At 43.1% G+C, this 144,179-nt stretch overlaps 1 protein-coding gene and 2 long non-coding RNA genes across 5 annotated transcripts; 1 reads left to right on the top strand and 2 right to left on the bottom strand.

Annotated features, from left to right (window-relative positions):
- Positions 1 to 29,361: 29,361 nt before the first annotated feature.
- On the bottom strand, positions 29,362 to 86,715 carry CXXC4 (CXXC finger protein 4). The gene is made up of 3 exons (XM_081877523.1): positions 86,301 to 86,715; positions 85,501 to 86,261; positions 29,362 to 35,225 (listed from the first exon to the last, which is right to left on the bottom strand). Exons 1-3 carry the CDS (start codon positions 86,689 to 86,691, stop codon positions 35,181 to 35,183), a joined length of 1,197 nt encoding a protein of 398 aa, XP_081733649.1. The 5' UTR covers positions 86,692 to 86,715; the 3' UTR covers positions 29,362 to 35,180.
- Positions 86,716 to 86,839: 124 nt separating this feature from the next.
- LOC309350415 lies at positions 86,840 to 106,874 on the bottom strand. 2 transcript variants are annotated; one of them, XR_014160335.1, is made up of 4 exons: positions 106,747 to 106,874; positions 96,365 to 96,452; positions 89,653 to 89,740; positions 86,840 to 87,061 (listed from the first exon to the last, which is right to left on the bottom strand). It is a non-coding gene; the product is annotated as an uncharacterized lncRNA (long non-coding RNA). The 2 variants fall into 2 exon arrangements; XR_014160336.1 differs by lacking the exon at positions 89,653 to 89,740.
- A 22,077-nt stretch (positions 106,875 to 128,951) lies between these two features.
- Positions 128,952 to 132,221, top strand: LOC309350476. 2 transcript variants are annotated; one of them, XR_014160416.1, is made up of 3 exons: positions 128,952 to 129,135; positions 131,255 to 131,389; positions 131,694 to 132,221. It is a non-coding gene; the product is annotated as an uncharacterized lncRNA (long non-coding RNA). The 2 variants fall into 2 exon arrangements; XR_014160417.1 differs by having other exon boundaries at positions 128,952 to 129,323.
- Positions 132,222 to 144,179: the final 11,958 nt, after the last annotated feature.

Below are 144,179 nucleotides of genomic sequence, written 5' to 3'. Positions count from 1 at the left end.
CTTGAATAACTCAGAGAAACTATGAACTATGCGAAGCAGGGCACCCAAGATGGACAGGTCATAGTGGAGAGTTTTGACCAAACGTGATCCACCTGGAGGTGAAAGAGGAGAGCGCAAAATATGGTTTGAAGCTCAACATCAAAAAAACGAAGATCATGGCCACTGGTCCCATCACCTCCTGGCAAATAGAAGGGGAAGAAATGGAGGCAGTGAGAGATTTTACTTTCTTGGGCTCCATGATCACTGCAGATGGTGACAGCAGCCGCAAAATTAAAAGACACCTGCTTCTTGGGAGAAAAGCAATGACAAACCTAGACAGCATCTTAAAAAGCAGAGACATCACCTTGCCAGCAAAGATCCGTATAGTTAAAGCTATGGTTTTCCCAGTAGTGATGTATGGAAGTGAGAGCTGGACCATAAAGAAGGCTGATCGCCGAAGAATTGATGCTTTTGAATTGTGGTGCTGGAGGAGACTCTTGAGAGTCCCAGGGACTGCAAGAACATCAAACCTATCCATTCTGAAGGAAATCAGCCCTGAGTGCTCACTGGAAGGACAGATCCTGAAGCTGAGGCTCCAGTACTTTGGCCACCTCATGAGAAGACAAGACTCCCTGGTAAAGACCCTGAAGTTGAGAAAGATGGAGAAGGGGATGACAGAGGACGAGATGGTTGGACAGTGTTCTTGAAGCCACCAGCATGAGTTTGACCAAACTGCGGGAGCCAATGGAAGACAGGAGTGCCTGGCATGCTCTGGTTCATGGGGTCATGAAGAGTCAGACACGACTAAACGACTAAACAACAACAACAACAACATATAAATGGTAAATGGAAATAAAAATAATAAAGGGGTGTGAGATGGTAGGTAATCCTCAGGATAACTTTTGCCAGATATTGCTACACTATCTGCAAGTACAGAAGGGGAAATCTGCTAGTTCCAGTTTCTCTTGGTTTCTCATTTTTCCGGTTATCCACATTTCCACACCAGTTTGTGGGGATTCTCCCCACCTTCGAAATTCTTATTAAAATTCATCAGAATTTTAGTATTTCTTTTATTATTATTTTTAAGACATTTTGCCTTGCTCAGTGCAATCCATAGCAACATACAACCAGCCAAACATACAAAAAGAAAAGAAACGAAACGAAACCCCACTCCATATAGATACGTTAAAACCAAGAGGGAAAAGAAATAGAATAAAAACTTCCTGCCCACTAATGTATACATTTTTGTATGCAGTTTTTTTTAGCGTACGTAGTTTGGCAAGAGAGTATTGCAAATTTCTGTGTGTTCTTTTCACCAACACGTGCATCACTATATACACTTCTCGGTAATATGAGCATTTTGTACACATTATTTGGTCAGGAAATTGCATTGCAAAATTCGGGGGAATGCATTGCAAATTCAAAATAGTGCACATTTTGAAGGATGCCTGTGTTTCATGGTATATGTTGTTTTGGGAAGTGTTGATAAGTTAACACTAAAATATGAGCCATCCTGCCTTTCTCCCCACTGTCTCCTCTGTAGCCTGAGTGAGGAATCTCTTTGCTTGCTGTCCTCCTTCTCCTCCCACCCCGTATCCTAATTGTGCTTTGTCTCTCCAGCAAATAGTTTCCACACCCATTGGCTGTGCGGCCATCTATCATCGAGGCCACCATCCGGCACGGCCCTTGCCCAAGCAACCACTGTCTCTCCACCTCCCTTCCCTCTGGTAAACACAACACCCTGAAAACAAATCAGTCAGCAGAGCTGCATTATAGCTCAGGCAAAAAAAAGAGAGAGAGAGAAGGAGTTCTGTGCAGAGCAAGCCCGAAATCTCTGCAGACTGGAGATCAGCTTCTTTGCGCTTGATGACTTGGAGATTGATTCGGTTCTCCCTTCCCTCCACATGTCAGAAGGACTTAGTGGTATTTATTTGTTCCCTGCTCCTTCCCCTCCACCTCCTCCCTCTCCCACCAGCCCTCCCTTTTCCCTCCAGTCAGCTCGGTAAGCATGTATGAATGAATGGATGGATGGATGAATGCCGAGCCTTGTACAGGAGACACCAAGAGGGAAAAGGAAGGGAATTCTCCAAAAAGCCTGAGCAAACAAACAGTTAGCACTGTAAGCGGCTCTGTGCTCGGGCTGCTCTCTTTACATGAGACTTGGGAGGAATTTTGCCGACCTGCCTGCAAAAAGAGCCATGTCAAGCCAAGGGGTTGAGGGAGCTACGCTGAAGGCACAAAACTGTTATGTTTCCCAGAAAGGTTGAACGCCGCTCCCTCCCTCCCCCTCCCCCTCCTCCACACACACACACACACCCTTAATGAGGCCTTTTCTCAACAGCCCTGGTGCTCCTTTACCCTGCCAAAGCCACAGCATTGCAACGCACAACGGTAGCAGAGAGCAGTGATTTCGAATGATATATTTTTATGGCTAATAGGAGGGGGAGGTGTCTTTTGAGGCAGCTCAGCCAGGCCTTCCCTCCAACTCAGCAGGGATTTCAACATGTCGACTTCCACGGAAAGTCAATGCATGGGTGTGGGTTGGTGGGTCGTTGTTTCATTTTGTCCTCAACTAAAAAGGGGGGGGGGAGAAAACTCCCCACCTTCAGCACAACCTCCCTTTCCTGGCTGTCCCCCACCCACCCACCCACGGCCCCTTTACCAAAGGCATCTCTATATTCTCTGGTAGCTTTTTACAATATGGGCACTCTCACAATCTGGAACTGCAGACCACACAAATACACACACACACTCAAGGAGTTGTTTATGCATTTGCGTTTGATTCCCACGCATACTGTACACATTGTTCTTTCAAGCTTCTCATGAAGATAAAATGCATTTACGATCAAGGAAGGAATGTTGTCAGCCCAATATTACCATAACAAGAACGGTCATAAAAACAACAATATTTTAAAATAATAATCATAATTATATCCCATGGAAATTAATTACTTATTTACCTACACAGCTATCTAGCAGGTAGGGTATTAAATTGGCCTAATCTCATCATCTCCCTCCATGATGCAGCTTTAAGGTACATCATGAAGCAGAAAAGGACCATTTCTTCATGGGCAGCTACCTTATACCGAGTCTGAACACTGGTCTATTTAGTTCGGTATTGTCTACACTGATTTTCAGCGGCTCTCCAGAGTTTCAGGCAGGGGATGGTGCAGTGGGAGAGTGCAAAGGGTTAAGCATTTGCCGAGGATTAGAAGTACACTTGTAGAATGGACTGCCCAGATGTTGTTGGACTCCATCTCCCATCAGCCCCAGCCAGCATGGCCAATGATCAAGGTTGTTGGGACTTGTAGTTCAACAAATCTTGGGGGCCATAGGTTATCCACTCCTGCTGTAGATGAAGTGATGGCTTGTACTTTTGACTTTCTTTTGCTCTTTTAACAGGCTATGTTGGCACTCCAGTGGAGAAGGGATTGCCCTTTAAAGATCAAGCGCATGACAAACCCATTTTGAAACATGTGCCACAATAATGATGGGGAGGAGCATTCTCCAGCAGGTGCCTCTGATAGTTAACTAGCCACATTACATAGCACTAGCGGAGCAAAGAACTGCCTTTCCCCAGCAACAATTATGTGCAACTAGAGAAGTGAGTGGGACACGGGTGGCACTGTGGGTTAAACCACAGAGCCTAGGACTTGCTGATCAGAAGGTCGGTGGTTCGAATCCCCACAATGGGGTGAGCTCCTGTTGCTTGGTCCCTGCTCCTGCCAACGTAGTAGTTCGAAAGCACGTCAAAGTGCAAGTACAAAATAGGTACCACTCCGGTGGGAAGGTAAACGGCGTTTCCGTGCGCTGCTCTGATTCGCCAGAAGCAGCTTAGTCATGCTGGGCACATGACATGGAAGCTGTATGCTGGCTCCCTCGGCCAATAAAGTGAGATGAGTGCCACAACCCCAGAGTTGGTCACAACTGGACCTAATGGTCAGGGGTCCCTTTACCTTTACCTTAGAGAATTGAGGGAAAGGATGGAGCTTCAATGGAAGTGTATCCTGGATGGAAGATGTCTCTAGGCCCAACAATCAAAGGATACAATGGGCACAGTCCTCTCCCCCCCCCTCCATAGCTGCCTGCAGGGGTGCCAACTTGAATAAAATATTGGGGGAGCCCACGTAAGCCCTCCCCTGCATAATCAGTCACATGACATGGTGTACACACACCATTTGAATGGCAATGATCATCAATATTGAGGCCTCCTGGCCCCCTCAAATATTATATTGGGGGCAAAGACCCCTCGGCCCCTAAGAGGAGGCTCCTATGGCTGCCTGTATTTTTTCTCATGAAGCAGGATGGATTGAATGTAGGGAGCTGCCTAACAGTAGAAAGAGACAAGACAAGCAGAGGAGTAACAGGAGGCAAGCTGGGATATATAGTCTGGGATGGAGAGGCAAAGTACTTCAGAAGTACTGTCAGGGATCAATATGCCCAGGGATATTGCCCAGGGAGTCCCCTACTTCAGATTCCTTCTGGTGGATCCTTAACTCTTCAGACAGTGAAAGACCCTTCTCATCACAGCATCCCCTTCCCAGATACTGCACCTGTTGGTCCTCTTCTCTTGGTTCCTCCAGCTTGGTCCTGAGGCTGGAGCCTCATTCTTTCCTCCCAACCTGTCTCATCTTCTCTCCCAGCTGTTTCTCTCTTTCATCTGCTCCAGCAGCTTCTCTAGCAGCCAAGGTTTTCCCTCTGTGGAATCCACTTATCTCCTTTCCCCCACTTTTTTTTATGGTCAGCACAATCTCTTCCTTCCTTCTGTTTCCTTGTCCACTTGTGCTGTTGCTGTACTCTCATGTCCCCAATGGCCACCATTTATGGAGCTGTGGGGGTGCCTACCCCACTGCAGCAATGCATATCTAGCTGAGCCATGTCTACACCTGGCTGAACTAAAAGCAAGATGCCACAAATTCTGACAAGAAGTGCCATGCTTGGGTCCTCGCAGTACAGCCAAGACACTTGGACTGACTCCAGAAAATGACTGCATACAAAACAGTGCAGAGACTTACACTGCAATACAATGGTACCTTGGTACTCGAACTGCTTGGCGCCCAAACAAATCGGCTCCGCACGCCACAAACCCAGAAGTAAGCGTTCCGGTTTGCGAATGTTTTTCGGAAGCTGAACGTCCGACGTAGCTTCCACTTGAGTGCAGGAAGCTCCTGCAGCCAATTGGAAGCCACGCCTTGGTTTTTGAATGGTTTCGGGAGTCAAATGGACTCCTGGAATGGATAAAATTCGAGAACCAAGGTACCACTGTAGTATCTCCATTGGGAATGAATACAGTGGAGCTTAATTCTGAGTAAGCTTATGAAGAATTGCCCTGTTAAAGATGTGGTTGACATAATCATAGTGATGAGAGATGGAATGAAGTTTAGGGGGGCGGAATCTAAACCGACTGGAAACAGGTGAGAATATAGCAGGAGGCACTAGCAGGGTACAGTGGTCTGGATGATGTACAGACAAAGTTTTGGCAGTAGTTATCTAAAGGAAATAAGAGATCTTGGAGATGCAAAAATTTTTTGACTAGGGCCTGAAGGCAAAAGGTAAAGAAAATGCAAGAATCAAAGGGGGTCAATCACTATGGTCCAGACCCTTTTCAGAATATGAAGGTTAGCATGTAATTGTCCTGACTTTTCATTTAAAATCTGGGAGGAAAGAGGAGGGCAGAGGAACCATTAAGGAAAAATAAGATAGCAGTTATATGAAGATATTCATGCAGAGCAGACTAAAGGGATCTTATTTTCCCTCCCCACTTAAGCAATATCTCACTTTTGCATCAATTTTCTAAAATAGAAGTTTTGCAGCACCATAATCTAGCGTGGACACCTTCGAATTCTCCATGAAATGATATAGCAAATCAGGTACGGTTTTAAAGGCACTATGCAGATTGATATCACTATGGAGAAATAATATTTTCCCCTAAGAATTTAATGCTTTTTTAAAAACAACAACAACTTAACAGCGGCTTTTCTTGTCTACAAATTTTGCACATGCTAAATAACTCCCCCTGTTGGCCAGAGCAGATAATTCCTCCCGGATAATATTCTGTTCTTTCTCAGCCAATGCAGCTTGAGGGGTGGGGCATTAGTTTGCAGCCTCCCCTGCTGATGTGTTGTGGTTTGGGTGGGATTTAAACAATCACCTGTACAGTGATAGAAAGCATGTACATTTTCTGCACTCTGGACTGCTGTCATGTGGCTACCAGTCACTCACTACAAAGTCAGGATCTCATCAGCTATTCCATCATTTAGGACACTTTGTCAGATCTTTTTCGCAGAGAAGCCAACAATCAGAAATAAAAATCAGTGTGTCAGAACCCATATCTGACTGCTCCTTGTCTCAGTATAGCTTGTTGTTTTCGTGTCACAAATGTTAGATGGTTTCGCTGAAAGTCCTCCTACTCCCCCCGCCCTCTGAAATTTCAAAGTATTGGCATTGAAGATCCACCAGAAAGAAACTGTTTTCTTACCCTTTGTCCTTTGTTGACCTTACAGGTGTCAGCAAAACTTGAACTATTGACAGGATGAGATGCAAATGGGTCTAAAAGGAAATGGACCATTGAGAATAAGCTGAACAACCCTGAGTAAAACGTAAGGATAAGGAAATATTTCCAGATTCATACGAAACATTTCCATCATTCTTGACACAACTGTTGGGTTCCTGGTGTATCTCCTTAAAGGCATCCTCTGCTAGAGGTTAACCTCCAGGATAGTTTTCCTGGAACTTGACTGATCATTATGTTGTTTTGATTAATTGCGTGATTTGTCAAAATTTGTCCCCCACAGGAACAAGACCGTTAACAAGTACCTTTCTGGGTGGCATATCTTGTATATTTATTTGCTCCTAAGACAGTGCATCTGTTGCTTTGACGTCCTTTGTTGTCTGAATATATTTCACTCTTCTGTCACAGCGTGTCAACTCTAACCTTTCCTTTTTGCTCTCGAGGCATCGCCCCACTCTTTTTTAAAAGGAAAAAAAAGTGCCTGTTTGACACTTTCGTCTGAAACAGTGGCGACAACTCTTGGCATAATAAACTAGCTTTGGGAAAAAATTAAAATTAATAAATCCATTACCCAGAAAGGGAATTTTAAAACTTCTCATTTGGGGGTTCTGTTGTCATTCTCTCAACTCAACATTTTCCAGTACAACTTCTGCTAAATTATCACAAACATTAACATTCAGACACCAGTTTGGAGGAGGAAGGAGGCAAACCAGGTTTTTATTTCTGAGCAAGAAAACCTTAGATTTGAGCCTATTTCCTCCACCCCCTCCTCTGCCACCTTAATCTCCACAATGCCAGGAAATCTTTACTTACAGATATCTTCCTTTCAGTTTGAATATTCCCCTCCTTTGAAGAGGGTGGGTGGAATTAGAGAAGAGAAAATCGGTTTGCCACTTTTTGTCACGCTACTGGGTGACAATCGGGTTGGCCTAATAAAGGCATTGCCCTAATATGGATTTTAGAATTGTGGCTTTATGTTAAAGGTATATTCTTCTTTCCTATTATAACAGCATTTCCACAATCTCATATGTGGGATAAAAGCGGGGTGTGGGGGGGGGGGAGAGAGAAGGCATGATACGTGTGGAGAGGAGCAGTGCCTTCGCCACCCAGAGAAAGAAGAGCTAAAAGGATTATAAAAGTTTAGATTAAAATGATATAAAATCTAGCATTTGGCTCCAACACTAGTGCCTTGGTCCTCTGTAGCTAATCTGTATGCACCCTGTGACCTCCTCGCAGCGAACCCTGCTAAATATATTATTCCCACGGGGGCTTTCACTGCTGCTTGGTGTCAGAAATCAATATGTATGAGGCGCGTGGATGGGAATTTCTAATAGATCTTGCCTGGCCCTGTGCTGCTTTTCAATATCTGCCTTGGACTATTAGTGCCGGCTCGGTGCCTGTGAAATAACCGAGATAATCTTTTAAGGTGCGCTGTTAAGGTGGAACCTAAATGTTGCTGTTTCAATTATCCCTCCACACACACACACAGCAATTATATAAATCAGCTAACGTTGGACGTGTGTGTGTGTGTGTGTAGCCCCTGATTATAAAAAACAACAGCGCTGGGGATTAGCGTTTTAAAGGCAGCATTGTCTGCTTCGGTTTCCTGGGAAGGGGTGCGGGTCTGGGGGATGGAGATGTATTTTAGGTTTTTTTGGTTGTGTTTTTAATTCTTAAAGTTGGGGGAGGGGAGAAATCAGCACCTTAATGAAGGTGTAACTGTAATGAAGGGAAATGCCTTTCTCTGGAATCATAAAGGAAGCTGGGTGGGGGAGGGGAAAGAAAATCTCTGTCCCAAATCCTGTATGTCGGGGGGTGGGGGTGGTGTATAACCGGGGAGAGGGACAGCAAGATTGCCTTAATGCCCTAGATAATTCATCCATTTTACCTGGGAGCTGTGATTTTGCAGGGCTGTCCTTAAAAAAAAAAGAAAAGTTGACTTTAATTTATGCACACTAAAATGATTGCCTGTGTGTGTGCGCGCGGTCCCCCCACCCCCACCCCCACCCCACTCTCTCTCTCTGGAAGGTGGCGATGGAGGAGGGATTGATAACCACCCAAATTAATTTTTTATCATTATTATACCATTATGTCATGTCATCATTTATATCCTCCTATCTGCCTGGCTTCCCTGAGTGGGCAGGAGAGAGACAGAGAGAAACAGGGTCATTAACGCGCCGACCCCCCCCCCCGCCCTGCCCCCAGTAGACGGGGGCGCGCGCACACACACACACACACAGGCGGATCTGCTTCTTTTTTCTTCTCCTTTTCCTTCTCTGTTTTTTTTTTTTTAAACCACCATTCAGCCCATAGCGCCGCGACGCTCAGGTCTAAAAGCCCTGTGTACACAGAGAGTGGTGCTTCGTGCTCTTTCATTTCCCCCTCCTTCCTCCCTCTCGCTCCTTCTCCTCACTCTTTGTTTTCAGTTCAATGCGCAGAGGAAGCTGTTTCAGTTCAATGCACAGAGGTGCGGCATATAAAAGCAATAACTTGCAAAGAGAGTCTCTCTCTCTCCCCCTCTTTCTCTCCCACCACCTTTATTGGGAGGAAAGGAGGGAGGTAATCACTAATCCGTGCATACTTTTATCTGCATGCATATATATATATATATATATATGCGCATGCAGCAAAGCTGAGTTGAAATCCCTGCTAGAGATGACATAGAGAGAGCAGTCAGTCTCTCTCCCACCTCCCCCAGGATGGGTTTACAGCTACATTTGGCTCCCATGCCCTTCTGAGGTTGTCACCCGACCAAAGGTTGATTTGGCACACGCAGCCTTATGGATTCCTTCCCTTCCGCCCCCTGCCCCCACCCCACATCTCTTCTTTCTGCACACTTCACTTAGCACATCACTGTCCACCTGACAACTCTGCAAAATCCCCTTGACTGCTTGTCTGGCCTTATCTGGTTGGTGTGTGTGTGTGTGTGTGTGTGTGTGTGAAGGCTATTATCAAGGATGTGGCAAGTTAAGGACATAAGGGCTTGAAGGGAGGGGGTAGCTCAAGACGCATGGAAATAAACCCTCAAAAGTTTTAGAAGTGGGATGCTGCCCCATTGTAATTTCAGTTCAAACTGCAAGTCAAGCAAGGCTCTGGTGGTTTCTCAAATTTAGCCCTTCAGTAATCCTGATGCCCCCTTGCAGAACAATCCTGCTCAGAAGCAAGTGTACTGAGTTCATTGGAAGTGCACCAGAATACTTCATTTTGATGGAGCTCAGTCCATACAAGCGAATAAGTGTGCTTAGTCTCCCCTGTTGACTCTTCTCTTGTTTCCACTTTTCTATTGAGCTGGGTGTTGGCTTTTCAGCTAGGAATAAGTAAGATATCTGGTGGGAAAGGGACTGTGAAGGCAAAGCTCCTACCACTTTCTGCTCTTCTTCCAATATCCTAATGACCTCCAGAATTCAAGTACATAGCATACTTGGGCTTTCAACAAGTTTTTGGTAAAGTATCTCATGAAAGACTCCTAAGTTTTGCAGTCCTGAAATTAGAAATGAAGTCTTCTTGTGGATCGTGAATTGGCTAAGTTTCAGGAAGCAGAAATAAATTGACAGCTCTCCAAATGGAGAGATCTAGAAAGTGGGGTCCCTCAAGGATCAGTATTGGGACCTCTGCTTCTTAACTTGTTCGAAAATGATCTAAAGTGAGCAGTGAAGTGGTCTAGTTTGCTGATGATAACAACATTGATCAGGGCTCTTAGAACAAAAAGAGATTGTGAAGAGCTCCAGAAAGAGCTCTCCAAACAAAGTGAATGGGATGCAAAATGGCAAATGCAACTCAATGTGAACACATGTAAAGAGATGCATGTCAAAAAAAGTTCTTAATTTCACATATGTGCTCATGGGATCTGAACTGGGAATGACTGACCAGGAACGAGACCTTGGTGTCATAATGGATAGCTCAGTGAAGATGTTGTCCCAGTGTACGGCAGCTGTGAAAAAGGCAAATCCCATGCTCAGGGTCATTGGGAAAGGAATTGAAAATAAAACAACCACTATCATAATGCCATTATACAAATCTATGGTGTGACCATATTTGGAATACTGTGTACACTTCTAATCACCTCGCCTCAAAAAGGATATTGTAAAGTTGGAAAAGGGTGACCAAAATTATCAAAGGGATGGAACAACTTCCTTATGAGCAAAGGTTGCAGCATTTGAGACTTCTTACTTTAAAGAAAAGGTGAGTAAGTGGAGACATGACAGCAGTTTATAAAACAATGCAGAGTATGGATAAAGCGGTCAGAGAATTTTCTTTTTCTCCCTCTCTTGGAACACTAGAATCTGTGGGCATCTAAAGAAGCTTAATGTTTAAAAATGCAGGACAGAAAAAAGAAAGTACTTCTTCATGCATTACGCAGTTAAACTATGGAACTCATTCCCACAAGATGGTTACTGACCAGGATGGCTCTAAAGAGGATTAGACACATTCATGAAGGATGAGATGATCAATGACTACTAGCCAGGATGCCTATACTGTGCCTCCATGACTGGAGGCAGAAATGTTTCTGTATACCAGTTACTGGAAGCCTCTGGAGAGGACAGTGCTGCTGAACTCAGGTCCTGCTTGTGGGCAGTGGTGGAGGAACGGGGTGCGGTCCACCCCAAGTGTCATCCCTGGGGGGTGACATCGCCATGCCCCCAGACTCTCACCACGGGTGGTGCACTCTCCAGATGATCACCGCAAGCAGCGCACCCCCCCCAGACAATCGTCGCAGGCAGCACCTCCCGATGTTCACCGCAGGTGGTACACACTCCCGACGATTGCCACAGGCAGTGCCCACCCCCGTGTGTGGCTAGCCCCACCCCGCCACTCCAGGTTGCTGGAGCAGCTAGCTCCGTGGGTTTCCGATGGGCAACCTGGTGAGAACAGGATGCTGGCCTCGGTGGGCCACTGGCCTGATCCAGAATACTCTTCTTCAAGTTCTTAAGAATCGACTTCAAGGTCCTCTTCAGCTGACTGGTTGCTCCTGTTAGAATGGAGCACTGAGACTGGCATTTGAATTGTTTCTGAATACGTTGGTGTGAATGTGTGAAAGACAGCAATGGTGTTTTTAAAATGGGTTTTGTTGACTGATACCCATTCAGGAAGGTGGATTTACAATTCCATTTCAAATTACATTGTGTTGCCTACAAACAGATGTTTTAGTCTTCCTTCCAGTATGCCTGCCCCCATTCAGTAGGACATGTGCATGTGTTGAAGGCGATTTTCCATTCTGAGCCAGAGAAGAATTTCCAGAGAAATGGTGTGTGACGTGCAATATAGCCAAGCATTATGAACTGGTAAATTGGTGTTTCGAAACAGGTAACAGAGTCTTGTGACAGCTGTAGACACAACCAATTACACACAGCGATTGAGGTGCAATGTGGCTCTCTTGCCCGATTCCTGTTTATTTTGTATGAATGTGTCACATGGCACTTCCCTTTCTGGACTCTGATGAAATTGACAATTGATACTTTCTTCCCATTGAACTGATAAGACTGAGGGAAAGTCTTATACATTTCACCAGAAGCATGTGTTTTTTTCACCAGACATGGTGTGCACAAACATGTATACAGTACATACTTTGTCTTGGCTGCAGAAGTAAATCCGTCTTCAGAACTGAAGCAGCATCACGGGTTGGGAGGGGAGGAGAAATAGGCTTTGCTGCAATGGATCCCAGCACCACCTGGCTCCAGCCACCTCCTCATCCCTTGCAGCAGTGCCTTCCAGCTTGCTTATGCATCCTGAAGCTGGTGATGCAGCACAGCTGGTCCCCCTGTTCATGTCAAGAGAGCTGCAGAGGATGTGACAGATCTGGATTCCAAGGAGTATGCCACAGCTGCCGCAGCCATGAAGGTGGCAAGCAATGTGTTCCTTGGAGGCTGGATCTGCCACCCCTGTGGATCCTGCCACCCGAAGCAGTCTCTTCACATTGTCTCATGGTTGGGCCATCCCTGGATGTAAGTGCAGTTCAGATATCACAGATCTTGGGCTGTGAATGTAGTAATTAGCTATAAGGACATAGGCACCATAAGGGAGCATTTCCATCTTTGCAATTACAATGACAGATTTTACTAGGCCAATAAAAAAACCCCCAAGCCTGAAGGTGTCTTAGATGTCTAAGGAAAATGGAGTCTACACAGAGAGAGGCCTAGATAGGGTCTGTGTTAGGAAGGCCATCCTTGGTTTGCCGTATTTCAATGCTGTCACTGTTCTTAGGTTTAGGTTTTAAAATACCACATATTTTGAAGTTCCATCAAGGTGGCTGAGTAAGGATGGAGGAGAAATTCAACTTGGTTTACCTTTCAATTTGCATTTCCTGAAATGATATGGAATCTGAAACACAGTTATCTTTCAAAATTCACAGTTCTCCAAATTTTGCAGCATGTTTCTCCAACAAAAAATGTGTATATCAGAAGAAAGCATGAAGCAAAATGCATATATTGGTGGAAACAGCATACAAACACGCGATATGTTCAATGAACTTTTAAATGCAAAAATGTATATACTGGGCTCAACTGCATTCACAAATTTGTATATTAGGAGTGATGGGAACTAAAATGCTGGTTAATTTTCATGAGACTTTTCTTTTTTGAGGGGGAAGAAGATGGATACAGAAATGTAGTAAATGTAGTAAACTGAGAAAACTGAGAAAATGAGGAACTGAGATAAACTGAAAATGACAAATTTGTAAATGTATACGTTCCATGTAAATGTGTTTAGGATTCATGCCAGCTTGAGAGTCAAGTCAAAGGTCTAATAGCTTTGCAAGAGCCAAGACTGAACTCATAATCATTTTAAGTTGGTCTGTGCTAAATTTCAGGTGTACAGTGTGTACTAATATACGCCCTCCCATCTTATAGAAAAATGTAGATGTTTACAAAATGCTCTACTGCTTATCACAAACGGAGCAAGGCAGCTTGCCAGTTAGTTCAATAGCTTTTTGAGCCCCCAGCAGTATCCATAGCACAAACAATTTTAATCAAATGCCAGTAATTTTCAGCTGCATACCTGGTCTTAAATTTCCTTTCTACTTTCTTTTTTCTTAACCTATGCCTTCTAAAATCCCATCTTTTAAAATCTAAGATGGGACAGTGATTACAATCGTGTAATTTTATGTGCATCTTAAACACTTGGTTTTATTATTATTAATTTGCTTCCAGTTTCCCTCAATTTTCCCCCTTTAAAGATGATGATTAAAGTTATGCCTAGGGGATTCAGTGACTCTTGTTCAGCCTTCACAAACCTCCACCACTTTCATTTGACATGCTTGATGTCATCTAGGAGGGGAAGGAAACTTGGGAAGCTTATCTTAAGTATGTGCAAATCTCTCACTGGTTTCATACACTCCTGTTTATGTTTCCAGAAATTTCAGCCTACCTAGGATTAATGGAAGATGGGGACTGAACATCCAAAATTAGGTGCTGACATAAATCCTGGTTGGTTTGTACATGGGAGAAGTATGTCAATGAAGGTACAGCAGCCATCCATCTCAGTGATGGAATAATATATAGCTGTGTAATCATTGAGATCAACACAGGAGACTGTTGACCATACTGCAACCTGCAGATTGCCCTTCTCCAGGGTGGTGCCAGTTCTCTGGACCGTTTTCCTTGCTGCTATCTAGGAAACTCCAGATGTGTTTCTGAAGCTTCTTGTAAATATAATGTCGGGGCCGGAGTTAAGCATAGGTCAGCAATAAAAAACAGTGTGTCCATTAAGTTAACTCTTTATTCACAGAAGCTAAAACAGCACATGCCTAGGGATCCCGGCAACTCTTCCCAGTAGGTCTTGCCCCAATGAGATGGTTGTGTGGACTGAAGGTCTCCACCTTCTCACCACTCAAGGCTCCTTCTCTCCAGGGTCTTCCCCAAGCAACTGCAAACTGCATCTGCTCACAACCAATCTCTGCTCTGCTCTTTTCATTTCTCTCTGTGTTCTAGGAGACCTGGGGGGAAGGGAGCTGGTCACAGCAGGAGAGAGTGATTCCCTGGATTCTTCAGCAGCCTGCCTCATCTCTGTCTCCTGTCTCCACTCCTCTCCTGCCTCTGAATCTGGACTGCTGTCTGCCACAGCATCTCCCTGCTCATTAAACCCTGTTGCCTCTTCAGCTTCTCACACCTCCTCTTCCAAGTCTGCTCCTTCTCCGTCTCATTGTCGTCTCACCGCCAATCCCCTGGCTCTGAGCCTTCTTCCCTTGGGGGTTCCCCAGCTGCTTCCTCCCACCTCTCCCCTGCATCCAGCCAGTCCATTGACAGTTGGATCATAGTGTTTGTTAATTTGAGGATTTTATAGTGTTTGCTTTATTTATTTGTTGCTAGTTATTTATATTATCTGCATTGTGGTGTTGTGTATTTTGGAGTCCTTGGATCTTTGGTGCTTTAGAGTTCTTGCCAGTGTTGAGATATTATATACACCATATAGTAAGCCCTCTATAAGTTAAATAATTAAGTACACCCATTTCCCCAAATACCTACCTAGCACTTTGTAGCATGTTTACTTTTATGTTGCCTGGCAGGTAAAAAGAGGACAATGGCAAACACAGACAGAGTAAGTTAGTTTAATTTTTCTCAATTTAAAAATATAATAGCAAACTACCATGTTCTTAAATTAGCTTTTAAGGCTGCCACTTGCCCAGCTGGTTATAAGTTTCATGTCACAAATTATTATCCGCTTACTCTTGTTTGAATGCATGGTAGATAGGCAAACCCGAGATCTAAATTAAAGCTCATGTATCAATATATAAGTGCTTAAAGAAAAATGGTCTGATTCACAAAGGTGCTTGGTGCCTTTATCTTCAAATAAATGTTGAAAATTGGCTATAAAATGTCAGGCAGTGGTTGTAAACAGCTGCACCAGCAACAAAGCAGGCACCTTCTTTTGGATAAATAATGGTGATGAGGATGGGGGGTGGGGTGGGGAATACACGCTGCTTGGTTCCTATGAGCTGTAAGGTATGTGCTGTATCATGAAATGCAACTGGGAAAGGCAAGACAGAATTTATAGGAAAGAGTTTATAGGAACCAGGAACCCTGATGTAGAAACCTTTGTTGCAATTAATTGTGCTTTGGATCTTTTTCCAGTGTTTGTGTTCTCTTGAACTGTGGCCCTGAGCTCTACAACCAAGTGTGTTTTTACCATTGCCAAGTAGTATGGCAGTGCTATTTCCCAGGTGTTGGCAATGAAGTGCAGCAGTCTTAATGCACGGTCCATTCATGCATCATGACAAACTCTGTCTCTGTTGCATTCAGAACAGGATATGGTGATTTGTATGGAAACATCAAGAAATGGGTATTCTTAAACCAGAAAGACAACTCTGGAAATAAACATCCTGAACCTAAGTAAAAGTAAAGGGACCGCTGACCATTAGGTCCAGTCGTGACCGACTCTGGGGTTGCAGCGTTCATCTCGCTTTATTGGCCGAGAGAGCCGGCGTACAGCTCCCGGGTCATGTGGCCAGCATGACAAAGCCGCTTCTGGCAAACCAGAGCAGCACACGGAAACGCCGTTTACCTTCCCGCCGGAGCGGTACCTATTTATCTACTTGCACTTTGAGGTGCTTTTGAACTGCTAGGTTGGGAGGAGCAGGGACCGAGCAACGGGAGCTCACCCCGTTGCAGGGATTTGAACCACCGACCTTCTGATCGGCAAGTCCTAGGCTCTGTGGTTTAACCCACAGCGCCACCCACGTCCCATAAAGACATCCTGAACCTAAAGACATCCCATCCTGAACCTAAAGACATGTAAATGTGATGATGCACTAATATAGAGTGGCATCTTTCTTGAGGTGGGAGAGACGGAAGCTGGTTGTGCTCTGCTGGGCACGAACTACAACATTTTAAATAAGAAGTCTCTTAAAATTAGGCACATGTGGCTCATTTGGTAATGGAGGCAGGCAGTTACCACACATCCACATCCTGTCTCAAACTATAGGTGCTATCCATACACAGTGACTTCCTTTGGCCATTTGGATAGCTTAGCAAAGTCATTTATCATTCCAGTGGTGATGAATGTATGCACTGGGCATTGTGTGGACCTTAATTTCCTGGGATTTGAAAGCAAATAGTTGCTTGTTTGTTTGGTGTTTTTACCACACCTTCCCTTCCAATGTAGGCTGGTCCATTAGGGCGGTTGGGAAGCTGCGCCATCATCCACAGTTGACCCCCACCTACCTGACTTCCTACATCCATTCCATGGAGGGGTCCTGGCCATCAGCTTCCTTCTCTTTAGCCTCAGTGTTGCCTTTGTAGAACTCAGCATGGAAAAGGATGGGGACAAAACCGAAATTAGTTGGCTCTGCCCATCATAGGCTCCACCTCTGCATGTGATTGGATCTGAGTCCACCTATCCTGAGGCTCCCTACCAGTCCCAATGGGAACCAGCCAGCATTGCCACCTTTGCACTTAAAAAAAGAAAACAACCCTTCAAGGCAGCTTACAAAAGAAAATCACATAAAATAGAGATTGTATAAAAATAACAGGGATATTTTTAGCAGGGGTGGGGCCTTAACCCCAGGTTTTTTTGTGTTGGGCCTCATATCTCCTGCCCCTTTCCTCCTCTCTTTTTCTTCTTTTTTAAAAAAATATTTTATTTCATTTTTACTTTGCATGAAGAGTTTTTACTATGCAGCAAGTGGGACTCCAGTCAGCCACCATCTTAATTTGCTCAGAGGTCTAAATTTGTATCTATACATACAAATGAGTATATGCAAATTTTGTCATGGGCCTGTGCCCTGAATCAATTAACTACCTAGTAATACCTACTGAACTCCTAGCCTTCAAGCAGAAGGAGGGAAGGCGGACAGGACTGGCCCTACCATTAGGCAGATTGATGAGGCTGTCTGTGTCTGATACTGAGGAACAGAAAGAGGCATGTGTGTCATGTGACTTGCTCTGTCCTCAGTTACATTAAAGGATGCTATGCTCTCACCGATGTGGAAGTAAGATGCAGTTGCTGGCCAGTCCAGTCAGTTTTTGTACCTGCAACAAGAGTGAGGTACCATCCTGAACTTCCCTCTTGCACCTGGGGGTGTGGGAGCCAATTGGCAGTTGTTCCTAGGCATCTGAAGGAACCCCACCTTCCACCCCGGTGCAGCCTGAAGGAATGGATACAGATGGACAATGTTCTTTGAGGGGAGGAACTAACTGGCATCTGGTAATATGGCGGCAGAAGCAAGGACAAAATTTGGTGCCCTCCCTAAATTCACCCCTAAATGGCAACCCAATCGCCCATCTTACCTACTTTGAGTAGGTAAACATGTGAATAGATGTGTTGCTGTTGTTGTTGTTGTTGTTCACCCTCTCAGCTCAGTGCCCTGTGTGAGGAAATCAGCCACATTGTCCTAAATCCAGAGCTGGTTTCAAATATTTTATTGATCAAGACCCAAGACCCTGTCCCAAATTGATCTGGTATAAAGCTCCAGTTTGAGTGCACTGCAGCAAAAGGTAAAGTCTCCGCCAACTTTAGCCTAGAGACAACGCATAGAAGTTGTCCACTGATTTCTTCATAAAAGGTGGGTCATTTTGTATGCACGGCCTGTATCCTACTTGATCATAAACAGGCATCTCGTAATCTGGCTCTGCCGGGTGAGGAAAAAGATATTGTAATAAGTGGTGCACTAGATTTATCCAATCTTGGAGTCACTCCTGCTATATTGCCAGGCACCATATAGAGATAGAGAGATAGAGAGATAGAGAGATAGAGATAGAGATAGAGATAGAGATAGAGAAAAAAAATTATCTCCTTGCTCCTCCTACCCAAAAATTCAGAAAGGTTCAAAATCTCTCTTCTGTCTCTCCCTCCCTCCTTGGACCAAATGTGAAATGAATTTTTAAATCAGGGTTCTATAAGCAGGCATTTCTGAGTTTACTACCAGAAGCAGCTGTAGGCACAATTACAAATATCTGGTCCCATCCAGTCAATGCTGGCTTCAGATTTATGTGCCTTATGCTTGTTTGTGCTCTTTTAGCTGCAGAAGGGAAGTGCTAGTTCTTTGCTTTTAATCCCGACCTAACCCATGTTTATTAACCTGTAAAACTCTGCATCTGCAAACTAATCACACTGCCCTCTGTCATGGATGCTTTAGTTGAGATTCCTGCACTGCAGGGGGCTGGACTAGATGAACTTTGGGGGCCCTTCCAATTTTATAATTCTTTGATTCTATAATTCTATATGTGAATAATGCTTATGGGATGTGGTATCTCCCAAAGCATGCATTAAGTTAGCAGGAGGCTGGAGTTTGATGGCTCATAAGAAAGGAAGAAAGCAGCCATTCGTCCATGTGGTGCTCATCAAGGAAATGGCAAATCAGAGGAGGAGGAGGAGGAGGGGGGGGGGAAGAAGAAGAAGAAGAAGAAGAAGAAGAAGAAGAAGAAGAAGAAGAAGACGACCTTCAGACAGTCTTATCAAAAGGGCCAGGCAGAGACTGGCTGAGTGTATGAAGGGAGCAGCCAATGTCTCCTTAAAACAAGGTAGGGTTCCAGTGTGTCTAAAGGAGGCAGTTCTAAGGCCTTAATTGAAAAAGCCCTCCCTGAATCCCATCATATTGGATAATTATCAGCCAGTCTCCAATATCCCATTTGAGCAAGGTAACAGAGCATGTGGTAGCATCCAGGGGTTTCTGGAGCAGAGTGATTATCTAGATCAGTGCTTCCCAACCTTTGGTCTCCAGCTGTTTATGGACTACAGTTCCCATCATCCCTGACCACTGGGTCTGGCTAGCTAGGGATGATGGGAGTTGTAGTCCAAAAACAGCTAGGGGCCAAAGGTTGGGAAACACTGATCTAGATTATCTAGATTTCAATCTGGTTTCAGGTCGTTATGGGACACAGATATCATTGGTCACATTGATGGGTGACTTATGCCAGGAACTGGACAGGGGGAGTGTGTCCCTGTTGGTTCTGCTGGACCTCTTGGTGGCTTTTGATACCATCAACCATGGCATTCTTATGGGCCACCTTGCTGGGATGGAACTTGGAGGCACTGTTTAATAGTTGCTCTGTTCCTTCTTAGAGGGGCAAACCCATTGGCCTGAGGGGTCCCTCTAGGGTTCGGTTCTGTCCCCCATGCTATTTCACATTCACATGAAACCACTAATAGAGGTTGTCCAGAGTTTCAGGGTTTGGTGTCACCAGCATGCTGATGACACCTAGCTCTAATTCTCCTTTCCACCTAAATCTAAGGATGCTGTCTCAAGTAATAAACTGGATGAGGGTGAACAATCTGAAACTAGATCCAGACAAGACAGAGATCTCTTGGTCAGTCAGAAGGCAGAACAGGGAATAGGGATTCAGCCTGTGCTGGATGGGGTAACTCTCCTGAAGATACAGGTTCACAATCTGGGCATACTCCTGGACTCAGCCCTGACCCTGGATGCCCAGGTCTCTGTGGTGGCCAGGAGCACATTTGCACTGTTAAAGCGAGTGTGCCAGCTCCACTCATTCACTGAGCTGTCTGATTTAGCCACAGCGACATATGCCTTAGTTACATCCCATTTGGATTACTGTAATGCACTCTTTGTGGGACTGCCTTTAAAAAGTGCTCAGAAACTTCAACTGGCTAAAAGAGCTACAGCCAGATTGCTGACTGGGTCTGGTTATAGGGAGCATATGGCTCCCTTGCTAGAACCGCTCCAATGACTACTGGTCTGTTTCTGGACAGAATGGAAAGTGCTATCTGAAAGACCACATTCCCTCATATGAACCTGCTCAGGTTTTAAGATCTTCAGGGGAGCCCCTTCTCTCAATCCCACCACCCTCACAGGCATGTTGGGTGGGGATGTGGGAAAGGGCCTTCTCAGTGACTGCTCCTAGACTCTGGAACTCTCTCCCTGGGGAAGCTAGACTGGCTTCTTCTTTGTTGTCCTGGTGAAAACCTTTTTGTTCTAACAGGCTTTGGGGAACTGACTGCTTTTAATGAATGGACAGGTGCTGTGCTGTTTTTATTGTAATTATTGGTAAGTTTTAAACAGCTTTTATTCTATTTGTATATAGTTTTAATTCTATCAATGTTTAATTGTTTTTCAATGATTATTCCCCCCCCCATGTTTTTAGCCATTCTTGTTTTTATCTGTAAGCTAACTTGAATCCCTTCGGGGGGGGGGAGGCGGAATATAAAATATATATATAACAATATATAACAACAACTATCAACATGTTGCTATTTCTTTCGCTGATATTCTAGGTGAATGTGAAGATTCAAAAATTTGCTCTTCCACTTGCCTTGGAATAGTAGTTCCAGTATCACAAGTCTGTTATAAAATAAAAATGCAGACATTTCAGAGGAAGGAGTTAAAGGACTTCAGTATTTATATGTGGAGGAAACCAGGTACTTGAGTTTCTTTCTAAAGGTATCTCTTGGTTACAGATGTTGAAGAGGCTGTTTTCATTTGGCATGTCAAATGCCAGCCATAGTTTACAGGCATACAAGTAAAACTTGCAAATGAGCTGCATCTTGCTGGCCTGTGGTAGTTTTCTCATGTGTCCCCCAATTGTCAAGTTGTTGCCTCGTTGCTTAATTAATGACACCCAAAGTAATTCAGAAAAAGGGCTGGCCTGACCATCTTTTCAGTTTAAAAATGCCATTCCGCGATCTCTGTTCTACTATGTGTGTGTGTGTGCCACACAGAGTCCCGGGTGTGCCTTTAGTCTTATGGATATTGTTGGCGCATTTGCGTCATTAAAAAGAGGAAATAAATCAACACCAAAAATGGAGCAAAGAATGGTGCAAATTTGCAGCTACCTTGTATAAACTGCAAATCATGAAAATACCTAGCAGTTAGCCTTCCTGTTTATCTTCTCCAAGCATGGGCCAGGAGAGCAGCCGAAGCTGCAAGCCAGGTATATCCAGGAAAGTAGATGTGTAGCAGGGCATCCGTGTCCCTCTCTCCCATCAGTTAGTGATGATTGCTATGCCTAACCTAAGGTTTCATAGCACTTCATCCTGTGCCATCATCACCATTCCTCCATGCAGAAGTGAAATAATGGCACACTTTTTATTTTATTTTTATGTTTAAAAAGAAAGAAAAAAATGAGAGAAATTCCAAGGGAAGGTGATAAGGGAAGTTAGAAGAAATTGGTCCAGGATGTTATGCATACAGGAGTGGCTCACTTGGTGGGACAGGGCCTCAGCAACAACCTCCTGTGATGATGTCAGTGGGAGTGAGGGAGTAGCAAGATCAGGACTGCATGGGCGCTCCAGTGGGGCCAATCCAGTACCTTGACCCTCCCCTGCCCCATAAGTAACAGGGATTGCCCTGCTGGGAAGCTATTGCTACAGCTCCACCCGACCAGGCAATGCTGCTGGCTGAAGGGTCTGCTGATGAAACAGCACCCAGCAGGATTGACCCTCCTGATCTTTGCAGTGAGAAAAGGGAGCAAGGTGGGGGAAAGATGCCACTCCCCCTGGGCCTAATTAAACATTAGTCCTGTCTTCAAATAGATTTGTTGCTGGATCCAGGTTGGGTGTTTCCTGAGTTGGCCCGTGTTGGGTCTGGGAGCCTGTGCACAGCCCTAGAATGCAGAATGCTTTGTGCATGCAGAAAGACCTCTCAAAAACGCTGGCATCTCTGAATAAAGGGCCATGTTGTAAATGATAGGTAAGTCTCCTGCCTGAGATTCTGGAGAGCTGCTACCAGTCGGAGTAAGTAATAGTGGGCTAGATAGATTGGTGGTCTGATTAATATGCTCATAATCAGAGATTCCAGTTGTACATATATGTGAAGAAAGAGGCCCATGTGCCATCATCACACATTTATCATTGCACATATATAAACCATGAGGGTTTTTGTGCTTTTCCCAACATGGAAATGTCCTCTATACAGAAAATTCTGGCCTAGTTTCTGGACTTCCTGTATCCCTTTTACACTCTTGCGTGGGACATCTGGTGGTGAAAAATAATGGAACTGGAGCATTAATAAGGATTACTGTCAGGTGGTTTGGATAAAGAACAGAGCCTTCTGACTTGAAATATTTTAGCCTTCGTTTGGAGAAACATCTCTGGAGCTAGCAGTTTGGTGTCGGTGTTTTCTTTTCTTCTTCCCCTTGTTCTCTCTTGGAGAGGAGCCATTTAGGATGAAGACCCAAAATTGACTGGGGGGGGGGGCAGGGAGGCAAAGAATAAAGAGGTCAAAACTCTCTTCTCCTTTGGAATGTTTATACTTCGCAACTTAAGCCAGGCAGGCCCATACCAAATAATTAATCGTGGCTTTGTTTAACCTAACAACATCTGCACAATTTTACTGGGAAATTGTTTGGAATTCTGTTTGAGCTGAGATCCTTGACGTTAAGTGAGACCCAGCAGGTCTGTATAGTCCAGCTGCTATATTTCTGTCACCCCCGACAGGAAAATAAAATAAAACTTTGGACTGGCTGCCGAGGAAGTGAATTGCCAGCATTTTGAGGAGAGAAGGGGAAGGTAGCTCCTAACCCAGCCGTTCTTTGGAACAAAAAATAGCAAGCAAAAAGAAGCCTTTGGTTTTGCCTTAATTGTTGTTTGAAATGTTGGGAAGACTGATAGCCTTATTGTTTCACAATGAAACTTTGCTATTTTAGGAATGTTCACACAGTCCTGGAGGAATTCCATGCTTGTGGCAGGTTTCATCATGCCTCCAGGGCTGCACACTGAGAATAGTACTTTTTAGACATACTATTCAACACACTATGGCTGCTCATTTAAAGCACCATGATCCCATGTCATAGCTTCTCTCAAAGAAACCTGGATGTTGTCATTTGTTAAGGGTGCCGAGAGTCATTAATAGATTTCCCTATTCCCCTCAAAGACCTACAACCCCCAGAGTAGATTAACAGTTAATCCTTCTTCCTTGGGAACCTTGGGAACTGTAGCTCTGTGAAGGCAAAAGGGTATCTCCTAACAACTCTCAGCACTAACTACAGCTCCCAAAATTCTCTGGGGGTTGTGACTTTTTAAAGTGGTATTGCAGTGTTTTAAATGTATGGTGTCGAGGTGGCCTATTTGGCGATTCATTCCCAAGTGGACCATTTGTAGAACAGAACAGAGTCATTGTGATAGAATGGCAAATGTGTCCAGTTTGGCTGGGTAAGCCTAAAGTAGGGTGGATAACTCTCTCTTTTTTCCCCCAACTGAAGGGCTGCATTCCCTTTTAGGCAACCTTCTGGGAGCCACATGCAGTGATGGATGGGACTGGAGGCAAAAATGGGTGAAGCAATAAAAAATGAATTTCTGCACATGCACTCCATCAAGCAAGCAAGATGTCACACTTTGCAGACAGGGAAAATCACTTACAGAGCTTTAGAGCAGGGTCATGGAGGTATGTGAAAGGGGGCCCCAAGGGAAAGTACCAAAGGCCAGAGAAAGATGTTTGGAGGGCCATAACTGGCTCTTTGGACCTGGGGCTCCCCATCCCTGGTCTAAAGACTCAGATATCATCCCATGGAGTTGAGAAATGTCACAGGCAAGTCATTCTCACTCCCTCTAATGCACCTTGCAGTGTTACTGAGTGTATCATATTTTAGTTCTTTGTTTCCACCGTTTCTCAATGGAACTCAAGGTGGCATCCACTTTTCTCCCTGTCTCCGTACAACAACCCTGTGAGGTATGTTAGGCTGAGAGACAGTGGCTGGCCCAAGGTCTCCCAGTGGGCTTCATGGCTGTGTGGGGATTCGAACCCTTCTCTCTCAGGTCCTAGTCCAAAACTCTAACCACTACACCAGACTGGCACTCTATGATATTCTGTAGATTGTATGATGCCCTGGAAAAAGAATGGGCTACATATATAGCACCTAGAAGGTCTATGAGAAATGCAATAATGAAGAGGAGACAGCTGCACATCATCAGGGCTGATGCAGACATAACATTGGATCAAAACAGCTGGTGCAGGATCAGGGCTACTGGCTACACTTATTAGGCACTGAGCACAATCAGCCTGACTTCCGAGTAAACATGTGCATAGAATTACATAGTAAAAGTGAGAACTACAAAATCCTTTTTTTCAAATTGCACCTCCTCCACTACTGGGGAAGCCTCTGTTTTCTCAGCCTCAATCCTCCATCTGCAATGTGGCTTATTTTACAGAGTTGCGGGGATTAGTGGGATGATGTATGGGAGGCACTTTGAACTGCAGAAATGTGCTACATAAATGCCAAGCATTACAACACAGATGGACACGAAAGGTGACAGAGATGATGGGGCTCCTGCACCTTGAGTAGCTGTGCAGAAGAGGGGATTTCAGCAGCTGTCACTTCTACAAATGACACCTGCTGAAATTCTCTCTGCTGTACAATTATTAAAGGTGCAAGAGCCCTGTCGCCTTCTCCACCTGGCCACTGAATACAACAGCTGGGGGAGAGAAGCACATGGGCCTACATATTGACTGGTTTGAAAAATGTGTAGGCCACCCTTTCTCCAAGGCACTCTGGTTGGCATGTCTGATTTTATCCCCACAGGTAAATTAAGGGGGGGGGGGGAGAGAGAGGAATAAGTAGGTATTATTATAAGGCAGCATTTCTCAACCTGTGGGTCCCCAGATGCTGTTGAACTACAACTCCCATCACCCCTAGCTAGCAAGGCCAGAGCTCAGGGATGATGGGAGTTGTAGTCCAACAACATCCGGGGACCCACAAGTTGAGAACCGCTGTTATAAGTGATGGGATTCAACTAATGGGCCCCATCAGTGGAAGCCTGAGCAAGAGCTTCTGCTAGTCGCAACAGGGCTTCCCCCAACTCTTTCTCCCAACCTGTTCATCCCCAAATTGACTCCAGAGTGGTCAGGAGAACTTCCAGAATGGCACCGGAGAACCAATCGTTGCATCAGGGAAGTAGAAATGCTTGTGCCAATTGGGTGATCTGCTTAGCGCTACGTTGAATTTCTCACAAAGTTATTGTAGTTACCACTTTACAGGGTCCACAATCCTCCTGTGGTTTGGGCTTATCTGCACATCCAAACTGCAAGAGAAAATCCTTTAATCCTTTCTTCGGAAAATGAGCCCCATCTTGCCTTGTTGTTCCTTCAGCAATTGATGTAGTGATGTAGTTTAGAATGGTTCCACCAGTAGCTTGACTTCACCCCCTCCATTGTCTCCTGAGACAGACAAGATGCCAACAGCAACAACTCTAGAAGGTATCATCGAAAGAGTCAGAAGATCCGTATTCCCATTTTGTCTCCACTGATGTCTTATATTGCATGCTGGCAAATCACTTCATCACTGTTTTCCCCTCTCAAACATTCCTTATCCTGTCTCTTTAGACGACAAAGTTTTTAGACCATGGATGACCTCCATGGGGCCAGATCTTAGTTGGGTTCATTTTGGTACTTCCTTCCTCCTTATCCAAATAATTATACCAATAATTGTCTTTTAAGGAAGAGTTATGCATATAATTAGAACCTGATTAGTTTGCAAGTGAGAATTTAATGATGATCACTATCTCTGGGCAAGCATGTGGAACCTTGCAGGATCGTGACATTAATAATTGCCAAGCAGTTCCTTGGAGAAATACTTCAGAAGAGGAAGTGGCTAGTGGTTAAAACAACATTGCAGCTCAGTTTTTATAATAAGACTATCTGTGCAGCCATGCTGAGTCTGTGAATCCACTGAGTTTTTCCTTATGTGAGGCTCTGAAGAATAATATTTTCTTTGTGAAGAAAAAAAATGAGATTAAACTGAGAGCCCAGTATGATTCGATGAATAGCATGTTGGACTCAGGAAGCATTCGTTCAAATTGCAGCAGAGTCAACAAACTGGGTGGCCTTGGACAATTCATTGGATGACAGTCCCATTTCCCATTCTGTCAACTGGGAGTAATGGGAACCTGCCTCACAGTTATGGAGACGGCATAACATAAAGCTTGCTAAGGACTCTCTGCAGATTGGAGATGAAAACACATTAAATCTGGAACAGGGAGCATGTGGTTCTCAGAGTGTGGTTGGACCTCAGCTTCCATCAACCCCAGTTAACATGGTCAGTGGTCAGGCATGACAACAACTGGAGAACCAGAGTTTTCCCAGCTGTGCTCTAAAACATGGATGGAGACAAAGATCTGCACAACTGGTTCTGTGCACCTAAGAGGGTTTGTGGGCTTGTGGTTCTTGAACAAGAGCTTCCCATACTTTGTGATAACTTACTTTTGGAAATGAGTGTTTCATGGATGAGGAGTTGCAATGTAAAGTGGATTCCAGTATTGCTGCCCTAGTCTCTCCTACTCCTCTGATCCCTAAAAACCACTGGTACTAGGAGAGCGCTCAATAACTAAGTTTCAACCTGTGATGGCCACTTTAACATCTCCCCATGGCAGGATTTAAAATGTTGTTCCTGATTTCAATGTTATTGAAGCTCCTAGAACTGGTCCCATTAACTTCCTGGTTTGGGTTCTACTAATCCTGGCGCATTTGTTCCTCTTCCCCTTGCGATCCAACTGTGTCACTTGGAGTATTTGTTAGGGAACATTGTTCCTGCAGTGTGACTTGATCCCTTTTCCTGGGGAACCCATAAGTGTTCATGGCATGTTTCCTTCCCATTGGACTACATGGCCAACTCGCTATTGTGGTTTGAAGGTCGTTACTTTGCAGTGGGCTCCTGTTGGTGGATCGTTGGGTTCTATTAAAAAAAGAGAAGGCAAACAAAGTAGATCCCACCAGCCAGACATCTGCCCACCCCTGATAGCCATGAAGCAATTTTTAAAAGTAATCTTTGGATTTGGTGTTATCATTACTCCACCCCACCACCAAAAATGATAAGAAGAAAACTTGAAGAAGACTCACCTTGACTGTTTACATTTTCTTAAACTGAAACCGTCATGTCAACCACAGCACATCACTGTAAAGACATGGATGAAAATCTGGGCCACTTTGAATAGCCTGACTTCAAACACCTTCATCTTTGTTGGGCATTTGAAAGCAAAAAAGCCAAGAAAAATGAACTAGATCCAGCATTCCAGAGAGTGGAATGCTTCACTCATCAGGACACTATTACCGAAGGAAGTGGGGATCCCCTTTTTGATAGTTCCCTGTACTTCTTGAATATCTGCTCTGGGGATATAATGTGGGTGGTGGTGCAGCAGGGAAACAGAGGTCCAGTGTGGTGTAGTGGTTAGAGTCCAGGAGACCAGGATTCAAATCCCCGCTCAGCTATGAAGTTCACTGGGTGACCTTGGGCCTGTGACTGTCTCTTAGCCTGAACTACCTCACAAGGTTGTTGAGCAGATAAAATGGGGAGGAGGAGAACTGTGTATGACATTTTGAGCTCTTTGGAGGAAATATAGGATATAAATGTAATAAAACTTGCCTTGTTGCTCTGGGACGAGCCTCTGCCAGATCTCAGTCCACTCCTTGAATGGAAGGAGTGTTTCTATTCATGGAAAGCCAACTCTGGATCCAATTTGGCATGTTCAGTTCAAAAGTTGTTGAAAACGGGGCGGGGAAGCAATCAAATTATCTTCTTCCTGAGCCAATTAGCATTTGATGCCGTAAGTCTAGTTACTATGGTTTCCTCGTATTTCCGTAGAATATGATTTCAAAGTTTATGTCAAAAACAATAAAAATGCAATCCGACACAAAATGAGGCATGCTCAAGATGACTGATATCATTGGGCTTAAGTGCACTTTACGCAGCGTTGGATTGAACCCAAAAACTTTAAGCTGCTTGAAGTCGTTCCAGGTGTTGGTAACCACAATATGGATTTACAAGGCAAAGGGACCTCTTTTTTCTTCCTCTTGGGAGTTTACAAGGCATCTATTGAACAGGACTTTGTACTATGGAGCAGTAAAATGGAGCTAAAATGCTTCTGCTGGTATTGAAACAGCTCCACTACCCAGAAATGTTTTAAGAGATTAACAAAATGGTGATTTCATCAGAATGACAATACTGTACAGCTTGATGTTGTAGCTCTGTGGAATTCTCCCCCTGCCTTCACCAATGTGGTTAACTCCATGAAGTCTCACCTCTCCTTCAACCAAGAAATATGTATTTTGGAATTAATTGTATGAAGCTCTTTATATTCCCTAGGTATATGCTTCTGGGTCAGTAACCCTTTTTTAATACAAAGATTTACATCAGATCTTTATTTTAAAAAAGGTCTATTTGCAGCTGCAGCTAGTTCGCAGCTAGTCCTTTTGGACCAAGATGATCAGCCATGGTATTCCATGCTCTGCTGACCTCTAGATTGGGTTATTGCAATGTGCCCTTAAAGACAAATCTGAAACTCCAGTTGGTTCAAAAGGCAGCTGGGGTTGCCTTTAGAACTTCTATAACCCCTCTTCTTAAATGTCTGCTAGTTTGGTTTTGGGCCCAATTCAAGTGCCCATGCTAGCATTTATAGCCCTACATGACTTTGACTGCAGATATCTGAGAGACTGCCTCCTTTCCCTACAAACCTTCTCAGGTGTTTAGATCAGCAGAGAAGGGCTATTTTGGGAGTTCCGCCACCCACAGATGTCCAGGGGGTGACCTAGGAGAGCTCCTCAGTTGTGGCACAGTGTTGCATCTGGCATCTTCAATATACAACTTTCAGTGGATGCTGAAGATGCACCTCTTTACCTGGCCTTTGACACCTGAGATGTGTATTTTCAGGCCCCACCTTATTCTTGTGACTGTAATTGGTTTTAAATTATTGTAACCTGCCCTGGGGCCTGATGGTGCAAGGTGGATAATAGTTCTATTCAGTGCTTTTTCTCTTTAAAACATGTTTAGGGGTACTCTTATTTTCCTCTTACTCATAAGGAAATACTGTCCCTCAATGAGGCCAAACTTAGATTCACAAAATGTTTAGGCGTAAGTGTACCCCTGCATCCCCCCAGAAAAAAGCACTGGTTCTATTAATATTGATGATAATAATAATTGATAATGGAAGTGACGTGTGATAAGCAATTCAAGAGACTTTTGTTGAATGCTAATAAAGAAAAAAACACTGAACATATATCGTACCAAAACCTTATTGCATTTATTGGAGTAAGTATGAATTAAGAATCTGAACCTTTTCTCTCTCTTTTTGGTTATTTTTTGCATGGTTGTTACCAAGGATAATCATTTTGTTATTTAAGATCCCTCAAATTTAACCTGTTCATGGAAAAAGAGAGATCTTTAGAGTACTAAATTCCTTTATTCAACAACACAGAAATATCACAAAAACAACTTTACTGGGCAGATTGAATGGGTTTATACAGTTTTGTACATGCCCCATAAGTGATTTGAAATAAATACACCATTTTCAAAAACTGCTTTTTTCATAATTGCACAAGCATACATACACTTTACACAAAGATCTATTAGAAAATTTAATAGATAACTGCACAGCTCAGAAATAGGAGAACAGTGTGAAAGGAGTACATTTTTGTGGTCTCTTTTTCTGAGGGGAAAAAAAGTAATCCTAGCTCCCTGCAATTGTGAAAATGGAATACTTTCTCACATTTGAGCTGTCCTTTATTTGCCAGGAATCAGCAGATCTCAGTGTGAAACTGCCAAATTTAATAAAAACAAAATCTGAAACATTTAGCTGTTACATGAGAACCATCCGTTTGATATCACTATGCATCCAACTATGATCAAAGACCCACCACTGATTTTTGCTGGATGTATTCGACCCTGGATGGTATGTTCATTTAATTGCTTTCTCTCTATTTTTTCTCTTTCATTATTTGATTACAGACACAGCCCGTTTAAAGACTTCATATTCTTTAATGTTAATTGTGTGACTTGCATACCAGGGGGTTCTGAACAAAAGGGAATATTTCCTTTCTCTTACAGAGTTGACTATTATTAAGTCCTATAACGCCTATGCATGCTTCACTTGCAACCTTACAGCTGAACAGGTTTATCTGAGGTATGGTAAAAAATAAAAATACTGCATTCAGTTTGGCAGACATAGCGCTCAGTTCTAAAAGACATCAAAATTGCAATCTTTTGTCCCAATCCTTCCTGTATTTTGTGAGGCACACACAGAACCTTTTGCACAGCGTGTTTTGGTTCCCCATTCACTCCAATGAAATAGGGACCTCTGCAATTGCATCCACTAGTTCACACAGAGTTGTCCGTTTGCCCAAAATGGGAAAACTTCAGCACAAAACTACTGGACCAAATTGTGTGTGTGTGTGTAGGAGCAGTATTAGAAGTCCATATTATATATGTTAAGGATGCAATTGTATGATCCATTGGAGGGCATCAAAGTTGCTTTAGGCTGGATTGGCTCAATCCCCATGGTGTTAGAGTGGAGCTCTGATCTTGGAAAGGGAGTTTTGACAGAGCTCCAGTGTTGGAGTTTCCAAGCCCTCCTGGTCCCCTGTCCTGCTCACAAGTCAGGTGGGAACTCAGACGTGCTCCTCCCTCCTTTCCCCCTCCCATTGGAAACAATGGAGGTGAAATGGGGGGGGGGAGGTGTAAAAAAATTAAGATATGTATGTGTAGAGTTTTCCAATGCCTTCGCTACCACCTACCAAGCCAGGAGATCCTAGCAGAATGTTGGATGAGGTGGTCAAACCACCTTTGTTCTCCCCCACCCCCATCAACACACACCGGTTAGGATTGCAGCCTAAATCGTTTGAGGAGGTTTTGGGAAACACAAATGAGATTCAAACCCCTAACAATAATCAATGTTACAAATGATAACCATATACAGGAGAAAAGAGGCTAAGAGGTCAGAAAAGAGATTTCCTTCTTCAAAACACTTGCAACTAAAATACTCTAAATATATGCACTACACAGCATACAAATTGTGTGTCAATGAAACAAAAATTCTTGATAAGGCTGGTAGACATAGACTAAAAGAAATTCCAATAATAATAATAATAATAATAATAATTGCGGGGATCCAAGTGAATGTATCCATGTCCTTTTTAATAATAATAATTATAACTGACAGTTTTGGAATTTTTAACCATTCGGATTTGACATGTAAAAAACCATCACAATTACAATATACAAATTCATCAGTTCTTCCGAAATCAATCAAACAAAACAAAACAAAACAAAACATAAAAACCCAGAAATGAAACCACATTGACACATGCAACATCAGGGTATTAAGACAGTTAGTACATTGCTATGAATCATTGTACACCTAACGTAGCCTGAACTGAATTTTTCTGTCCCTACTTTTAACCGCGATCACAAAAGATCTTCCAAACAAGGCAAGCTCAACAGCCAGTTGGGTCAGTAAGGCTTCAAGCATTTGTTGTATTGATAATCAATTATCAGTTGTTTCTTAATCATAATAAAAAGTTTGGGGCTTTTTTTTCTCGGAATGAAAAAAGGCCAAATACAACTTCTTTACTCTAGAGCAGGATATGGGCTGCTTCTCCTCCCAGGCTCCCTTCAGGGAAAGCTTCTGAGCGCTACATCCCTGCGGTAGATGGGGCCAGAGGCAAAAGCCATCAGAGCAATGAATGGAATTGTGATCTTTGTGCGATAAGCTTGTTTTTATATACCTTTGCACGCCCCTCTTTATCCTCCATTCAGGTAAACAAGAGGCACCATCAGAGTTCAAGGATACACTTCAGTGAGGCAAAAACCCTCAGGGAAGATGTGAAACAGGGCTGCTGAGAGCTGTGGCATGGGGAAGGGTCCCGGGAGACAGGTCCCCTGGACCTGAGGTTTTCCCCACTTATGTAGCTTTAAAGTAGAGAAACTTTCAAGGGCTCATCCAGGATGGCACTCAACCAGAGGTGCAGGAAGTGTCTCTGGGGAAGGGCAGAGATCTTTTCCAAAGGCATCTTGGGAAGCCAGCCCAAACTGGCCCTTGTAGATGCCTACAAGGTTCCCATGGGAAGTTACTTATAGTTCAAGAGGTGTACTTGTGTGGTGCTGCAGGAGATGCTGGGGCTTACCTCTTAGGATATGTATAGTAGCCATTTTGAACAGCAAAAACCTAGACCAGCCCTGAGAGGCATCATTGTGTGTCAAAATACCACACACCTGGGTCCAAAGTCTAGGGATTAGAAGCTTCCTGTCTCCACAGTTGAAGCTGCCTGGAAGGGCCCTTGAACACATCATTTTACAGGGACCTGGTACAAACCTATTTATTTAATTAAAAGGTGTAGCCCAACTGAGAAGTAGGTGTCTCCTACTAGGACATGGGAACATTCACACAAGCACTTCTCATACACTACAACTCTTCATAGCAAGATTGTATCCTTTCATTTGAGCTTTCCAGTAGAAAGCCATAGAGAAAATGTTCCAAAGATGTATAAAGTTGAGCTGTGAAAAGAACCTGGAACTGCACACACAGTCCTCAAAAAGTTAACCCCATGGTTCTAAGAGTAAATAATGTGCCTCAAGAGCTGCTTTTAAACCCTAAAATTCCATTGATTTCAATTAGACTAATTCTGGAAATAATATGTGAGTGTGTTGTCAGACATAACACTAAACCATAGTTTAACATTACCCAAGACAAGCCCAGTTTATCATGCTGTCAGAACATGTGGTTTTGCATGCTGTGCAATAAAGATTAACAATGGTTAGTGAAAACATCCTATCTTTATAAACCATGGTTTAAAGTTGGCTTGTTTCCACTAACTATAGTTAAGGTTAACCTGAATTTATCTGGATTTCAAGGATAAAGCAAGTTGTATTGTACTAAAATGCAAGTGGGAGCTTTCAAACTCCTCATGGTTGCACCAGAGGAAGCTCATAGTCCTGGGGTGGAAACTAGGCTTGCTGTTGTAATGCTAAGCTATGGTGCAGCACTATGCCTGAGCCAGAGCTATGTCCTTGCTGTGTAGTGAGAGAGAACCAATTCACTCTTCTAGTGTTACTCCTCAAATGCTACTTTCAAGGGTTAAACAAAATTGATATGATAAAAGAAATCTTTTTTAAAAAAACCTCCTGGTTTTAAAGGCAGCTGAAAACAAGCTAGAGAGAGGAAGTGATTCATTGTGGTGGCCTTTTCTGCTCATCTTAAATCAAAACTCTTTGACGCTGTCCAAAACATCTAATACTCTTCAAGCCTGTGAGTTTCCCCCATGATAAAAAATGACTGCAATCCTATGCACAGTTACCTGTTCAATCTCATTGAACTCAGGGGGGCTTACTTATGAATGGGCATGTATGGGATTTTGCTATGAACGATTTAACCAGAGCCTAATCAGCAAAGCCAATGGCTTGTCGGTACAGTTAAAATTCCATGCCGAGTAATTCCACTGACTCCCAGTGGGGCCAGCAGGGCAAAATTAGGCAGAGAAAAGTATAAATCACACACCCCCACCCCAATTTTAATTGCATTAGAAGTGCTAATATTTGTGAACACCATAAAGATATTCAGGCTCTCATGACCTGCAGAGATGATGCAATGCCATCTAACCTTACAAACTATTCTAAGAAATAAATGTTGCACATAGGGCAAAAATAGTTTCAGATACATTATAAAGGGTATTTTTTAAAAAAAATCCTATTGAAAGGTCTATAAAACAACTTCCAGAGGGAAGGTAAATATATTGAGTGACAAATTTCCATCTCCCCTACCCCACCCTGAAATAAGGTTTGGTACTCTTTTCATTTTGTATCCTAAAACAACTTTGACATAACTCTCTGTTAAATCCTTTCTGTATGTCCTCTTATGCTGTAAACTCTATTTTGTGGTGCAGTGCAAAGTGGGTCTGCTAAATGTACATGCTTTGGACGGATCCTGTTCTGTAAAGCTCTTTCCGAAGCAACGCAATTAAGCATTTGCTACTCTAATATCGTGCTCACAAACAATTAACTTTTACATTTTATGTCTTTCCTTTTCATACAACAGTATGGTCCAAAAGGTATTTGTTGGATGCATAATAATCTTGCACATGTCTTGCACAACTTTGCATCAGGTATAAATGGTAAAAACAGTGGTGCTACTGGACAACTGGCAGAAATAAGACTTAAAAACTTGGATTTATTGCTCCGGATTCAACTTGCAGAACCACACTGTTGTGTACAAACAGTTACGCTCCATAGACGCTCAGACGTGATTGTCTCTTTGTGTCTAAACACACAAAATACAAGCTGCTATCTGTACAGTTTACAGTACTGAAACACATATATTGGAAAATGAAGTATAGATATGGTACTTTGTAAAGATACATTATTTTATAGCAGGGGTTTACCCAAACTTTTTTTTTTTTACAGCCACTTTAAAAATAGACAACAACTTCACTAGTATAGCTAAATTACATCAAAGAAAGAATTGGTATACTGAATGTGAGTCAACTGGCCAATTCCCCCAGGGTCCCAGATGTGGTGGTCTCCTGATAAGAGAGTGGCCCTCACGAGCTGGTTAGAGTCCTCTGGTATGGCGTGTTCCCTTATTTGGAGGGGTCTTTAGAGAGGAAAACAAATGGTGGTAGCTAAAACTGGAACCAGTTGCTAAAAATGCAACTGGGTCATTTGGGGAAAGGTGGGCAGCAGTGGAGGGGGACGGACAAGTGACCACAAGGAGGGTTTTTCTGAACAGCATGAAAACAGAAGACAGTGAACGTGAACATGATGATTTAGGAGCTCAAACAGTACTATCTTATGTTCAGGCATTTCAGTGGGGAGAAACATCTGCATTATCGCCGATGGGTTATTCAAAGTGGCTTTCCCTTCCCCTCTTACCCGGAGACCACCCTACTTCATAATTTGTTTTTTGTTTTTGTTTTTGAGGAAACCCCTATACATAAATGAAAATAGTTATCTGAATATATTCTTCAGTGGTGGACTAAGCAGTTTCTTAAAACAAGACCTTAGCTTGCCATTCACTTCAGGCTGCCTTGAAAATAAGATAATACTACTGCTTAAAAGAACCATCGGAATGCTTCGGCGCTGGGAACTGGTGTTCTCTATAAAAAAAAGGAAGAAAACAAGTTAAGCTTTCTTTCCATTGTGCATTGTAAGATTTGTTCTTTCTTTTCATTCACCTGCTTTGTTTTGCTCTTGCCTTGACGTGTCAATCGTGCTCTCCAGTTATCTAGGTATTATACAACACCTCGTGATGTTTTAATTAGCCAAAGAAATACCTCAGCTTAGCAAAGGTGCCATTTTAGTAATCAGGGTTTTTTTTATTATTTAAAAAACTCCCTTTTATTTCACAACCGCTGTTGGAGGAACCGCTGGCAACCAAAGCAGGTTCCACCAATTGGAAACCAAACATCACCCTTCTGATGAATGTATATGTGATTGAGATGTATTTATTTATTTATTTAGCCATGGAAGCACATATTTGGTAACAAAAAAAATTAAATGAAATAGTAATAGAGTCCCAGTATATGGTCTAAAAGCATATGAGGTTACAACCTTGCTGAAGCTAAGCAGGGCTGAGACCAACCAGTGCCTGGATGGGATTCCAAGGTGGAAGAAAGGTAGGATATAAACACATTTACAGCATAGCATTTAATTAAAAAAAAGCCAAAAACATCCCACTACACATCAAAACAAAGGAGTTCAGTGGCAGCTTAAAGTCTAAAGGTTGGAGCTGGACTTACAGTACTATCCTGACCATGTCTACTCAGAAGGAAGTCCTATTGAACTCAATAGGGCTAACTCCCAGGTAAGTAGGGCTAGGACTGCAGCCACAGGCATGCATAGAATAAGTCAATTGAAATCCACGGGACTTCAGTTAGTCATGATGAATTTAAGTTCCCCTGATTCCAATGGGTCTTCTCTAAGTATGATTAAATCGAGATCCATCACTGAGAAATTTGTTGTAGCATGAGCTTTAGTGGACTTCAGGCTTCAAGCCTAAGGGATTGATTTTGTTACTAAAACTTCAAGGTTCACCAAGTGGAGTCAGGTACAAAACTGTAGCTTGGAGGTAAAGGCAGGTGCAACATGCTGGCTCACCAATTACCTGTTGCACTCTATATGCTAGATACTGTGATGACCTGAACATAAATGCACAAATCTATGTTTGAGCTACCACAGGTAAAAGATTCTAATGGCCACTTGAGTTACGCAAAGACATGATCAAGGCAACCAGTAAATACTCATATTTTGTAGGTAAGGAACTTGGAAGTTATGACACAGTACTACTGGAAGTTAAAGTATTGGCAGTCTACTGCATATCACCTCAAGAGCTGCCATTATGTTCCAATCTTCTAGTCTGCTATAGTCTAACACAGCAACTTTCCTGAAAAGTGAATTCTCCCTCTCTCTCTTCCTGCTTTCAAAAGTTAACCCAAAACTTTTACAAAATGATGACAGTGACAGTATTGTCATGGTATATAGACCATGATTGTTCCCTCTCTCATTCTCTCTCACTCTTTCCATAGCTTGAGAGATTAGGCCAGTGTATTCACAATCAGACACCTTTATTTTGTCACCCTCTCATACAGCCATGTGTGCATTATAATGTGTACTTGGAAATGTCCATTCACTTCTCTGGCTGGAACAGTTAAATGTTGCATCTGGAAAGGCTAGATGCTAGAGAGAGAACTGAGTTTCTGCATTATGGCAGCGGGAAACTTCTTATGTCATTGTGCTACAGGGAAAAGTAGTATCTGAAGAAAGAAAGAAAGAAAGAAAGAAAGAAAGAAAGAAAGAAAGAAAGAAAGAAAGAACCTTCTTTTGCACAACTTGATTAGCATAATCAGCAGCAATAGCACAACAACAACACACCATCCAAAATTACGAGATTGACTAAAAGGCTGTTGAACTCCCTCAGTCCCCAGAGCACTGGTCACCAAGTATGCTGGCAAACATTCTTTCAAGCCTTATCTGGTTTTAGTTCTGCTGGGGCTTGCCTACATCCAGTTCCCAATCACAGGGAGAGATCAAGTAAACATTAAGACTGCAGAACCTCAGTGAAATGAAAACAAACATCAGAGCTGGGTATAATTAACATATTGACATCCTTTCACTACAAATTGAAAGACGGGGGCATAGCTTAGTCGTACAGCACATGGTTTACAGAAGCTCCCAGGTGCCATCTCTGGCATCTTCAGCTAGGGCTGGGGAAGACCCTCTATGGAACCCTAGCGAACTGCTGCTAGACCCATTGCCTTAGCTAGGTACAGCAATGGAACTGTTTCCCTATAGCATCTAGACCAATCGACCATAAGGCACCTTCCTATGTTCCTATGATAGAATGTAGACATACCCAGAAGGTCCTGGGTAGATGACAAATAATCACACATTACTACTCTAGATATAAGATCTTGACTTGGAATGCAATTCAGCTTATGGTTAGGCCACTTAAATCCCTTTGAGTTCAATGGGATTTAAGGAGCTTAATTGTGTGCAGGATTGCAGCCCAGTGGAATACTTCAAGTCTTAGTGACTTATGCAGGTCAAAGAGTTGGATTTGTACAGGGTGGTACATGAAGCTGGTGGGATACAGGCATGCCTGAAGCAAAGCAACTGCTCATTCAGCAAACACCACTACCACCCCTGCAAAAAAGAGAGTGGGTGTGGGAAAGAAAATAGACAGTGAATTTGTGTCCATTTCTGTTTGTTCCTGAACAAGATCACTTTGAAGCAGTGTGGCACCTGCTTGTCCAAAGAGCATCACTGATAATTCCAACAAGTAACAGAGCCACAAGATAGTAAGCTTTTGCTTAGTTCTTGTATGGATGCCTCTGTCTGCACCCCACTCTCCCCTTTCTTTTAAAACACCAGCATTAAGGCCCCTTCTGCCCTATACAGTTGAAATATCACTTTAAATAGTAATGGTTTCCTCCCCAAAGAATCCTGGGATCTGTACTTTATTAAGGGTGCTGAACAGTGATGGATTTACGTATAAACTAAACAAGCTATAGCTTAGGGCCGCACTCTCTTGGGGGCCTCCAAAAAATTTAAAGGAAAAAAACCTGGATGTACATTTCCAAAATATAAGATAAAAAACAAATAAAATAAAACCTACACACAGCAACAGTGTTTTGTGTTGTGTAGGCTCCAATTTGTTATGTGCAAATGGCTTTAGATACCTATTAGGTCCATAAATTACCATATAGCGTATATTCAACACAAAAAACCAGTGACAATTTGTTCTTGACACCCCAGAGGACAGGATCACACTTCAAAACGACCTTGACAGATTAGAGAACTGGGCCAAAACAAACAAGATGAATTTTAACAGGGAGAAATGTAAAGTATTGCACTTGTGCAAAAAAAATGAGAGGCACAAATACAAGATGGGTGACACCTGGCTTGAGAGCAGTACATGTGAAAAGGATCTAGGAGTCTTGGTTGACCACAAACTTGACATGAGCCAACAGTGTGACACGGCAGCTAAAAAAGCCAATGCAATTCTGGGCTGTATCAATAGGAGTATAGCATCTAGATCAAGGGAAGTAATAGTGCCACTGTATTCTGCTCTGGTCAGACCTCACCTGGAGTACTGTGTCCAGTTCTGGGCACCACAGTTCAAGAAGGACACTGACAAACTGGAACGTGTCCAGAGGAGGGCAACCAAAATGGTCAAAGGCCTGGAAATGATGCCTTATGAGGAACAGCTAAGGGAGCTGGGCATGTTTAGCCTGGAGAAGAGGAGGTTAAGGGGTGATATGATAGCCATGTTCAAATATATAAAAGGATGTCACATAGAGGAGGGAGAAAGGTTGTTTTCTGCTGCTCCAGAGAAGCGGACACGGAGCAATGGTTCCAAACTACAAGAAAGAAGATTCCACCTAAACATTAGGAAGAACTTCCTGACAGTAAGAGCTGTTCAACAGTGGAATTTGCTGCCAAGGAGTGTGGTGGAGCCTCCTTCTTTGGAGGTCTTTAAGCAGAGGCTTGACAACCATATGTCAGGAGTGCTCTGATGGTGTTTCCTGCTTGGCAGGGGGTTGGACTCGATGGCCCTTGTGGTATCTTCCAACTCGATGATTCTATGATTCTATGAAAGGACAGCTGGACATATAAAGGGCCCCATTACCTTCAGTAGCTTAGGGCCTCATCAAACCTAAATCCGGCCCTGGTGCTGAAACATACACAGACCTACAATTCCCAAAGTGATTTAACAATCAATCCTACTTGCCAAGGCACTCTGGGAATTGTACCCCTATGAGGGGAATAGGGGATCTCCTAACTCCTTTAAAACGTCTCTAATATGATCTTGTAACATTTGAGGTGGAGCTAAGTAGAAAGCCCCAGTAAATACTTTTCAGTGTTTCCCTGAATCAGGAAAATTTTGTGGGGTAAATGCTAGCTGTCCTAACTTACTTCTAATATGTAACTCCTTACATATGGCCAGTGGCGTAGCGTGGGTTGTCAGCACCCGGGGCAAGGCAAGTAATTTGCGCCCCCTAACCCGTGGATTTGCGCCCTCTAACTCCTGGATTTGCGCCCCCTAACCCTAACGCCCAGATGTTGTGCCCGGTGCGGCCGGCCCCCCCTGCACCCCCCACGCTACGCCACTGCATATGGCTCTCCTTACGAGAGCCAGTGTGGTGTAGTGGTTAAGAGCGGTAGTCTCGTAATCTGGGGAACCGGGTTCATGTCTCCGCTCCTCCACATGCAGCTGCTGGGTGACCTTGGGCCAGTCACACTTCTTTGAAGTCTCTCAGCCCCACTCACCTCACAGAGTGTTTGTTGTGGGGGAGGAAGGGAAAGGAGAATGTTAGCCGCTTTGAGACTCCTTAAAGGGAGTGAAAGGCGGGCTATCAAATCCAAACTCCTCCCCTTCTTCTTCTTCTTCTTCTTCTTCTTCTTCTTCTTCTTCTTCTTCTTCTTCATAACTGATATGGGGGGGGGGTCTTCCTTAAAATGAGATATCCAGCAGTTGTTCAAACATAAGGTCAAACCATGGTTTGGTGGTACATGAACAAACCTGGAAGAACCTTGTGCCTATGTGCTCTACCTGCCTCATGGGGAGCAATTCCCTGATGCTCAGTCCTGGTTTCAGGCAAATCAGAGTTTGCCAATGTCTGATCAGTGAAACTAAGGCTTGCACTAAGCAACAAACCAGGATCAGACAGCAGGAAATTATTGCATGGGAGGAAACAGGAGGGGAGAAGAAGTGTGTGCGTTTAGGGCTCCTCAAGGTTCGTTTGCATAGCACCAAACCATTGTTTGACATTATGTCTGAAAGCAACCAGTAGGTTAAAAGGTACGTGGATCCTTAGTCCATTCTAAAATATATGTAGACTAATTAGGTATTTTTAATACTTTATGGATTACATAATTTATAGCCTCCCTTCTACCTCCAAAATTAGGGCACTCAGGTTGTCATACATCATCAGTTGTCAACATAGTGCCCTCCACATGTTTTTGGTCTGCAGTTGTCATTATCCCTGACCATCTACCATCTACCCTGATCATCTACCTGGCCATGGTAAGTGAGGCTGATTAGAGTTGCAGTGCAACATCTGGAGAGCATCACAGTGGCTACCTCAGGATACATAAACAGAAAATTAATTAATGATCAATAATACACTATAATTAAGTCAATAAGAAAAACAATATTTAAAAGACAGCAGATTAAATGGAACCGTCAATAATTAGAGAAACAGAGAGCATCAATGAAACAAAAGATAAATTAAAAGCTTATTGGAAAAGCAAGGTCTTCATCCAGCAGTGGGACACTGGGAAAGAAGGAGACAAGGAAACCTCCCAGGGAGTTCCGTAGTCTGGATGCCATGACAAAAAGGACCCGTTCTGCATCCCAAGCATACCTCAGAGTGTAACATAATGCACAGAAGGGCTGCCTCAGATAAACAGATATGGAGATTAATACAGGGCCCAGAAGCCCATTAGGCGTCATGGTATTAAGTTATTTAGTGCTTTAAAGGTGACAGTAACCAGGACTTGGAATTGTGCACTGAAACAGACTGGTGGCCAATGGGGCTGATAAAACAATGGAGCGGCATGCTACTACAAAAGCATGGCACCACACACAGCATTTTGTACTGCTGACGTTTCCAGCCTTCAAAGGCAGCCCCATGTATAACATGTTATAGTAATCCAGTCTCCACATAAACAAGGCACGACTGTGGACAGGTCCACTCTTCTCAGAAACAGGAACAGTTGCCGCACCAGTCTAAGCAGAGCAGAAGAACTTCTGGCCACAGCTGTAATGTGGGAATTAAGTGCAATGCCAGTGCCAGATGCAATTCTGCGAGCCTCGTCTTTCAAGGGGAGTGCAATCATTTCCAGAAAAAGCTCACATCGCTGGTCCAGTCACCTTCCTAATCTAGAGCAGTTCTATCTTATCTGGGTGTTTGTCCACTCAGATAATGGTTTAGTAGCTCTCCCCAAACTGAGATGGAAGGGAGATACAGAACTGAGGGGCATTTGCATACTGATGACAGCCAACACCAAATCTCTGAGGGATCTCTCCTAAAGTTTCTGAAGGCCAAGGCATTGAACAGATATTCTTCAGCACCAGCCTTCTGAAATCTTAACCTCCAGGAAAGAATGGAGTCACTAATACAGTATCCTCGAGCCTCATTCCAGCAAGACAAACTTGAAGGATACTGCAGTTAAGGAACAGAGAACTTGTGGCCTTTCAGATGTTGTTCAATTACAATTCCCATCAGCCCCAGCCAATGGTCAGGGATGGTGGCACTTGTAGTCCAACATCTGGACTAGGACTAGGCTCCCCATACCTTCTATTGCAGGAGGCATTAAAAGCTGCTGAGAAGTCCAGCACAACCAGTAGGAATGACTTCCTCCTGTTCAATTCTTAGAGCAGATCACCCAAGAGGGCAACCGAAGGCATTTCAGTCACCAAACTGAGATGTAATACAGTGGGTCAGTATATTCTGTCTCATCAAAGGAATCCTGGAGATGTGTCTCAAACTCTGTTCAAGTACCTCACAGAAGAATGGAATATTGGATACTGAGTAGTAATTATCCAGTAAGGTGGGATCGCAAGAGGGTTTCTTAAACAGAAATCTAACCACTGCATTTTTAAACAGATTGTATCACTCTGTCTCTCAGGGAAGCATTAATCACTTATTACACCCACTGAGCCTGTCCTCTATAAACTAGCCAGGATGAGCAGGGATCTAGGGCCTCATATCCTCTCCAGATTCTCAGGTTGCACAAGCTGAAAAGAATGCATAACAAAATAAGCAGCTATCAGAGGTATATTGACAATGAAGAATCCAAGTCAGAACAGTTATGAACCACTTTATCCACCAAGTGCCTCACAAATTGGTCGCAGTGGACCAATGAGAATTTTTCCCATTCTGCTCAGGTGTAGCTTACATGGAAAGGCTCCACTTAGTTTAGTACATTAGCAGATGGATGGAAGAGATCCTTTTTTAGCCTCCGCTACTTATGGGCACATCCCGCGCAGATGTTCTGCTGCACAACACCTTTGCAGAGCATGTCCAGAGGACAAGATTGAAACTGTGCTTAGAGGTATGGTTGAAAGAGCTGGGTATATGTAGCATGGAAAGGAGATTAAGGGATGGACTGACAGTAGGACACAACATGCAGGCAACAGAAAAGGCTTGTTCTCATTGCTGTGGCTTACCAGGAGGAAGAGGTGAAGTAATACAGTGTCAGATTGGCACAGTGCTGAATTGGTTCTGCCAGTGCCCTTGCACCATACTGACCTCACGGCCATCTTGTCCCTCCACATCCTGGTAAGGCAGAGTGATGTCAGTGATGGGAGGTCAGATAAGTGCAACCATCCCACCGACTGCTACAGTATCCTTGACAGATGACCATCAAGCCTCTGCTTAGAAGATACCCATGAACAGTGTCACAAGACAATCTGTCCCATGCACTCTTGAATGCTTCTCCCCACCAGGAAGCTTTTGCTAATTATGAAATTCTGCCTCCGTGCAATTCCCACCTATTAGTTTTAGACCTGCCCTCTGAAGCAACAGAGAACATCTCCGCTATGACTTGCATCCTGCACCGTAGGGAGAGTTGCAGTGGAGAGTTGCACTAGATGATCTCCGAAATCATTTCCAATGCTATGATTCCATGAACAGAATGTGCTCAAGAGCCCCATCATGCTCACATGTAGCTGCCATTCATTTAGATGGCAGAAGATTCTCCCAGTATTTATACTTGAGTTCTCTCTAAAACTACGTTACTACAGTCTACTCTGTGATCCTGAATTTCATTGCTGGCTGGTAGCCACTGAAACTGGAAGGGCATCCAAGAAGGTCACTGGAGATTAAGGGTGGGTGAAATGTAGATTTTTCTCAATTTCTCAGACAGTTCTCCACTAAAATTTGCATTTTAGTGCACATTTCTCCTAATATACACTTTTTCATATGCAATTTTATCTACGTAATACAGTACATACATTTTTGCAAAGCACTTGTGTCTAATAGAATGAACTTTTGTATGCTATTTTCAGTAATATATACATACAATTATTGAAAATGCATGTCAATTTTGTACACATTACTTGGCTGGAAGACTACATTGCAAAATCCAGAGAAAAGCAAATTTTGGATGTCTCAGTTTTGGTTCCCATATTGTTTCAGAAGGTGCAGATTAGATAGGCTCACCTTTATATGCAAAATAAATTGAAATTCTCCCACAGGCAGGACCAAATTGTTTTGCTTTTCTCCCCATCTTCCTCCCTAACAAAGCCATTGTGAGCACTTAAGCAATGCAGGTGTAAAAACTGCCTGCTCCACCTTGCCCTCCAATGTTTCTATGTCTATATTAGTTAAATATGGGGGCAGGGAATCATATTTACTTTCTGAGGACTTGCAGATTTCTTTGTTTCACAAAGGTATTCTGCATTTCCTGATTTTCTTTGGTACTGGTGAATCCCAGGGTAGGAATTTATTTTCTCTATCTATCCCTGTTCTATACTGACACACACTGAGGTTGCAAGGTGTTACTAGTACTAAAGCAAAGTAAACATGCTTTTCAAAGCTACCAAGAGCACGGCACATATTGCTGCCAGACCTTTTCATGCAGCAGTGCACAGGCTGTAAGATGGCTGCTGATAGTAAACAAGCACATGGATGTATAATTTATAAAGAAGTTGAGTATAAAAGGATATTGAGTTCAGAACGATGCCAAGCAACTCACGTTTTCCCAAATCAAATTCAAAGGAACATAAAAGGGGGTACATGTAAATAACACCTTTGTTTGAGCAAGGTATCGAAAAGAACTAAAAAAGCCACCTTTCCCCTGAAAATGACAGGATTTGGGTTGACTTTTTCTTCTTCTTGCTACAGCATGTTTCATCAGACATGGTATCTCAATCGAGAGCAAATAAAGGTCAATCAGACCTTAGCTCCAAATTTGCAAAATGCTATTTTGGAAGGACTAAGGTTCTCTTTAATATTTCTGTTTCTATAACCCAGATGTGGGAAATATTGATGGGAACTGGAGGGCAAAGAGCTCAGCCACCTTTCTCCATTTGTTAACCCCAGAAGCTAGAATAGGAACGTCGGCATCCTGCCAAGTCCTTTGCATAAGCTCCCCTGCTTCCATTCTACCCCAATGAGAAAAGGCAGGATGAGTGGTGGGGATAATGATCAGAGCGCAGTGCCAATTTCCCTGGCAAGATCTTCATTCCCTGGCTCTCATTAATCTGCCCCAGGCCTGGATCGTACAGAACTGGGGCTAGGAGATCACAAATGACAGCTGAAAACCTCCCATGAATGTTGTCTGTCTGAGCTCTAGGAAGAGATGGGTGAGAAATTTGTTTCAGTTCTCATTTAAAGGTGAATCAATCTATCCTGAAGCACACTCATACTCCAAAATTTGCATTCCCCCAATGTAACATGTACAAGTAATGTGTACAAAAATGCACATGCTCAGTAAAGCGTGCATAAAAGTACAGATATTAGCGAAATGTGCATGGGAAATTGCATTGTTTTAGGGATAATTGATTGCAAAACTGTGTATATTAAGTAACATTGCATAGAAAGATGTGTATACTAGGAGAAATTTTCACTAAAATGCTGATGAATTATTATAAGGACTTTTTGTGGCTGGGGGAGGGCAGGTTCACAAATTTATGTTGAAATATGGAGAACTGAACTACAAATTGGAAAAAACCAAGAGAGAACCCAAAACTGACAGATTGGCCTATCTCGAGCTCTAAGTCAGAGGTGGGCATATTCAAACTCGTTACATCTACACTGTATTTCTTTTTTCTTTTTTCCTAGAATCTCAAGATCCACCAACTGGAACCAAGTGCAAAAGACATAGAATTAAATCACAAGGTGCTTCTGAGCCCATCAGGAGCCAAGTAATCAGTTTTTGGCACCATAACAGAACTGTGCTCGTAGTCCTGGTTAGCATTCTCAATTTAAGTAGCCTAATTTAGGTGGGAAAAGCCATTTCATTGTTGCTGTTAAACAACTGGGAGCCAGAAACCCTTGCTGATCTACTGCAGATTGAGCTACAGTTGATCTGCTGCCATTGCCTTTCTACTTTGCCCCATTGCAACTCTGATATAAATAAAATACTGTAGAAAATGAAAGCTAGAATGAACTGGGGAGGTGTGGGTTCAAGTCACCTCTCAGCCGTGAAGTTCACCAAATGCCCTCACCAACTTTTTATATGGATAAAAAAGAGGGGGCCATGAGTGTTGTTGTCCTGATCTCCTCGGAGGATAAAAATGTAATTTATAAATAAATATATATCCAGATACACGGAAGCAACTTGCTGGCTGGGGTAGAGCCACTATGCTAGCATCAGGAGGCAGAGACACTACGTTACCTCCCTGCCTGTTGGTTACTGGGAGGGGGCAGCAGCGGGGAGGTCAGCACTGGCAGGAGTGCCAGATTAGCTCTGCTGCTGTGTTTGCACGATGCTGACCTCTCTGCTGCCTCACCTCTCTCCTCACAAATAAACCAGATTAACCCACCTGCCAGGCAGCTAGCATAGCAGCTCTGCCCCACCCTGCAAGCAGCCTCTGTGGTGATTCCAGAAAGATTCAGCCATTAATTAATTGCCTGGGTGTCGATAATGAAGGATGAGTACAGACACTGCCAATATTACATGGAAACTACTTTAAATCGCTCTATGGGCAACTGAACAGTTGGCATTTTCTCCAAGACAGTCCACTTAATAATAATAATTTTATTTTACCACTGCATAAAATCAGCTTACCACATGATAACAGCTGCCACACAGTGCAATTTAAAATAGCTTCCACGTGGAAGCTGTAATGCGTTGACTGAATGACCTAATTCATTCTTTCTCAGCCACACTTCTCCATGGCAATCCCAGAGATCTGCCTCACAGGGTTGCTGTTGGAAGGAACGAGTTAAGGAACATAAAGGCACACTTCTAGGGGGCATTTCCAAGGTGGGGATAAATGTCGTTGGATTGCAGAGTTGGAATGCTGGAGGAATTTGAGTTCTGTGAATTCCAGTGTGAATTGACAGACAAAAGTATGGACCAGAATGCAATTATCCCTTGGACTGCATACTACTCTGAATTTTGTGGTACCCAAAAAATTTTTAGCATATGAGTTCATTAAGAAAATACGTATTTAAATACAAATGGTTGTGCAGTGCTATTTTTTTTTTAAAAAAAAAATCATATGAATACAGAAACATTATAGAGCAGATACAGATAGGTAGCCGTGTTGGTCTGCCATAGTCAAAACAAAATAGAAAAATTCCTTCCAGTAGCACCTTAAAGACCAACTAAGTTAGTTAGTGTATCTGAAGAAGTGTGCATGCACACGAAAGCTCATACCTAGAACTAACTTAGTTGGTCTTTAAGGTGCTACTGGAAGGAATTTTTCTATTTTGTTTTGATTATAGAGCAGACTTACAAATGAACACATGCAAAACTGATATGGGATGAAAGTAGGTTGATCAGCTCATGTCTAATACAGGGACTTGCTTCCAAGTAAAGATTGTTAGGATCTGAATGTATACTTTGCAGAATGTACAGTTAAATGCATATAAATCCCATTTATTTCCACAGGGCTTCACACATGCAATTTGAAATAGGCTTACAGCATCCAAATGCTACAGAAATTATTAATCATAATGATAATCTTTGATCCAGAGATTGGGCACTGCTATGCTTCCCCCCACCAAACAAAAAACCCCAATCACATTTAAAAGTAAAAACAGCAACATCAAATGCATTTAGAGTTGAAAAAATAAACCAAGATCATTTGAAACTCAGTTTGTGGAATGAAATCCTTTGGTTTTGCTTCTCTAAACAAGCAGAGTTAAAAAGCCAGAAGGAAATCTACCCATTTTAGTGGCTGAACACACACAGATGTGGGAAGCTAAAGTGCCCCAACCTCCTGGTTGTATAAATTCAACAGTCCCTGCTGGGGAATCAAAGTCTTGATGAGATTACAGTGAGTTTCTGGATTCTCGGCTATGCTTGCAGGGGGATCATTATCCTGAGTGACAGGAAAGACAGATTCCTCTGGAAGTTAGGGGGAGGGGAAGTCAGGAATAAAATTGGAATTGATCAGCATTGTTTAAGGCAACCTTCACTGCTTGTGCAGGTGCAAATACTGACAAACAGCAGCCTTGTTCCCCGGAGGAAACTCAAAAATCCTGCTGTTCCAGCTTCTGCTAACAGGTAATGCTATAAAAGCACTGGCAGCCTAGAAAATTTACCAAAACATAAGCCTGATAACCTTCAAGCCTTCAATTCTTTGTTCTGTGTGTCTTTGTTGGTGAATTTTAATAGAAAAGGGCATCCCCTCCCACAAACTAAAATAAAAGAAGGAAGTCTTACATACAATTTTCTCCTCTTATTACTGTGGCTGTAATGCTTGCTGAGTGATTTGAGGCAGGCTACTCTCTCAGCCTAGCCCTGCACAGAAGAGGTGTTTGCACATTAGATCCCACAAAGTGCACAACCTGTGCACGCAATACTTGAACAGTCAAGCAAGTGTACACTCTTTCACACAAACAAGTGTAGGGGATCACAGTAAGTAGCGCCAGATACAGGTTATTGGTTCACAATATTTTGATAGATGAAGCTGGGCTAATGAGGATAAACTCTAATTACTGAATATTATGATATAATATTATGCAAGACTGAATTGTTGTGTACTGCTCTACTATCAATCGGAGTAAATAATATCGAAACACGCTCGTTGTTCTCGAGGCATACGTATTCTCATTTCGCATTTTGTTTGGCTAAATTATGTACCAGTCATATTATGATATGCATGATATCTATTTAAAAAATGTTTAGGGGTACTCTCATTTTGACTAATGAAAACCACCATTTTATAGTTCTAATTGGGGGAAATAAATACAGTAAATGGGCAAAAGTACAAAGATTAGGGATATGCGTACCCCCCCCCCGAAAAAAAGCATTAATGACATATGTTATGATGATATGTTAATAAAAGGTGTGGGGGTTTTTTAAGTAAGTCTCTAACTTACATAGATTAATTTTAAAACAAGGATACACCTGGGTGTGCCCAGGAATAATTGAGTGCCCATTATTTGTTTCTGGAGGGAGGGACCTTAAAACAGCAAATTTCCTAATTGGTCAAGGAAAGATGGTGATGTGTTCAACTTAGATACAGAACTATGTCATTTTCCAAGCACACTCCCAAAGCCATTCTCTCTTCTGAGAGTAGTGCCTAAGGCAGGCACAGGCATACTCAGCCCTCCAGATGTTTTGGGACTACGACTCCCATCATCCCTGACCACTGGTCCTGTTAGCTAGGGATGGTGGGAGTTGTAGTCCCAAAACATCTGGAGAAGGAGGAGGAGGAGTTTGGATTTGATACCCTGCTTTATCACTACCTGAAGGAGTCTCAAAGCGGCTAACATTCTCCTTTCCCTTCCTCCCCCACAACAAACACTCTGTGAGGTGAGTGGGGCTGAGAGACTTCAGAGAAGTGTAACTAGCCCAAGGTCACCCAGCAGCTGCATGTGGATGAGCGGAGATGCGAACCCGGTTCACCAGATTACAAATCCACCACTCTTAACCACACTGGCTCTCTGGAGGGCCGAGTTTGCCTATGCCTGGCCTACAGTTTGGATGTATCCCATAATCATTGCACAAACTCCATCCTCTCCTGTCTCGTATCTCAAACAAAATGATCTGCAGCCAATGATTGCTATTCTTCTTCACAGACTCAGCTTAAATAACACAGCCGCTTTGTTGCAAGAATGGATATTTTAAAAAAACCCAAAGTGTTTATTTTGTGCTGCTGAGATGGGAGCCGCTCAAAAGCAGAGTTGCTATCTAAGCCCCTGGCAACTGCTAATTGCCTTTTTAGAAATAATTAACCATGACACCAGAGTAAAAAGTCCCATATTTCAAAGAAAGTATCATAGCTTATGGGGCCCATGCACCCAAAAGTGGGTAGGAGGGCAAACAAAGCTACATTGTTATGAGATAAAGATCATTTGCCCTTAAAACTTATACTATGTTGCACTTTGCAGATTCATTTTTTTGCAAACTTACATAAAAAGAAAATTGAACATCATTGTTTGCTGGCTGTATTACACATACACACGGATTGTTTTCATCCAAATACTGAGACGCTTGTATACAAAATTCTTCAGAGATCACATGAGCTAAAAGCTTATTTCCCTCTACTGCCCCAGCCAACATAGGAGAAGTATACAAAATGTATGCAGATCATCACGTGTAACAATTTGCACAAGCACACACCTATTGAAATAGATCTACATGCAGTGGAAAGGCACAGATGCAGCTTCTGAGCTCTTGCTCACAGACACATGATCTATTCATGGCTTGCATGAATTTCTTTTTTCCCCCTCCAACGTAGAAGTGCTGCTCTCTGCATAGGAAACTTGACACTTGAAACTGACTCAAACAACACACACACAGCAGTACACTCAAACCAAGATTTCAATCCACAAACCTCTTTCTTTGAAATGTAACCACAGACATCAGTAAACCCAAGCAGAGTAAGCCTGTGGGGTGTATTTTGGACATGACCATCTGATCACTCCTGGAGTGACATAACATGCCATAACTTACTGGCATATTGCCCAGTGCCACCCTAAGATGATATGAAGCAATTGCTTCAGGCACCACCACATTCCCAAGGAATGCCTTTCCCCCACATTCAATTGTTAAATATATGAGCAAAGCAGAACTCTTGGCAAAATCTCAAAAGCAACAGCAAAGGGCAACCACTTCACAATAATGTGTGGCAAAGGGTGAGCTGCGTAGAAGGTCGTTGCCAGCAGATTCCTGAATCATGTTTTCCCATTGCTAGGGAGATTTGTACTGCAATGTGGTCTTTTGAGCCCAGGATAGAAGACATCCACCTTGCATTGCTTCCTATGTGAACATTTTGGACTCTGCTTACTAACATTACTGAGACCATGGGAATCTGGTATTGTGCCAGGGAAAATACCAGGCAAAGAGATTGTAAGGGACTACTAGCAAATCGATTTATAACAGATTTTGACTTTCTTGTTATAGAATGGTAAAATAATGGCTCCCCTGCCCCCCCCCCCAAATGTTTAACATTCTGGGGCGATAATTTAGTTATTGTGAAGAGACACACCTAATCTGATATAGGGGGATAGATTAATAAAGGATTAGGCAACCAGAAATCTGAGCGGGGAGTGGAGTCCATTGCCCCAGTACATTTTATCTCCTCCCCCAACCACTGAACAGATGGTCAGGGTGCTGATCACATGTGGTGAGGGGGAGAAAAGGGGGCTTGGAGATGGTGGAATGAGAGAGAGAGCCTCTGAAATGATCAGCTCCATCAGAGCTATGAAAGTGCTAGTAATCTGTGCGGCAGTGCAAGCTTTGTGCAGGCGCAGGATACATTCAGCCCAGTGGGGGCTGGGCTATTAGGGAGAATGGGCCACCGTCCTACCAATCAACATCTGCCCATAGCCAGCCCCCACCTGCCTGCCCTCTTACAACCTGCCACTGGCTCTGGTTTCCCCTGCTGTTGGTCCCTCTATCTGCTACCCTACCAGCCCCAATGGCCACCATCTCCAGACTTGGATGCAGGGCATTCCACACAACCAGACATGGCAACAAGTATTTGGGGGAGACATTGCAATGTTATCAGTTAATGATGAACAGGTCAGAGGAGCTGAACAATACATAGTCTTATTGGCAAACTATGTACAACTGGTCTTCTCTCAATTTGCTGCTTCCTGCTTTTGGCTTCCAGCTCTACCTCCTACTTGGGCCTAATCTCCTAAAACAGATATTCATTCATTCATTTAAATTTGTTTGTTGCTTTATCTGAGGTCCAGTGCCAAGGGCCTTCTGGCGGTTCCCTTGCTGTGAGAAGCCAAGTTACAGGGAACCAGGCAGAGGGTCTTCTCGGTAGTGGCACCTGCCCTGTGGAACGCCCTCCCACCAGATGTCAAAGATGAAAACAACTACCAGACTTTTAGAAGACATCTGAAGGCAGCCCTGTTTAGGGAAGCTTTTAATGTTTAATAGATTATTGTATTTTAGTGTTTTGTTGGAAGCCACCCAGAGTGGCTGGGGAAACCCAGCCAGATGGGCAGGGTATAAAATAATTATTATTATTATTATTATTATTATTATTATTATTATTATTATTATTATTATCTTGCCCAGGGCAACCCAAAGCAACTTACAACCAACCAAGCAACAGTCAGACAAAAACCCTGCATAGATACATTAAGACCAAGAGGAAAAAGAAGTACATTAAAAGTATCCTGCTCACTTCTAAAATGCCACAGATAGTTAAAGGCCAAAGGCCTGGTTATAGAGGAAAGTTTTTGCCTGGTGCCTAAACACATATATAATGATGGCACCAGGTGAGCCTCCCTGGGGACAGCATTCTGCACATCAAGAGCCACCACAGAAAAAGCCCGTTCTCGTGTTGCCACCCTCCAGACTTCTGGTGCCTCACACATATTACAGATCTGAGCAGAGAAACTCCACATTAAGTTGCAATGGTTTATATGGGAACAGAACAGTAAATGCATATTAAGGGAAAATTAGTCTTTGATCTGAAATCCTGAGAATGCATCCTAAGTCACTGAGTCATTCTCTTCGCAAATGATGAACAGGCTGACCTATGCTAATAATTGTGGGCACAGAACTATGTGGAGCTATTTCTTTTCAGTTAATTAATGCACTGTGCTGTACAATCTTCTTTATGCCTCCAAGCCATACAAAGATGCATCAAATTACTGGTCCAAACCAGCATCCTTTGAATCTTAGTTTTTCTCCTTTCTTCTCATTTAAAAGGGCAAATCTGTTCTTAAACTCAGCACCATGTACACATTGTTGACATTGTCCCTGGCCACTGGCCATGCTGGCTGGAGCTGATGGAAGCTGGAGTGATCCTAGTAACATCTGGAGGACGACATATTCCCTGTCCCTGATTTTCAGGGTTGCAACAACTCTTACAAAGTCCTTTGTGCTGTCTCTGTGGATGATAGCCAGGCACATGCAGGACAGATTCAAGGTTATCATGCAGACCTATCAGAACAGATGAGTGAACAGATGACTTAAATTGGCCGAGACCTGTGGCAAACATCCAACACAGCCTTCTAGAGATCAAGCAGGGCAGTACTTGCCATGCAAAATACAAATTTTCCTTCGTAGTACAAGGCACCTGCAACCTATGCATTACAGGAGGGCATTGTGCAGTCATCTGGGTGCGATACAGCATTAGGGGACAGAAGAGAAATGTCATCCTTGAGCGAGGAGAGGATGAGAGGCAAAGGTAGCACATGCAAGTCTATAAATGGTCCCCTTAGTTCACACTTTGGGAGCTGCTGTTCTAAGATGTTCTGGGATCCTCTGGGGAACTGGGGGTTTATGGAAGCAAGGGATACAGTACTTCATAAATCAAAGGCAGCCTTTGAACATTCTCTTCTCACTGAAAGCATCCAGGTTAGGAAGGAGCATAACATAATGGGGGAGGGTTGGAGCTTAGTGGTAGAGCATCTACTTTGCATGCAAAAGGTCCCTGGTTTAAGTCCCAGCATCTCCAGGTAAGACTGGGAGAAACCCTTGCCTGAAGTATTGGAGAGTCACTGCCAGTCAGTGTAGACTATACTGAGCTAGATGAACCAATAGTCTGACTCTGCATAAGGCAGCTTCCTCTGTTCCTATGTTAATGCATCAGAGCATATTCTTCTCTCTCTAAAAGAGAGCAGGAATCTGACTTTTCCCTTTCTTTCTGCCCCTTGCAGTGTGGCCTACATTCAGTTCACTTTGAGAGTTGAGCTTAGCTCTGTGGGGAAAGGCCATGCGAAACTCACACCTCCACCTTCTCGTCTCTCCACTTCCTCTGCTTGAGGGAAGGTGGAAAGGTTGCCAGATCAACATTTTGAAAATAAAGCTGTAATGCGCGTTCCACACAATGCTCTGCAGGGCTGTGACATTTTGAAATATGGGGCAACCATTATGCTCCGTATTGTTCTCGTTATATGAAATAAAGGGGAATTCTGTAAATCTAGATATTTTAGGTTTTGTTTTGGGATGCAGGATAGAATCCCCTCCAGATGTTTCCAACCATTATATGAATCAACAAATGTTTATCCATGCATCCATAGGACACACGGGGACACACACACACACACACACCATTTGCATCTATTCAGAAACTGTAATAAATTTAAGTCTCCACAGATTTTATTCTAGAAATCAGTAATAGGAGAGTACAACTGGATCTGATGAAGCAAATCAGTGTTTAGGAACTCCCTTATTTTTCTTTCTTTAAATTAACAGTAGCCATGGGTGGGAGGGAATGAGTGGTCACATCTGGGTCACAACAAAGAGGAAGACAATTAAAATAGCCTCATTGAAGTTGCTATTTGAACTGCCAAGGAAAACCTACAGGGATCCTCCTGAGGAATCACTGCATTTCCCCTTTCTTAGTTTCATGATCCTAACTTGATTCGTGCTCTGCTACAGCCAACTTTAATAAGAATAAGAATAAGAATAAGAATAAGAATAAGAATAAGAATAAGAATAAGAATAAGAATAAGAATAGGCAGGAGTTCATGGTCCTCTCCCATCATGTCTACTTTCTCCTCAATTAAGCAATTTTGCAGCTGAGGAACTGCATGTTCGGTTTGCTCCTCTAGTTCCATCACCTTCTGTTACCAAACACAAAACAACATATGAAACTGCAAGAACTGCTTTGCCAAACATCCATTTAGTCCAACAAGCCACTGTAACAGGGGTCAGTCAGCTACCCTTGGAAGCTAACAACCAGGGCACAACCGAGATTTTCAATCCCCTGTTACAATCTACAGTGTCCGATAATAATCAGGAATACTGCCTTTGAATATGGAGGGTATAATGACCAACGTTCCTCTACAAAATTATCTTTTTCAAAGCCATCTAAGCCAGAACTCACCACTGCATCTTTTGTCAATTAATTTATACATTGTATGAAAGCATGCTGTGGAGAGCCACTAAATATGCAGGGATCCCAGTCCAAACAAACGCCATGCGTGCTTGAGACCAATGGGGCATATTGGTTGCATGACTAACATAAATATATGGTTGACCACTGTGAGAAGAGAATGCTGGACTAGTTGGGCTTTTTGTCTGATCCAGCAATGAGCTTCTGATGTCCTTATTCTAAGTAGTCAAAATAGTACCAGCACAGAATAAAACCAGGAGAAATCACACACACGCAAATTGCAAAATTGTTTGCCTTGGCCACCAACCGGCATAAAAGGACAGTTTACACAAACGTTTCATGGTGCTTTGCTGCAGTCGCTTCCGTGGATACTTGCTGACATGCTTCTGAGTCCCAGCCAATACTTAATTTACTTTTAGTACTGGGATCCACATCCCAAAATACAAAAAGAGCATGTGCTGCATCAGATGTGAAGTACGTACGTGTGAATTGTGTGAGCACTGTTATCTCTTTAAAATGCACATGAGCAAGAGTCTAAGTTAAAAAAGGAAATGCACACATGTGTCCTGATGCAGCATGTGTTTATTTTATAACAGACTAGGCATGTCTATGTTAATAAAGCAAGACTTTGCATGCAAGCACCAATGCCATTGTATTGGAGGGTCTGCTACTTTCTCCAACTAAGATCAGAAACATGTTAGAAATCTCCACTGCAATTTGCAGAACAACTCACTAGGGCTGGAATGGGAAGTGTGTGCCTCTGCCTCCACAAAAGGTTCCTGGACTCCAGCCCCCAGCATCCCTGCTGCTGGTGCTGAGACTTGGGGTCCAAAAACATTTGGTGGGCCACAGGCTCCCTATATCTGTGCTGGAGGAAGCTGAATATGCTTGGGAACCTCTGAATTTTTCTGACAGGTTGCAGATAAGACCATCAGATGCCTCTTACAAGTGGAGAAATGTGAAAATACTTTTCTAGAGAGCTGGCTAACTTTCCACGTTCTTTGAGAAAAGGGGTCTTAACAGGACCAGGCCCTACTACTTTCTCACTATCTTATTTGAGATTTACCTTTTTTATTTTTTTAAAAAAGTGAATTTTGTTTGCATGGCAAGGACATGAATCTACTCTTTGGCAGCTATTTTTCCTCTTCTGTTACATATCTCCTATATTTCATTTGACAGAAACCAGAAGCTCATCTGAATCTCACACACAGAGAATAAATCATGACATTTAATTCTGCATAAAAATAGCAATGGATTTTGCTTTCAGGGTTTTGGCCTGAATGGCATTTTGCCCATTCAGTGGTCCTGGGGATTGCAGTGCAAAAACCTGAAAATAAGGTGTGGTCCTCCACTGTGATCCATACACTTTATTCCCCAAAAAATGTGCTTAGAGTTCAGGGTGGGATGAAAAGGAGTAGGAGAGTTGGAAGAGCTTTGTGAATAAATGCTGTCCTTAATTGGTGATATTTCAAGGGCTGCTTTGAAAGAAGATAGAATGCTTTAGTTATTTGGGAATCATTTCTCTCCTTCTGAATACTTTGGTTTGCTCTCATTGATGTCAGCACTAACCAAAACCAATTGTCTGTGTAACATCATGATGTCATCCCATTCATTAGCCAATCCTTAATTAGCCAGGGTCTAATGTGAGTAATCCAGGAAGCATTGCTCAATGTGTGAATGGGCCTCTATTTTTCTCAGTAACATTATAACAGCCAAATCTGACTGACTGCTTTGTATCATGATGCTATCACCTTTTCTATATGATCTCTGACTCAGAACAATCAATCTAGGAAGGAGAAAGAAGCCCTAAGCTTTAGGCTAAAAGGGCATCAGCACAGAAGCCGATAAGAGAAGCAAAAAGCAGAATCGAAGGGGGGAAAGATACTAAGGGTTTGAGGGAGAGAAAATGTTTTCGGAGGGGATTTTTAAACCCCAAAATCAAAACAGGAGAACACTGGACACAACTCTTCTTAAGATTACCCGGGCGTGGGATGCGATCTGAATCTGATCTCATGTAATCAGATCACTACAAAATATTAAGAATTATTATGTCAAAATCCAGTGCTGCTACTCATGTATGAACCTTTTATTCTACATTCACAATGTAAACTGCATAATCCTGCGCCTTCATTTTCTCTCCCTCTCTCACACACAAATGACTTTAAACATGTAGAATCCAAAATTTTATGCAAAATATTTTTGAAGCAAGACAAGAGATGTTGCTATAACTATGGCCACTTCTGGGGTCCTGATCAGATGGTAGTCATCTTCCAGGAATGTGACCTTTAGCGTGTGCGCGCCCCCCAACACATATGCTTTAAGGATACACTGAGATACTGTGCATTTGAGGTTCCACTGCCATAGTTTGTTCTTAGGTATTCAAAGCTGTGTACAAAAACTCATGTAACGACTAGCCTTGTGAGATGTGTGTTTGTTTTTTTAAGGAACCCATATTCATCCAGAAGTGCTACTTAGAAGCAAAGCAAGAGTTAAATCAGAGCAAACATATAAACCAGCATGTTGAGCCTCCCCAAATGATGCACCAGGGGAACAGAGAGGAAAATTTCCGCCACTTTCTCAAGGGGAAAGAGAAATTTGCCAACAGTTTCTCAGAGTTGAGGCTCACTGTTGGCAGTAACAGCTGCACAGCTTCTTTCTCTTTTTTCCAGAGGGTTTTGTGGAGGGAGTAGCAAAAAGTAGCAAGGGAGACAGTATTGGAGGCCTATCACCATTTTGCACCTTTCACAATGCTCCCAACCTAGCGTCATTCCTTGCCTCCCTCCCTCTCTCTCTCTCTCTGCATGTGTTGCAGCTATCTGCAAAAACTAGTGGGGAGGGGGAGGAATCACAGAATATTCTGCAAAGTGCCCTCAGTTTTCTCGTGGGTTGAGGAAAAGACAACTATCCAACATTTTTGCAGGGGGAAAAAAAAACATTTCCCCAGAATTTTCAGCTCAGCTCTCCTTTATTTTGTGCTTCAGTAACAATGTGACTTTATGTGGTACTGAACGAGTGGTGGCAATTCAGGAGAAAGGCTCCTTGTTTTCTCTGCGGCCGTTTCCTATTCCTTGCCCTTGAAAGGAACACTGTACTTTTTACTGAAGATCCGGCCACTTCTTTTACATCTGCTGCTTTTGAGCACACTTCCTCTTTCAAGTACGCCTTCAAAATGATTTTTCATTCTCAGATTCCATTCTTCCAGCATTACTCGTAGATATGCCCTCTTCTTCATCTGAGTGAAATGAGGCCTTCTTCAAGTTGGGATAGCCAAAATCAGAAAGATGGCTTTGTTTGTTGCCTTCACTTAGGGTAGCCTTTACCATCCTGCTGCTCTGCAGATATTTTGGACTACAACTCCCATCTGTCCCTGCTAGTGCAGTGTGCTGGCTGGGGCAGCTGGGAGTTGTAGTCTGAAACACACAGAGGGAGCCAGGTTTGGATTGGCTGTATTAAGGAACTGCATCTTTGAAGGTTACAATCTTCCAGCAGGCTTATAGAAAAATCAGCTTCCAGGAACCCAAGGAGATACAAAACAGGAAGAAGTAGCAGAAGGAAGCATGCTATCTCATAGACCCACCTTCCCCAACCTGGTGCCCTCCAGATGTTTTGAACCACAATTGCCATCATCCCTGATTGGTTGAGGATGAAGGGAGTTGAAGTCCTGAATATCTGAAGGGGCTCAAGATGGAAATGCTGATCTACTACTTTTGCAGTGCTAGCTGGATGCACTAATTCACCAGTGCTTGGGTCCTGCTTCCCAAAGGCATCTGGTTAAGAACAGGAGGCTGGCCTAGATAGCTCAGGACTCAGCTACACAGCTGCAAATAAAATGTATTAAGTGTGTTTTAAGTGCAATATACAATGAGACACTTAGATGGCGATGGTGAGCCCTATGGAAAATTCTTTGTATTTTTAAAAACGCTTTTAAAAAAAAAGTATTTTCAGAACATTTTTTATATGTGTGTAGATTCTATGTCAGTTGCTTAAAGTATGGTGCTGACATGCCAAGGTGGCAGGTTCAATCCCTGTAAGGAGCAGCTGCATATTCCTGCATTGCTGAGGGTTGGACTTGATGACTCTCTATTCTATTCTATTCTATTCTATTCTATTCTATTCTATTCTATTCTATTCTATTCTACTGAGACTAGATGGGCATCAGTCTGATTCAAAAGGCTCCTCTTATGCTCTTATTGTAACACAATTTGCTCAAGTTTCACCAGCGGAGGTACAGAGAACAAATATCCCTGCCCAAGGGATTGTTAGGACCATGCATACCTCCCCTCTCTTTGTCCTAAACAAAGAGTGATTTCCTAACTTTTAAAGGTCTGTCCTAGGCCCAATATATTAACTTATTTCATGGCTGGGTAAACTAAGGCCCAGGGGCCAGATACAGCCGAATCGCCTTCTAAATTCGGCCCACGGATGGTCCGGGAATCAGCGTGGTTTTACATAAATAGAATGTGTCCTTTTATTTAAAACTCATCTCTGGGTTATTTGTGGGGCCTGCTTGGTATTTTTACATGGGTAGAATGTGTGCTTTTATTTAAAATGCATCTCTGGGTTATTTGTGGGTCATAGGAATTTGTTCATTCCCCCCCAAAAAAATATAGTCTGACCCCCACAAGGTCTGAGGGAGAGTGGACTGGCCCCCTGCTGAAAAAGTTTGCTGACCCCTGACTTATTCTATCTAGGCTTTTTTTTAATCTTGTGGGTTGTTATTTATTTAAAAAAATGCCTTCTCCATGTAGCGGATAGCAGTTAACAGTTAATAACGTACTGCCTGGTCTGTAAGCAAATTACCTTTCTCCTCTGCTTGTTCTCAGTACCTCTCTTGGTGTCACCAATTATTCCCCCTTTCCCAAGACCAAAGGCATTGCCCTGGCTCAACACGGTCCTTCTGTGGCCTGTTTCTTCCCCCACCTTACCCAATGTGTTGTTGGGCTGCTCCTATTCCTAGTGTTTCTCATGCTGGCCTCACAACTGCAGCTCTTGGCAAACACCATCCTTTCCTACTCCAGAAAGCTATCTATGGCAGAAGTCTATTTCCTGGATAAATCCCACAGGCTCATGTTTCTGATTCCACAGTTATCCTCGGCAGCTCAAGCCTCAATTTTGTTCCAAAGATCAAAGTCTTTGGCAATAAAAGTTGTGCTCCGAGCATTTCCCCCCCAGATTTCGATTATCTCTCAGTTTTCCGACGCACGAGTTCCAAAATTCTTGGAGCAGCAGCTTCTGCTGAAAACTTTAACGACACTATCACCGGGGCTCCTGTACCCAATTCATACCTTTTATTATTTGCTTATTAATTTATTTTAGAAATTTCAACCCTGTGTTCCTAACCACCATGACCATCACAATATTATACTTCCAAAATAAACCCACAAAAGCATAGTGAAACCCTAATAGAAACCATTAAAAAGAGAACACAAAAGTACAATATAAAGAACGACATGCAACGTAGAAATAGGAGGCCACCTCTAAAAACCAATTATCAGCTCTCAACAGCCTACACTTAAAGGCCTGGCAGAGGAGAGTTATCTTCAAAGCCCTTCTAAAAGCACCAATTGAGATGATCAGGTGAATTGTCCCTTGGGAAGTAATTCCATCCACCCCTCGCACCCACCCCCGTTTTTAGTACAGGCCAGTTTGCCTCTGATGGTGGTAGCAGCACCATCCATTATCCTCTTTTATTATGTGGATCCCAGCAGTTAATTGGATGGCCATCAACATTTATAGGGGGGAATTAGAGGAACATGTGCCTAGCATGGAAGGCTCAGGGTCAATCCATGGCATCTCTAGCTAGGCCTGGGAAGACCACCACCACCACCCCACATATGAAGCCTTAGAGAGCAGCTCCTGGCTAGTGTAGTCCAGAGATTAGAAATCTGTGGCTTTCTAGATTTTGCTAGACTTCATCTCTCATCAACCCCAGCCAGCAAAACCAATAGGGATGACAGCAGTTGTAGTCAAACATCTGGAAAACTATAGATTCCCATCTCTGCTCTACACTGACTTGTAGTAGCTCTTTAGGGTTTTGTATAGGTGTGGAATATTGAGTAAGATGCACTAATTGTCTGATTTGATATACAAAAACTTCCTGTGCTTTGGATGTTGCTGTTGTTGTTTTTTCTGAGTACGAAGACCTTATTTTATTTTATTTTTTTTATTTATATGCTGCCCCATAAAGTTCTCTAAGTGGCATGCCTGAAGCTATTTATTCAATTTCACAATTGGTATATGGTAACTGATACAAAACCTTCATCTTTTCTTTTACTTCTTTTTTCTTTCAAAAAGCAAGTTCTCACGGTGGGAATTTTACACCAGGAGTGGAGTGTGCATGCCCATCCAGATGCTGTTGGATTACAACTTTCAGCATGCTTAGCCTCATGGCCATTCATCAGGAATGGTGGGAGTTGGTAGTTCAGCAACATCTGGAGGACCACAAGTTCTCCAATATACAGGTTCATTTGGCCAAAGTGATCTGAGGGTAATATTTTGATAACTTGCATAGCTAAAAGTCCCTCCAGCATGACCTTCTCAAGCTCTTTTACCACAGATGCTCGGCTCATTCCCAACCTGCACCTCACAATGTTTGGTCTGGGTCATGTGTGCAACGCACCATCACAGGGCTTTCACATCCCCTCCAATGCAATTATTTCTTCCAGTAGAATCAGTTCAAACATTTGCTTGCCAGTCATCAAGCATAGATTCACCGAGCACAGAGAATTAAAGCAACATATATACAGTGGTACCTCTGGATCCATTCCGGAGCCCCGTTTGCATCCAGAAGCGAATGCAACCTGTGGCTGCGCGTGCGCAGGTTGCGATTCGCCGCTTCCACGCATGCGCGTGACATCATTTTGACCATCTGCTCATGTGCGAGTGGCAAAACCCGGAAGTAACGCGCTCCTTTACTTCCGGGTCGCCGCAGCACACAACCCAAAAATACTTATCCCAAAGCTACTTCAACCCAAGCTATGACTGTACATATGTCAACTAGGCTCTTATCGCAGAAGGTTCTATTTCTGATAAAGATTTAGGCACTAACTTAACACCCTTTCTGGGTATTAGGAAGCTGAAACCGTGAAGGAGGCATAGGGCTGAGAGTGCTGTTCCCCTCCTCTTTCAGCCTCGCAAGATCTAAGGGAGGCTTGTAAGAATCTTTGCCTGAATGGAATGTACGTATAAGCTTCCCTTGAGTTGGGAACCCTGATTTTGTAGGGTTCCTGATGACCGGGGTGATTGTGCTATTTACTTCCTACATTTGCATGCTGCCTTTCCTCCAAGCAGCTTAAGGTGGCACACATGGTTTTACCAACTGAGCTGTATCCCTCCCCTACCCATTTTATCCTCACAACAGCCCTAGGAGGTAGCTTAGGGTTGAGACGTGGCAACTGTCCCACGGTCACCCAGTGAGCTTCATGGCTGAATGGGGACTTGAACCTTGGTCTCCCAAGTCCTCGTCTGGGTGCAGGGAGCCTGTGTCCCTCCATATGTAGTGGGACTACAACAACTCCCATCATACCTGACCATTGGCATTGCTGGCAATGGCTGGTAGGAGCTGGAATCCAGCTATGTCTGGAGGGTCACAGGTTCCCCATCCCTGTCCTGTTCTCTAATCACTGCACCACACTGTCTCAAGGCAGAAAGATCAGGATGGAGGGAGCAGTAACAGAACTGGCACCCAAGGTCCTGAACCTTGAGCATGCTTAGAACTTTTTAGTGCTTAATAAGAGGGCTAATAACACTGTCCAACAAGCAGCCTGGCATACAATTAAACGATCTGCATAATTTGCTTTGTGAATAGATTTTGCTTTAGTTTTAAGAAGCCAAGCTTTCTCAGTAAGGATGTTTACATTTTTCATACAGCACATCAACTGTCCTGTCCATTCTTTAGCTTGTCATTAGTTAGCTTCAGCAGGTGCTGAATGCCAGCCAGAATTGCTGACTATGAGAAATGTTATATATATATATCCACCCAAGCCTGTCTTTCAGCTCATTTTCATCAACAGTACTGTTTCTATTACCTTTGAACCTCCTTTCTTCTTAAAATTTGCCAGGCTTGTCTTTTTGTGGTTTTTTTGCAACCATTTAATCAGGAATGCTCTTTCATGCCCTGCTCTGAATAATTTTATCCAGTTGAAACCTCTTTGTTTTCTTTAGCTGAACAATAAACTTCTTAGAAAAGTGGTCGTGCATGTCTGTAGACACACACACACATCTACACACACATATTGGGGGCTGCATCCCTGCTCAAACCACTCACCAACCCCTCTGCCATTCCCCCCACATTAACCCTGCTACAGCTTCCCCTTCCTATGCCATGCAACTACAAATCCACCAATGGGGAGTACGTGATGACAGCCTTACATATTTATGCATATAGGAAGATATAGATATATTCTAAGTTTTTAGTAAACTGTAGTTAAATGTTTGATGAGGGCTATTCAAAAAGAGGAATAAAGTATAGATTTCATAAGTTTGCCAATGTTCTCTTTTCCAATATGGTGTGCGGTATGAAACTGCCCAACTAATTCCTGAAAAAAGGGAAACATACATTGCAATGCTATGCATGTCTAATCAGAAGTAAAACCCACTGTGTGCATAGGATTGCACCCTTAACAAGTGGAGGGGGTGGCAGAGGGGAGGGAGCATTCAATATGCTTCCCACATACCTGACTATGGATTTTTATAGCCTTAAAATAAATTAATCGGAAGCCCATGGATTCCTAGGAGGAGAAAATATTTCCCATAATGTTTCAGAGCAGAAGTTAACAAGCCTGCTGGGATCTTTTTAGCCCCTGCAGAGCTAAGGCTTCAAGATTATTAAATGGCTGTCGCATCTGAAGTATGGTGCAACATAACTCAATAAACAAGAGAAAACATATGATGCCGAGTGGGGGGAGGCTTTCGATTACCCTGCAGAATAATTCAATTTGAGGACAGGTGTTTGCATGAGAGAACAAGATACAGCAATGTGGCGGGCGTGGGGGGGAGGCGAGGAGCAGCTAAAAAGGAGGCTGTCACACAAACAAGGACACACAGAACTTGCTGCTCCAAAATAGCATAAATATCCAAAAGTAAAACCTGCAGGAAACATGCATATTTTATATTTACACATAAGCTGGAATCTCAAAGCGACGCAGATCAACAGGGGCTTATGCTCCCTTCACACAAGCAACACATGAGGGAACAAGGCCACGGGCAAGGAACAGCCCACTGCACCGATAATGAGATGAGCAATGCCTTGCGCCTGGTGTATCAACAAAGCTGCTTTTTCCTCCTCTGCTTCAGTCCTCTGCCTAGCGCTTTTGGCTTCTTGGTTCTGATCTCACGGGGTCTGGCGTTACCCTTGCAAGTGAATCAGCTGCTTGGCCCTAGGCTTGCAAGGCCCTCTGTGACATCAAAGGACTTGATGAAAGTCCCCGTGTGCCACTGCCCTTCTGGCTGCCATTAGCGCAGCTGCTCTGATGCCACAGAGTTCGGTGTGGCACCTCAGGCAAAAAAGCCGACTGCTCAAAAGCAATGGGGACACCTCTTAAATTCCAAATGTCAAGGTCCTCTGTCAAGTTTAGGATAAATTAATTGTGGCTGGAGTTTATTTATGCCAAAGGATTTCATGGAACAACTTTGCTGCTGTTGTGGATTGGTTGTGTAGCCTTCGGGCCTTTCGTCAGGAAAAAAAAGGGGGTACTTGGGGCTTTTTAAACCTACTTTGTCTAAAGCTATGGTGAACAAATGAATAAAAACCTGCACTTTAAAAGTTAAAGATCCCATCCCATGCTAAAACATCTTTCTCGTGGCAGATTCCTAAATGCTTTAATATTCTTTTCACTAAAGTACATCTTTTTGAAATATTTACTTGACAAACGCAGTTGATTATATAAGAGGGGAAGGGATTAGAATTTTTAGAATTAAAAATCTGAAGTGCTGAGATAAAATATTCCCAATGATACTTTGTAGATTGTTTGTAGGCGAATTGACACCTGTTTTATATTTTTAGACTCTCTATAGAGCTTTTTAGTATACAGAGAACTTTTTAGTATACAGAGAACTTTATATATTCTCACAAGTGGAGAGAAATAATGAGTTCCTCAAGGCAGGGACAGACCTACATTTTGGGGGCCCTGAAATTTGAACAGATATGGGAGGCCCTTTGCAACCAGCAACAAGGTCTGGGTAACCACTGTTATCTTCTTAATGGGGTTGTTCCATGACAGATCACCACATATATGCGTATATATATATATATATATATATATATATATATATATATATAGTACCAACCTCGGGTTACATACGCTTCAGCTTACAGACTCCGCTAACCCAGAAATAGTACCTCGGGTTAAGAACTTTGCTTCGGGATGAGAACAGAAATCGCGTGGCAGCAGCGGGAGGTCCCATTAGCTAAAGTGGTGCTTCAGGTTAAGAACAGTTTCAAGTTAAGAACAGACTTCCGGAACGAATGAAGTACTTAACCTGAGGTACCACTGTACAGCTATATCATCTCAGCTTTTGATTAAAATTGCTGCACTAGATTTTCTCATGAGCCAAAATCACTGGTGTGAATAAAAATTTCCTATGCCTTATAGTTTTTTAGTTATGGGAGCGGTGAACATTAGGAAAAAATAGGGAAATGTTATACATGCATGATGTGCTTTTTAAAGCAAAATTGTTAAGTAATGTGGACTTTGGGGGCCCCTCCAGGATTAGGGCCCATGAAGCTTAAGTTTCATTCATTTAACAGTAGATCTGCCCTACCCCAGTTAACAGTCCTGTGCCCCCCCAAACACAATCCCAATATGTTATCCATTGCACACAAGTGCGCTTCTTATTAATTCTTGCCCCAGATACTATAAATTCACACCTGAAGAGACCCAATCACATATTCTTGCAAACTGGCATTCATTCAGTAGCACACATGTTTCTGTACACACCGATTCATACTTATATTGGAACGAAGCAGAATTAGTTCAACAAAATGCAATAACCACCTCATAGTGGTGCATAAATAAGCCCCACTGCTAAGCCCCATCTGAAACAAAAATCTGATTCAGCTCTTGCGGCACAAACAAAAGTGTGCTCATGGGATATCCGAACACATGCTCAAAGTTTCCTAGGAGGAAATAACAAGCTGAAAGCTTCCAAGATGCCAGGCATAGCTTTGCTGGTGCATGAGCTCTATCACTCCCCAAAAACCACAACAAGGCATGAATAATGGCTGTCAGTGTCCAGACAGTGAACAATAAGAACCTGTCCACATCTGTGCTACAATATCAATTGGTTTTCTCTCATTAGTTCCCTAGGAAACTTGGGAGCTGTAGTAAGTATGGTTAGAAGAATTCTGTTGGAACAGCTGACCCTTCGCAAAGGTGTAACTCCTTGGGTTCCATGGGGGAAACTGCAACACTCGAACCTGCTCAGATTCTTGGTGCAGATATGCTCAAAGACAGAGGGGTCCATTTTCACACACAATTCTCAATCCAAATGAACCTTTGAGCCACTCTCCTGCCATCTGTGTGAATGAGAGCCAGCTTGATGTAGTAGATAGGGTCTTGGACTTGGTTCAAATCCCTGCTCAGCCATGAATCAGACAGTCACCATCACTCAGGGTGTAACGAGATGTGACAGATCTAATAACAGATTTCCCATGGTTGCTTTTAAAAAATAATAATAGGTGAGGGAGAGGAGAATCAGATCAGGAGCGCAGTGCTGGGGAAGGAGGGTTTATGCACCCCCTCCTCACAACACATACAGTGCTACTTCCCCAATTATTATTATTATTTTTAAAGCCACCCTGAAGCTATTCTTTGCTCTGCGGGTAAATATTTATCCAGTTTCTTACAGCTCAGTAGCAGCGCATCTGCTTTGTATGCAAAAGCTTCCAGGTTCAACCCCTGCCATCTGAAGGTAGGAAAGTCTTCCTGTCTGAAACACCAGTAGGAAGCTGGGAAGATGCCTTATACAGAGTCAGACCACTGGTCCATCTAACTCAGTCCTGTCTGCACTGACTCACAGCATCTGTCTAGGATTATAGACAGAGTTCCCTCCTGGCCCTAGCTGGAGACTTCGTGGACTGAACCTGGGACATTTGGACCTGGAAAACTACTGTTAGTAAGTGCAGACTACACGGAACTTAGAGGGAGCAGTTTTCTGACTTCGGAGCATAAGAAGCCACTTTACACTAACTATGATTCCTGAAAGTTTCCCTCTGGGTAAATGACAACTTTAGGGAGTGATTTTAACCAGTAAAATAGTGTGGGAGAAAAGGTATCTCCCACCACCACTCTCCATGTAGTGATATTTTAACATTGTGGGAGGTCCTAATTGCAGATCTCACACATTGCATCTAGTTGCACTTTGCCTAATCTTGTAATAATGCCCTACTTATAGTGTCAGCCCCTTGAAGGTAGGATGGATACAAATGTGAAAAATACATATAGAAACAGCATGCAGACTTTGCTGCTGCAGAATGGAAAGCATGAGAGATGTTTTTAGGCCAAAAGGGCATTCTAGAAATGCCAGTCTCACATTCACCTACATTACAGACATGGAGAAACTTAAAAATAAAAAAGCACTTGCAGTATCTTTTGTGAAAACAGTTACAGACCTTCTGTTTTACTACCTCAAAAAAGAGCACACTCCATTGTAACAATATAGGAGTATAAAGCACAGTTGCGCTTATCTATATAAGGCAATAGCCATGGCTATTGTTTATAATTAGTCAAATAAGTTTGCATCACTTTACCAGCTATAAGGAAGGCACTGTGCTGAAAAAGACTCGCACCAAATGTAAAGTACTGTACTCTGACCTAAGCCTGCCCCCATCTCCTTTATAAAGATGAAGAGAGCAGGGCGACCTCTTTCAAACATGATTGCTAACATCACTGCAAAAAGAGAAGCGTTGGAAGTCCTCATCATTCAAAGGAATATAGCTGGTTTGCTTATTTCTGTCTAGAACACTGTTTTCTACATGCCGAAAGTATTCTGGTGTCACCATAGTTCTGTCTTACTCAGGCAGATGTGAGACTATGTCAAGGGTGTGGAGCCTGTAGCCCTTCAGCTCCCACCAGCCCCAGCCTGAACATGGCCTGAACATGGTCCCAGCCTGAACATGGTCAGGGGTGATGGGAATTGTAGTTCAACAACGTTCAATGGCCACAGATTCCTCATCTTAGCTCTAGGCAAACCACTCATCACAGATCAAATTGTTTCTGGGCTGTACCACTTCAGATTGCAGGCATGGAACTGCAAGTTTGACTGTTCCTCCAACAGGATAGGGAATCAGGGACATGGAAAATTAATTATGTCACATTGTCTAGGCTGAAACATTTTTTCCTTGACATCTAGGAGTTGTCTTTAATATGTGTTTGTTTCTTTTCATATGGAAGGACAGCCTGAATGGAGCAGCTTCACTACAAGATGAGCTGTTGAGAATCCCTTGACAGCACCATGCTAGGCATCTCTACTCAGAAGCATATCCCACTACATGCAATGAAACTTACTCTGCTAAATATGATGTGCATAGGATTGCAGCCTGGGTCAGTTGCTTGGCTGCTCCTGGAGTAGAAGCAGGATTGCACCCAAAGCATTTGACCCAACCCTTTGAAACAAAAATAAATATTTAGTGGATTGCACATCTTCTGGAGATGAAGGCTGAGTTAGATGATTGAATAAACATAGCCGAAATAACCACCCCTTGGGAGATTAGGGTCCCCAGCCACATGGACGTGTAAGAAGAAGCTTCTCTTCCAAAACTACCTTACTCCAGGACAAGAGAGGAAAGAAAATAGAAATAGATATTAGGACCTAAGCCCCTGCTGTGGGGGCTTAGATATCCTGCTGAGCAGGGAAGGAGCAGGGAAATTCCACAATCTTGGTGGAGATTACATGTTTACATTTGTCTCAGATGCTCCTTGAAAGAACTATGGGAGGGGTAGCAAATAAGAAAGCACATTGAGCTAAGATTGCCAGATCTCCAGGCCTGAGCTGAAGTCTCCAGGTTTGCCTGAACCACTCCAGGAGGCAGGAGGAGGGCTTGAATCTCCAAGTGGGCAAAAAAATAAAATAAAATAAATCTCTTTATTATTATTAAGAAGACTATGTGTGTGGCTTGCAAGCTTCAGCCTGAGGAGCTGGCTGCAAATCATTGTACAGACTCTCTACAGGGTCTGCCCCACTCCATTCCCTCCTGCTCTCTCCCAATTAACCTCTGTCTCCAGGACTCAGTGGTGGGAGAAAGTGCAGAGGAAGAATCACCAGGGCCAGCTCCCATGACATCAGCAAGGACTACTCCTACGTCTCAGATTTGGTCCTTGAAAGTCTGGGATTCTTCTGACCTGGCAGCCCTACATTGAGCTGATGAGTTGGTGGCAATGGGGCTGACAGTGGCTCTATCTGGTCAGAATTTGCCAACGCCTTTCCCTTTTTGAATTAGGGTGTAAAACACATATGAAGACTGCAAACTCCAATTACAAGCAGGCTGAATACAGCCAAGGAGCCACTGGAATCGAAGACCCTCTTTATATGTACCTGTACAAATATGGCTGTTGTCACCTCTGCAGTGACTCCATGCTGGCCAAATATGTATAAAAAGTTCTGGCCTGATGGTTCATCCTGGTGTGTAATACATAACACAGAGACAATGCACTTTCCAAGGGACTAGACATCCACAAATATACAGACCAACAAAAGGTGTGAAAGTTTTTGTGCATATCTGGACTGGTGTAGAAGCAGGAGCTGAATACAACTTAAGTGTAAAGAGGGACTTAATTCTATGTGAAGGATAGAAATCTTTTTAAGAATGACTCCTAATGTCCTCACCAGAAGCAGGTCATGGGGTGTGGCAGGGCTGCTACACTTCCTGACAGGTGGGTTGCTGTTGTTTACTGGAAGGACAAGGTGGTGGGGAGGTCAGCACTCCTGCCAGTGTGTTTGCACTGCACCAACTTTCCCAATGCCTTGCTTTTCCATCTCATGGTAAGCAACTGTGCGCCTACATGCCAGGATGTTGGTCTAGTGTAGGGCTGACATACACCTGGAATTTCCGAAAGGTGGCACTTTGTCAATTGAAAAATCTCGTAATTTTTGCGTTTTTGAAAAGAAAAGAAAAGCTGAACAACTTTTTAAAATCTCAGCATTGGGGGGGGGGGTTCCTAGAAAAATCTCAACATTTTTGGGGTCTGACCCACCCCACAAACTGCTTCCTTACTACAATTCCCATGTTTTCTTGGAGCAGTGAAATGTCTGAACCTTTCCCCACCTTCAAACAATTGTAGAGGCCTTTGGACCATCTCTGTTCATTAGCCCTATTCAACTCTATTCTCTCCAAGTGGTAATTTGGTTTGTTATCCCACCCACAACATGTTGCGAAGCAGTCATGGATAAGAATGGATAATACACTGTGGCTACTTTTGTAGTGTTTCGAAGTAGCAAATGTAACTGGGTGAAACAACTCCAGAAGAAACATAGCCAACAATACCTAATCATCATTGCTGTGTGTTATTGCTTATAAAACTTGCCTCAAAGGCCTCCAGACTGTCACTGTCTTGCAGGAAGGCTTCATGTGCATACCTGAACTTTAAATTTATGCGTTTGAAGTGGAATAAAGTGCTCTGTTGCTTTAACACAACAAATTCACTTTTTCTAGTAAATGAACTTCTTGCAGTTTGAAAAGTGACAGTGAAATGCACTGAAAAGGGTGGGATGAACAAATGATTAACAAGAAGACATGTAACCGCCCTGCAAGAAAAAAGGATGCATGCATGATTAATGCTCATTGCCACACAACCAGCCAAAAAAATGCTTAGCGAAGACCAGACACCATCTAAGCATGGCATAAGGTTAGTGCAAGCAAATCAGAATGAATGCTGAATAGGAGCCACTTGATCTATTTAGGGCCAAACCATATGGAGGTTAATTGCTAGAATGTAGCTTGTCATGCAAATAGCAACTGCAGGGGGACCTGAGCAACCTGGAGCCTAAGCAGTGGGGTTAAGTCTTTCTCTCCCAGACAAAAATTGTCATTCATTGATAACTTGTATCCCTGGTTTCAACAACCTTGATAAGAAGTGTTCTCTTTTGAAGCAGCCTATTGCACAGCTACAATTTACAAAATAATAACCCCCTCACATCTCGAACAACTCCAAGGCCAAGTTTAGCACGTATTTTTAAAAAATCCACACACTGCAATCCTATGCACACTTACCTGGAAATAAGTCTTACTGAAAACACTGGGACTTTAGTAAGTAGAGCAGCTCAGAGGGCACAACTTTGAAGTGCACAACTTTATAAAAAGCCAAATATATTGTATAGTACATGGGAAGGCTTTCCAATTCACTACAGGACAGTCAAGACCTCTTTGCTTATTTAAGCAAACCATCCATTGACTTGGGGAAGAGAACTCAGTAAATTTTGCATACTGCTAAATATATCAACCAAGTTCTGCTCTTCTATATGTAATTAGGATAGAAATGTTGAAATTTACTAGTGTTTGTGCTTCCTCAGCTGCCAGTCTCTTCCCAGTCAGCTATGTGTGAATCCCACAAATATCAGTGGGAGTTGTACATAAAATAAATCTATGGCCTTTAAAACTGGGTATTGTTTTTGTTTGTTACTATGCTATATATATTTTTGTGTTTTATATTGTAAACTGCCCTATGATCTTTGGGTGAAAGGAGGCATAGAAATTTAATAAACAAAACAAATAAATAAAACTGTGTGCAGCCTGCAAACCTTAATGAAGAAAAATAGAAGAAAAGATAGCATTCTAAAATAGCAGAAGACTCTTAAGAATTAATACTGTAACTTTCATCCAGATTAACTCAAAGAAGTAAACTAATTGGTTTAACCACTCCTAAGAACATAGGAAACCACTTTGGGACCAACACACACACACAGTGGTCTATCTTGCCAAATATCACATAAGGCTGCTATTGGGTTGGATCTGAAGAAACATGAATGGACAGAGGAAATATATTACTGATATTCTATGAATGCTTGTGCAAGCTAATGGGGTACTCATAGTGCAGCATCAATACGAGAAACATGGCATATAAGGAATACATAGCTTGTAACATAGGGATGGGGAACCTGTGGTCCTCCAGATATTGCTGGATGACAACTCCCATCACTCCCTGATCCCTGGTCATGCTGGTTGGGGTTGATGGGAGTTGGTGTCCAACCACTTCTGGAAGCCTCAAGTTCCCCGTGTCTGCTACATCATTTTTAAAAAATCTAGTGGCCCATTAAAAAGTCTTAAGCATTTGTGCAAAGCAAATAACTTGTGCAAACTTAACAGTATGTATGGATTTGGGGTCGTTTTTTCTCTTGCAACCCTCATCTGCTTAGTTGGCAACATCCACAGTCCTTCTATGAGAAGAAGAGATGGGTGGATCATGATATGAGTTGCATTCAACTAACATTTACTCACAGTAGAAGAAGAGGAGGAGGAGTTTGGATTTGATATCCCACTTTATCACTATCCAAAGGAGTCTCAAAGCGGCTAACATTCTCCTTTCCCTTCCTCCCCCACAACAAACACTCTGTGAGGTGAGTGGGGCTGAGAGACTTCAAAGAAGTGTGACTAGCCCAAGGTCACCCAGCAGCTGCATGTGGAGGAGTGGGGATGCGAACCCGGTTCACCAGATTATGAGTCCACCGCTCTTAACCACTACACCACACTGGCTCTCACAGTAGACCCATAAATATTAATGGGCTTCAGATAGTCATCACAGCTATTCATTTCAATAGATCTATACTGAGTATAAATTAGTTGAATATAACCCTGTGTTTATTTCTCACATTTTATGTGGGAAAGGCTGTTTACCAATGCCACTTGACTTTCTGCATCAAAGTTACAAAACCCTGACTTTGGTGGGGTTAGCACTCACTTGAACTGAAAGTGACACAGTGTTAATTATAATGTCTTATTTGTCTGCTATGTCTAATTATTGGGACACATGCAGCTTCTGAAGTCCATGCACTGTCTGAAATGAATAAAACTTTTTTTAAAATATAGGTGAAATGAATATTCCAAACAAACTGAAAATCTCAGTTTCTGCATCTCTGGAAAGTAAACAGTCATAAGAATGTTAATCTGCAGAAAGAACATTTCTGTCCGTTCATACTTCTGTCTGGGGTACCTGGTGACCCTCTGGGAATTTGGATAAAGGAAACTGTACCTAATTTACAGCAAACTCCAAATATAAGTGTCACAAGCACAAAGTGAGGCAAATTCCAATCAGTAAAAGAAACAGATGCAATATCACATATGCTTCACACACAGCATAGTTGTGGAATTTACTACCACAAGATAGTAAAGGCCTGCACTTCTGGTTGGCCTCTGTGAAAACAAATTACTGGGCTATGTGGGTGTTTGGTCTCATCCTGCTGGGCTCCTTCATGTGCTTATTTTCCTAGATTGAACACACTGAATAAAACTTGGTTTGTCTTAACTAAGGCTGTGGTCCTATGCATACTTACTTGGGAGTTTGCCCCATTGAAGTCAGTGAAACTTACTTTGAACAAAACAAAACAAATTCCTTCCAGTAGCACCTTAAAGACCAACTAAGTCAGTTCTTGGTATGAGCTTTCGTGTGCATGCACACTTCTTCAGATACACAGTGTGCATGCACACGAAAGCTCATACCAAGAACTGACTTAGTTGGTCTTTAAGGTGCTACTGGAAGGAATTTGTTTTGTTTTGACTATGGCAGACCAACACGGCTACCTATCTGTAACTGTTACTTTGAACAAAGTAAACTTACCGGTACATAAGACCAGACTGGCAAAATATAAGCAATAGAAGCACAGTGCGATTCACAGAAAGCTACATATGCTTATGTTCAATTTAGGTCCATAATTTTTTCTGTAGAACGTGGCCATAGTCACTGGTCTCATTCAGACAGCACTAAAACATAGTTTAGCCTTATAAGGAGGGCCTCCTTCCCCTCCTTTGGTACAGTTGGAAGGATCTATTCAGAAGCTTTCACTTATTCTTAAAACTAAAAGCAACTTCTTGTGTCATCCAAAACTCAACAAACCATGGTTTATCTTTACAATGGTTTGTTGAAGCAATTCAAGGTTAGATCCTTAGTTATGTCACTAGCTTGCTTCAACTAACCATAGTTAAAAGTTACCACAGTTTAGGGTTCAGGAAACATGCTAAACTGCAGTTAATTTAAAATGGAAGTAGAAGCTTCCAATCTCCTGCTCATGGCCATAAATGGCAGAAGAAAGGGGATGCAGTGAGCGCATAGGTCCAGGATAAAATTATGTTTGCTCTTGTAATAGCTAATGGTCCAGAATTATGTCTAAAGGCATTTCAGCTCTGGTGCAAAAGCTATCATCCAGGACTACAGAATGGAACCAAATCTTAAATTTATATTAAAGTTTAAGAACACAGCAACATATCCGACAAAGTTTGAATATATGCAAAGTTTGAAAATGCTTTAAAAAACAAAAAAAAAATCAAACTTGATTAAAGCTAGTCTGATATCAGTAGCTTCTTAATCTAAACTGTTTAAAATTATAATTTAAAATGTGGTGCGGGACAGAGACTCAAAACACGTAACAGCGCACCACACAGAAACTGCAAGAACAGATTGTGTTTAACAGATTTTATATTATAATATTTACTGTCTGAGTCACTAAACAATCCTCCTCAACCATCGTATTTTATAATAGTGAAGGGGCACTCTGTATGCCATGCTGGATCCATTGTTGAACCCTAACCAAGTCAGCGGACTGCTTAAAATAGTGTTGTGCCAGAATTTGTCCTCTGATTGCTTGAAAATGTTTTCTTCCCCTGCAAAAGTAGCTTCCACTTTTCTGCTTCATTCTTGGGGGGCATTAAAATTCCTTTAGAATTTCAGCAGGTAAGGGATTTTGAGCATACCTGCTTGTTGCAAGGTGTATATTTTCTTCCATTAAACTTTCACCCACCCAGTGCTCTGAAGTCTTCCCAGCTGCCCACATTTCCTGAACTTAAGAGGGGTTTTCTAATGGTGTCTTCTCCTGAGCTTTGACCAAAGTGTGGGCACCCAGGAAGACAGCATAGTAGTGCAGATCCTTAGAGAACTTGCAGAAAGGACACTCACAAAAACCCCTCAGCCACCTCACAAGAATTTCACTGATGTTTCCTCTCTCCCTTTGACAATTTCAAAATGCAATTACTTTTCTCAATAACTGATGGAGAATGGTGGGGAACTGGACAAACATTTTGAAACAACACTAGTTTATAGAGTCTTTCCCTTTTCCCCCTAAGAATCTAAATTCACATGTAAACTTAAACTTTGGGTAGTACATAATACATTTTCAAATTACATATGAGCTTATAGAACAATTGAGCAGTCTCTGAAGTTTTTCTGGAATTGGATGAAAAGATGCTTGCAGTTTATAAAAGTAGTCTACTGAAAATCCATTTAATTTCAGCATACATTTGGTGCAAAACATTTCATGAATTGGGAGGGAGTTGGCTTCCTTCTTTCAGGGCATTTATGTACTACAGTTGATTAACAGATGTGCCAGCAGACAAGCTACTAAAAATTGTTGTGGGCTAGCAACTTTTCTGGACTTCTCTCCATTCATATATATATATATATATATATACACACACACACACACACACACACACACACACACACACACACATCAAACTCATAGGCAATCCAACATACACACACACACACACACACACACACACATATATATATATGTTGGATTGCCTATGAGTTTGATTTAATAGAAGTCTGCCTATGTCTTCCTCTAAAACAGATGCAGAAGAAAAGAGTTTGGCATTTTTCTGTGTACAAACCCAAAGGAACAAAACTACACTCCTATAGAAATTCCTTTTCACTTCAAAGAGGTTTGTTGGGGGCAAGTTTCCATGTTGCACATCTACATATAATCACTAATGCATACACAGTACAATCACCCACAACTATACATGCTGCAGTGTACTTTTTGTGGTTTGCTTTTATTTGTTGAAAAATACCATGCGTAGGAATTGGTGAGAAAAGAGAAAACTGAATGGAGGGGATTAAATTTCAGCTGTCTTTAAGAGGATATCAAGTCCTCTAAGGGTTTTAAAGATCAAGGGGCCATTAGAACAGCTGATCAGCAAAAAGACTCTAGATCTGATCCTGCTGCTTAATCCATTGGTCTGACATTGCCAGGTGCACAGTGACTCCCATGACAATATTTAAAACCTCTTGAATCTCCCCCCCCCCAACTCAAAAGAAATCTCAAGTTCACAAATGAAAATCCAGTGGTTCCATGAAAAGATATAATAAACCTGATGAAGCTGGGTAGCAGTCAAAGTTTAGGGTGAATTCAGTTCCCATTAAATTCAGGAGGGAGAAAAGCATCACATTAATTGCCACAGGCATTGCTTCATTATTTCAGAAAATATGCCTTGAAAGTAGGGAGATGCACAGCTTTAGTGAGAGCTCAAATGGCTGCAGTCTGCTTATTAATTCAGGATCCACACACTATTTTAATGGACGTATTGTACACAATGCCGAGGCAGAGTACAAAAATGAAATTTGGGTGGTTTATAAAACAAAACCCTGCCTCTGCTCACAATGAAATTTGTGACTACAAATTGGCACCCCGGCAATGGCGGAGCTCCTCAGATCGGGAGGAACTTGCTCCGTGGAAAGTTGGGTCTGAACCGCCACGGCGAAGGCGGAGATCCATTGAAATCACAGGCGGAAGAAGCTTGTGAACCTGGGATTCGGCTGGCACCTTTTGCGCCTCCCCTACTCACAGGGGAACCCTGTTTTGGGAATCTGGAGCGACGTGGGGTGAGTGGCGCGGTGCTTTGAATCGACCGCTTCTTTCACGGAGTGAAGCCGCATTGCTGTTGCCGGAGAGCGCTGACTTTTTCTTGTGGACAATTGGATTTTAACCAACAACCCATGAGTAAAACGGAAAATTGGATCTTTAAATATCTTAATTTAGCATCGAACGGGGAAGGTTCAAAACAGGAAGTCCGCCTTCCCCTTTTGTAAATAGACTGAAGCAAAGAGCTTACAAGTTAAGGTCTCGGAAAGCCTTATGTAAAGGATTAAACTTCCATCGATTGAAATTATTAGACCCCCCTTGGAAGCAGGAGAAGAGGGGGGAAATTTTGGACTGTGTATCCTGCAGGAGAGAGTGATTAAAATTAAATTACCACTGCTCTGAACCTGGGAACGGGCTCCCAGTGATTGACGTTTCGGGAGAGTTCATTGACAGTGAAGAGAACGGATGTTGACAGTCAGTTAAATAAGAGAAATATATTGTTTCCATTGTCCGCTTCTGCGTTTAAAAGGGAGGAAAAGTATCTGAAAATTGAAACTATCTTTACTTTTTGATCTGTGTTGGAAAAGACTGATACAAGTGGAGACTGTTCCCCTCTAGAGGGAGCTTTTGAAACTGTTACAAGAGTGGAGCTGGGAAAGCTCCAGCTGCTTGATAAGAACTGTGAGAACTAGAGATTGACCTTGGATATTCAAGAATGTTGACAGGAGAAGCCTTATGGACTGCATTTTCTAAGATAAGCCACTTGTTGGAACAGCTTCATAAAAAGATGGATGCTATGACTACTAAAATTGACATTTTGGAACCAAAAGTGAGCACCAATACAGAAATTATTCAGGATTTGGCACAGGAATCTATTTCAACAGGACAAATTGCTGAAAAGGAGAAGGAGAAAGTTGCTCTTGTCGAACCTAAAGTAATACAAGGGGGAGCCTTAGCCTTACAGAGGCAAATTGAGGACTACAAGTTGAGGCCCTTTATGATTGAGACTAGAAAAAGTCAGATTTTGAAGATGCCTGGCCTGGCCTGGAAAAGGAAAGTTGGAAAGATCCCTCTATGCAGGGATTAACTGACTTTTGGAATATGGACTTGGGTCAGGAGGAGATTGGAGTTCTGGGGGCCTTTGGATTTGGAGGAATTTTGAAACATGCCCAGAAATACTTTATGGATCCTAGTTTTAATTATGGAAATCTGGCTGACCTGTCGAGAAGGAATAAAAGTATCGTTGGATTGGAGTTTCCCCGAGATCTGCTCTTTAACATCAAAGAATATGAAGAAGACTGGCAGAAGGGACGTGGAAAAGAGTTAAGAGCCTCGGACATAAGATCTCCAGGTTGATGGACTGTATGGAGTTGACGGAAGTGGCTGGTAGAGTCCGAGACTGGGGAGAGGAGATGGTGGAAGAAGATTGGAAATTTAAAGTCTATATATAGAAATATTGTAAAATTAATGAGTGATAGAAAAATGTTGGAAGGAAATTTTATGGCTTTAGCTGAAATGCTATAAGGAGTTAAGCTTAAATAAGTATACTAATTTTAATGGAAATAAGATTTAAAATATGTTAAGACATTTATATGATAGAAAATAGAGAAAGATGGAAAGGAATTGCTGAAACAATTAATGGAAGTGGAATACAAAGAGGGAGGTGAGAGGAGGTCAATGATACAAGGGAATGAAAGATAGAATATGGAAAAGGTATGATGTATGTTTTTAAATTGTTTTTGTTTTGTTTGGTTTAGTTTACTGTGTTAGTTTAATGTGTTAAGGTTGTGTTTTGTATTGTTTATGTATTGTTTCTTCTCTTTTTTGTTCCTTTTTTTCTTTTGTCTTCTTTCTTCCTTTTCTTTTTTGTAAGCTTTAAAAGTAATAAATATTATTTTTAAAAAAATATACAAGTACCCAATTTAAGGGGGGGGGGGAGCCCAACCATACACCAATCCATGTTTGGTTTAGCACTTGACAGACAAAACACTTAACTCTACAACAGCTAAGGTACATGCATTTTAGCTCAAGGATGTAGCCCCCTAAATGTTGCTGAATTCTAACACCCATCAGCCCCAGCCAGCATGGCTGATGGTCAGGGCTGATAGGAGTTGGAGTCCCACATTATCTAGAGGGCCACAGATTCACCACGCCCGTTTTGAGTTATATTTTTCTATCCCATGATGAATACCAAGGGCATTTCCAGGCTGTCACTATTTCCAGGTGGTATCCAATCACAAACCAGCAAAAATCATAGAGTTGGAAGGTACATTGAGGGTCATCTAGTCCACCCCCATGCAGTGATGGCATCTTTTGCCCCATGTGGGACTTGAACCCACAACCCTGAGATTAAGAGTCTACCAGTCTACCAACTGAGCTATGGGCATACTAGGCAGACTCTACCATTATAGATGACTGGGAGTTCTTACGCTACCAACCTGTTTCCCAAAAATAACTTTTTGTGAGAAGAAAAATGACGGAGAAATGCTTAGACAGAACATCGTCTAGCCTCCCCGCAAACAAATCAGAGTGAATGCTCATTAAACAGGCAGTGCCATCTAAATGCCCTGCGAACAACTGAAGGTGATTCTTCAATAAACTGGTCATTTGGAAGTGCCTCCCAATTGGGTAGAATCCGGCCAATACAGCAGCACATTCTGCCATAATGAAACTTTCACTAACAGGAATGATCTAAAAATGTTGGAATATGAGGCTGAGCAGGAGGCCCTATGTTCCAGTGACTTGCCTTTTTACATGGTTTCAAGTAACGCAAATCAAGACAGAACACCAAACAAATACAGGTGTGTTGGCTGAATATTTTTCTCCCTGTGGCACAGCCTAGCAGCCAGAAAGCAGACCAGCTTTTCTGCTGATTTCCAGTTAGCTACCCTAATCATGTTAGCAGCCTGTTCCATTTTCGTCTCCCATAATCTCCCTGCACAGCTGATTGCCATCACAGAATGCAATCTACAGCTACGGAAAGGCAAAAGGGGGAAATATCCCCTCTGAGACTCTTCCTAATTGATCCCTATCCACAGAGCTCAGTAGAGTTGCATTAACAACCTTCCCACTCCCCAGAAAAACAAGGAGCAGACAGTGTAACACCAGCTACAGGACCTTTCCCCTCCCTAGTGGCTACAGCAGATGATGCTACATTTTTAAGGGTCAGAGACTGCTGCTACTTTCATTTCAGTCAGTAGGTCAAATTCTGGTTCCAGTCAACTCCTTTTCAAATTCCTCGTTGGTATAAATAAAAGCAGTTATGTTCCTCAGTGTTAATAAAAACAAAAAACTATGGTCCTGCACTCTGAAGTGAGGCCATATCCCAGCTTGGAAGTTCAGTCCCATTGATTCCTATGGAACATATTTGGAAGTTATCATAGAATCATAGATCCAGTTACAGATAGGTAGCCGTGTTGGTCTGCCATAGTCAAAACAAAATAAAAAAATTCCTTCCAGTAGCACCTTAAAGACCAACTAAGTTAGTTCTAGGTATGAGCTTTCGTGTGCATGCACACAAAAGCTCATACCTAGAACTAACTTAGTTGGTCTTTAAGGTGCTACTGGAAGGAATTTTTTTATAGAATCATAGAGTTGGAAGAGACCACAAGGGCCATCGAGTCCAACCCCCTGCCAAGCAGGGAGCTTACTTTTTTAATGTGTTTAGAACTGAAGCCTTAAAAAAGATTTAATACTTGGAATAAATTGCCATAGTGAAATATTTAATAACCAAAATTAGATATTTAACAACATGGAGGTTTAATATGACCATAATCATTTTGTTCAAGAATCTGTTTTGAAACATTATGGCTCAATACGTGATTGCCTGTCTTAGCCCTATACTACAGGAACTGGTTTGGAAAGCAAAATGGGGCAAATGTGGGTGTCTTATTGGTAACATCAATAACATTGGGCAAAATGTAAAATAATGGCAATCAAAACGAAGTGGAAGCAGACCCTTTGATTTTTCAAAGTGTGAGAGAGGCAATGTTGGCCATGCCCCTTAGTCTATAATTTACAGTAGAAATTATATTAATGTACACTAATGGGAGGCAAATAAGTAGTCTCTCTGGATAAATAATGATTATGTCTTTTTAAACATACCGTAAATCTAAATGAATGCTGTGGATGGGTGTGAATACACAGGGCTCTACATGACATCAATCTTATTTTATGCATTTGCTACTATTAATTGCATGCACTGAAATTTTCATATTATTATGTTACATTTTTAAAAATCACTCAGTCACTAAGTGCTCTTTGGGTGAGATTTATGTAAGAAAAATGAAATCAGATTTGTGTGTGTGTGTGTACACACACACACACACACACACACAGAGGCAACTCTTTCTTCAAAAGCTTATGGGTAATGCATAAAATACAAAAATCTGAAGATGGAAACTTTTTGATCTTCTTGTGGCTATAAGAAATGCCTCCAAGTGACCAACAGTATCTTTTTCTGTGAACAAGAGAGTTGATTTCTTCCACTAACTAACACAAGTGACTTGCCCTGGTATGTGTAAACAATGGGCAAATGAATTGCCCAGGTATGTGGCTAGCAACACAAATTAAAGTGGTTACAAACTTTTGCGGACTTCTCTGCATAAGAGAGGGGTAAGAGGCTTTAAGAGAAGCCCCAAGACTTGCTTCTCCTGCATACCTTTAGAAGGTGTACCATAGCACAGTGTCACAAAACATGCTATATTGTCAATGTTCCCATGTCCCAGGAAAACATGCTGATGCAAACACGAAGCAGGGTTGAACTTCATTGCTCCAATTCTAAACTCAGCAAGCTTAAAGCAGGAATGGGGAATCTGCAACCCTCCAGATGTTGTGGGAATTCAACTCCCCATCAGCTCCAGCTGGCAGGGCCAACGGCCAAGGATGATGAGATTTGGAGTCCAACAACACCTGGAGGACCAGAGGTTCCCTATCCCTGCTTTAGAGCTGGGGACCATTTCATAGATGCAAATGACTTATGTGAGCAAAATATCCAGAGTTTATTGAAGTGAATAGGAAATCCTTCCTCTCAGATAGTTCTCTTTGTACACCAAAGTCTCTGCTTGCACACCAGAGCATTTGGCTTGGAGATGTAACTGTATTAAAATCAAGTTCTATTAATATAAAGGAGAAAAAGCAGGGGAGAAAGAAGCTTGACTGGAGGATGGAATACATTGTTTGTAGCTTCCATTTCACACATGTCCAGGTTTTCCAGGCAAGGCAGGGTGCATTTTATGCTAACTGGGAAACACCATTCAGAGCTTTTTCAAAACACACAACAGAACTGAAGAGCCCTACTTTTTCAGCCTCCTTTCAGACAGCAACCCGTCAAGACTGCAGCGATTCACCGCTGGCCCAAGTGTTGATTGGCAGACACCATGAGCCAATCTCAGCCTGAGAAGCCAGTTCAGCGGGGAGACTATTCTCACCCACCTGCAACCGCTGTGGAGGCGTCAGTTCAGTCCTGTAGGCCCTGTCAGTCTCTGACATGCTTCCAGCTGGTTGCCTTACAACCAGACCCGTGTTGCTGCACATGAGCTTTAAGCAGTCATGCTGTCACTCTTTATTATCCAATTAAAACAAAAAGGGGGGAAGGAAGGGGAAAGGAAAAATAAGGGGGGGGGGGTAGTGGACCTAACTCGAACAGAAAATGAGTCGATTTTAAACTTCTTTCTAACTGACAAGTAATGTGCCTATATGGATATTAGTCACATGCAATGATATCCTTTGCGACTGAATGGCTACAATCCACAGAAGTGAATGACTATTGGTAACTAGTTAGAAGGGGGTGGTTCCTTTCTTCTAGTTCAGGTGTAACAGCACAGTGTGTGTGTCAATAGGAAACAAGCAACAACAACAAAAGTTAAGGAAGTACTATTAAACCCATGCATTTTTACTAGCCATAGCTATTAAGCAGTTTTAATATGCAATGATCTCATATGACATGCTTGGGCAATTTTTGAAGGTACAGGGCTTTCTTTGTCCAGCAAACAGAGAGTCCATCAAATGTAGCTAGAGACACCTGCCAAATCTTCATTCATAAATCAGTTTCCACCCACTACCTCATTGATTGGACAGATCAATAATCCTGCAGGATTTACATCCCCAAAGCTACATTACAACCGTACTTTATGGTATAGTTTTGAGCATCGTTGCTAGGAAGCAAAGCCAACTAAATTCATTGGGACTTATTTCTGAGTACTTGGGGTGGGGCTATAAAGTTTAGGAAAAGTTCACAAAACAAGCTGCTTTTCAAAAGATTGCAGGCTTGTTGAAAGCAGACCTGGCCTCAGCCCAGCAAAAATGTTCAGCTGCGACTAAGGCATGAACGAATTCTGAAGCCCCTACCCTGTGTCTCAAACCTCGCAACACTTTTGTAGGAATGTAAGGAAAACTAGAAGATAGGAAGAAGTGCTTAGGTCTTCACATTTTGCTGCCAAATCCCCTTCCATTGCATCCTAAGCAGCGTTCTCTTAACCAGGGTGAGGGTATTTGCAGGCAAAAATTTGCTAGTGCAGGAAGGGTTAAGCACCTCTTTCCCTACCTCCAACATTCCCATTATTTTAGCAAATATGGGTTTGGAAACATGCATTTGCCAAGACAACCATGTAGTTCATTGCTAAGGCCACAATGCCTACACACACTTACTTAGGAATAAGCCCCACTGAACATAGTGGGATATACTCCGAAGTTAACATGCATAGGATTCCCTATCAGTTTAATGCAATGGGACTTCAATCATTACCAAAGTTTTCCCACTAATCTGAATGAGACATTCAGCCCTCTCTTCCCTAGGTTTACTCTAAAGTAAGTCCCATGGTTTTCGATGTTGCGTACTCCTGAGTAAATGTGCTTAGGACTGCACCCTTTCCAAAGACATAACTAAACTAACTGAATGGGGGGGGGGCACATTGTCTACGGAGAAGTATCACAGAATTGCAAAGATTACATTTACTGCCACCAGGAAGAGAAAAATAAATTATTTTTGGTTATGGTTTAGTGTTCAAATCCAGCATTTACTGTTTATTGTAAAAATCACAATATACATTCTTTGAAATGTTCTATGAAATAAACAGGAGTGCATTCGCAACCAAAAATAACAGGCAAATCTATATACAACCGATTTCTACCATCTGAAGCATAATCCACAGAGTGTGTTGCATTGATGTGACATCCATTTATCATATATGCACAATAAGCAGCAATGGGAAATGAAGAAGGAATGACAAATGCAATCTATGCATGTTTATGCAGAGGTAAGGTCCACTGCGTTCAATGGGGCTTACTCTCAGGAAAGTGTGCACGGGATTGCAGCCTGAGTTATTAAACTTTCCAAAAGGATAGTTCAATCTTGCAAAGGGCAAAGTAAAAAAAAAAAAAAAAAAAAGATCATCATGTGTTAGTTGGTTGTTTTTTTAAATGAGAACTTTTAACTTAGTGGTAACATTTAATGCCAGTGAAATGTATCCATTTATAGAACTCCTGTTGGTCACAGTTGCGAGTCTCACCAAGTTCCTAATTTGGGTGACTTCACATCAAGACTGGGGAACCTGTGGCCTTGCAAGGTGTTGTTGAGCAACAGGTCTCCCATCTTACCTGGCCATTGACCCTGCCCAGGCCACAGGTTCCTTATCCCTGCTTTACATCTCTCAGCCTATAAAGAACTTTTGGTACCATTTCAGCTCTCCCCAGCCACACACAGTCTCTTCCGATATGTTCATCTAACCAGCAACACTATAATTTTAATAATGACAGGGGTTTAAATATGATTACAAGTCTTTCCTCTTGTTTTCCTCCATCTAAAAATAATACCATTAGTCATTTTACACATTTTTTTTCCTTCCCACACCCCTTTCTGCTAGACTAAATACATGAACTGCAATTTCCACAACATCCCCTCTTGGCTGTTGTTTTTGTGTTGTCTACCAAACTGGGAAACTTGTCTTTTACAGCTTTGTGATACATTGTCAATTCTGAGGACAAGATTCTTTTTAAAAATAAATGTATATACATTTCAATCACACATAATAACTTCAGTCATAGATGTACTTTATCAAATTGTAAAACATACCGCAAAAGGGTTAAATTTTTTTGGTAAGGATGCATTGCAAAAAAAGTATGTTATTCTTAGCCCAATTCACCAGCTGCTTTACCTTTACCACCAAACGTTTCCTTGCATCTGATTAACACCAAGTCACCCCTAAAAAGTCATCCTAAAAAATCAGCTAGCTATTAATTTGTTCCGAACTAATGACAATGGTAAAATTGGGGGTCAACTTAAAAAAAAAAGTTTTTTGCCCTAACCTCCAAATGAAACAAAACCCACACAGCACACACACACACACAATTGGGGGGGGGGTCCCTCCAAATGGCCACAATTTAAAACTTAAAAATAAATGCTTCATGTGCATTAAAAAATATTTCAGGTTTTCAAAAGATTCACCCTTCACCATTGGTTTCACATAAGTAAAAAATAGTTTACATGTCACCAGACAGAACTCTTTATAGCAACAGAAAAAAATATACAGGATTTGTTCAGATCAATTTATAGTGTAATAAGCTCAACTTGTGTAGAAGTGTTTCTCTTTTTTTTTAATCTTCATATAATGATTTTTTAATATATAAAAAATTCCTTTTCTCTGATGTTAAATGATTATGTCAGACTTTTCTCTTTTCATTTCCACATAACAAAAGTTAGGGGGCTTCCTGATTCCACCCGCCACCACCCTTATTTTATTTTATTTTCCCTTTTCCATAGGACCAAAAGAAAAGAAAAAAACGAAAAGCGGGATAAAATCCCTCAAAGTCCCCTGCCATAGATTTATTCCAGGGGACCTGCCACCCTATTTTTGACAAGCTGGGTTCCTGGCCGATCCAAAAACCAGTGGCTGGAGGGGGCTGGGGGGCTGGCTTGCGCCTGTGTTGTGTGTGTGGAGAGGCCCAAGCAGGGCCGAGGGAGAGAAGGCAGGGGGTCTCTCTCTCTCTCGCTCTCTCTCTCTCTCTCTCTCCCCACCTCCTCACAACCTGAAGGAGGCTTCAGAGAAGGGATGCTGCATCTTGAAACTAGACAAGAAGCACTGGAGCGGCGGGGGAAGGGGGTTCACGAGGGACGGCGGCAGGCTGGGAAGAAAGAAATCATCGCCTCTGACCTCTAGCGAAGTGCCAGGTTTTTTCTTTAGCTCTTCACATTTCCTAAATTTGCAGATCTGGTGTCCCGTTTTGCGGTTCCTGCAACTGCTGCACACGCCACAGTTGATGAGCCTCTTGCAGGGCACGCACACCCCGCACCTTTTCCTCTTCTTCTTGGCAGGGTTGCCTGCCCCTCCTCCGCCTCCCCCGCCTCCCCCGCCTCCTCCTCCTCCGCCCCCGCCGCCTCCGCCTCCTCCTCCTCCGGCGGCTCCCAGGGAGGAGGAGGACGACGAGGAGGAGGAATGGCTCTGCGGGCAGTCTGCCAGATTGGCAATTTGAAACGCGCTGTCTGTGACGGCTGCGGAGGCTGCGGCGGGGGAGTGCAGGGCTGTCATGACGATGACCCCGGGAGGTAATGAGATGCCCCCTAAAGCCGGGATAGCGGAAAAAGTCCCCACGCGCTCGGGGAGATTCATGATCTCCGCTTCGGCGGCGCCGCATTTGAGCTTGTTCATGCATTCGCCCGCCAAAGGTCTGCAGTGCTCGGGCGCCAAGGTGGAGAGGAAGTTGTTGTTGGCCATTTGCAACGAGGCCTGCTCGGCCGGCGCGCAGCCCGGCTTGCCGAGGCGCTGCTGGGAGTCGCCGCCGCGGTGGTGCAGGCCGCTGGCTCCGGCCCCGCCGCCGCCGCCCCCGCTCCGGCCGGCGGCGTGCAGCGACGACGACGACACCGACGACACCGACGACGAGACCACGGCGGCTGCCGCGGCGGCGGCGGCGGCGGCTGCCGCGGAGGAGGCGGCGGCGGCGGCGGCGGCTTTGCGGGCCGCCACTCCGCCGGCCACGGCCGCCGCCGGGTTGGCGGGGCCTCCGACGCCCGCGCCGCCGCCGCCGCCGCCCGCCCCGCTGCCCCACAGCATGGCGGTGGCGGCGGCGGCCGTGGCCGTGTCGCAGTTCCAGGGCGACATGCCGATGCGCGCGGCGGCGGCGGCGGCGGCGCTGGGGAAGATGGGGGTGGTGATGCGCGCGATCTTGGCCGCCTGCGGGAAGGCGCCGCCGTTGGTCTTGTAGAAGGTGGCGAAGGAGCGGTACCTCTCCATCTCCGAGTTGTAATCCACAAGGCTGTTGAGGGCGCCGTCGGGCAGGTGGTTCTCCTTGGGCAGGCCCGGCGCCTCGGCGGGGGGCCCCGTCTCCACGCACACGTTGGTGTTCATGGTGCCCAGGGGGTGGGGGTGGTGGGGGGGAGGGTGAGGGTGGGGGTGCGGGTGGGCCTGGGGCAACAGGGTGGGCGGGAAGGAGGAGGACGTCGAGGAGGAGGAGGAGGGGGGAGGGGGCGAGGAGAGGAAGGGGGGGCCGGGGAGGGCCAGGGGAGGGAAGGGCAGGGCGGGGAGGAGGGCCACGGGAGCCGTCGGGGGGGCCGGGCCGGGTGCTGGGTAGCCCGGGGGGTCAGGGGGAGGGAAGGGGGGGAAGCGCTGCCCTCTAATCCTCTTGGGGGGGCATCTCGGCACACGGCGAAGTCTTCTCAGGCAGCCTCTTCCTTTGCATCGTCGTCGTCGTCGTCGTCCTCCCCGGGAACCGTCGCAACTGAAAGAAAGAAAGTCATTTCGGGGGGGAAAAGTCTACGCAGAAGGAGGCAAAGAGGATCCGCGCGCGAGAAAGAGGACTGTCTGTGCGTGCGAGGGGTTTTTGTTTTGTTGTGTTCAAAAGACACCACACAACACACGCTGCGGGGAGAGACGGCGCCCGTCAGTCACCCCAGCTCGTTTGCATAACAATCAATAAAGACATGATCCCAGCCCTGCAGCCGACGGTGCCTCCTCCGCTCTCCGGCCACCTTCCCTTCACCTCCTCCTCCTCCTCCTCCGCCGCCCCCTCCAATCCCACCCCGCGGTAAATGCTTTAATAGCTGGGGAGAGGGAGGGAGGGGAGGGCGGGCTGACAAATGCCAGGGGAGAAGGGGCAACCGGAGTGCTAAACACATGCAAATGAGGGGTGGGAAAGGGCTCCCAATCCTCTCACCAGAGGGCATCGGAGCTTTAGGAAATGTGTGAACGAGCCGGGTTGCCAGGGCAAGACGGGGCTGGAGAGCAGCGGGCTCGGGAGGAGAAAACCAGGCGGGGGGCGGGGGGGTGAGCAAAGGGAGCGCGAGGAGGAGAAGAAGAAAGTGTTCAGGCGTTAAAAAGTAGGAGGAAGCACAATGCCGCCAAGAGTCGCCCTTCCTCCGTCGGAATATCGAGATTTTGTTTTGTTTTAACCTAGTTGGTTCTTTAGAGGATTAGCAGGAACTGTTTTCTGAATCTGAGGGAGGGGGGTGTCATCAGTTTGAATCACAGCTGGCTGTGTTGCAGGGTCCCTAGATCAGGTCTCTTTGGTAGAGGGGGAGCCAAGCCCCCCAAATTAAGTAAATAATAAAGGGACTGAGTTGAGGTGGGGGATATATATTTATACACACACATGCAAGGCAATTTCACAGGTTTGGGTATGAGATCCTGCAGCTGCAAGGGGACTGAATATCCACGCAGTCACTTAACATGCTATACAACCTTCAAGCCAGGGACGCTATGTAAAAAAAAAATCTAGATAGATATCAAGGAGGCACGCACCACCTCCCAAATACACTTTATCAGTCTTATTAAAAAAAGATTTGCAAGGTATACCCCTTGCTGTGGGTTACCTACTCCCATATGGGTTGTGGGGTTTTGTTTTTATTTCACATAGGCCATCCAATATCAGAGAGGGCGTATTAGTTTGTAACACGGGGAGAAGTACACTCTTCCAACCTTAAGGAAGTAAAACAAACCAAAAACCCAACTGGACACAATATATATCTTTGTCATCCAGAATGTGGTTCCACCTCTCACCAAACAATGTTTTTACTTGCAACATTCCCCTGTTTTTTTTCACTTGTAAACAGAATATAAGGTCTCCCAGAGACACCAAGAAAGGACCCCAGTACAGTTTTATGCCTGATTCCTACAGTTAAAAAATAGTTATCAATTATACTAATTACAGTCATAATTAGACTAATGAACCATTTCTAGCCCATCCTACTAGCTTGGGGGGGGACTTCGTCATTTAACTGCTGGGATAGACTGAAAAGCAGGGTTTTAGGTTTTAGGTAAACTAATCCAGATTATGAGAGCAATTCTAGAAAGAAAGAAAAGTCACATCAGCCTTGTCTGCCACATAGGGACCAACATGCATCTTTTAATCAGGGAAAGACCCTAATCACACTAGAGCCACCTCTGCATTTTTACATCGGGGGGGAAAACTGAAACCACTGCTCCTTGTAAGGATTTGGTTGCAACAAGGAGGTCTTCTCCCTATTCTGAAAACACGCACAAAAACAACCTAATCACAGAAAAATTCAGTGTATGAAATAAGGCTACTTTTTAAAAAGGAAAAGAAAGTATAACTTCATTTCCATTAACAGCAACTACTTAATACAAGTAGTTTTCCTGGTTCTGCATAGGCAATGCACTCACATTGGAAAAGATAGTGATAATGTTTGAGTAATAATAATATCACATAGGCTCTCAACAGAACACACGTCTATGCCCCATTTTCGTTGCATTTTAAATGTTTTTTCCCCCCTCCAGGAAACCCCTGCTACAATTTCAGCCTCTTCTCTCTTACCGCCACCACCAAATCCCCTTTCAAGGTTTACTGCTACCAGAAATGAGAAAATTATGGTGCCCACTAACCAGGTCATTATTGTTTAATCGATGCATCTCTGGAGCGCGAAAGAGGTGTCTAAGACGCAGCTATTGATTTTTCTTTTTTAAATTAAAACTATCGTGCGATTTTTTTATTTTATTTTTTAATAAAAAAACCCGGATAATTAAAAACAGCTAAAGAGACTGCGATCTACTCGCTGCTTAAGCCAATGTGACTGTACATGTTCAATATTGCATATCTGCTCCTGCTAGAGACAGAGAGATCAAAGGTCATATTTAACATTCAGGAGGAGGGGCTGGTGCAGATTAATTAATAAATTAATACAGCAGCGCCTTTTATTGCCCAAGCCTAGCATTCATCTACTTTAACAACCCCAGCGGACCACAAGAAGGGGGGGGGAGAGGAGAGGAGAGATAACAGGAAGGGGGAAGGGAGAAAAAAGAAAGAAAAGAGAAAGAAAAGGGGGGAAGGAGAGAGATCCAAAAACAATCACTTACCAGTCTCTGTATTTTGGGGGGGGGGGACACTTGGATTTTGCAGACGCTTAATCCGCCTGTCTGTCTTTAATTAGTTGCTCATCACTCCCTAACACAAAGAAGAAGGGGGTGGGAAAAAAAGAAGAAAAAAGAAAAAAAGGAAGAATATCCCGATGTGTCTTTGGCAGCTCCTCAATTACAACTTTGATACTTGTAAACAAACTGTAAAAGGGTGGTGATGAGGGAGGGGGGTCGGTGGGAAAGGAATAAAGACGCCGATCCACTAAGCAAATACCTGTAAGTGGCTTTCTTTTTTTTTTTCCTCCTCTCTCTCTCTCTCCTTGTTGCAGAGAAAGGAGGAGGGGGGAAGGGAGGGGGAGAGAGAGGAAAGAGCAGGCACTGAATGTGTGTGTGCGCGCGCGCTTGTGTGTGTGCGCTGTGTGTGTGTATGTGCGTGCGCGCGTGAATGTGTGAGAGCGCTTGGCTGTGCTGCTCGGTGGTCTCCTCTTCCTGCGCGTTGCGCTCCGTCCGTCTCTCCAGTCGCTGTGTGCGAGGGAGGGAGGGACGCAGCCGGGGGAGTCTCTCTCTCTCTTTCTCCCCCTCGCTCTCCCCCTCTCTGTGTGTGTGCCTGCGTGTGTGTGGTTGCTGGGGGAGGGGAGGGAAGAGAAGAGAAGAGAGACGTGGGGGGGGGGGGAGAGGCTGAGGCGCGCCAGGGAGGTGAGGAGGATGCAGGGATGTGGACACCTACTGATGATTGGCTGCAAATTACACCGGGAACAAGAGGCGCGCACGGGCCACTGCTCCGCTTTCCCTCTCCAATCCCCTCCCCCACGCCTCCTCCTCCTCCTGCGCGCTCAACGCAGCGAGAGGCCACGTTTGGCCGCCCCTCCTTCCTCGACGGAGGGGCGGGCGGCGGCGGCTGTGGAGGAGCAAGGGGGGCGCTGGGTAGGTGGGTGGGAAAAGCTGCCTGGAGGCTCATTTGTAAGGAGCAGGCACTTGCCGCGGACTCCAGCCTCTTTATTCCCCATTAACTTGCCTCTGTGCGTGCGTGCGTGCCGAGAGCGCAAGGGAGGCGGGGGGGGTGGGAGAGAGGGAGGAGCGGGGGGGGGGGGAGATGGAGAAGGGGAGGGAGAAGGGAGAGCGCGCGGGGGGTGGCTGGTGTGTGCGAGAGAGAGAGGGGTGGCGTTGGAGGGTGTGCTCCAGTCGACGGCAGGGAAGGCGAAGGCGAGAGAGTTCCTCCCCCAGCCGCAGCCTGGAGTGGGAAGGTCCTTGCTCGTTGGAGAAGGGTGCTCTCCACACCAGCACCCCTCGCCTCCCTCGCCCAGGCGCCCTCTTAACCATTTGCAGGCGGCCGCCGGCGAGGAGAAGCCGTCGGCTCTGGAGAGGCTTTTCGAGAGGAGGCGAGAGAGGGGAGGCGCTGCACTGGGAGGTCTCCCACTCGCGCGGAAAGAGCTCTTAACAACCCTGAATCCTAGAAGTTAAAGACCCAGGCGGCTTTATTCCTCCCAGCGCCTTCCGCCAACGCAAAAAAAGAGCCTCCCTCAGACTCCAGACTTAATCTCACGGAAATAATCCTGCATTCCCGGCGCTGTCTCGGTGCCAGGAGCAGCAATAATCATCGCCGTCGATGATGACGATGATGATTAATAATAATAATAATAATAATAATAATAATAATAATAATAGTCTCCTTCGAAGGGTTTCTAGCAGCTGCTGAGCTTCCCCTTCGGAGGTGAAATCGTCCCGCGTAATGAAAGGGTTGCTCTCATTTTAAAGCATTCAAAAGTGTGTGCAGCCACAAAGTTTCTCTTTGGCTTTTTCTTTTGGAGACAAGGATAGAGGTGACACTTTGCACCAATGAATAGGCTAATATGTAGCCACGTTCGTGGTGTCGAATGAGCGTGTTGTTTCCGTGTAAAGGTCTTAAATGCTTCATTGTGGCACTTTACTGATGCTTATGTGGTACCTAAAGGTTTTTTGTTTAAGAGGAGGGAGGGAGGGAGGACAGGATGGCTGTAATACTTAAAGATGAATATCTTGCACTAGTTTTAGCTTATAGGAAAATGAGGACATGCATGTACTGTTAAATAAATTTAAGCTCATGCGTGCCCAATGCTACCCAAATATTTCATTTCCAAGATATTTGATAAGGGAGGAGGTAATTAAAAATATAGGCAACTTTGGAATTATATGGACTGATGAATCAAATTCATTATATTCCATTTAAAAGCTTAATGGATACCCACTGATACCTAATAAAATTACTAGAAGCCTATAGAAACCTATGAACCCAACCCCATATAAATCAAGAAATTGTGAAATAATTCCTCCACTTTGCCCCTTGCCACTTCTCTCACCCACTGCAACCCCATTATTTCCTCCTTCAGATCTCACTTCCCTCCAAGGTCCCAACTCACAAACCCATTTTTCCCTGCTCCCTCCTACTGTTAATTCTTCAAATATCATAAACCACACCCTACTTCTTTCTCCTTCTCCTGACATCTCATTTTTCACAAGATCCTAACTCCAACCTCATTCTTGCTCTCACTCCTCCCTAGGATTCCATTATCCCCTGCTAATTCTCAACCCCACTTTTTCTCCTTCCTTCCTAAAACTGATATTCCTTCCTTTTATCCCAGATCTCACATTCTCCTGGAATTCCAGTAGGATGCTCCCTATTTTCCCCCTGCCTCCTACACTATACCCTTTCTCCTCCAATTTCCCCAACCTGGCAGCACTCTTGCTCCTTCTTCCTAAAACCATCCTCACAATATCACATAAAATGTACTGTGCTATATCCACTGCTTCTCTTTCTCTCTTAGAGTCCACCTTTATCTCACTGTCTCTTCCCAGAAAATAGCATGCTCTTAGCAAGGCTTCACTGCTGCAAATGCAATGTAATATATCAATGTAATAATATATATATCTTGTATAGAGCCTGTTCTTATAACTTCTAGTGTTTAATCCAGAAATCCTGAGATGATCAAGTGGCAACCAACTGCTGTTCCACCTGGCCACCAAAACTATTCTATTTGGCTTCTGGTAGCCCAGCTGAGCATTGACCATTGTAAAGTATGGCTGCCCGAGAGTAAGGAAGAGATTTATTCCCAGTCCCCTCACCCTGTGCCCTCCTTCTTTATGGACTTGACCCAGCAATGCAGCTACAGCTATTGATGACCATTTCAGTTCTCTTAAGTTTCTATAAGTTTCTCATTTTTCAATCTTAAAGTCAGTTCTCTAATTTCTTCAGCAATTTGCATCTTTATTTTATTCCTAATGGAAATTTGTCAACATTTAAACAGAGCCAAAGTTTGCGCATGCAATTCACTATCTATCCAGGTAAATTTGTGATACAGAAGCCCACTTCTATACACAAATGGCTCCTAGCTAGTTTGGGGAAAATGTTTTTTAGGCTCAAATTAATCTAGGGCATTAACTTGATTCACACGTATGCTAACCATGGTTAGTGTTAACCATAGTTAACATGAAGCATAGTCAATAAGCCATAGTTAAAGCTGAAGCATCTGGCAGACAATCACTTATTGACTTCTTACCCCACACAGCAGCTGAACTTTGAGAGTGATTTGAATCTTTTGCTGCCCTTCCTTCACTTGTGGCTCTCTAGCCTTTTGGTGGTGATAACTCCTTAACCATGGTTAAAGAGGAGGTCTGGATTTTCTCATAACAGTAAGCTGAGGTTAAATGTTAACTATGATTTTATAAACCAGCTGCAAACATTGGTTAAGAAGTTACCTCTAACAACAGTTAATAAAACATAGTTAAGCTACTGGGCTGGGTTCAAACACTAAGACATGGTTTAATAAACCATGGTGTAATGCCATGTGCGAACCAAGACACTTTTTCTCTGAAAGCAAAAGTAGCTTGTGTACAAGTGTCTGTTGCTCTCATGGTTCTTTGAACAGCCTAATGAGGTCAGACTAGAAGTACTAACAGTTCACCAGCTATATAGGACAGTCAGGGCAGTGGCTAAGAGCTAATTAGAGCTGAGTGATATTTGTCCATTCATTATTTTTCAGCCTAACCCACCCCACAGGGTTGTTGTGAAGATAAAGGATAGGGGGGAACCAGCCCTAGCTGCTTGGAGGAAAAGTGGGGCAACAGAACACCCACGTGGAAGGTTTTCTTAGCCTGACATCTGAACCTTTGCTAAAAATAAATCACTGGATGACGTTTGCAGGACACTGCTCTTTCATCTTTATCATAAACACATTTCGTGAGAATAAATCCTATTCATTTCCTGTGGAACTTATTTTGGCATGTGTGCTTAGAGGCGGCCTCGGAGGGAGTTTTCCTTGACAGCTGGTGCCAGGGCTCCAGGCTAGGGATTCTGTGTAAGGAAACAGATAGCAGAACAGTGTGGAAATGAAATGTTCACTACATGGATGGGCTTGAATGTGCATTGACTTGAAATCATAGGTGCCTCCCATGTTTCTTTTGTGGTCAATCGCACTGATGGCTAGCCAAAAGGACTTTTTCAGCAAACACACTATCTGCATTTCTTGAGGTTTTAAATGCAAGTGCCCCACCCAGAAGTTTATGGACTTCTCTTGGAAACACCAGCAGGTAAAAAAGATAAAGGTAAAGGACCCCTGGACAGTTAAGTCCAGTCAAAGGCAACTGTTGGGTTGCAGCGCTCATCTCACTTTCAGGCCGAGGGAGCCGGCGTTTTCCCACAGACCACTTTCAGGGTCATATGGTCAGCATGACTAAATCGCTTCTGGTGCAGCGGGATACCTTGATGGAAACCAGAGCGCACAGAAATGCTGTTTACCTTCTCAGCACAGTGGTACCTATTTATCTACTTGCACTGGCATGCTTTCAAACTAGGTTGGCAGGAGCTGGGGCAGAGCAACGGGAGCTCACCCCATCATGGAAATTTGAACTTCCAACCTTCTGATCGGCAACCCCAAGAGGCTCAGTGGTTTAGACCACAGCACCACCCATGTCCCAGCAGGTAGATTTGTGTGTGTGTGTGTGTGTGTGTGTGTGTGTGTGTGTGGATTCTGTTCTCCGATTTTTCAGAGGAAAACACCTTGAAACAGACTTTCAAGAGGTAAAATCAAAACAAAGCACATATTTGTTTAATAAAACATTAATCTCCAACCCATGAACTTGGATCCTAACTTTCCTTAGATAAATAGAACAAGAGTTTATGGTCACAGAACAATGCTTTCCCTCTGCTTTCCCCCCTCTGCATACCTCCCTGGAGGTGGATGGACCATGGCAGAAGATCCTGATGGAAATCAACCCCTTTCAACATGGATGGAGGAGTAACTTTGGATGCAAGCCATAATGTTTTAACACCCAGAATTTTAAAGAATATTAGAAGAGCTCTGCTCTGTTTGTTTTTTAAATATCAGTCAAATGTAACTTACGTAAAATCTGGAAATGTACACAACTCTGAGGTTTTGTCAATTTTCAGATTATACTTTCAGATCAGTGGCCACTGGCTACAATCCAGCAAAAAATCCAAGCATCCTTAAAAACTTATTGAACTCGGTGGACTTCAGAGTGTCTGACTCTGATGATGCCTCCTGACCTATTTAGTTTGTGAATGCATTTATTTCAGTTTGGATTTTTAGCCTACCCATTCTTCCTAGACCAGGATACAGAAAAGCAAATGAACAGATAATTAATTCAATGAATACTGTATAACTAACAATCAAAATCAATCAAATTAAAGCCTAACAAATGTAAATTCCTCACATCTGTTTAACCCTCGCTAGCTCAAATAATAATAATAATGAATACTTGCATCACTTCTGGAGCGGGGGAGGAATCAGATTTAGGAGATTCTTCAGAGGAAGGGAATTTCGCAGTTATGAGCCATCAAAGAGAGCTATTATAGACACTTGGTCACTGCCTGAATGGTGCATAGGTTATTAACCAAGGTTCATACTCGTGGGTATGGACGGATGGACCTATTAAAGTCCAATCCATCCCAGTTCTCAGAGGAGACTAAAATGCTTACAAATCTGCCTGGAAATACACACTTAAAAAAAAAGAAGTACTTATGAGATGGTCTAAGTGTTATCATTTAAAAGTCATTTAAAAGTTTTAAAATTGGGCATCCAGCCTTGTATAAGATTTCCTTTTGTAAAAATAATAATAATATCAAACTCTTGGGAGCACTGCATATTGCCAAAGAACAGCATGAGAGAGAACTGGCTGTATTTACATACTCTATGAACTTTGAATGCTGCTGTTTTTATTGCCACTTTCATTTACTGCAGCTTCTTTGTTAAAATTAACATTCAAAAGGGGCCAGACTGAGATAAACTGCTGTTGCTCTTTTGACTTCTCTGGAAATGCACATAGGAGGTGACCAGAGATTCAGGGATTTATAATTAGGGTTGCAGCATTTCACAGATTAATAAGCAAGATAATTGATTAAAAACCATTTGAACTGGCAGAAAATGTCCCCCAACTCATCATGCAAAATATTCTCTGAGCTTTTATTTTTACTCATTTACTTATATTTACTTTTACTTATTTTATTACATTTGTATATCCCAAAGTTTCTCCACTGAGCTGAGTGTAAATTGTTCCCCCAGAGACCTCATTTTTCAAATCCTTATAAGAGTCCTGTGAGGTGGGTTAGGCTGAGAGATAGTGACCAACCCAAGGGCACTCAGTAAACTTGAACCTGGTTCTCTCGAATCCTACTCCAACACTGTAATCACACCACCACGCTGGTTCTGAAAGTACTTACAGAAGCTGGAGACCGCAAGCACCAAACTAGAAGGAACATCTCCTCCTTCCCTCACACGCAGGATGGAATCCTTCATCAAAGAGGATGTCTAGTGTAAGAAACGGGCATCATCAAAAACCATTTCCTCCTTTCAGAAATCTTGTACTATTTAATCGATCTCTGGCTTATATAGTTAATCAAATAAGGTTTCACTAATCAGTTTAGAATTAATTAGTGCCTTTATATCCCAACTTTCCTCCATTGAGCTCAAGGTGGGATGTGTGGTTCTAACCCCCTCCCTCACTTAACACCCCCCCCAAAAAAGAAACCACAATGAGGAAGGCTAGGCTGAGAGGCAGTGACTGGCTCAAGGTCACTCAGTATGCTTCATGACCAAGTGGGGATTTGAACCTTGGTTTTCCAGGTTACAGTCTGACACACTAACCACTACACTACACTGGATTTCCACCATCACTCCTTTTTTCTGTACTATTTCCAATTCCTTCAGCTTTGCCCCATATTCTCTGCATGGCCAACAGTCAGAGGTTATGAGAGAGGGTTGGTGGTTGGCATCCATCTGTCTCGGGAGGCAATAAAAGCCTCTGGAGGTGAAGTCAAACTGTTGGAGAGCTAGAGTCCAGTAAGAACTGCAAGACCAAGAGGTTGTCCTCCCTGCTTTAAAGAATTATACATAGCTGGGTGCAGCTTTCCTCAACTTAGGGGTTGTCAATGTGGTGCCCTCCAGGCATCTTGGTCAGCTCTCTGCATTGGCTATTGCTGAATTGGGCTGATGAGAACTGTGGTCCAAAACATCTGGATGGCACCATGTTGGCTACCCCTGCCTTAAGCAATGCCTTTACCACTGCAGTCCTCAAGCTTTGAGATCCAAAGATGATGCTCCCCTGCCCGTACCATGCTTTTAGGGCAGGAATAGGCAACCGAGTGTCCTCCAGGTGTTGTAGGACTCTAGCTTCCATCAGACCCAGCCAGCATGGCTAACAGTGGATAGTGAGACTTGTAGTCCAACAAGAGCTGGAGGGCCACAGCTTTCCCATCCCTGATCTAGACCATTCAGAGTTTTCATATGGAAAGTGAAACTAAGTGCAGAAATCCAATTAAAAGCTACCCAGCACTGGGTGCAATGGAACCTCCCATGTCCTCCAGGTGCATCATTTAATGCCGTCCATATGGCAAGTCCCTTTGCATTAACAGCCCATGAGCTGTTACATAGCAGCAAATTAATAATAACTGCATTGCACTGTTTTCAGTAGTCCTTGTACGTTTCTTCTGCTCAGATTCTCAACAGTGCAATAATGAGCTTCCACCAGAGACTGCTCCAGATAAGAGGACGCCAACTTTGCTTCCCAAGGTCTAGTCTTTTCTCAGGAGATCACAACATTTTAATATTATTATTTTTTAAAGACGTAGTCTGCTTTCTGGTTCAGTAAATGCCTCTTTTTTTAATCTCTCTCGTGCACTCAGAGCCAGGGGAGGCAAGTAAGGCACTGCAGCCCCACCAGCTCACTCTGCCTTCAGTCATCTCCCAGCTGCCTACCACCTTTCTTGCAGCCAGTCTCCTCCACCTTAGTTTCAGTGCTGCATTTTTAGAGCTTGACAGGGAGGGATATGGGGGCATAAGCGGAGCTAGTTGGCTCTGCCTCTCATTGCCTCCAGCTCTGCTAGTTATTTGCTCTGGCAGTCTGGTGCCACCTGCTGTTTGCCTCCCTGCCTCCCGCCCTACTGGTCCTAAAAAGATAAAGGGACCCCTGACAGTTAAGTCCAGTCATGGACGACTCTGGGGTTGCAGCGCTCATCTCGTTTTACTGGCCAAGGGAGCCAGCGTTTTTGTCTGCAGACAGCATCTGGGTCATGTGGCCAGCATGACTAAGCCGCTTCTGGCGAAACCAGAGCAGCACACAGAAACACCATTTACCTTCCTGCCGGAACAGTACCTATTTATCTACTTGCACTTTGATGTGTTTTCAAACTGCTAGGTTGGCAGGAGCTGGGACCGAACAATGGGTGCTCACCCCATTGTGGGGATTCGAACCGCCGACCTTCTGATCGGCAAGCCCTAGGCTCTGTGGTTTAGACCACAGTGCCACCCATGTCCTAATGAGCATTAATTTCCACTGCTCATAGCCATATTCAAGGAATATGAGAATGGGGAGGGGGGAGAGTATCCATTTAAAGAGTATCCATTTAATGGCATGCTATGAATATCAAGCTTGTGAAGGGCATAGGTTAAAGTTGAAAATGCAAGCGCACTAACTTAGAACTCAGCTCCATTTAAATAAATGGAGCTAAAATGCCATTAGAACTGGGAAGTTTTATTTAGCCATTTATTTAGTCTAAAAATCATATGCCACCAGCTAGACCAAAAGTAGCTCTCAGACTGACTGAACAGCAAAATATTTAAATATTTGGAATATTAAAACCATTTAAAATGAATTTTTAAATACAAACAAGCAAAAAACCTCACAGTGTTAAGATCAGGCAGACACATAAGGAAACATTTTTTTACTCCTTCAAAGCATCTAGTAAGGTGGCTAGATGATCCTTTCTCATCAGGGAGTCCATAGGGAGGGTTCCATCATAAAGATGAGCTCATACTCTGAACTCAAGGAGAACCAGATTTGGACCTAGGACATTCCATGCTCTTTCTGGCATCAATTCCAAATACAACGAGGCACCAGATTTGGGGAGGTGAGTAAACCTTACAGACCCAATGCACCCTCACTGAAGGATGGAGCTGAAAATCTGGGCAGAGGAGATATAGGCAAACTACATTAACTGAAATTTGCTTAATGGAGATAACAGAACCAGCCCAGCCCATAGGCATGATATGGAAATAAATCTCACATTTTTGTTGCTGTTTCCAAATCAAATATCCCTTTCTTCCTCCACATATCCAAATTACTAACTGTCACACGCAGACGCAAGCCAGTGGCTTCCAAATGAAAATGAACAACTTGTCACCCGACAACTAACAATAAGTGTTTTAGCCTGCTGTGACACTGCCCTCCCGTTCCCTGCAAATGCTTATTAATGACAATACTGTTTTTACGGCATCCATTACTGCACCGCTGAGAGGCGCCCTAAGGCAGCAGTTTTCAAACCAACTTTTTGGTGGTCTCAGTTTGCAGCCATCAACACTTATTAACTACGCTGTTTGTTCTAACAACTATCCAGGAACATAGGGCAGGTGCCTTGCAAGGTTTCTCCAGCAACGGTCAAAGCCCGGGTAATCTGGTGCTTGGATCCCTGTTTTGTACACATGTGCATATATATATATATATAATTGTTCCCTTTCCATTAGTTGAACCTTGTAAACCAGCTGCCTAATCGATTAAGGTGAAGGTTGACTTAGGGGAGAGTTGAGTGTCAACCAGCCAAGAGAATCTGAGGGCCTCTGGCATACCTGTGAAGAGGGATGCTTTTATCCCAGAGAGCATCCTTGTTGTGCTTGTCTTTCAGAGATTTGTGTGCCACACATTCCTTGCCACTTGGGTCAACTCTGTCTTGAACATCAATGTTTGACTTAGTGTCAGCTTTCCTTGCCTGCTTCTTGTCTGAAATGTTACTCAGGACCAAGCTACGGGCCAAATCCCACTTGCATAGCACTGCAGGTAACTTGCTGCTTGCTGCATCAAACACATCAAGTCTGAAGGGGACACCAACACATGTATCCAAGCACACAGGAAACATGGGCACCAGTGCACCACCCTGTCCCATTTTGCAGGATCAGTTTCAGCCAATGATGCCTGAATATGTGGACAAAAGATTTCCACCAATCCCTCTTTCCCTCCCTGCCCTCCCAACAATTTGCTGCCCTTTCTCATGACATCCAACTTCCTCTACCTAATGGTAGGGCAGGCTCTAACAATGGAGAATGATGTGCCTCAAGACCACAACTGTGTTTAGCGGCACTAAACTGGCATGAAGGAAATAAACAAGCAGCCCTTGTTTTTGTCAGCTTCACAACCTGCCTAAGATCATGGGTGGGGAACTTGTAGCCCTCCAGATATTGTTGGACTACCACTCCCATAATCCCTGAGTATTGGCCAAGTTGGCCAAGGCTATTGAGAGTCCAACATCTTGAAGGCCACGTGTTCCCCATCCCAGGCTTAGATGATAAGGAGCATACTTGTCAGTGCTCTTGGTTGCTTACTAGAAGAGCTGCTGTCCTGTTTTCAGCTGTACTTCAGTACCACCACTGAAGATGATTAAAGGGCAATATTGTAGCTCAGCGGAAGTCAAGTGATTCAGTGGGTCAATAGTTGAGTGTCAACCAGTCACTTGGTACTATGAAGCTTCTGACTCTAGACTGACTTCTCAGTCAGCTGCTCCTGACCACTTCTACCTTTGTCTGACTGCACACACATTTATTTACTTATTTACACTCTTATTTATATATCTTAAAATTAAAAATTTCAAAACGGCATACACTAAAATAAATATATTATAACATCAACATACTGCAACATTAGGTTTGCATTTGATGTCTCTGTTCTTCACCATCTACATAGATCTAGAGCAGAGGTGGGGAACCTGGGTTCCACCAGCTGTTGCTGCACTGCAATTCCCATCATCCCTTGCCATTGCTTTGCTGGTTGGGGCTTCTGGGACTTGGAGTACAACTTCTGGAAGGTCCCAGGTTCCCCACCTCTGAACTGGGGATTAACATTATCGGTCCCAGAGCTACGTCCTTTGTTCATGAAATAACAGTCCTCATTTAAGGTTGTGGAAGTGAGCAAAATATCAGCTACTTATTTGTTTAGTTCAGTTGGTAGGAAAATGTTGAGAAACTGTTTGCCAGTGGGTGGATACTGCTAATAATTTGCTGTGCAATTGAGTAGAAAGAGTAGAAATCTTCCCCCTGCCTGAAGGAAAAGGGTTTGGTTTTTTTGCTAGCATCTGTCTCATCTCAATCAAAATGCAAAAGTCACAATAAAGAAGAGATTTTGAAAGAACTGAGGACCATGTTGTTCCGAGAATGTAGATGTTTTTAATGACTGAATGCCACGTATCATAGCCATTACATAGTTATTTATGAGGAAAGCATTGCTGTTATTATCTCAACTAATTGAGGATAGAGTCTGTCACCTAAATTTTTATTGTTTGTGTAAAATAAATGATACATCTTGACATTTTTCTGCCATTTAGCCTGAGTAAACATTTCTTTATTCAGAGAAAGAAAACTCACTATTTATCACTTTAGTGATTGTTCCATTGTGCATCCAATGGAAACTTAGTTTATGTTGGTGTTAGAAATTAAGGCATTTGTTTTTTAAATGCTATTTTGGTGCAAATTACGCACATGAGTCTTTGTTACTGTTTAGCACCTGTTTTCCAGCAAATATAGAAAAATTAGGCGCACAAATGTTTTAAAAAGGAATTAGCAATAAAGGATATTTGTGGATGAGAAGAGGAAACTTTTTAAATTAATGTCATTGGAAGAAGAAGAAGAAGAAGTTATGAATGGAAGCAAAATGCTTATTTCATACTCGGAGCCATTTTGCAATTTTCCAATTTAAATATATTATGTAAATCAGGAGATTTTTGTTGTTGTTGTTAATGTCCCTTTGGTTATACCTCCTTCATTTATTTGCCAGCTTGAAGATAGAGAGAAGCCCTCCTGCACAGTCTCATTTATTGCTCTTGCTGCTCTTGCACTATGAAATGCCAGCAGTATGAAGGTTGTGCCCACGCTAGGCCATTATAATGTCTGTTTGTGTGCCATCTTCCTCACAAGTGATTTAAACAGAGCCACACTACTGGGCAGTGCTTAATGCGATGTATTCGCACTATGTGTTGTTGTCCCTTTTCCACACTCCACAAGTTCCAGACATCTGAAGTCTGCCCTAGACATGCACACAGGTATTTGTGTATCTCTGTGTGCACACACACCTTAAAAGAATAATAATGTGGAAACATGCAACAGCAAACTGCCACCAAAGCCAATGTTTTAAGCAAAGGCAAAACAGCATTCTTCTCTTTAAATATCATCATCATCATCATCATCATTATTATTATTATTATTATTGGAATACAAGTTTTCAGCCTGCCAGGGTTGAGCAAAAGAGCAGATTAAATGTGTGTGAGTGAGAAAGTGAGAGGCAGAGATGGCCAGCCCCAGCAGCAGCCCACTGAAGAATGACGTGCAAGGTCAAAGAACATCCAGGCAGGCAGGGAATTTGGGTACCACCCATCCTCAGCTGAAGGAAAAGGCTTCAGGGTACAATAAATGTGGCCAAGCAAGTGCATCACTCGCCACAAAGGCTGGTGTGTGTGTGTGTGTGTGTGTGTGTGTGAGAGAGAGAGAGAGAGAGAGAGAGAGAGAGAGAGAGAGAAGGCCTTGTTTTATCCCTTTTCCTTTCTTATTGCCTATACCTGCAACGACAAACTTGTAATGAAGCTGCAATGCACTAGGGCAGTTAAGCAAAAATAAAAATAAAAACAGTTGTGTTTTTTTAAAATATTATCATGAGCACTACATCCTTTCCTGTGTGCTGATAGAAACAAAATCAAAGTAGCAGGCATGGTGACACATGACACTCAGAAAAATATCACCACCTGCATAAAAACTCTCACCGATTTAAGGACACCAACAGGTAAGCATGTAAATTTTTACTGGATTTGCTTATCACAGAATCATAAAATCTTACAATTGTAGAGTTGGAAGGGATCACAGGGGTCATCTAATCTAACACTCTGAAATGCAGGAATCGTTTGCCTGACATGGGGCTTGAACTCATGACTCTCATGCTCTACTGACTGAGCTAGCTCAGCTGAATCCTTCAATCACATGCTTCCTGGATCAGGAAAATCCAAATTTAATGGGGGGAAGTGCTGGCTGCCAATTTTGTGAGGAGGGCTGTGTGAGGAGGGCATCATGTGGGCATCACACACAAAAATTGAGACGCAAGCATCTTCAAGTCCACATCAAACTCCCAGGTGGAGAGCCAAAAGACGAAAGGGTAAGAACAGGGCTTCCTCATGGGAAAAGGGTGACCATTTCAGGCTACTTAGTTTAGGGGGGAAAGGCAACTCCTCATAGAGAGTTATAAAATCATGCAAGTAGAGAAAGTAGATGCAAGATTTTTCTCAGTCTCTCCTAACTCTGGAACTCAGTGCCACCCTATTGGTAAGAGATTCAATACAGGAGAAAAAGAATGTACGTCTTCATACAAGACAATTCAATTGTAGAGTTGGAAGAGACCCAGAAATGTAGGAATCTCAACACACAGCCCTCCATTCAGTTTGAAACCATACATGATAGTGCTTAGCTTTATCACTGATCTGTATATAAAAGCCATGATGATTACACAGAACTTCCGGATTCAGAGAGCCCATCCAGTTTGCAGAGCTGATAAACCACAGTTAATGGTTTACTGTGAATGTGGAGATTGCTTCTGCTCCTTTCCTCTCCTAGTATGAGCAGGATCCACCAAGTGCGATCTCTGGTTTAGTGCTGCAGCCAATGAGGGAATATGGTTTCCTTTGCCTGAGCAAACCATGCTTAATAAGCCAAAGAAGAAACACAGCCATCATGTCTCTTAATACAGTGGTACCTCAGGTTACATATGCTTCAGGTTACAGACTCTGCTAACCCAGAAATAGTACCTTGGGTTAAGAACTTTGCTTCAGGATGAGAACAGAAATCGTGCTCCGGCTGCGCGGTGGCAGCAGGAGGCCCCATTAGCTAAAGTGGTGCTTCAGGTTAAGAACAGTTTCAGGTTAAGAACAGACCTCCAGAACGAATTAAGTTCTTAACCCAAGGTACCACTGTTTTGGTGCCAGTTATTGACCCTGCTGTGAAGATCAGGTGCAAGCATGCAATCATAGTACATCCAGAAAACTTTTACCAGTCTGAGCCCCCATTTAGGAAAGGTAGAAGGCTGTACCCACTCTGGGTTTCAGACCACACCTGATTATGTCTCAGGAGTCCCAATGCTTCTATTTATTATTATGAAACATAAAACGTCATCACAGTAAATACCCTAAAAATATTCCACATTATGCAATTTAATCTTGAATATATCTAGAAATATTGAAACTGGCTGCAAATCTCTCTCTCTCTGTCTGTCTCTCTCTCCTCTCTCATATACACACTTTCACTCCAAAGCTAGCATTTTGCCAACTATAAGATATCAGGAGAATCGTGAGCTATGCAGCCTGTAGCATAATCTTTCTGCCACTGGCTTGATCTCTTTCTGCTGCATGCTGTTAGAAGGCTCACCCAAACTTTTTTAATGTTTTCATGATTTACGCAGAGAACTAAAAATCTGCAGAAAAATTAGAAGCTGCTTATATGCTCAGGATTCCACAACATATAACACTATCCTTATTGGAGGCCATATGCTACATCCTGAAGCATCATCAGGGTTATGCAGATTTCTGGAGGAGCATTTATCGGGTATTTCCAGCATTGGTTATCCGCCCCCCCCCCACTTTATGACAAAAGGACAGTCTGCCTCTGTTTGGGTTAATAGCTGCAGCTGTTCTGCTTCTAAGCAATCACCTAGTTGAAATGAATGAAGACTGTAGTAGATGGGAGACTTTCACTGGCTGCAGTCAGAAGGAAACAACCTGGAGGTCTTAGGAAGGGAGAATACAAAGGGTGCATAAATAATTGGTCAACTGTTTTCTTTGAAAAGGAAGGATTCTCCCTTAAGAGGGTGATCTGAAGGGCACCTTATCTGTCACAAACTCTGCAAGACAGTGGATGATCTGCTTACCACCATGCACTGGGAACTATAGAAAAAACCAAGACATATTGCATAAGCAAGTACTGGTGTATAAGAAAATTGTGTGTGTGTGTGTGTAAATCATATAATACATTTGCAGTTGTATCTTTAAAAATCCACCTTTGTTCATATGCTGACATAAATCTGCTATCAGGAATCGCAAGACAGAGAAACCAGTAGGATAACATTTCAATCTCCCAGGACATTCTATACAAGATCTCAAAGTAGCTGTCTTATGACAAAAGAATTTCAGAAATAGACTGGAAAGAGAAGTTGCTGAATTGCAACTTATTACCAAACTTAAAACCATGGAGAGACCTGGTCTGAATAGAGACATTGGATTCTTATCTCATTATACAGTACACGATAAAGCTATTTTTAGCTATCTCACCCCTTGCTTTTTCCTGTAAGACCAACTGCAGTCGTTAACAGTTGTCAACAGGTTTACCACACCTATCAGCCAATCACCAGTTCCCATGCCCCTTCTGAGTAATACCCCTCCCCACCCTCTCACTATATATAAGGGTCTGGTGACTTCTGTTTCAGTGTAGCTGAAAAAGTGTGCATGCACACAAAAGCTCATACCAAGAACAAACTTGCTCTCTACGGTGCTACTGAAAAGAATTTTTATTATTTATTTAGTTTGAATGTGGATTCATCACAGGCTACAATTATAGCGTGTGGTTTACCATGTTGCTTTGCTTTTGCACAATGAAAACAAATAAATAAAAATCAACAAATCTGCATATCCAGCAAATTATTCTTTTCATTATTTCAGCACCCATCCACTGAAATTTGTCCCCGTGACATAGTAAGATCTCATTTCCCACAAAACATTTCTTTCTCTCCAAATAAAGCATTTAAATATTTATATAAAGAGAAAAGCCTGATAGGCTTGCTCATTCATTGGGCTCTTAGAATGGCTGGGGCTTTTTCTCATGAGATAAAAAGCTGAAATCTGCTACACACATAAACCAATTTGGCTTCATGGCTAGGAGCATGAAGACTAACTCCCACCCCCACAGATTGTGGTGTGTCCACGTTGACTAGATAAAACATGTTGATGACATTTGGTACACATATAACCCAAGACATTCTGATTATTAGAAAAGCTCAGGAGTGTCAGGCATTGAACCTTAGACCTTCTGCATGCAAAGCAGTTGCTCTGCCACTGGGCCACAGCCCAGCTCTTGCTAGAGCACAGCAGATTGACGCAGTTATAGACATTGCCAGAAAGAGCATTTCAAAGTCATGGGTCTGCATTAGAGAGCCCCCAAAGACATTTCTGTTCCAGTCTGCATTTGGTTAATGGTCTGTGTCAAGAATTGTTAGCTGCTGCTGATTTTAATTTAATGATTTTCAGTTTAATGGTATGTTTGGTAATTATTTTATTTATCTGAGGTTTAAAACTGCAAATTGCCTCGGCGAGGGCAGTGTGCCATGAAAGGTGAGTTAGCAATCCCTCAGATAGATAATCTTACTGGTTCTGAATTGGCAGCCCTAATGATGGAAACGTCCTCATTACCTCCCCATTTTGCCAGTTTCTCCATTGGAGAAGGATAGAGCTCTGCGCTGTGTGTGTACATCCTTAGTGTGTACAACTAAGCAGGGATATTTCTACAATTTGAACGGATAATTCAGCCTGTTAGTTACCTTTCCAGAATGCTCCTTCCCCTCTGTCTGAGACCTTCCTTACGCAGCCATTCAGCACCTTCAGACTAGCAACCAATGAAAGCATGGCAGCTATGACGACAACAATGACAATTCTGATGGTAGTAACTGTGTTGCCGGTGGCGTGCGCGCCAATCTCTTTCCCTGTGCTGGTTTGCAAAGGTGTTCAAACAGAGCTCAGATAGTGACGGCTGAGATAGTCATCTTTGTACCACACACAATGTGTGTAGCCATTTGGCAACTTATCTCTTGCCGCACCTATAACAGTGTTTCCTTTCTATTTCAGTCAGGTAAGGTAGAAATAACCATAACAACCATGATGGTGTCATTCACTGAGCCATTGTTTTTTTTTACAGGCAACATTTCATGGTTCCAGGGAGTCTTGTAAACAATGGAATGAAGGCCAAAGTACACTTAGCTCCTTTTTAAACCATGCTTAAATCATGTTTTAAACCATGGTCTGCTTTTATTTTAAATGGGAAACAACCTAGGGCCCCAATCTAGGATGTGCTTCCAATCTGGTATAGGAGCTCCATGCCAGTTTCCTGCCAAAAATTCCCCCCTCCTGGGTGCTCTTTGCACCAAAAAGTGCTGTTTCCTGTGAGTAACACCAGGGGGGCATGGGGGGGGCATAGCAACTGTGGAACAATTAGCACATTGCTCCTTCCAAGTCAGGGCTACACAGCTGCTCTTTTTTCAGATAAAAGTGACCAATTTAAGCATGCTGTTTCAAAAAGTGTAAATAATGTTAGGGTGTGGTTTGGCTCTGAGTGTTTCATGATCATTCACTGCTGTCATGTCATCTGTGCACATTTAACAGCAAGAGGTGCCTGCCCTGATGAGCTTACCATCTTAATTTCAGTAACACAGAAGAACTAATAACTGAATCATTTCAAAAATGCAGAAGAGCAAGGGGAGAAGCCTAGACAACAGGGAGTGAATATACACAATTAATATTTGGGTCCCTCCAGACTTACTTTTTATTGGGCATTGATGATCATGATGTTCTTAGAGTGGTTATAAGCTTTCAATACAGTTTGTGCCTGCAAAAGTTTTTAGGGGGGATATACTGCTTGGTTTCCCATTGGTGCATATGCCATAAAGGTAAAGGGTAAAGGGACTCCTGACCATTAGGTCCAGTTGTGACCGACTCTGGGGTTGCGGCACTCATCTCACTTTATTGGCCGAGGGAGCCGGTGTACAGCTTCTGAGTCATGTGGCCAGCATGACTAAGCCACGTCTGGCAAACCAGAGCAGCACACAGAAACACCGTTTACCTTCCCACCGGAGCGGGACCTATTTATCTACTTGTACTTTGATGTGCTTTTGAACTGCTAGGTTGGCAGGAGCAGGGACCAAGCAACGGGAGCTCACCCCATCGCGGGGATTCAAACCACAGACCTTCTGATCGGCAAGTCCTAGGCTCTGTGGTTTAGACCACAGTGCCACCCGCATCCCATAGCTTCCTGCTAAAATCCTGTAGATTTCTATATCAGAAATGTTCCGGGGGTGTGCATGTGTCTTCCTTTGTTACACTCTACTGGAAAACTGCACCTGCAGGTGGCAATCATGCAATAACATTGAAGAAGCATGAGCAGATGACTAATAAAGTGGATCCATTACCATTGCATCAGTGACATCTTTTGGAATATACCCCACTCCCAGTCAGCTGGAGAACAGGAGTCTAGAGTGGCCCTTTGTTTTGCTTTGCACTAAGGAGGAAGGAGTTAAACCAAATATTTCATTTCCAACAACTACATTCTGATTAGCAGCCGGAGTCACTTCAGGCAAATAAGGTGATTATGAATGAACCATTTGCACATCAGAAAGTTGTGGCAGTGTGGAAGCAAGAACTCCTGAGGATCGCAGTCTGCTGTAGCAACTCACAGTCAAACCATTTTTAAAGCCCATCGTTGCTGGAATCCAGTTGAGTTCAGCATTTTAGACCTCTAACTTTAAAAATAAAATAAAAAATCCATACAAATTCCCTTCCAGTTTATTCAGTAAATCTAGTTTGTCATCATTTCATCTGTGATCTTCATTTGCTTATACCGCCAAATAATTTTGCAAATATTTTATTAGTTTGGGTCAGCTGATGTTAACTATAGGCTAATGCAAAAAGGAAAAAAGGGAAAATGACCAGAATAACATGTTTGTATTACAGCTCTTACTCCATGATAGGGATGGGCAAATCTGCCCACTTCAGTTTCTCAGTTTTTCATTTTTCTAGCATTAAGTTCTCCATTTTGCCACATCAGTCTTCAATTTTTTAAAAATATGCAAATCCATCAGCATTTTAGTGTGAACTTCTCTTAATATATATCTTGCAGAACGATTTCTTCCATTGTAATGCATTTTGTTATTTTGAATAATGTATGCATCTTTGTGCATCTTTTACCACAGTAAAGGCATTTTTATGCACTTTGTTGGCTGGAGAGTGGTGCTGCAAAATGTGGAGATATGCAGAGATTCTGAGAAATTTGATTCCCCCCACCCTGCACATTTTAATGCAAAATCACCTAATTCACACTTCTTGAACCAATACGCAAACTGAAACATAGTTATCTTTTGAAAACTGCACTGGGGTTCACAAATTTTGGGATGCAGTTTCCTCCAAGCAAACAATATATACAAAAATGCAGTTATTAGGTGAAAGTGCGAAGAAAAATGCAAATATAAATTAAATTAGCATACAAAAATGCATGGCATTGGGGAAATTACTTGCAAAAATGTGTATTTTCATCAAAAGGGCATACAAATATATATTAATGATGAGAAACTCACACTAAAATGCTGACAAATGTTCACAAGGATTATTTTATTATATTTTATTTGCAAATTTCTGCAGAAACATGGAGAACTGAATTCAAGACTGGCGAAACACTGAGATACATTGGAATTTATCCATCCCTAGACTATAAGGCACAATAGGATTATTACGGTGGATTTCCACAGTCTAGATAGAGGGATACAAAAAGAATCTAGACCATCTGATTTTACAAAAATGCTTGGAAATTCTGCACTCTGTGGTATAATATAGCACAATGCCATTTTAAAATAGTATATGAACAAGATATCTTTCTTTGTCACTCAAATCAATTCTACTTTTTTTTCTAAAAGTGTTGAACCAAACCTCTGAACTGCTGCATAAATCATTAAGCGGCATTCACACTAACTTTTTAACAGGCATTTTAAAAGAAAGGGATGCCACATTAATTTTATATACGCTAGTAATATTTCATTGCATTCAAACTTTCCATCCTAGACTTTATCTCGTAGCCAATTCTAATTTATTGCTTAAGAGAAAAAAATCTATCATGATAATGACGTATTTAGAAACAGCTGTTGGCAAAGGATTTTGTGTAGAAGTAAAAAAGAATTTCAGAGAAGAAACCATTACAAAATTGTTTTTGCCTGTTCTGGTTATGATGTTCTATGGAACATGGGGAATAGAGAATGGTGCAATGGAGGTAGCCATGTCTCTGGTACCTGAATGTAGACTTAGAGCAGACCTCCCCAAGGTGGCACCTTCCAAATGTTGTTGGACTTCATTTCCCATCAACCCCACCCAGCTTGGCCAATGGTCTGAGATTATGAGAGTTGTAGTCCAACATCATCTTGAAGGCATGGACTTTGGAAAGTCTGTGTTGGAGGAATGGAAAGGGAATTTGCAAAGCCTTCCTTTCTCCATCATTTGTGGCACACCAACAACTCCTTCAAAATCAAAATGACACATATGTACACACATGTTGTGCGCACACACACACTTTGTGCAGAAAGTCAGCTAATTTGACTTAAACATAGGGGAAACTGCCAGATCAGGTAGCATGACAGAAAAGGTGTTCAATAACAGTATTATTAGAATATTAAAATTGAAACACCAGTCTTTGAAGGGATAGCACTTTATGATTGCAATTGTGGATAATTTAAATGGTTACCACTAAGAGGGAAAAATACTTCACATCTCTTCTTACCAATGTGCACTGGTGTTGTAGTGCTAAATTTTGAAATGCAGGATCTTATCATAACAGCCCCCAAGGCTATGGCCTAAGAAGAGTTAGTCCAAAAATGTGTGCAGTTGTGTTCATCCACACACCAAAGAGCAGCAGAACATAGCATAATGTCCAACTGATTTGAATCAGCAATCCTATGCATTAAACTTAGTGGTGCATACTTCTGATTTCGTAGGTTCAACTTGCAAAAACATTGATCTTTTAATCTAAGATCTTCGGCCAACTGAAATGCAAACTTCAGCTTCTACACGGACAAGCAAACAATCTTGCAGATAAGAGTTGACTTTTAAACTACTAGCTTGAAGTAGGAACCCCGTCAAAGAAGAGGCAGGGAAGTATCTAGCCTCTACTTGATTATTTTCCAACTTCTTCTATGCTAATCTAGAAAGAAAAAAAGAAAAAAGTCTCATTCACTTGCCAGGATGGGGGTGGGGGGGTGGGCGCTCCAACATATGAAGTCATCACTTCTGCTCTGAAAATTCCCAGATCTACACTCCTCTGCATCCCCCCCCCACAGTACAAAGCATGACACCATTGTGCCCCAGCTTTCACACACACCTTTCCTTGACTACCAGTTTCTAATAAGTGGTTGCATAAGTCTATGCATAGATCTTCCCATAATTTTTTGCTATAGTTATCATGGTATTTTTGTGTATTTATATCGTAAACCACCCTGTGATCTTTGGATGAAGGGCGATATAAAGGTAAAGGTAAATGCTCCCCTGACTGTTAGGTCCAGTTGCGGACAACACTGGGGTTGCGGTGCTCATCTCACTTCATTGGCTGATGGAGCTGGCGTACAGCTTCCGGGTCATGTGGCCAGCATGACTAAGCCACTTCTGGCGAACCAGAGCAGCGCACGGAAACGCCGTTTACCTTCCCACCGGAGTGGTACCTATTTATCTACTTGCACTTTGACGTGCTTTCAAACTGCTAGGTTGGCAGGAGCTGGGACTGAGCAATGGGAGAAATTTAATAAATAATGATGATGATGATGATCATCATCATCATAATACTATATTAAACCCATAAAGGAAGTCATAATTACATGGAGCATCTATTGTTTAAGAGTGAAAAGTGGGTGAATGATGGAAACACATTTCCTCTCCCCCCTCTGCTTCCTAGGAGAAGAGAGGGTTAAGCTGCCATGCATTAAAAGCAATGATTTTATGTTGAGGTCTCCAAGTCAGTGAATTTACATTTCATAAGAACACCCTGAGGGGCTTTCAGCTACTTTGCTTATAATGGTAGACAGATACATTTGCGGCAGAGAAGGCACAGCTTTGGGTCTGAGCATGGCCTCCCACCGCAGCCAGCCTCCTCATGGCACACGTGTGCGAAGGGTGACTTACTTTTAAGTGGATAATGTGCACAGACACTTTTATGTGTTAGCTGGGAATAGCGCTCAGTAAAAAGAATCTGACTGTAATTACCGATAACGAGGATATAAATTTCGGGGCCCCGCTTTCTTAGCTGAATTGTGCTCACATTTTTAAAGCATTTACATTTTGCGGTTGCTGTATTTACAGCTTGACTGCAAGGAGCCTCGTTTTTCATCCATGCTGGATGATTTTAACTCTTAAGGAGATGCTCCTCCTCTCTTCCCCTTCATTAGGGTTTCCAACAATTTCGATTCTATTTTTAGATGGTGAGCCCATGGGGCAGAGAGATTGGGCTCCTAGAACATCACCTAGCACATAGTAGGCATTTGACAGACAAAAAATAACAGGATTATGATGCAGTCATAGCAATGAGGCATATGCAGACGTTTCCCTCCCCATGTGTTCACTGAACACACAGAAGACAGATAGGTTCACCCTAAATCTCAGCATCCGCACTAACCTCTTTCCTTGACCTCTGCACATTCAACGTTAGTATGAAAGGGGCTCCATGTGTGATCAGGAACTCAGGAGATCTTGGGGTTCCTGATTTCACAGAGGTTTCAAGAACTGCTAGACCCCCCTCCATGAACCTTTTAACTGAAGGTGACAGTTTCTCTGTGAAGTACCCTGTGACTCCGCCCAGCCAGGGTGGCCATTGGATCCTCTGAAACAAGAAAGAGAAGTATTTTTGTTCCACTTGGCCCTTGCTTGAGTAACTTTGTTTTACATAGCCTTGGTTGTTCATTGGTCATGACTTCTGTCTTGCTCTTGGATTCTGCCTTCTGGTTTCTCCTCCCATTTTGTTCCTGATGGTTTGTGCCTTGACCCTGCTTCCTAATTTGCCCTGTGGCTCTGATGTATTCTCCATGCATGTCTATTGGCTGGTTCCAGAGCTTTTAGCTGCCCATGACCCAGCCCTAATAAGCAAGGGTCATGTCAACAGCTCAGGACCACAGCCCTTCAAGGATAGTCTCTCCTGATATGAATGGACCCAGACCCTGGGATCATCATCTGAAGCCTTTCTTTCAGTCCCTCAACCATGAGAGGTCTGGAGGGTAGCAACATGAAAACAGGCCTTTTCTGTGATGATTCCGTTTGTGGAATGCTTTCCCCAGGGAGGTTTGCCTGGCACTTTCATTACATTTTGCCAGGCTGATTACCATCCTATGGCCTTTTAAAGTGTTTGTGGGAGGACGGTTATTGGGTCATTTTTGTTTTGCTATATATTTTATGTTCTCATTTTATACTCTTATGCTGTGAACAGCTCTGTGATCTTCGGATGAAAGGAAGTGTACAAATTTAATTAATAAAGAAAAAATGCAGCTCAGTGTTAGAGCATCAGCTTTGTGTGCAGAAGCTCCTACATTAGGTTCAGTCCCCAGCATCTCCAGGTAGGACTGGGGGAGACAACAGCCAGAAGCTCTGGAGAGTCACTGTTAGTAAGTGTAGAGAATACTGACCTTGATGGACCAATGGTTTGACTGAGTGTAAGGCAGTTTCCTATGTCTGGAGGGCCAGACAGAGAAGCTTTGAGGGCCACATTCAGCCTCTGGGACTGAGGTTCCCCACTCCTACCATAGTCCACTATCCAACACAGCTTGAATGCTACACACCAATTTGTTGTCTCTTCTCCACTCCCCATACCATTATTGCAGTACATCTGACCATTCTTAGGCTTACTTCCAAGTATAGCAAAGTACTGGAAGAGTGGAATGAATGAATGAATGAATGAATGAATGGCAGAACAGGTACCACAGAACCACAGAAGCTACAGTCTGCAGCAATAATCAGTATCTGCTACAATGTTGCGGGGACACACACACACACACAGAGATCCAGTTTTCACCTAAAGAAAAAATAGACTCACTAATAGATATGAAAGTTCACAACGTGGTACATCTCTATCCAAGTGAGAGCTTGCCAGGGTAAAGGCGGAAATGTAAATCATCTCCCCCCCAAAAAAATCTCAAGGCAGTGGCTTTTTCATCTTTTGTTCAATCAAGATCCTGTGAAGATACTTTTATAAAGAGCACAAGAAAGACTGTATTTTGCAGGGCCCCAGAGCTGTTTCTCCATCTTACTGCTATGCACTTTTTTGACAGACTACCGGTCCCTAAGTCATTTGCATTCCCCTTGTTTTAGGCTGAAGGATTTCTGATTTTTCATGTGGCAAGCCAACTGTATGTGTTCCTCAAGGAAACAGTACAAAATCGACACTCTAAAGTCCTTTGCACAGTCTTTATATTGAGGGCAACTGGGAAGGTGGTCTACAGGTGACTATTGTAATGACATTTCCTTCCATTCCCAATGATCAACAAGTCCTGATCTTTGAGTAATTTAGTTTGGGCAGCAAAACAATGCAGCGTTTTCTTTCCTGCTTGTGTTGTCGGGACCTAAACATTGACCCAATGTGCAGCAGCTGTGAAAAAGGCACTCTCCAGGCTAGGAATCATTAGGGAAGCAATAAAAATAAAAAATCAGTACAATAACACCTTTAAGAAAATGGATGCCATACTTGGCGTTCTGCATATAGTTCTGGTCATTGCATCTTAACAAAGGTGGTTGTTGGGCTGGTAAAGGTGCAAAAAAGGGAAGATGATTGTTGCTGAATATTCAGCAACTTGCTGAATGAAGCTGAGCATTGAAAGATGGAGTGCAGATAAAAGAAAGTACTTTTTCATGCAGGACATTCTGAAACTCGCTCCCATAGGATACTGTGACAGCCACCAATTTAGATAGCTTTAAAAAATGACCTCACCTTGCCAACAAAGGTCCGTATAGTTAAAGCTATGGTTTTCCCAGTAGTGATGTATGGAAGTGAGAGTTGGACCATAAAGAAGGCTGATCGCCGAAGAATTGATGCTTTTGAATTATGGTGCTGGAGGAGACTCTTGAGAGTCCCATGGACTGCAAGAAGATCAAACCTATCCATTCTTAAGGAAATTAGCCCTGAGTGCTCACTAGAAGGACAGATCCTGAAGTTGAGGCTCCAATACTTTGGCCACCTCATGAGTAGAGAAGACTCCCTGGAAAAGACCCTGATGTTGGGAAAGATGGAGGGCACAAGGAGAAGGGGATGACAGAGGACGAGATGGTTGGATAGTGTTCCCAAAGCTACCAGCATGAGTTTGACCAAACTGCCGGAGGTAGTGGAAGACAGGAGTGCCTGGCGTGCTCAGGTCCATGGGGTCATGAAGAGTCAGACACGACTAAACGACTAAACAACAACAACAACAAGGAGTGCTCTGATGGGTTTCACAGTCTATGATTACCACTACGGGACTGGGAAATCAAGCTACTTGTGCTGGGCAGAACTGTTAAGACAATTGTCGTGCCCCGTACAATGCTGATTCTACTTCTGTGAAAGCAAATCTCTCAAAGTTAATGATTTAATTTCCCCCAATGTTAATAATACCATTTTCAGTAGTTTCATCCTGGCACAGAACAAGAATTTCCAGGATATGGGTTCCCGGCTCTTTTTATTGCATTATTCTATTTAGCAGGTCTAATGATGACATTCCATTCAAAATTAAACACTTAGGAAGATTGGCAGGAACCGCTACAGTAGGAAATGCCTTTTTGTGCTTTCCCCCCCTCCCCCCAAAAAAGGAACGGAAATGAAGAAAACCAAATGAAAGCTTTCTTCAGCGTATTAAAAGCGCACAGCTAGATGAGGAATTGGCAAGGCCATTAAGGGTAGGAAGGAATGGGTCGTCAGTGACAAATGAAGACAGTATTACTGAGAGGCTGGATGAGTATTTGTGCCCGAGTCTTTATGAAAGAAGCTTAAGGTCATGTCCCGGATATTGGGATCCATTTTTTGGAAATGTTTATGATCACGCCAGGGCAGATTGTCAAGCAATTAGAACTATTAATTAGAACTATTAAGCGCTGACAGGGCACGAGGCCCCAGATTAACTGTATTTTAGAATTGTAAAAGGAAATATCAAGGAAAGCAAGAAAGTCTTTAGTAGGGGTGCTTAATAACTCATTAAAGAGAAAGCTGTTCTGCTGCATGCATATAAAGCAGCCTGGCTAGGTTATGAGCACAAGTTCTCATATATGAAGCAACCTTAAAGAGAGTCAGATAGTTGGTCTATCCAGCCTGGTACTGGCTACTCTGACCAGCAGCCGATCTCTCACATCACAGGCAAAGAACTTCTCCAGTCTTGTTAACCAGTATTGGTGCCATAGATTGAACCTGGGACTTTCTGCATTTAAAAAAATGGCCAGCCCATTCCCATGTCGCAACCCTCTGATGTGTACTCACATAAGCCTCCATCATGTAATACATACATGGAGGAAGGCACTGCTCCACCAACTTCAGTCTGTCCTTCAGCCAGCCACCACCTGCCTGCTTTCTTACTTACCGCCAGTCCAGAGAGTGGCACTGCCTAACAGATTCCTCTCTTTAGTCTCAGTGTTGTCCCTATAGAACTCAGCAGGGGTGAGGATGGGGACAAACCTAACTGGCTGTGCCTCTGGCGCCACCTGCTGTTGGCCTCCCTCCCTCCTGTCCCACTGGCTGCCAGCCACCACTGCCTCCAGTAAAGGGGAAATGCTGAGCAGATCCCTTTCTGATGATATTCATCGGTGATCAGACTCATGCAGAAGCCGGCAATCTTTCAGGCACCCTGCAGCCAAGGGTTTAAATTATCCTAACCAGCACTTTGAATTGATCTCAGATTCCCAAACTGGAATCAGTGCACAGTGGTAGCTCGGGTTACAGACGTTTCAGGTTACAGACTCCACTAACCCAGGAATAGTACCTCGGGTTAAGAACTTTACCTCAGGATGAGAACAGAAATCGTGCAGCGGTGTCGCAGCAGTAGCGGGAGGCCCCATTAGCTAAAGTGGTACCTCAGGTTAAGAACAATTTCAGGTTAAGAATGGACCTACAGAACGAATTCAGTTCTTAACCCAAGGTACCACTGTACTTGGGAAAACTTCAGAGTCACCCCTGCCACCATCCTCATGCAGTTTCTATTCTCCAAAGGCAGTCCCATGTAGAACCCTTTGCAGTACAGTAATCTAGCCTACATAGAATATACTGTAGTAGTCTCTGAAACCAAAAAGTTTTTGTTTTGTTTTTTGCAGTACCAGAGTAATCTGCAGGCTGCTAAAGGGTAAAGGGACCCCTGACCATTAGGTCCAGTTGTGGCCAACTCTGGGGTTGCGATGCTCGTCTCGCTTTTTTGGCGAAGGGAACCAGCGTACAGCTTCCGGGTCATGTGGCCAGCATGACTAAGCCGCTTCTGGCGAACCAGAGCAGCACACGGAAATGCCGTTTACCTTCCCGCCAGAGTGGTACCTATTTTTCTACTTGCACTTTGACGTGCTTTCGAACTGCTAGGTTGGCAGGAGCAGGGACCGAGCAACGGGAGCTCACCCCATCGCTGGGATTTGAAATGCCGACCTTCTGATCGGCAAGTCGTAGGCTCTGGTTTAACCCACAGCACCACCCGCGGTTCCTGCAGGCTGCTAAGTTATAAACTAATTGATGTTTTTGAACAGTATTCAGGAACCCCCCCCCCCAAAAAAAAATATATGGCAGCTTTTCCAGTCAGGTTGTTACATGCACTACAGTGGTCTTATGCCACAACATAGAGAAACAATCCTTTGTTTATTCCTACTTATATGGAAAAACTCCCCCCCCCCCATTTATTGAACATCTTCTCTTGGCCTAAAAAAAGTCACTTCTAGGCCGCAGGCAACTAAGGTATTATTGTAAAACAAATTTAGAAGAGATTGGGCTTTTTATTTAGAAATACAAGTTTCAAAATAAGTTTCTGATTTTTTAAGAGACTAACGTGAAAACGTACCCTGACCATCCAAAAACACAATTTCTACCGTCTCCCTCAAAACATGCAAAGCCATTTAAAGCGGCTTCCTCTAAAAATGATCAAAATTGCCTCTCGCCATGAGAAATCCACTCTGCTTTCACAATATCATTGCAGCCCAGGGCCCTCCAAATTTACCATGTCCAATTAAAATCATGAAATTAAAATCTGGATTAAGCATCCAAGCAAAACCTTTCCAGATGGGTATATATATTATCTCTCTGTCATTATTGCTTAAGTATAAATCCCAAGCACTTATCTGAGCATTGCACTTACAGGCAAAATTGTACAGCGTCCATGGGCGTGAGGCAAAAGCGAAAAGCAAAATTGGTGGGGTTGCAAGCCCCTGCCTCAGCAGCTGAAGGATAAAACGTATGGTATCTCTAGGAGTGGTGAGAAACCTCAGTCTCAGGAGGGAAATGCAAGTCTCCAGCCCTCTCCACCAAGCCCTCTACCCAGGCAATGTCCCCAATGAGGCATCTGTTGCTCTTCTGGCTTACCAACAGAGCAGGTCACTGGTGCCTAGAAAGTCACCTTGAGTCCCTGTCATGGAAAAAGGTGGGGTATAAATAAATATAACAATCATCCTGAGATGGTAGAAGGGGGACAAGGCCGAGGGTGCTCAGCATTGTGTGGGCAGTGGAGCCAGTCTGATGCTCCCAGGGCTGCATCTATGCTGTTACCACACAGCTCCAAGCTCTCACTGCCTTGCCCCCTAGTTTCTCAGACCACATGCACAACATGCATTCAAAGGACTGCGATACCACTTTAAATAGCCATGGCTTCCCCAAAACAATTTTAGGAACTAGTTTGCTAAGGGTGTGGAGAGTTGTTAGGAGACCCTCCCATTTCCTGCCCAGAGCTACACTTCCTAGAGTTGATAATAAACTACTCTAGGAATTGTAGTTCTGCCAGAAGAATAGGAGTGTCCGAATGATTCCCAACAGGACAAATATATGGCTGCTTCTGATGTGTGAGCTCCATTCTGAAAAACTGAAACATACATGATCTTTTCTAACATATGCGTTAAAAATAATAATTAAAAAGCCAATTTGGTTGAATGGATGCATTTTTGCAAGCAATTTTATCTCTTATAATGTAGTTGTGTACATTATTTTCATTAATAGAGGCATACTTGCGCACGTTGGGGTTGAATGGAATCCTAACAAAATTCAGCTGAGTACAAATGTCAAAGGATTGCTGTCATTGTTTCAGGAAGTGCAAATTAAATGGGTTTGTGCAAAAATTCAAACTGGATGGATTGCTTCCCCATCACCCCCAGTGACATCAGTAGCTGCCCTTTACTCCAGAAATAACAACCTGACAGCCCATCACGATGCAAAGAGACATTGGGAAAGAATTGCTTGGCAGGAAGAGAATAGTGTTTATACCTTTATCTTGCCAGCTTGGTGTTCCGGATTCTTGATGTCCCAGATTTTGTTCAGATACATTTAGACTTCACAGATGACCATTGCAGCCCCTTGGTTTCAAGCCTTGGTTGATAGCCAAAATGGGAAGGAGAGCGCTCTCTCTATCAGCTTCTTCCTCTTTCCAGCTATCTTTTTATTGCTTCCTTCCCTCATTATTCTTCTTAAAGACAGACTTAGAAAGAAATTTAGTATCTTTGTGACTTTAATCATTATTCATTTCATCCCCCTCCTTATTTATTAATAATCCCATACTTCTCCTGGTGATATATTTATACATTCCATTCACATTCCTTGAGGAACCTTTTGCTTGAAAAAGAAGAAGAAAGAAAGCTTTTCATAATGCATAAAAATGCTAACTGCTTTTAAAAGATTGCTAAAGAATGTTTCCTTTGCTTAAAAAAATAGCATTCAGTGAACTTGCACGCACACACACACTGTTTTGCACAGAGACAAAGAATAAGGGAGGGATGGAGAACCTCTGGCCCTCCAGATGTTGTGGGACTGTAGCTCTCATCATCCCCAGCCAGCATGGACAATGATCAGGGATAATGGGAGCTGTAGTCCAGCAACATCCGGGGGACTAGAGGTTTGTCTTAACATATATACAGTAAGTGTGTGTGTGTGTGTGTGTGTGTGTGTGTGTGTAAACATAGATAATGGGGCAGTCATCTGTTTAAAGAACTCTTCACTGATTGTTCATATGAGGTTTACAATCCAATTATGGATGCTTACTCAGAAGTAAGCCTCGCTGTGTTCAATGGGTCTCATTCTCTAGCTTTTACAGTTCCATCATAATCAATTAACCAGTCAGTTAAGTTAAGTTTACATAAGTAGTTGTTGAAAGAATTTTTTAAAAAATACTTTAAATGTGCCAATTAATTCAGCAGAGGCCCCCTTTTTAGTAGTTATGCACAAACTAACTCCATTGCATTTCAGCTGCATAAACTCAGATGAATCTCTTCTACAGTTCAAGATCTCACATTCCAAATTTTGAATCAAAGCTGAATATTATGGTATGTGCATTACTGAAATGCATCTTAGACAGTATACTGTGCTCACTGTTCTGGGAATTAAGCATAGTGAACTCAGTGAGACTGCTTTCTCAGCTGACGTGTACGGGATTGCCCTACTGGAAAGGTGGTGCATTAGTGACAACATTCCTCACCCACACCTGTGTGGCATAATGTCACATGTCATGACACAGTGTTCTCAAATTAGCTATTGTCACATGTGCTTTGTTTGCAAAGCGATTGACATGGAGCCACAGGTGGACAGGAGCAACAGCAATGTCACCTGCAATAAATTTCAGTTCTAATAATGAACATATTTCAATTTCAACACATCAGAGTCAAGGCATGTTATATTCACAGGTTAGATTTGTAGCATGAACTTGACTGATTATGGAATTTTGAATCAATTGAATTTAAATGTTGTTAATCAATTAATCTGGCCAGCTAATCTACCTAATGTTGCAGCCTTGAATTCTAGGTAATTAATCTTGTAAACTGCCCTGGAATCAATTTTGACAAAGGATGGTATATACAGTTTTATCTATTTATTAATTAATTACAGAAATATGGGGAGAGGGAGAAGGAAGGAGAGAATCATAGAATTGTAGCGTTGGAAGGAACCCGGAGGATCATCTAGTTCAACTCCCTGCAATGCAGGAACATGCAGCTGTCTCATACGGGGATCGATCCTGCAACCTTGGCATTAACAACACCACACTGTCACCAACTGAGCATGGCAAGCTTATGTGGACTGTATATGGAGGCAGGTTTCAATTCAGTGTACATGTAAAGGTGAATCTACCTAATCTGCACTTTCCAAGACAACTCAAGAACCGAAACACAGCCATCCTTTGAAATGCACACTTCCCTGAATTTTGCAATATACAGTAGTTCTCTAGCCAAGTATTGTATAAAAACATGCATATACTAAAGTGTGCATAGAAATGCATATATTAGTGTAAATAATATTTTAAAATGAATAATATTAGGCAAAAATGCATATGAACACATGTATATTAGGATAAATAAGGATGCGGGTGGCGCTGTGGGACGTGGGTGGTGCTTCTTAGGAGGAGGGCTGTAGATCAGTGGGTAGATCATCTGCTTTGCGTGCAGAAGGTCTCAGGTTCAATCCCAGACATCTCCAGATAGGACAGGGAATGTCCCTTGCCTGAAACCATGAAGAGCTTCTGCCAGTCAGTGTAGAGAATACTGAGCTGGATGAACCAATAGTCTGCCTCAGTATAAGGCAATTTCCTATGTGATAGTCCTTCAGATATTGAGATAATATTATCATGTCCTTCCCTAGCCTTTTCTTCTCCATGTGAAACAGACTCAGATCTTTGAATGTTTCCTCATCAAACCTTGATATCGTTCCCCTTTGAAATCCACTCCAAACTGTAATGTTGTATGTTACGGAATTCTCATACATAGACTCTTCATAGAACTAGAGTTTGCAGGGTTCCTTCAATTGATGCAATGAGATTTAGCAGGTGTCAATGAGTTGTGCTGCATTGACCTACATACAGCTGGTTACAGCAAATAACACTAAGCTCAATCGTGGCTTAGTGGGAATGTGCAACCCGCAGAGGAGGTTGTGGCTGCTGCTTGCGTCCTTCTGCTGCTGCACTGCTGTGAGCGCAGCCATGGTTTAGCTTCGCATGTTGTATGAACTCGAGCTTGTGGCTTGTCCCCACCAGAAACACGTGAGCTGCAAAGTCCAGAACAAACCTTGGTTACAGCTCACGGTTTGTCTGGAAGGAGACAAAGCATGACCTCCGATTCAGGTGGTGCACTAAGCCAAATATGGAGCGTAGAAGCCGGAGTGCAGCAACCCTGATCTCCACTCCAGGAACTCTCACACTGACACTTTTCATGCTAAACCATGGTATGTCTTAGCAGTAGGTGTGAACCAGATCGTTGTAAAAGACATCATAATTAATTCAAAAGAGGAGGGGGAGGACAACTGCTCAGAAGCTGCTTTAGGCAGCAATCTTAAGCATACTTTGAAAGCAGATCCCCTTGAACTCGGTGGGACGTAGTTCCAAGTAAACATTCATAGGTTGTGGCCATGCCTAGTATCTCCAGCTCTGTTTGTGGTGCGGGACCTGTGCCTTGAACAATCCCATCGCAACAGGCAAAAGTGTTTCTCCATGATGTGGGGGGAAAACTGCAGTCACTGACATTTTGCTTGTCATGTTTTCGTTAAAGACCCAGAGCCTCCACTAGAGGGGGGGGAGTGACAACCCCACTGTTTAATTATTAGAGCCTGTGGATAGGAACCTGGGAGCAACGTGACAATGTGTGCAGTAACGACACCACAATGAGAGCAAACTAATGTGCCATGAATATTCATCAGGCACAAGCGATTTGTGAGAACTGAATCTAAACAAAAGCAAAACAAGGGCAGAGGAAGCTGGATTTCGCAAACCAAAGCCAAGGCGCTAAAAGGGTAAAAGCAGCATAGCCACCTTTGGCATTGTGATTCACATGCCACTTCTTTGGCACCCCCCCCAAAAAACCCCCACACCCTTAGTTTTCTGTGCATATGTAACCATTTTAGAACTTCAGGCTGTGTCCAGTTCTGGGCACCACAGTTTAAGAATGACATTGACCAGTCGTGATGTGTGCAGAGGGATGCGGGTGGTGCTGTGGGTTAAACCACAGAGCCTAGGACTTGCCAATCAGAAGGTTGGCAGTTCGAATCCCCGCCATGGGGTGAGCTCCCGTTGCTCGGTCCCTGCTCCTGCCAAACTAGCAGTTCCAAAGCACTTCAAAGTGCAAGTAGAAAAATAGGTACCACTCCGGCGGGAAGGTAAACGGCTTTTCTGTGTACTGCTCTGGTTCGCCAGAAGCGGCTTAGTCATGCTGGCCACATGACCCGGAAGCTGTATGTCTGCTCCCTCGGCCAATAGAGCAAGATGAGCGCCGCAACCCCAGAGTCGGTCACGACTGGACCTAATGGTCAGGGGTCCTTTTACCTTTAATGTGTGCAGAGGAAGGCAACCAAGTTGATCAAAGGTCTGGATAACTAAGCCTTCAAAGGAATACTTGAGGGAGTTGGGTATGCTTAGCCTGGAGAAGAAAAGACTGTTAGGTGATAAGATAGCCACCCTCAAATATCTGAAGGGCTGTCACATGGAAGAGGGAGCAAGCTTGTTTTTCCCTGCTCCAGGGGGCAGGACTTGAACCAATGCATTCAAATTACAAGAAAGGAGACTGCAACACAATATTAGAAAGAACTTTAGGGTGGCAGTCTTGTCCCAACTCCTAACACCAATCCTGGTTCTGGGTAACCCTGAGGATCCTTGGAAGCTTGTCAGAGGCCCATCAATGAGAACACTAAACTTGGGTAAAGGTAAAGGTACCCCTGACCATCAGGTCCAGTCACAGGCGACTCTGCGGTTGTAGCGCTGATCTCGCCCTATAGGCCGAGGGAGCCTGCGTTTGTCCACAGACAGCTTCCGGGTCATGTGGCCAGCATGACTAAGCCGCTTCTGGCGAACCAGAGCAGCGCACGGAAACGCCGTTTACCTTCCCGCTGGAGCGGTGCCTATTTATCTACTTGCACTTGACATGCTTTCGAACTGCTAGGTTGGCAGGAGCAGGGACCGAGCAACAGGAGCTCACCCTGTCGCAGGGATTCGAACCGCCAGCCTTTTGATTGGCAAGCCTTAGGCTCTGTGGTTTAGACCACAGTGCCACCTGCGTCCCACTAAACTTGGGAGCAAAACTTTATTCACATGCTATTGGGTTTGCACTTCATAAAGTGTGCTGAGAAGTGGGATATAACTTTAAATAAATAAATAAGGGTCGAAACTGGTGAGGAACAACAGGCTTGGCTGACAACTTGCATGAGCAGTGAGCATATTAGCACCCCCCCTACACACACACACACAATATTGCCAGAAATGTGTTGTCGTCTCATCACAGATGGTTTGCAATTCCAGGGCAGACAGGCTGATCTCTCCGGTAGCCAGCCTCCCCACCCCTCTGAAGTTGGTCACATATGGGGAAAGAAACTGGAAACCGGAAAGCGCAATTCTATATCTGATTTGTTTATGAGCTCTCTAGACACACTGTCATATGCGATGAGTGTTGTTTTATAATAATCAGTGGGTTAAGGAAATAAATACCGCTGTGTTAATTCTAAGCTGTTTTCCCCTGAATAGTTTTTTAAGCAACAATCTGACTCAATTCCTGCAACGTGCCTTTCAGCTGAGGAACAGCCTCTAAAAATATTGCACTTGTCATTTTTGTCTGAGATTTTGATCCCTGACCTTTGCCTTCCATGCTGCTGAGTTGTTGTCAAGGTCAGGTTTAAAAAATTCATGCATCAGCATGGCAGATGATGTAAACTCTTGTGCACCTGACATCTCACGCATGCATAGCTTAGCCGTGGCACGGATGAGTCAGTGCCAAATATAGAAACAAATAGGAGCTGTCCATACGCAGGCATGGAGAGTGCTGCCTGCGTTTTTAGCAATCGGAAATCTCAAGGTGTTTTTATCTCAAGTTTCCTCATTACAGAGCATTATGCTGTGAGCTATTGCAGTGGATGAACTTCTCTGGAAGGAAAGGAAACCTCAAGTTCTCTTCCAGTCTACAATGTGCCATAATCTATTCCTGATGCACTTAATTTCTCTCTCTCTCTCTCTCCGCGCTAGTCAGAATGCTGATTGTTCTTCATGCACTAGGCACATATAATCCTTTTCATCTTACGTCACATACAAAAGCATAATCACTGGGATGAGCCATGTTTTCTCTGCGGACTTGAAGCCTCCTAAATCAGTATCATATAGAGGATTGTAGGAGACAGGAGGGAAAGGACTGAAAGATAATGCATTGGAAAGGGGGAGGGTGTGAAAAGTAGGGGTTTAAGAGGAAAATGTATCTTGACTTGAACTGAAACTGTGTTTTGTTGTTTTTCTCAATTTTAATGAAAGCACAAATTCATCTTCAGTATGAACAGAGGGAAGAAATATGGCACAATGTAACAAAAGTATTTGAGTGCTGTTTTTAAATTATGATTTGCAGAAAGATTTATTGGAATGATCATTTAATGCTCTATGGTTAACTGCATAATTAAAAGGCAAACAATAAGGCTGCAGTTCTATGCCCACCTACTTGCGACTAAGCCCCACTGAACCTGGTGGGATTTAGGACCCCCTCTGCACCAGACATTACAAGCACTATGATACCCCAAAGAATCCTGGGAGCTGTAGTTTGTAAAGGATGCTGAGGAATGTTAGGAGACCCCTCTTCCTCTCCCAGAGCTACAATTCCCAGAGTTCCCCAGGAAGGGTAATTGACTGTTAACCCATTTTGGGAACTATTGCTTTGCAAGGGGAATAAAAAAACAAGCCCCCCTTCCCTATCCATCCATCCATTTGTCACTGGTCTTTTCCATTGAAACTTTGGGGATAAAACATGCATCTGCAAAGCATTTTTCAACCCTCCACCAACTAAGCTGCATGCATAGGAAGAAGGTGTTTGTGCTTGTGGTCTTAAAATATAATGTAAGGAGGAAAAAGAAGCCGCCAAATTACAGTTTAATGAAAATATTAATTAATGAAGTGCAGTTACGGAATAATTGCATAATTTCACACATCGTTGAGTGTCTTGTAAACATATTAAAAAAATTAAATTCACATGTACAAAGCATTTTTAATAAGTTCTTTTTTTCCATGAGATCCAACCAGTTCCGTCTTTTAGAGGATGATTAAGGAGTAGCAGAGGAATGTCAATGATGGATGCAGCCACTGAAGAACAACCCCTGGTTTCAGAATACAAAGGCCAGCTCATCTACTGATTAAAATAAAATAAAATAAAATAAAATAAAAAGGACCCCTGGATGGTTAAGTCAAGTCAAAGGCAACCACAGGGTGCGACGCTCATCTCACTTTCAGGCCAAGGGAGTCAGTGTTTGTCTGCAGACAGCTTTCCAGGTCATGTGGCCAGCACATGCTGTTTACCTTCCTGCCACAGTGGTACCTATTTATCTACTTGCACTGGCATGCTTTCGAACTGCTAGGTTGGCAGGAGTTGGGGCAGAGCAACGGGAGCTCACTCCATTACGGGGATACGAACCACTGACCTTCTGATCAGCAAGCCCAAGAGGCTCAGTGGTTTAGACCACAGTGCCACCCGTGTCCCTTTACCTTTACAATAAATTAAATAGATTGAGTTCAGCAAGGGACAACGTTGCTACCTTCCATCCCTGTCCCACACACCTGCTTTGGATGCCAGAGAGAAAAACACCCACTTCGGCATTTAGATTGTTCACATGTCAACAATCACATGAAGAGCAGGCATGCTTCTGTCAAGCCCCGTTTTGCACAGCAGCACCCTCTTAAAAGCCCAAATCGGTGCATCTTAGCTCAGTGTTGTCTAAATTGACTGGCAGCTGCTCTCCAGGGCTTCATACAGGAGGTTTCCCCAGCCCTACCTGGAAATGCTGGGGCTTGAACCTGGGATGTTCTACATGCAAGGAAGACGCTCTAGCCACTGAGCTATGGCTCTTCCCAACAATAGTGCTGCATGGGGGAAATACCCCACTTCCAAAACTTAGGTATGCATGCCAGCATGGACTGCCACTACACCAGTCCCAGTTCTGGTTCATGCTCTCAGTTCTGGGGGAACTGATTCAGAGTCCTTTCCCCACTCCCCCAACTTCTTCTAGATGATGAGCATTGCCAGCAGATTTTTCAATTTCGATTGGATTGATATTAGATGAAAATTTGAAGCTATAATATGTGAGGAAAAATAATTAAGGATAAACTAACAGGATATGAATTTGCTGAACCAATTTTTAAATGGAATACAAAAAAGGGAGGCGTGAGGAAGTCAGGAAAATAAGTTAACTAAAGATGAGAAATTAAAAAAGAGGGATTTTTGTTTTCTGTTTTTTCTTTTTTCTATGTTAAATGTTTGTATTTTTGCATTTTTGTATTTTTGTGTTTTTGTATTTTTCCTGTGCTTTTTTTATCTGTTGTTTCATAACTTCTTTATTGTTAAAACTTAATAAAATATTATTTATATATATAAAAAAATAGATGATGAGCATTGCCAGCAGATTTTTCAATTTCAACCATCCATTTGCAGCGGAGTTTCTTTGTGCACGAGGTTCTCCGGATTGGGGCTGCAGTGTGCGACTCAAGTGAGATGATGAACAAGCTTTGGTCTATAGCTGTTAAAAAGTTTCAGGTTTCATTGCTGAGTACCATCCAATCCCCCATAAGTGGTTTCTTACAGGTCATCAGAAACCGAGAAGAATGACTGCCTCTCCCATTCCCTTCTCTTCTTTCGTTTTGAGCTTAAGTGCCATCGAGATGGAGGCAATAATGATTTTATACATCAGTATTGAGGGTGTGTGGGTTTCTTCCCCCACCCCCACTCTAATCTGCATGCAATCAGGTGCTCTCCTGATTTTAAAACTTTACCGTGTAATGATAGAGAAAATTATCTAGGGGCACCGGATGAAGTTTTCCAGTAGAGCTTTCTATCCACTTCAGTACTGCTGACCTGCTATTATGTTAATTTCAATGGTGTGTCTACCAAGGCAATTAAAATTCCAAGCGTTAAACTCATTATCAGCTTAATGTTCATATTTGCGTTTTAAGCTTGACTTCAGAACTCATAATCCCAGGCAAAAGCGTATACAAAATTCAAGCTGGTAAAATCTGGAATAGAATAAAAATAGGAAACAGCTCAGATAAGGCTAATGAACAAAACAAGAAAAGAAGTAGGTTGCTTCTGTAGGAGGCAGTCTGGGCATCAGGTCTGGAAATAAGCTGGTACAGGGTTCATCAATACGGTGGGAAAGGAATTTCACTGCAGTGAATTCACTTGATCTGTGCACTCTAGGTTAATATGTGGCTGGGACATAGTTGTTCTCCTACTAAGTTCCATGATATGGTGGACTAAGGACTCCTTCCTTCCTTCCTTGACAAATTGCAGCTGCTTGGATCAGCTCTTGTCTCACAACTTGGCAATATGTCTGCAATTCTCCCTTGAGAATGTTGCGATCTCATAAAGTACTATCGCTGTCAGGGTGTGGTTGTAGTAGGTGTGGTTGACCTACAGTGCTGCAGGTGTTACTGGAACTCCAACTCTCATCATCCCTGACCGCTGGGCATGCTGGCTGGGGCTGGTGGGAGTTGGAGTCCAACAATATCTAGAGGGTCACAAATTAGCCACCCCTGCCTTCCCTATGGTTTCATGGTGAGAGTTATGCCCTTGCAATCAATAATGAAAAAGAAGGCACTCAGCGGCCATTAGTCTGCCTTGTAAGTATTTTTTAAGTGTTAAAACATTTTAATTACTAAATCCAATTACTAAAGTTTTTCCCCTAGATGAGGAAGCATAATGCCTTCACTCCAGCTCAGACTTGTTTGCCCTTAACAATGTCAGCACATAGCTTAATCTGATTGGCTGTGTGGCATTGCGACATCATCCTATTCATTATGCGATCCTTAACTGTCTGTGATCATTCTGAGAAGGAGAGGGGAGTTTGAACCAGAAAAGTGTGCTGCTGAGGCTGTTGCAGATGGTGGAATAAATGGCACCAGACAGGATCAAGGAAAACAAACGCTCACACGTTTAAGGGATTTGGAGAGGAAATGCCACTCTTGGGAAAGAACTACTTTCCCCAGCAAATTAAATTGGGTTCTACTCAGTACAACCTGAGCTTTAAGGTATCTAAAGGCACACACACAATGTTACTAGTTGGCAGAGGTTACTGTGACCAGCATTTGAGGTAAATGTCATCTGATTATTAGAGGTGGCCATATTTTGAAATCACTCAAACTGGAAAAAGCAAGATGCCTGAGGCCGATTCGCAGAGCCCCATGCCCAGACCTCACTCCCATGCTGTCTTCTATCAGTATGTGCCAAGGATTTATGAAAGCCAGCCCCATTAGCCCTGCCTTCTGTATATTCCTTGCAGACCTCTAACCTGAGGGCTGTGCCAATTTTGCCTTCTAACGCAAAACACCATTGAACACCAGTTACAGTTTGTTGTTGTCATAAGGAATTAATGCAGAGGAGCTTTGGATTGAAAAGGATCGGGAGTAGTCCCTGTAATCAGAAAACTGGCCTCTGAGGAAGGAAATATATGAGATTCCATAGCATCCATGCCATATCCCCCCCTCCCGTAAGGTTGGGGTGCAATTGTATAAAGTCAGCCAGCCATATGTCATCAGCATATTTAACTTAAATAAATCCACAGCTGAGAAAGTGATCAGTGGGTCTAAGCCAGTTCCTAAGCAGAGAGAGATTTTAATGGCTTTAAGGTTAGCGCTATTTGAAATACAAATATTTTCATGTTATCTTAACACTGTGCAACCGCCTCCAAAATGATTTCAGCGTGATTCTGCTGCGGCTGACAAGTGCGAGTTTTAATTTCTCTACTAATTAGCCCAAAGCAGGGGCAGTGTGAAATGCGAGTGATGCTTTAATTTGGTGCTGTGTTAGTTTATATTTGCGCTCGTCGGAGTTCTCTTTTCTCACAGTTAATGAATTCCTGGCATCTCCTGGAACCAGGGAGGACTGTGAAGGCCAAATGACGTGCTGTGTAGACCTCCATGTAACTTCTGCCTCTGCCAGGGGCAACCCAATATGTTTTGCTGCCTGAGGCAAAGCAAGTATAAGGACATAAGAACTTGCCCTGCTGGATTAAGCCACCACTCTCTTCTCACAGTGGCCAACCAGATACCCATGATTATTAGCAACTGGTACTCAGAGGCACACTGCCTCTGGGAGCAGAGCTGGAACAAAGCCAGCATGGCTAGTAGCCATTAATAGATGTATTCTCCACTAATTTCTCTAACCCTCTTTTTTTTTTTAAACAAACCTAAGGTAAAAGGTAAAGGGACCCCTGACCATTAGGTCCAGTCATGACCGACTCTGGGGTTGCAGCGCTCATCTCGTTTTATTGGCCGAGGGAGCCGGCGTACAGCTTCTGGGTCATGTGGCCAGCATGACTAAGCCGCTTCTGGCAAACCAGAGCAGCACACGGAAACACCATTTACCTTCCCACCAGAGCAGTACCTATTTATCTACTTGCACTTTGACGTGCTTTCAAACTGCTAGGTTGGCAGGAGCAGGGACCGAGCAACAGGAGCTCACCCCGTTGTGGGGATTCAAACCGCCGACCTACTGATCGGCAAGTCCTAGGCTCTGTGGTTTAACCCACAGCACCACCCGCGTCCCCAAACAAACCTAAGCATACACTTTATTAACAACTCTTAACACATCGAGTTCTTAGAACATTCAGTGTAACCAATGTAATCACAATGTAAATAAATAATTTAAATATATAGGTAAAAGTGAATAAATCTGCATATAAACAATTAATATAAAAACGAAAGGGAGCACTTTCTTCCCAATGAGCTTATTGCTCTTACTATATAGTGCTTTCCCCTCTGGGGCACTATTATTTGACAATACAAAAGTCACTATGCTCTAAACAAGCAATCTTCTTCTCATTGCAGAATTCAGCTCTGTCTATGCGGGACTTGGGGTTTTCTGTTGTCTGAAGCCATTCTTGAAGTTGTCGCACCTTGACAGTAGGACCCTGGATTTGGCCTTGCACAGTGCCATAGTCAGTATTCTGCACCCAGCCAACGACACCCAACTTCTTTCCTTCAGTCTGTGTGTTTTTGCAGAAAAACACCCCTTGGACTTTTCTCTAAGCCTCTTTTAAAGGCATCCAAATTGATGGCCATTGCTGCCTTTTGTGGGAGCAAGTTCCATGGTTCAATTATGTGCTTCTTTGAAAAAAGTACCCATTTTTGTAAGTCTTCCAATATTTAGCTTCATTGAATGTCCCTGAGAGGTGAAGATGATTTCCAGCAACTGGCATTCAGAGCCATACTGCCTCTTAAAGAATATAGCCATGTTGGTGCCTCACCTCCTTCCCATGTGCAACAGCTGACTGACATTTGAAAGGTGGGTCTACCTTACACATTACAAACCAAAACACAGCTGTCCTTTGAATTTTGCACTTCCCCAAATTTTGTAATTTCAGTTCTCCGGCCAAGTCATATGTCTGAAAAAATGCATATGGTAGAGTAAAAGGTGTCTAGAGACGCAGCTATGAATGAAATCTGCATTATGTCAGGGAACAATGTCTTGCAAAAATGTGCATAATATTGCAAAATTACATGCAAACATGTGTCTATTAGGAGAAGTTCACAGTGAAATGCTGATGAATTCTTGTGATTTTTTTTTTTAATTTTGAAAAAATTGCAAGCTTATGTGGAGAGCGGAAACCTTGGGAAATGAGAAACTGAAAGAAACCAAAATTAAGAGATTCACCCTTGCGACTGAGATAAAAGCTAATGTCCACAACTGACACCGGAGCTTCCTCGGCTGATTCCAGCCCCTGCTCCAACCATGTTTAGAAAACAGAGGATTATACAGCGCATTGCAAGCAACTTGCTTTTCAGTTGCTCCTTCTCGGTTGCCCTGGCAACTTCAAGGGTAAAAAGAACATTCTGACTTGGAGAATACTCTCTGTGTGTCTGTGTGACTGCATGTGGGGGTGTGCGAGTGCACAAGCTCTCAATACAAATACACGCAGTGCCAGTGTGTGCACCTCAATGGAGAACTTTTACTACTTTGTGAAGGGAACTTTCCAGGGTTTGGTGGTTTTGTTCCCTTTCTTGGAGTGTGGGGCGGGGACTTCATGTAACGCCGTGTGTGGGAGCGAGAGCTGGGCACATAAAGGCTACTGTGCTTTCAGGGATTCCAGAAGGGGGTTCGGAGGAGCTGGGATGTGAAAGGAGGGAGCCTCCAAAGCCCAATTCTCTGCTCTGGGTTTAGAACAGGAGCTCTTTCCCACACTGTTTTTAAATGAGGCAACCAAGCAGGTGTCCCTATAGATTGCATGACATTGAGAGAAACCCGACGCGCAGTCAATATTCCCGAATGAATGGGAGAAGAGAATCTTACCAGATGCAGTTGATTAGGTTGTCTTCCCACCCACTCGCCTCACCCCAGTATTCAGGAAAATGTACATAAAAGAGGAGCCTGCTGAAAATGAAGTTTCGCACAAAATCCTTTTGCCTTCATTATATTCGCATAGCCACCAGGGCTGGATCTAGACACATCAAAGAAGCGTTTCAGTTAAACGTGTTGTAAACTTTGTATGAGAAATCGCGTTGGCAAACATGGAACTCCACAGCGCCATCTGGCGTCACAGTGTTGTAATAGATATACAACACATATAAAGCGCTTTTTCTTTGCAAATGTAGCTGAGTCCTGGATTGGGGCTAATGAAGTATAACATTGAAGCAAGTGCAGGGGATTTTAAAAAATGGCTAGAAAACCCTATGTATCTGTAGTTCTCAGCAGGTCCAGCCAGCAATATTTCGTAGACTCAGTTGCTCATGCAAGAGTGAAGAAGGGCAGGGATGAATGTGGCAGCAATTGAGGGCCAAATAAGATGCAATGGAACACATATGACTGCCATTGGAAACAACAGCTATACAACTAGGAATCTCTCCAGACATTAGAGCTCTGCAAAGGAGCCACAATTCAGTTTAGCGCCTGATTCAGCTCCAATCCTGATCAGGCCCTGATCTGAGGCAAACTGCTCCTACCCAGCCCCAAACCAAATTGGGGGCATTGTTCAGCACTAGGTTTGGGTGGGGAGAAAGAGATGAAGATAGGCAATCTTGCCCTCATCATCATCTTCTCTCCCTTCACCAACTGACTTCATCTTTAATTAGTGTTCAAAACCCTGATTAAACATGCAGTCTGACAAAAGTAGGACTCCAGGCCCATCCTTTGGGTTTTCTTCGTTCTTGCAGCACTGAAGATGTTTGCCATTCACAGTTTTGCCATTAAAGTGACATAAAGGGTTGACCTGGTAGCAAACCAACTAAAATGTGCCTATTCCTTAGTTTTCTCACTGTCCATAGTGATGTATTATGTGACGGAAGTGTTGTAGTTCAGTTGTGAAGCATCTGCTTTGCATGAAGAAAACCCGGAGTTCAATACCTGACATCTCCAAGTTGGACTGAAATTCTGGAGAGCTGCTGTCCCTCAGTGTCAATGACACTGAGCTAGCTAGATCCATGACCTGACTTCGTGTACGGCAGCTTCCTCTCTTGGAAAGCTATATTCCTGTGAAACCTTTAGTTTTACTTCTGTAATGATGATAAGACCAAAAACAACCCTTCTTCCAGATGAGGGGTCCACTGCAATGAAGGATTCCCCAAAGATGTTCTCTGCTCCCCACCACCACCACATAAAAAAAAAAAAAAAATAGTAGTAAATACTGGCATGGCTTTGATTCAACTGCAAGTGTTCCTTTTGGGTTCACAGACATTTACAACTGATAAATTATCTTGTACGAATCTTCATTTTCCCAGACACTAAGATGTTCCCAAGGAAACTGCTTTGACATCTGTTTTGTTGCGAGGGGAGATCACTGTGAACTTGTGCTGTTTTAGTGATATGTTTATTTGCAGAAATTGTAAATTAAGCTTATTTTCTACAAATGTAGAGACCCGTTCCTGACCTTCTACTAGAAATCGCCGCCAGACTGATTTGTCAGGTCTCTGAAGTGGTGGCAGAATTCCCACAGCCCAAGATTCCATTCCATGTAGAAGATTTTGCTGAAGTAATATTGCCATCTACTATGAGATAAACTTTGCCCACAGCTTTGACTGTCAGGTGTAAAAACGGCATATTTAAAACAACAACAGTTTATTTTTTCCAATAATTAAGATGTCTTTGTCAAGAACAAAGCTTTACTGCAGATTGAAGTAAAAGAGGAGAGAGCTAAACTTTGAACCTGGTTTCAGACTACAGATGGAGAAGAAATTTGATTCAGTTTTCAATTAATGCCAAACCTACATAACTCATACTTTTCAAAATGATCAACTGAAACACAGCCATCCTCCAAAATTCGCTATGGAATTCTCCTGCCAAGTAATGGGTACAAAAAATCACTGGGGTAAACTGTGCATAAAAAACACACATATTAGTTAAAATAACATCTAAAAATGTCATCATATTATGGGGGGTTGCTTCGCAAAGCTATGCAAGTTAGGCAGAATTGTATGCAAACATGTATGTATCAGGATAAATTTTCATTAAAATGCTGGTGTGTGGTTGTTTTTTTAAAAAAATGCAAGCTGATGTGTAGAACTGAACCTAAGGTAATGGGAAAGTAAGAGTAAGAAAAATCAACAGATTCAGGTAGGTAGCCGTGTTGGTCTGACGCAGTAAAAAAAAATATTAAAAAATTGTCCAGTAGCACCTTAGAGACCAACTAAGTTTGTTCTGGGCATAAGCTTTCGTGTGCATGGACACTTCTTCAGATACCCAGAACAAACTTAGTTGGTCTCTAAGGTGCTACTATAGGGACGCGGGTGGCGCTGTGGGTAAAACCTCAGTGCCTAGGACTTGCCGATCGTATGGTCAGCTGTTCGAATCCCCGCAGCGGGGTGAGCTCCCATCTTTCGGTCCCAGCTCCTGCCCACCTAGCAGTTCGAAAGAACCCCTAAGTGCAAGTAGATAAATAGGTACTGCTCTATAGCAGGAAGGTAAATGGCGTTTCCGTGTGCTGCGCTGGTGCTGGCTCACCAGAGCAGCTTCGTCATGCTGGCCACATGACCCAGAAGTGTCTTCGGACAGCGCTGGTTCCCGGCCTCTTAAGTGAGATGAGCACACAACCCTAGAGTCGGACATGACTGGCCCATACGGGCAGGGGTACCTTTACCTTTTAAGGTGCTACTATGGGACATGGGTGGTGCTGTGGTCTAAACCACAGAGCCTAGGACTTGGCGATTGGAAGGTCGGCAGTTCGAATCCCCGCGATGGGGTGAGCTCCCATTGTTCGGTCCCAGCATGCACACTTCTTCAGATACCCAGAACAAACGTAGTTGGTCTCTAAGGTGCTACTATGGGACATGGGTGGTGCTGTGGTCTAAACCACAGAGCCTAGGACTTGGCGATCGGAAGGTCGGCAGTTCGAATCCCCGCGATGGGGTGAGCTCCCATTGCTCGGTCCCAGCTCCTGCCAACCTAGCAGTTCGAAAGCACATCAAGTGCAAGTAGATATATAGGTACTGCTCCGGCGGTAAACGGTGTTTCTGTGTGCTGCTCTGGTTCACCAGAAGTGACTTAGTCATGCTGTCTGCAGACAAACGCCGGCTCCCTTGGCTTATAGAGCGAGATGAGCGCCGCAACCCCAGAGTCGTTCGCAACTGAACCTAACGGTAAAGGGTACCTTTACCTTTACCTTTACCTTTAAGGTGCTACTGGGCAATTTTTAAAAAATCAACAGATTTACTCACCTCCAATTCGGATGACATGCTACGCCAAAGGACTGGGAAGGAACAAAATGGCTGGGACCTCCTACCAATGAGCAGGAAAATTTACACATTTGTGCTAAGCTTAGCAGTATGTGCGACTGCAGCCAGTGTCTTAGAATATGAGTATACTCCATTTCAGCTGTCTGGGTGGGATGAAAGGCCATCTATCTGAGAGCATCCCTTGAGTCAGGCAGAGATTGCACAACAGGATAGGCAAGCACTGCCCATGTGACTGTGTGTGCCTACAGGCAGACATGTTATGCTCTATGTGTGTCAGGGAATCATGCATCATTCCTGTAACTCATCATGCATTCAACTTGGATGCTGGGCTGCGGTCATATGTTAACTGACCCTGAGTAATTTTTTGATCGAGTTACATGTATGCATCCATGTGTGAATGAATTCACAGATTCAGTCTCGACTAGGAATGATAATGCTTTGCGTGCAGAGTCCCAGGTTTACAATCCCTCACATTTCCAGGTAGAGCTGGAAGACCCAAAAGCCCACTGCTGCCAGCCAGTGTCAACAATGCTGGTGTGTGTGTGGTCTAACGGTAGAAGGCAGCTTCCTATGTTCCTAATTTGTACACTTTCCTCCTTTTCTACACATTTATCACAGATTTCCCCTTGTCTTTTCTTAAAGCCCAGAATACATTGCACCTCCAGGTCCCCCTTCTCTTTGACATGCGCTCTCTCTCTTTCTGTGTCTCTCTTTCACCCCACCCCCACCCCATCCCACCCTCTCAAAGGAGCGATCCATGCCTGAACAGTCAGATGCAGGGCAGGATGAGATGTAGAAGCCATACAACTGCCTTGTCCGGGCAATTTTCTTGGAAAGAACTGAGGAGAATTTTCATCTGCTTTGCTGGTTGAAATAGGATTTTGTGGAGACCTATAAATTTTCTGGTCCATCCTATTCCAGTAAATATATAGCCTAGAGTTTGCAGGCAGCATTTCAAACTTCACATGTGCATTGCACACGATTTGCTTGGAATAGGGTGGCATTGTGTCCAATTTAGCCATGCACCCATATATTTATTTACCTACTTACTTAGTTTCAACTTCCATTATAACATAAGGAAAGCCTGCCAATTTTTTTCATAATGGGAGGGAAGGGGGAATGGAATACCTGGAAATGGATTTGAAATACTCCATCCTGTTCAGGCTATCAGACCCCCTATGGCTGTGTTGCTATCAGCTGAAAGTCAGAAAACTCTGAACCTGTTAAAGAATCAAGAAGATTCAAAACAATAACAGCAACAAAGACGATGCAAACTGCATTATGCGTAATAAAGGAATGAATATCTGTAGGGAATACCAAGGTTGAAACTGGGGAAAGAGGTGGGGGGAACCCTCTGCATTTTCCTCGACTGTCATAGATTTAATGATACATTTCATGGATTCCAGGAAATCCATCCATTTCTAGAAATCCGATGAAATTTATTTTTTCACCTGAATCCACGTGAAATCATTTCCCCCCTCTGGGAGTCCCCATAAAATCGCCACATTTCCTTATCAGACCATGAAATTATAGAGAATATTGCAAGCTTGCCTGGTGCATTGGGAAATGATAGGCTGGGCTCCTGAATTTGTGCTGGTGTCACTAGCTGAAGTTCCCTCTCACAGCAACATTGTACTACTAAAGGATGCGAGCTCAAAGGTGAGGCAAATCAAACAGAACACTGTGGGAAAGTGTCCCTGTTCAACAGTCCAACATTTCTCTTATATTCTAGATATTTAAAGATCAAGCTTGCACAACAACAGGGCACACAGCTTCAGGCTGCCATCAAAATGGAGGTCCAGAGTCAAGTTTTCATCTTGCTCCATCTTGCTGCCATCATGTTGTGCAAATTTTCCCTGCCTCCACCACTGGGAGCCAATGATATTGACTAGGATTCCATCTTCTTTTAAAGGGCCACTCTCCTGCAGTCAGTCTAGGGGATTGCTTGCATAATCCTCTTATACTCCCCACCCCAAGGGAATCCCTATCCAGTTGTTGTTGTTGTTGTTGCTGTTGTTGCTGTTGTTGTTGTTGTTGTTGTTGTTGTTGATGATGATGATGATGTTGTTTAGTCGTTTAGTCGTGTCCGACTCTCCATGACCCCATGGACCAAAGCACGCCAGGCACTTCTGTCTTCCACTGCCTCCTGCAGTTTGGTCAAACTCATGCTGGTAGCTTCGAGAACACTGTCCAGCCATCTCGTCCTCTGTCATCCCCTTCTCCTTGTGCCCTCCATCTTTCCCAACATCAGGGTCTTTTCCAGGGAGTCTTCTCTTCTCATGAGGTGGCCAAAGTATTGGAGCCTCAGCTTCAGGATCTGTCCTTCCAGTGAGCACTCAGGGTTGATTTTCTTCAGAATAGAGAGGTTTGATCTTCTTGCAGTCCATGGGACTCTCAAGAGTCTCCTCCAGCACCATAATTCAAAAGCATCAATTCTTCGGCAATCATCCTTCTTTATGGTTCAGCTTTCACTTCCATACATCACTACTGGGAAAACCATAGCTTTTACTATACGGACCTTTGTTGGCAAGGTGATATCTCTGCTTTTTAAGATGCTGTCTAGGTTTGTCATTGCTTTTCTCCCAAGAAGCAGGCATCTTTTAATTTCGTGGCTGTTGTCCCTATCCAGACTCCTATGTAAATATGGCCTCTGGCTTAGATTATAGGAAAGCCTGGTTTTAAAAGCCTTCAGGAAAGGAACCCATCCATAGCAAGGACATAGGTTGTTGTTTTTTAATGCAATTGCTATTTTTGATTGTGTTAACCTGCATGTAATTATGCAATTATCCACAAATATTTTATGGGCGTTTTGCATATCTAAATAATTAATTTTAACAATTGATAGGCCTCTTTGATTAGTATTTTCACAGTGCAGCATGGCACACATTTGTCATCTTTCCCGTGATTAGTTATAATTTGGTATTTGTTTTATGCAAAGTGTTTTTATTGCGTGCTTGGCAAGGGGTGTGCGGAGGTGGGGGAAAGAAATATGTTTATCCACTCTGCAGACAAGCCTTCTCTCTATTGTTGTAAATAGACTTTTGCTGTATTGTGACATGTATTGTAATTTATGTCATTCCTCCTCTGATACTGGGTGTTTGAACACGCATCAAGGACACCCTTCCTCGTATGAAAGTACCCTTTGTTGCAGCTCATCTTTGATTTTCAGATCAAAAGCTAACTAAACAAATAAAATGCTAGGGCCCATTCAATAAGGCATTTAATTTTATTACTCCCAAAACAAAATGAGGTGCAGTTCAATCAGCACAGAAAGGTCAGAACATCATATAAATGCCACACACTGTTGTGTCCACTCAGCCTTCCCATTCTGAAACTATCAATATCCTAACGTAAGACGCATTCTATTAAATAGCGCTATAATTAATGGTGCCATATTTGACCTACCAGCGACATGCAGTTGTCTCTTGGATGCTTGCAGGAAAGTCTCCATAAGAAAGGAGGGTCTGCCATTTTAGGTGGCAGCTCTGCTGGATGATGCTTCACACTTTCTAAGCTAGATTTTCCCAAACTTGGGTCTCCATCTGTTTTTGGACTACAATTCCCATCATTCACAACAACTGGTCTGGCTAGCTAGAGATGGTGGAAGTTGTAGTCCAAAAACAGACAAAGACCCATGTGTGGGGAACCCTGCTCTAAGCCATTGAAAGTCCCAGGAGATAGTTCCAGGGCCAGCCCAGATTGCTGCCAGAATAACAAGCTGAATCCCTCTCTTGTCAACTCACCCATCAACATGCAGAGTGCCCAAGTCACATTGTTATTGCGCCTCAAGCAGCTAATCTCACAAGGGGAAGGGCAGTAGTAGAGCATGTGTTATGCATGCAAAAGGTCTCAAGTTCAATTGCTGACATCTCCACGTAGTGCTGAGAAAGGGTCCTCTACCTACCCCAGAGATCAGCTGCCAGTCAGTGTAAACAATATGGATTTAGATGGGTTCAATGGTATGACTTGTCATCAGGCACCTTCCTATGTCCCTAAGTGTCCATTCCTCTCCCTTGCAGTAAAAATACCACAATAAGAGCTGTTGAAGTTAGCGATTTGCCACCCTTTCATAACACCCCATCTCAGCTGAAAGATGCAGCTCCCTCACTCTGCCTAACGATAGGGTCGGCCTGGGTCAGTTGCCATTGTGAGGATAAGAGCACTGAAGGACTCAAAGCCCCTTTTGCAATAAAGCTGCATATAAATGCACAGGATGGCTATTAGGGAAGGCGGCACACAGTTTTCCAGTGAAGGGAAGCAGGATGGGGAAATTCATGGGGCGGGGGTAGATAAAGGAGGAAGAGACATAGGAGTGGATCCACACTAGGATAGTTGGACTTCGTTCCCATTGAAGCCAATGGGAGTTACGTTAATACTATCATGCCCGATTAATTTCAGTGGAGCATAAGCTCAGCTAACTTAAAACCATAGAGTTGGACTAGATGAGCTTCAGGATACCTTCCAACCCCATTCAATGCAGGAATCCTCCTCACAGCCATTTGTGGGTGAGCTCAAACCACAAACCTTCTAATTAACAGCCAAACACACTGAACCATTGTAGGGCTACTGTTTTGGAGGCAGTCACACATCTCTTGTAGGGCGGGCCCCACGTTAAAAAACACACACCCTTATTTGATTTAATGGTATGAGTTTTGTGTAACAAATTGATTATATCTGCAAAAGCAATTGTTCAGAAGCACAACACATATTTGCTTCATTTGTAGAGCTGATAGTAGACTCATTTTCAGACTGTGGATCCTTATGTAGCCTAGAGGGAGGGAGTGGACTAGGGAATGGAATGGAGTATCCTGGAATGGGTCATAACTTGCTGGCTGGAATCTTGAAAAGGAACATTCCATACTGCAATGATTTTGTTGCATATCCCATTTGTCACCTTAGAAGAGGCAACCCATTCTGTATGAGAGAATGCCTCTATTACGATGTTTGCCATTTCTCGTTTTTTAAGTTTTAACCATAACAACTTTTTTTTACAAATCTGTCACCCAACTTCAGAACAATCTTTATTTGCATCAGCCACTAGCCATAGTAATAAAATAAAATGTACTGAAGATAGAGGTAAAAACTTAACTATACAAAATACATTTAGGAGGTTTACATCAATAATCAAACAATAGATCTTATTCTAATTGCCCCCATTAAAAACCTTGCAGTTTTTTGCCACCTAACTTATTGAGGGCACCTTTTCAAATGATTAAAGGCATTAAAAAAAAAATCTATTAACTTATTAATTGAATAGCAATTGTGGCTTGCAAAATTGCATATTAAATATTGCAGACCTTACCTTCTGTAATGTTCAGCTCTGCCTTTAATAAAGACAAGTTGGGCCCTTTCATCATAAGACATTTCTACACCACTGTATGTGACGTATTCTTTCCCTAACAGGTATTTTAACCACTAGGAGCTATAGATCTCAGCATTCAGCACTCAATCAACACAAAAAGCTCAGTTTCAAGCCTCACTCCTGACTACGGGCATAAAATGCAGTGATTCTCCAAAGGATTAAGTTGCTGCTCAGAATTCATGGTAAAAAAACCCACAAACGCTTTGTAGAGTTTGGGGAGAGGGGACTTAGCCTTTGTAGTAATTTTGGCTGCCTAACAGGGTACATCAAAAGCTGCAACAACCACCATTCAAAAAACCCTCAGTTGCCTGAGTTTCTCCTGCCATTCACGATCCATTCCAAGAGAAGCATTTTTATCACAAAACCCAGTGGCAACTTGTGTCTCTGGAGCATATAATCGATTCTTCCTCTTTCAACATTTTATTCTTCTAAAATTTTAATTGGCCCTGCTGCTTACAAGTACAGTGGGATCTGATGTGCATATGTTCCTTCATGCTCTGGTGGGATTGCCCAGGATTTCCTAAGGTATCCCTCAGAACAGGTGCTGAAACCTTCTACTGTTCCTGAGCAAGCTCCAGTTTATGCACATGTCAGTACTGGACAACACCTCTCCGCAGCTCTGGGACACGTTCTCTGTTACCATTGGTAACATTTGACCTTGCTTCTATCATGGGTTTCAACAGGGGTGGGGAACCTCTGGCCCACAGGCCAAATCAGCCTGCCAGACCTCATTTGGTCCACCAAGTCATTTCAGCCAAGCCACGATGTGAGATGCGAGGCAGGTAACGACAAGACTTCCTGCTGAAAACTGATTGGCAGCACCTGCAAACATCTGTGCCTTTGCCCACATGGCTTGATTTCAACAGGTCACTTGACATCATTGTGACATCAGGTGATTGACAGGTGGGTGGCCCAGTTGTCAAGTTGGCCTACAGTGGAGGATGGTTTGATTTTCTTGCTTGTTTGTTTGTTTCTGCAGTTTGTGTTAAAGTTAACACTAATCAGGACACTATAACTGTTAAGTTGTGGGTGAACATATCAGACGACACAGTGATTCTTCAAACAGCTCTTGTTTATTCACAGGCCAGGACAGAACTGAACTGAAGGGTTCAGTTAGCCTGCTTATATAGAGCTCCAGTACAATGTAACTGTAACAATTTTCTAAAACTATCCAATCACTTCAGTGTTAAAAACTTCAGTGTTAAAAGTGAAGTTACGTAATTTTTATTATTATTTATATATGGTTAAAATTAGTTAATCATAACGAATGGATGTAGCAACTACTGTGGTTTTTTTCCTCTTTGTTATTGTTGAATTCTAAATAAAGTATTACTGAAAGCCCCCCCCCCAAAAAAAAGAGTCAAGTTTGGTTAAGAAATGCCATAAATAAATAATATAAATCATTGGTTACAGAGCACCATGCAATAAACTGCTGTTTGGTTGGTATCAGTCTATACTATGTATCTGTCTACATACACACACACTTGATTTTCTACCATGGATTGTGAATATGTGGGCCAGCATGTTTGAAGTCTGTGGGTTCTCCCTACCACCACCTGTCAGTTTTCTCTCCTAGGCTCAGGCGAGAGAGAAAGGAAGGCTTGAATCAGGTTCTGTCACTCAATAAGCTCTCTGGCTTGGACATGATCCTTCTACGGCTGGTTAAGCCAGCTTTAGGGCAGCTTTATCATGGCAGAGTCTTAAAAGAGGGAGGATTTAGCTCAGAAAGTCAATTTCCTCCATTTAACTGATGAGAGTTTCATTTCTCTCTCTCTCTCTCTCTCTCACACACACACACACAGGCCAGAATGTTACCCATGTTATATAGTTCATTAAAGCAAGGTTTTTTAAAATAATAATAATAATCCCCCAACCACTCCCTATATTTGCAAACTCAAAACTCACAATAAATAAATCAAGGCGGTGCACCAGACTTGTGCTGTATGCATCACTTCTTCACATACTGCACAACTCATTGATGGGTTTCCCTGACACAAAGCATGGTGACAGCCATTGGGTTCAATGGCTTTAAAGAAGAAGGATAAGACGAACAGTAGCTCAGTGTCTTCCAATGGTTCCGCCATTGGATCCTCCATATACACAGGACATAAGAAGAGCTCAGCTGGATCAGGCCAAAGGCCCATCTAGTCCAACTTCCTGTTCTCACAGCAGCCAATCAGATGCCTATGAGAAGCCTGCAAGCAGGACCTGAACACAACAGCAATTTCCCTGAATGCAATTTTCAGCAACTGGGATTCAGAGGCATCCTGCCTCGAAAAATGGATGTGGAACATAGCCATCACAGGGAGTAGCTATTGATAGCTTTACTCTCCCTGAATTTGTCTAATCCTCTTTTAAGGCCATTCAAGGTAGTGCCCATCAATACATCATCTTCCACTACACCTCTGAATACCTGATAACAGGAACAGTCTTCACCTTCATATGACTTGCCAGAGACAGAATGCCTTTATGGACCTCATTCTGCTCCAGTACAGATAATTGTATGTTCTCATGCAAGAACCAGTCCCAATGGCCGGTCCTCTGCCCTATATGGACTGAAAATGCATTCCTTAGGTTCATTTCCCATTGAGATTTTCCCCAGATTCTTTCCACACTCACCTCCAGAATCCATTTTCCCCCAAATTTCCTCCAAATAATTCAATCTTTCCTAATCTTAATTTCAGTTCTTCACATTTCTACATCTCGTGGTGAATTATTTTAACCTTCATGAAAATTCACTAAACCCAGCATTTTAGTGCAATGTTTTTCCTTACCAACACTTATTTGTATATTGACCGTTATACACATTGCTAGCAGGTTTCCCCAATGTATGAATTTTTATGCCCACTTTACCTAGTGTATGCATTTTTGTACACATTCCTTGTTTGGAGTACTGTACTGCAAAATTCAGAGAAGTGTGAATGTTCGTAGATGTCTGAGTTTCAGTTTGCGTATTGTTTTGTGAAGGGCAAATGAGGTAAATTCACATTTATATGTGAAGTGAACCAAATTTCTCTCCCACTCTTTGCCCCATGCTGCTGTTCTAGTC

This window comes from Podarcis erhardii (genome assembly GCF_964252035.2).
Source record: "Podarcis erhardii genome assembly, chromosome: 9".
Taxonomy (NCBI): domain Eukaryota; kingdom Metazoa; phylum Chordata; class Lepidosauria; order Squamata; family Lacertidae; genus Podarcis; species Podarcis erhardii.
Note: the sequence above shows the minus strand (reverse complement) of the source record. Positions and strands in the feature narration are given on the sequence as shown.

Bases quoted from the DNA above. Each gene is read 5' to 3' on its own strand.
- CXXC4 (XM_081877523.1), bottom strand. From the start codon at position 86,691: ATGAACACCAACGTGTGCGTGGAGACGGGGCCCCCCGCCGAGGCGCCG. The intron at 86,262-86,300 runs GCAAAGCCGCCG...CCTCCGCGGCAG, and splicing joins GGCCGGCGGAGTGGCGGCCC to CCGCCGCCGCCGCCGCCGCG. The intron at 35,226-85,500 runs GTCAGAGGCGAT...TTTTTTTTATAG, and splicing joins AACCTGGCACTTCGCTAGAG to AGAACACCAGTTCCCAGCGC.